Genomic DNA, 144,179 nt, shown 5'->3' on the forward strand with positions numbered 1-144,179 from the left:
GCGTGATCTTAGAGTGATCCCTTCATATCTACATGGGAGCAGGCCCCCTCATGGAGACCGCCATGTTGCACTGGCATATTGGTACAGTAGCGCAATGGAGACATACTTACTCAACTTTTCACATTTTGCAGCGAAGCCCAAAGTTGGAACAAAAATCAGTGGTTACTCCCCTATTCACTGTCTCCTGGTTGCTCCTGCAGGCTAACAACTGTGAGAACTCCTATTTTGTGTGACATGGACAATCATACATATTGGTTGTCACAAGAGAAGGAAAGGGATCACTAGTCTGTGTTGCCAAAGAAGCAAAAACATGAAGGGAAACAAAATCAGGACTGGTGCTGACATCATGTAATCTCCACCCTGACCACAAGATAACACTCAATCCTGCACACTGTAGCTTTAAGGCTGATTCTTGACTTAATATGGATTTGGCCGCATTTGGGACAATTATAGCAAACATGTACGGGCACCGTTTGTTTGGACAGACACGTCACAATTTCAGAAACAACACGTATGACTTAGATAGTGACAGAAGAAGCATAACTTGATAATTAGTCAAAAGAAGAGGAAGATTACATTGGAAAGAGGAGAAAACCAAAAATAATAATGAGTGTGATGAGTGTCTGGTATGAGGGTTGAAAAAGTACAAGATTTTCTCTTCCTTGTCCACTTTGGGTGATTTCAGAATGGCTCCTGCCACTGTTGTGCGGCTAATTTTGGTGTCAAACTTGGAATATTTGTGTATGTTTTAATGCTAATAGAACGCTATGATTTTTTTTTTTAGCCATGTGACACATTTCTTGGTTCTCAGTGTCGAGGACTCCACCTGCTGGAGACGCCCAAAGGAACGCCCACGTTTAACGTGGCTGTAAGAGATTGACAGCTACTTGAGAGGGTGCGGAAGGACTGGTTGTCTGAACTGAGTTGTTGCCATCCAGAATCCATGGTGATTCCATAATGTGGTGCATGTGGTGATGCGCGGCACCACAACTGCCTCCTGTCAAAATGGGAAATTCTGGTATGAGGTCAATCCACCCCCCTACACCCCATAAATACCAACATCAGTACCCTTCAAAATGCCATTCCACGTAATAATTTTATTAATATTAAGAGAAAAAAAATGACAAAAAAAATTTAGGTCAGTAAATAAATCTAAAATAAACGTAAGCCACAAACAGGTTGTCAATTACCAGACAGTATTTCTTTGTATTTTTAAGTTTATATATTATAAAACATTTGACAGATAGATGCTGAGACAGACAGCTGAGGAACTAAAACTGCCAAAGTTAAAGAAACACCTTCAAATAGTGGACCAGATCCATATCTATGAGAAGTAACGTACCCCTTAATTCTTCCAGTGTTTGCTGCTTAATTCACGTTTTCTTCTTACTACATATATATAAGTAGTTGTTAAATTGAGATTCATGTATACAACTAAGAAAAGACACTAAAAGTGTCATTTATTATTAACAACCATTAAGATGTACTCTGGGCCCCAACCATATGGCTTATGGGCCACGTCTCGCCCTCGAGCCTTCAGTTTGGCACCTCTGCTTCACATGAACTCTGCTTGTCCCTGTCTTGACTGTATCCTGTAACATAATTGCCCAAATCCTTCCAATCAGGCAAGACGTCTCAAAAAGTACCCTTGAATATAATTTACTTACAAAAACACAGTATTGTTTTGAAAACAATACCATGAACGCTAATCTGCATGGGCCGCGGATTAGATGTGAGCTTAGTCTAAGTCTCCAGAATTGGTTATAGGAAAGAGCAGCAGTTGCGGTCGCCGTTTCAGCTCGCTGGGGTTTCCTTCAGGTGGTTGAACCGCCGACCTGACCGAAGGTTGGACAAGAAAAACAACACTTGGCCAACTTTACCTAAACTTTGTCATCGTATCTGACCAAAACACGGCCCACTTCTCTTCACTTTCACTCTTAAAGAATCTTCAGGTTTGCGCGTCACGTCACGCCACCCAAGATCTGAGTTTGATGTTTATGCTTTGTCTTTCATCGCTGTGATTCCATGTTTGAGATCCAATCACGACGTGATGAATGTATTCTTGTCAAAACTACGTATAATTGACTGCGGTTCGGGCTGCGCTCTGTCCTGCGCTTTAATCGTTTCTGACTGCAAAGCATCAGCTTGCAGGAACCTTAAAAAGTTTAAACACAACGTTAAATATCATCCTTGCTCGACTCGGGTATCAATGGCAGACTAAATCTAAATGCACAGCTTGTCTTTGCAATTGCACCGATGCGCCGATGCGCCAATTATGGAGCAAGAGGAGTTTTGAGAACATATAGCATGAAGGCAAACTGCACGGGTGACACGATGCATTAAATCTGGGAGAGGAAATGGGTTTCTGTGAAATTCAGTGTGTTTGCAAGAGTCTGAATTAGCTTTTCCCTCAGGATTCTGCAACATGTGCTGCAACTCAAGAGGCATGTTCTTGTTTTAGATGGCAAATATTTACCGAATGCCTCGCCAAGGAAAATGTTTCACTGCGCAAAAATAAGGTAGGTGGCAAAAGGTGTGTGGAAATGCTGTGTGACGGAATTTTGGGGGATTGTTTGCATTTCATGTTTTCATGTTTTTTATTGACTTTTTCCCCAAAAAAGTTATATTAAGATTTAATAGGTGGAAATCAGAGTTAAGAATCTGTTGCTTTACACATTTTTGCTTTTACCATTAAGTTTAAGAAAGATATATTCAAAAGACCTTGAGGAACTGTCAAAATACATTATACATTGTGGTATTTATTTGTGAAAAATTTCATTTAATAGAACAAAAAAATCTCCATTTTCAGTTTTTGACATCTGATTAGAATTATATCTCAAGCGTTCTCAGTATTTTGCGTTCAGACTTTGGAAATGAAACAACTGATAAACGAGATAATATAATAAGTTATGTTTAACCTCAAAATCGCACCTGCACTGAAAAAAGAGAATGTTTGATTTAACTTTCAAACTTAAGTTCAACAACTTAATTCAGTCAGGTTTTACAAATTGTAACACTTTTTAATTTGGTTCAAACATTCTCTTTTTTCAGTGTGCTCCCAATTTCCTTCATGCATGTGATGATCAGATTATTCCCACCAACAATCCCAGACATGTCCAGCAGGAGGCAAAGATGCTAAAATGTAAATTCAACCACACCTGCTCCTGATTTCCATCATCCATCCAGGATTCACCAACCATTCAGCAGGTGGCAGACAGATAGATCTAAAGGAGTTCCATAAACAAGCAAACAAAAAATTCTCTTTTTGGATTGATTTGGTGCATCAAAGTCATCATATTTAACCAGTTTATCCTCATTATGCACCCGTTTAATGTGGTACTGTAGAAAACGATAACATTTTATTGTTTCGAGCCGCTGAATTAGTGAAGTGCAGTGAGCTGATCGCGTTTGCAGTGTGAACTGGTTGCGTTCTTAGAACGTTTCAATCAGCTCCTGCAAAAGCTTCATTAACTGATCTTGTTGTTAAAGTTTGTTCTACTTATATTTTGAGGTATGACTATACGGATGAAATTTGTGAGTGGCAGCGCATTTTTTGCCCATAAGTCCATCTGTGGACAAACAAATAACTCAGAGCTTTGAAGGTGATTTTGATCAAACTTGGTGGAATGATCCAAAGTTCATGCAAGGACATAGTGCTTTGATTTGGGGGAAAATTGGTTAAAAGTCAAGGTCAGAGGCCAAGGTTAAAACCTGCGGCCCAGTGCCATAGGACCCCAAGCAAGTATTGCTCTGACTGTAGATAATGAGCCAAACCAGGTGTGTTCATCCAGATGATGCTTGTCTGAACACACCTGACCTGAGCTGATTAGTCTGAGTCAGTCAGAATGTAGAGTACTCAGGGTCTGGAGGACCAGGATTGGAATCCCACGGCCTTGGGGTGTTTTGATGAGTTTAAGAGGAACTGGATAAAGATTTACCTGTGGTCACTGCCAAACATGCTAAAATGGCCAGATCCAATTGCCTATCACCTTCTATTGATCATCGCCCTCTGACCTTGGATGACCATCAAAGATCAAACTCAAAGTCAAGTTATGAGCCACGAGGGGTTAAACACGGTGCAGGGGTGTGTTAGTTGAGGAAAAAAATGGTTCAATTTCAGACAGAATTGCTCAAATGTCAAGACCACACAGAACCTTATGTTATGGAATCACTGCAACAAAAAGCCCTTTATGACATCACCATTAGAATTCCTTTGAAGACAACAGTTTTATCCCTTTAATTATATGTTGATACTAGTTATATACAACTACATTTAAATCAGACATGAATACAGTGATTAATATATATACAAATTACTGATTGACAGGTAGTAATTTCCACTAACCATCATAAATGAGGGACGGTTCTTTGTTTTATTGCTTACTCGGTCTTGCCTGCCGCTCGGTGACTGACACATGTTTCCAAACCTGACTGAACTCCCGCGTTTCATTCCACACATTCCTCTCCCTCGATTGTAACACCCCGTCTGCATATTTGATCTGTCGTAACAAAACCTGCTGATCAAAGGCGAACTGTGAGGTGTTGCACCTGATGATTCACGTTTGATTCTCATGGGGTCACCCGTGCTGCACCGTGCGCCGGCGGGCTGTTGGTGCCTGCACTGGCGCTGCATGGTGTGAATGTGCGCGTTTGTGTTACTGAGATCGTGAGAAGGCATCTTCTTCAGAGGGAAGACAGGCGGACGGCCATGATTTACTGTCTCTTACAGGAATCGCCCCGTCTGACGCTAATGTGAGAGCCACTTAACTCTGGATTCACGACGGGTCTCTGAGGGAAACAAGAAAAATGTCTCCAGTGCTGCTTATCCTCATAAAAACATCACTGTGTGCTGAAATGTGAGGGTTTTTTTGTTTTGTTTTGTTTTTGCATTGCGCCACAATAGTGAAAAGTTTGGAATGTTTGGGGGTGGGGCAAAAATGCTGGGGTTTTTTTCTTTGCATGAAGTTTATAGTACATTGAAAACACTTTTTATCAAACATTTCGATATGTGGATGCAAGTATCAAAGATCATGCTAAGTAAAAACTGGACTCATCCACCGGGCAGCTCAGGGGATCCTTGGAAAGCTACGGAAAAATCGGAGCTGTAGGAACATGAGTGTTGTCCCGTTTGAACTTACTTTAGCCAAAAAATATGTGACCATCTGACTGCTTGCAAACTCAATAATGCAAACTAAAGGGGCAATAAAAGACCAACTCTTTGGCTGTATCTATGATTTCTACGATGTGCTTCATGCATTGTTTCATGACAAAAAGTTTGATGAAGGTGGTACATGGATCTTCGATGTGAACCTATATTTAGTGTGTTACTTTTACCAACTTTGCTTCATGCATTTGAGTAATCCTGTGATAATTACTTGGATTGGCCATTAGTGGGTGTTCGCACTATAAAGTTTTTCTTCTTCTAATTAAACAAATGTAGCCGAATAGCTTGACAGCAGTATTACTTCCTCAACTACATCTGAATACTCAGCGGTGAGGAAGATTGTCTCTTCCATATGGGGTATCTCAATACTGGGTTGATCTAGAGATGCCCGTGCATTGGGTTGTTGAACATGGGAATACCGTTGCACACTGACAAACACAGGGTCTTTGACAGATCCTTAACTTGGACTGATTGTTAGGAAATCCCAGATAATCAGGCTCGAAAGACCTGCTGCAGCCTTCATCCGCCTTCGAGTTACAAGCCATCACATCCTCCACCTGATCAGCCCTTGAGGACTTCTTGCTTCATCTGATACTTCTTAGCTGTCTCATGTTCAGGGTTCCTGTTTGGCCTTCATAGTTACCGTAGGGGCCACTGGGCACACAAGGTCCCCACAGTATTTCACCCCAACGGACAATACCCTACTTGGTCTGTTACCCAGGTGTCACAACAAAGACAACTGATTGGATTTGCCCCTTGCTCTACTAGTGTACTACATAGTAGGCAAAAATCAGTATGTTGCAATCTGTATGGCGTCCGAATACTCAGTAGGCATTTGTAGTAGTCCAGTAGTACTTGGATGATCACTACTTCCATAGTGTGCAAATGGCCAACATTACGCTATTCCATGATGCAGCTGGAGCCTGTTATCCAAAGAAGAAGAACTTCATTTGGAAGTTAAACTGATTTAAAAAGTCTGGTATTGCAAAAAACACAATGTTTTTGAAGCGAATACGCGTCAGTAAGAATTGTCCCTTCTACTCGCTTACATACTTTTAGTATGTGCTAGAGTAACAGTGATGTACTTCAGATGTAGGGTAGCTATGTACAAATGTGGAAATGCAAAAGAATCTGTCAACTTTTGATCTATCACCATCCTGTGGCAGGAGGTTGAGCTGCAAAACGGGTCCGTTTCACTTAGTGGTTCATTTGTGTCTCTGTGCAAAGTAGTTGCATTTCTTTGAGAATTTTTTTTTTGTGTATCAGTGGCTGCTCCATTTTTAGAGAGTTGGTGCACAGTTGAGGCGTGTGCACGCCCTGTAATTGCAGTATTAGCGCAATAAACCGCCTGAAACACGGATAGAGTGTGAAGCTCAGAAGGTTGCAGTAAACCGCTCTGAAGCAGCTCTTCAGACGTACTCCTCTGCCAATAAGCAGAATCTGAGCTTCACACCTCCTCCTCCGCCCCCCCCCACCAGTTCTCTTTGCTGTATGTTCACACACATATCACACATATTCACTCACGCCGCCAGCCAGCCATTCGCTCCTCACCCACACCCTCGAATCTTACCAAACTCAGCAGAGGCAGACAGGCAGCTCGGCAGCCCTGTTAAAGGAGCTGAGGGAAAGGGGGAAGGGGGGAGAGGGGGGTATGAAAGGGTGAAGTCAAGAGTGCTGTTCCCCATATGCTGAGGAGGCTTGGGCGGTTGAACAAGCTGCCCCCGCTGAAGCTTCCTGACTCAGGGAGTGTCAGCGCCCGATCCCCCTGAGAGCTTGGAAACGCTGCCGGACCACGCGCAAGGAAGAAGGAGGGAGCCAGAGGAACGAGGGAGTGAGGGGAAGGAAAAGAGCCCGGAGAGGAGAGGGAAGAAAGCCACAACGGTAGGCTGTCCCACTCAGCTGCTCTGCCGTGATGACATCACAGGGCACGTGACCCAGGCTCTCCAGTGACGGCACATGGAGGGCAGGAAAGAGACGAGTTTTAAAGCTGGTGCCTTTTGGGTTGTGTGAGGGCTCCACTCGCCTCCCAAACAACCACAGAACCACAGACGTGCGGCTCGGGGTTGGTGTTTGAGGGTGACCCGGAGTGTAAATGGTTAATCGTCGCGGGCCAGCTCCAGTCACAAGGACGGCGCTAAGCGAGTAAGTACGTTCCAACCACACTCGCCAAGCAAGCAAGTCCGACACCATCTGATCTGTCCGCAAAGGCGATATTTGCCTCTGCAGTTTTTTTTTCCTATAAAACCAGACCTGGTCGTTATTGTGGTCATCCAAATAGTTGATATGTAAAAGCATGTTTTTGTGGATGCCTTCTTTCTTTTTTTTAACGTCTTCATGACATGCTGCGTACTCTCGGTTTAGGACGTGTCAAGGGTCACGGAAACGCAGAGGAACAAAAGTGGGGCTTGCTGCAACCAGAGGCAGCTATGGCATCTAACAGCCTCTTCAGCACAGTGACACCATGTCAACAAAACTTCTTCTGGGGTGAGTACTCCTTCACGGACCCAGCCGCCGCCACCGCCGCATCTGGACTTAGGTTTGCTGTAGGGTCACCAGAAGGACTTTGGGTCAGGAGTTGGGGATCCCGAAGAGTTTGGGTTCAAGGGTTTAGATCTTGTACCCAATTGGGAGATTTGCATCTCTACTGGAGGTTGATGAGGATCCAAGCTTCTTTTTTTTTTTTTTTTGTGGTAGAGGAAAGACTCGGCTATCATCAAGGCTTTCCAAAAAAAAAAAAAATTACAAAAAAGACACGCTCCTCGCATTTAGAGATTGCACTATTTACTCTAGGCCATGTTTATAAATATTTCTCCAAGAGCGAGATGACATGTTTGTGCAATGTACCCTTAGATTTACAAAGCGACGGCATTGCGGAACCCAAAACAAAAAGCACGCGCGATATTTTTGACAAATGTAAACAGTCGCTGTGCTACAGCGTTTACAGTCGATCATTGGAACAAGATGTGGGATTACCGGATTGTTTGGCGCCCACAGCTCTGGGGTGTCTCCGCTGTGTGGAAGGAAGAAGTATTGATTAGTTTGCCAAGAAAATGTCTTTAATTGCTTCCTCAATTTGTTCAGATGGCGCTGCCGTGGTTAATTAATGAACGTCAGTTTCTGCAGAGAATTAACAGCAAATGGGGATTGAAGAAGAAATTGCGTGAATAATTAGATTTATTATAACTATTACACACACTTTATTAAATGTTTGGAAATCAGGTGAAGACTTTGAAGCCTCCTGGATTATGTTATCTTCTAAATGGAGTGATTTTTTTATTTTGTCTTAAGTAATTTATTAGTTAAGGCGATCCAAATTGGAGCAGGATTGTTGAGATTGTGGTCTTCGACAACCTGGGAAGGCAGGCGGTGGCCTCTGTTTTTGGTTCTGGTGCGTTTTATTGTGACAGCTCCTTTCCACAGTCTAATTCAGTCAGCAAAATAAATGATGTTTTCAGGTTTACCAGCCACATTTTCTAATTTAAACAAACTCTCTCATCCGACAAGGAGAGGGGCTCAGTTTAATACATTCAAACACACACACACATGTTCCAGTCCATAACTTTTCCCCGCTGTCCAAATCAAATGTTTAAAATAAGTTTGTTTTTTTTTTTTGTTTTGTTTATTTATTTTAAGAAGTCAGAGGAGGAGGAGGAGGTGGCAGGGGGTGCACACGGCAGTCGGACACAGCTGTTCTGGGCTCCTGTTCCACAGGAGCGGCGCGGCTTAATGTGCTCTGAAAAAACAGGAGAGAGTGAGCGTCTTCCACCAATCACCACCACCTATTACCACGTTAACCCCTGACCTCTTGGTGTGTCTCTTGAGGGGGAGGCGGGACGCGGCAAGGAGAAGTGCCGCAGGAAATTGGAAGCATGCCGCTGTCGCCGTTGCACAGGAATGAGTAGATGTGCACGATGAAGGCGAAAGATAATAGCTGATCAAAATAAATCAATTGCATGATTTGCACTTTGAGGCCACCGACGCTTTTTGTTGCATTTACAGTAATAAATACAGAGATGGTTACTGTGCATTTGTTCTGCAAAAAAATGCAACTTTAAAAGGAATGTAACATTTAAAGCTCCTGTTCTTGCAAAGTTGGAGAAGTTGTATCCTCCTTTAGTTTTATAAATCAATAAATCAATTGCATAATTTTGCACTTCGAGGCCACCGATGCTTTTTGTTGCTTTTACAGTAATAAATATAAAAATGGCTACTGTGCATTTGTTCTGCAAAAAAATGCAACTTTAAAAGGAATTTAACATTTAAAGCTCCTGTTCTTGCAAATTTTCCTTGAGCTGAGCCCAACTACCCAAGTTGAAGGTTGCTAAAATTAATTAAATTAGGAGAACCTGTACCTGAAACAACACAACCGGACTGCAGTTCCTTTAGTGGAAATCTTTTTTTTTTTTTTTTTTTTTGAATCTGGAGGGTTGGTTTGTCCCTGTGAAAAAAGCAGACCGCTCCATTCACCATTCCCCCCTAATTAGGTGCAACAGATTCAATATAAACGTCACAGGCTTCATATAATCCTGCCCGTTAAAATAAGAACCACCATTAGGGAACGCTGATGTAATGACTGTTATGAATGCAAGCAGTTCTAAATGTCAAATGTCATTTATCACGGCCACCCAGGTTTCCCCGCATTATGAAACCTTCAGGAAGGTTCACGGAGGATTATCAAAAAGTTACACGACCTCTGTGTGTCTGCGCACAGAAACCAGAAGTAATACTCAAAGTCTTAAAGGGCTCAAACAAGAGCTTCCTACAGCCAATCGTAATGTTTGATTTAAGCATCTCCAGCTCTCAAGGAAGCAACGCTACAACACATTTTTCAAGTTCCTGCAGTGATCTGAAGCGATGGTTTGCATAGTGATTATGTGTTAGTGTGTTTAAAGTGAAAAACCAGAACCTGGGTATCTTGATTCATTCCCCTCATGCTGTAACTTTAGTCGCGCCTTCTGGAAAGATCTGTTTCTGCATCTGGCTACGCGACGGACACACGACAGCCTATTAGAACATTTAATCAAGTTTCATGACGTGCAGAAAAAACGCATCAAGACAAATATTATTTTTCAGTTTATGACACTCAACGTTAACTGTGATATATGAAGTGTCACGGGTAAAGCTAGAAGCCCCAGTTCTTAATATCCAGCAGCGGAAATGTCCCGGTCGACGCCGAGTAAAAGTTGGTTTATTAAACACACTGGAAAATCACATTTTCTATGCTTGTCTGCAGGATAAAAGTAAAAGGGAGGAAGTTATAGGATTCCAAATGAATACAGGAGTTGTCTTTAATGTCTCATTTGTGGTTTTCTTGCACAGTGCAGAAAATATGTGTTTTGCTGTATCTGGAATGTGTGTCAAATGACTGCTTGGACTAATTTTTGAAATATCTTTTTCAGCGAGGAAGCACATGCACTGTCATTTATTGTGTAGCGACAGTCGGTAACATATTTGTGAAGGTGTGGTAGGAGGATGCCGCACCAGATTCTGCAAATGTTTGCAATCTAGAAAATTGCGTAAATGATGTGTGCCAAACATTGTGACTGGGGCATATGTGTAAAACAGAGCACATTCACAAGAATAGGTGAATAGTGCCTCAAATATACCAAATAAGGCTGTGATGTCTGTTAGCGATGTCCAGTGAGACCACTGGGATTGGAGACAGCAAAGAGGATCTTTGAAGATTGCAGTCAGAGAAATTCAAAAAACTTGAAATGGCTGATAACAAAAAGTGGAATTGAGGAAGAAAATAACAGTTCACCTTAAAAATGGATTAATTACGTGTCATAAGTGGTTTGCAGAATTACATAATATTAATTTGCAGTCTGGTTGAGCTTGAACCTTTCTCCTTCCTGTGGGATGCATTGAACTCAAGTTATCTGCACTCACACATCTCTGGGTGCTCAAAATTATTCCTTGTTCCTGGGACCAATTTAGCATCTCCCCCTTGTGGAAGTGACAAACCAATGTATGTAAATCATATTACAGTTCTACCATAAAGACTTGGGAGACAAGAAAAAGTTTAATATTTTAATATGTAGTGACATTGTACGGAATGTTAAGTTCCCGTTATGACAGAGTGCCAGGGAAGGTAGATCTTGGATCTTGCACTGAGAAGAAGACAGGGACAGACTGGTGGCAGTGAGGTGGAGGAGGTAGCATCCAGGTCAGCAACTGCAAACAGCAGAGAGCGTTGACCTGTTGACTCTTCCTGGGGGAACATATGCTACGTTACATATACAATTTTAGAGATAAACACAATAACATCAGCATAATCATGACATGTAATTTATGTAAAACTGCTTTAAAATATTGAAATATTCAATCAATTCCCGAAAACATGGATGACAGTATATGTTTTATTCACCCCTGACAAATCTCAAAAGAAAAGTGGTGAATAGGCAAAGTTACTCATACGCGCCATTTTTGAACAAATGTGTGGGTTCTTGCACGAGGCCTGATGTCTGCCCAGACATTTAAATGTTGATCGTCCACTCCAACGCTTCAGGAACGACACAGAGAGTAAAAACTATAACTCCTTCATGTGCAAGAACTCTCATAATACGGCTGCTCTTTGAAATGTGCCTTGATGAGCAGTAATTGCCAGACAGACCCTTCCATTTTCTGCAGGCTTTCATGTGCCTTCAGTGGCTCTTGAATCATGGCATCTCGTGGTCTCCTTAACGGCCCTCTGGGTGTCTGATCTTTGAGGGAAGACCACCAAAAGTCTAAAAGTTTGGCATCCAAGAAGGTTCTTTGGCATGCCCATTAAATCATCTCACCCTCTATTCCCATCTCAGTAAAGCTTTTCCAAACTAGATAAATATTGACTAATACGTGCTGTAGGTGCAGCGTTGGGCTTCAGCCAAAAACATCACTATCCAAACATGAGTGAAAGAAGAGCATTCACTAACGCAGCCACGATCTTTATTTTGTCACATGAATTTATCTCAAATAGCATATCCTGAATAAAGCATTTAATATGATTATTCTTAAATACTCCTCAGACGTATTGCTGCAGATGCTTTCTTGGCCGTATGATCATTTGCTAATGGAACAGAAAAAGAGGCAAAATGTCCTTCAGAACTCTTCCTATAATTACAACGTGTTTCAAAACTATCAGATATAACGTGGAAAAATAAACACTGATAATTTGTTGAGAGACAATTTTGAAATGTTTATGGTATCTCAGTTACATAATGCCTTTCGGGTTGTCGTCCAATTGGAGAGACACTGCTGGCTTTCATTAACGGCAGGCATTTTTCTCCATCATATTGAGCGACGCTGCCAGAAGTCTGTGCTTCTGAAAACATCGCGGTGCCCTGCCAAACACCCCCTCTAGCAGCAGCAGCGGCAGCAGCGGTGAGAGCCGGGCCAGATCGCTGAAAGGCGGCGCAGGCAGTGTGGCCCGTCTCCAAAGCCTGGACACTTTGGAAATCACCACACGCAAGTGCTGGCCTCCCCACCCCCCCACCAGTGGCATGATGGGGTCATCTCTGGGGCCCCGGGGTGGATAAACACGCATGACCCAAGACAAACTTTCACAATTCCGCCAGGTGTGCAAACAGGAGGCCGCAAAAATACCCGGAAAAATCTGACCATGCAAAAACAATATAACGGCCTCTGATGGATTTGTTCAGGAGGGATAACCAATCCAACCTAGAGGGAATGTTAGCATCGTTTAAAGGCATTTGTCACTTCTTTAAGATTCACCTTTTGGTCACTTATGTGGCACTCATCCAGCCCACCCAGTCAGCTTAGATCCCGAGAACCGGTCAAAAGTGGACCTACATCAACCTTGATCATCTACCTACTTTATGCTCAGCAGCATTTCTAAACTCTTTTATTTTCCACTGGAATGAAACACAGAAGATGAAATACATCTTTAAAACGCATCAGTGTTATAGTATCAGGACATTATTATTCAAATAAAGTTATATGTGATTTCAACGATAACAGTGAAAATAAGACATGTTAGTATTATTTACAGCCATTAATCTAATAAAACAAACGGAGATTGTGGCGAATAACTGTTTGTACAAGCAGAGCTGAGACGTTGAGCAAATGTGGGGTGAAACAATCAGAATTTAATCCAGACAGTCTTTAAAAATAACCAGTCTTTTCCCCAAGTTGCAGATAGACTGGCTCAGAATGTTTTGAGTTCATCCGAGTCGCTGCTTGCACATGCAAAACAGCAGAATTGAGCAAAGGTGGGGTGAAACAAGCGGAATTTAATCTGGATTATCTCCAAAATGAAGTGTTTTCTTAGATTAGATTAGATTAGACTAGATTAGATAGACCTTTATTGATCCCTTGGGAAGACTCTCTCAGGGAAATTGAGGTTCCAGCAGCATTGTATAGCAGCACACAGGGTAAGCACACAGAGTATCAAATGTGAAAAAAGAAAGACAGTTTTCAAACATAAATATAACAAATACACAATATAAATACCAGACATACTGATCAATACTCGTTTACTGGCTACTACTGTTCCTCTCATTCTCATTTCCAACCTCCCAACTTCTTCTTCTTCAAATAACCAATCTTTTCCCCTATGTTGGTCAAACGGTGGCTCAAAACATTTTTGGATCATCAGAGTCACTGCTTGCGCAAACAGAGGTGAGACGTCAAACAAAGGAGGGATGGAACCAATAGAGTTTCTTCCAAGCCATCTCCAATATTTGTTGTATTCTTCCACTTAAAATGACCAGTCTTTTCCCTCAGTTGCAGAGAGGATGGCTCAAAATGTTATTAGTTCATCAGAGTCAGTGTTTGCACATGCAGAATTGTGCAGATGAGCAAAGGTGGGGTAAATAAATCGGATTTTAATCATCTCCAAATTATATTCTTCTCTTCTACTTCTTCAAATCACCCATTTTTCGCCTAGTTTACCAGAGGGCGGCTCAAAACATTTTTAGATTGCCAGAGTCACTGCTGAGGTGAGGAGCAGAGCAAAGGTGGAGCAAGTCGAGTTTCATCCAAGCCATCTCCATTGTATTCTTCCAAATCTTTCCCCACGTTTTCAGAGAGGTTGGCTCAAAACGTTATTAGCTGATCAGAGGCACTACTTTCACATGCAGAGCTGCAGAACTGAGCAAAAATTGGGTGAAACAGGCAGACTTTAATCTGGATCACATCCCAAAATGTTATATATTCTTTGACGTACAAGGACCAATATTTCCCCAAGTTTTTAGAGAGGATGGCTGAAAACATTTTAGCTTGTTGGAATTTCTACATACACATGCACAGCTGTGCAGCTGAGCAAAAATAATGTTGAAGACAGCTACAAAAATATGTGCACAATGCAGATTGTGATCTAATTTTAATGGATTATTCCTGTTACCGTAGTGTATGTTTTCCTCAGGTTTCAGAGAATTTGGCTCAAAGCCTTTTTGTAAAAGTTGATTGATCTGATGGTGGAAAATATCAAATCTCACTCTGGAAAACAACATTTGAAAAAGATTAGGTTAAAAAAAGTTGATATTCTGCATACAGATCCTGAATCACAAATTAATGAGCTCTTCCACTTAATATGGTCTATCTTAAACTTTGACGCAGTCAGCTCAAAACGTTTTTTCTTAAATTGATTGACACATTAAGTATGTAAATATAAAATGATATAAGATGCAAAATCCACATCCAGATCCTGATCATCATCAATAATTAATGAACTCTTCCCTTTAACAGGACCAATCTTCCCCTTTCAGCAATCGGCTCAAAACATTTTATTTCACAAACTGATTGAAATCCTCAGAAAATAAAGAAGGATCAACTACTGAGACCTGATAACAAACCTGAACTCTTCCACTTAACATGGTTTATCTTTATCTTTGATGCAGTCAGCTCAAAATGTTTTCTTAAATTGATTGGCACATTAAGTATGAAAATACATAAATGGTATAAAGATGTAGAATCCACATTCAAATCCTGATCATCACCAATTTAATGAGCTCTTCCACTTAACAGGACCAATCTTCTCCTTTAAGCAATCAGCTCAAAACATTTTTTTACAACAAAGTGATTGAGATTCTCAAAAAAGTAAATAAAGGATCAACTACTGAGACCTGATCACAAAATTTAACAAGCTCTTCCACTTAACATGGTCTATCTTGCTCTTTGAAGCAATCAGCTCAAAATGTTTTTTTTAATTGATTGACACATTAAGAATGTAAATACATAAATTATATAAATTCAAATCCTGATCATCACCAATATATAATGAGCTGTTCCACTTAACAGGACCAATCTTCTCCTTTAAGCAATCAGCTCAAAATGTTTTTTTAATTGATTGACACATTAAGAATGTAAATACATAAATGATATAAATTCAAATCCTGATCATCACCAATATTTAATGAGCTCTTCCACTTAACAGGACCAATCTTCTCCTTTAAGCAATCAGCTCAAAACATTTTTTTTACAACAAAGTGATTGAGATCCTCAAAAAAAGTAAATAAAGGATCAACTACTGAGACCTGATCACAAAATTTAACAAGCTCTTCCACTTAACATGGTTTATCTTGTTCTTTGAAGCAATCAGCTCAAAATGTTTTTTTTTAATTGATTGACACATTAAGAATGTAAATATAAATGATGTAAATTCAAATCCTGATCATCACCAATATTTAATGAGCTGTTCCACTTAACAGGACCAGTCTTCTCCTTTAAGCAATCAGCTCAAAACATTTATTTACAACAAAGTGATTGAGATCCTCAAAAAATAAGTAAATAAAGGATCAACTACTGAGACCTGATCACAAAATTTAACAAGCTCTTCCACTTAACATGGTCTATCTTGCTCTTTGAAGCAATCAGCTCAAAATGTTTTTTTTTAATTGATTGACACATTAAGAATGTAAATACATAAATGATATAAATTCAAATCCTGATCATCACCAATATTTAATGAGCTGTTCCACTTAACAGGACCAGTCTTCTCCTTTAAGCAATCAGCTCAAAACATTTTTTTTAAACAAATAGATTGAAATGCTCAGAAAGTAAGTAAATCAAGAAGGATCAACAACTGATACCTGATCATCACCAAACTCTAAAAGGCCCTTCATCTCGATAATATGATTATTTCACACAGTTTCATGGTGATCAGCTCAAATCCCACAACTAACAGATGCGATGAAACTGAACCCCTTGGTGGAGGTACTTTAAAAAAAAAGAGATGTTCAAAAAAAGGATGTTTTGACAGTTTGAAAGATTAAATCTGTGCCGTCTTGCTCAATGAGGCTTTTCACGTGGCTAACATCCTACTCTGTGTCTCTGCTTCGAACCGCTCCAGTGTTTGTTTCACGGCTCAGTCTGCCGAGTCCTGATCCATTGTCTCCTGGGCCGGTGAGTCCCGACGCTGACCTCTGTGGGGAGTCTTCCAGGCACCACTTGTTGGTTTCAAGTCAGTATGAACCCTTCTTGCTGGAGCAGTTGGAGCCTATGGCACCGAGTCTGCAGGACGCAGCAAAACAAGCCTTTAACGACAACCAGATGTGGCGCTGTCCTCCCAGATCATCGTTCTGCTTTGCGCGAGATCTTCCTCAGATAGTCGTGCTGCCGGTGCCTGTTTGTTTGTTCGTAAGGAGCAATCAGAACACTCACAAATGACTTTTCATGCTGGCTGCCAGCTAATGCCACAGCACAGACTCAACATCTGGTTTTGCGTTCGTCCTAAAAAAAATGTATTTTCATTTGATTGGTGAATAATTCATGAATGAGCGGATAATCCCACGAGTTCACACAAACAGATTATTCTGTTCAAAATGCAGTAAATCTTTGTCATAACAACGTGCAACTGGAGCCAACCAATTTCTGCTTCATAATGATATCATTGTTACATCTTACCTCCGCTCACCCCTGCCGCTAGACGTTGAGTAAGCACGTAGCAGCCTGCTGGTTATACTATTAGCAACAGATGAGAGATGTCTGCATGTCTGCAGAGTCAACCTGTAATTTTCGTGGCTGTATATCCTCAGGCGAGAGACAAAGTCAGATTTATAGATTTATTCTGTCTTCAAATTAGCATCGTGCCTCAAATTCCAGCGTTTCATCCTGGAGTCTGCTGCAGTGTTTTTGTGAAAGAGAACCAAGAGATTGGCTGTAATTCCCCAAAATGTGTGCAAGCACTGTTCAAAGAGCACGTATTAGAACGCTCATTTCAATGCAGCTATTTTTTTTCTACATCGTTTGAGGAATGTTTGCGTAGAAAAGAAAAATGATCCACCACATCAGGGAGATATGATACACAGAACCAACTTTTGTTGGCTTTTTAAAAAAAAAAAAAATGGTTAGGTGTCATCATATATAAGAAACAAAACAATTTATGTTGGTAAAAGCCTTTTCAAATAATTCCATATGATAAAATTAACACAATCTTTGACTGCAAAAAGAGCATAACACAAAATATAGTTGAAAATAAATTTTATTATTTCTTTTCAGTTAAATGGACTTGTGCAGAAATTGTAAGCACCTTGTCTTCCCCTATGAATATTTGTTTTTTTTTCTATAGTATTTAACTGTATAAGAACAACTTTTAATATTTTAAATGCTGATATAAAAAATACCAATTTTTTGCCTTTTTATTAATGAATGTTGTATGTTTTTAATGAGTAAAACTTTTTTCAGATCAATAAAACCCGATGACTTTGTAAGTTTTCAACCCAGTGCAACTTACCACAAATACAACAATCAAATCAAGACATTATTGCACTAGGAAGAATTGCATTTGAAAAGCAGAGTGTTGACATGTTACATATTTATAGTTTAGTTTTTATGCTGAATATTGTTTGAGATTCAGAAGTTTCTTTGCTTTCTGATTTTGTTTTGTTTTTAATCATGCCTAAAAAAAAATTTTTGCACAGTATTTTTCTGGTGAACAAACAATTTCAAGAAGAACGAGGGGAGGTGATGGTCTAGTGGTTAAAGTGTTGGGCTTGAGACCAGAGGATCCTCAATTCAAATCCCAACCTGACCGGTGTGTAGTGAGCACCTTGTATGGCAGCACCCTGACATCGGGATGAATGTGAGGCATTATTGTGAAGCGCTTTGAGCATCTGATGCAGATGGAAAAGCGCTATATAATGCAGTCCATTTACCATTTAACAAGATATGAATTAAAAGCCACAAATTACAACAAAAAATTCAAGTTGTACATTTTAAAACAACAATATGCAAATATGCATGTTTGAAATATTTGGTAAAGTCAGATTTGGTGGTGGTGGTGGTGGTGGTGGGGGGGGGGGGGTTCCGGGCATTTTTTTCCCATGATGCTTCACCACTACTGAAGACTGGCAAATGCCAAGGGTTCTGTCATCTAAGGCAAACTCTTAACCCTGAATTTAACCCTAATTTTCACCTCAACTACATGCTTAACCTTCACTTTAACCTCCAGCTGGGCTTCACTTCACAGTAAAGCGTCATGGAAATAACTAGAGAGCAACTTTGAGGATATTCTTTAAATCTGACACACTGCTCTGTTTGGTAGATTGAATAATTCATTTAATTTTTTTCAATTTAATTGAAATTTTGTAATCTGATTGTTGGAGATCTTGTTTCAGTCAAATGTGGGGTTTTTTTTTTCCCCTTTGGATTTTATCAAAGTTTTGCCATTTCAATATTAAATTTTGAAGATATGTAATTTGGATTTTACATCTGAATTAGTGGCTTTAATTTCAGACCTTTTTAAAACCAGACTGATTCCACTGACATCAAACCATAACTCTGTGCAACAGATCACACCTCTACACTTTATTAAGCACCTTCATTTGAAATAGTGTTCAAATGATTTTTTTAAGGTGATGAAATCAATTATTTTCATTATGGTTCTGTAGGTTTGGCCCATATGCAAAGTTGATCATAAAATGGTCACAAAAAGTGCAGAGACAGTTCACCTTTTTTTCTTTTGTAAGCACATTTATTTATAATTGAACAACACAGTGAAAAGCAGATGGTTTTCTCCAGCATCATAAACACAACCACACATGCATTTTTGTATGTCACCAGGTCATTGGATTAATCCAAATCCAGAAGACGCTCTGTTTGAAGTTGAGGGTTTTTTTGTTAATGTTTTTTTATTATTATTATTTATGAGAGGTAAACACATTCCACGGCCGACTTGTCCTGAATTGATCTCTGCTGACTCACGGGAATGATTACAAGCATCTAAAAGACAGTGGCCCTCGGGTTACTGATGTGCACGTACTGTGCATGTGCAGACAGCTTTGTGTCAAGAACAATGTTTACAGTTTGGACCCCCCCCCCCCCAACAGCATTCAGAGTAATGCTGTCAGCAAGTAATGAAAGATTCTATTAAGACCTTAAACATCCTCATGGAGAACAGCCTAATGGTTTCACTTTAAAGAAACAACATTACCCAATGAGCCCAAAGGACACTAGGCAGGTTCTGCTTGGCCTGGTTGACTTCAGAGATTGTCAGAATTGGAATTTGTCAGAAAAATTTGAAGTTTGTAACTGGGGTGGTCGGGGCTAAGCCAAGATTTGACAACTCAAAGAAAAACAATGCTAGGAACTTCTGGTTTAGCAAGAGCCTACTCTATCAACCTATATTTTTCCCCAAAAGACATTAAGTGTATGTTCCTTGAAATGTACTTTTGGGGCGGCAGTAGTTCAGTTGGTAGAGCGAGCCGAAGAGTCGGAGGTTTGAATCCGACTCCCACCAGTCAAAAATCTGCATATTGCCATTGTGTCCTTGGGCAAGAACTCACCTTGGCTGAGTGAGGTATGAATGAGGTGGTGGTCGGAGGGGCCGTAGGTGCAGAATCGCGGACCCGAGTCTTCCATCAGTTTGCCCCAGGGCAGCTGTGGCTGCACTAAGTAGCTTACCACCACCATTGTGCGTGAATGAATATTGCAACTTGTAAGTGCTTTGGGTGTCTTGAAAAGTGCTCTAGTAAATCCAAGTCATTATATTAAAGATCCAATACTATATTGTCTGATGCTGTTTCAGAAAAGTGCAAAACTGTCAGTGCCATAAGACCTTCTACACTGAAAACCGAAATCCTAATTAAATCAGTTTAATTGGTAACACTCAATGAATTAAAGTTTTCCAAATTAAGTTAACAGGTGTCCTTAATGTTACTTGTTAGAATGATTGGATCAACTTAATTCATTTGAGTATTAACAATTGAAGCACTTTAAGTTGATCCAACAATTTTGATGTTGTTAAACATTTAATTCTGAACGCTTACTGCTCAGTCTTCCTGCTGATCAATTTTTTTTTTTTTTTATAGTTTTCCCTGAATATCACCAACTACTCCCATTTGTGATCCACCCAACATGGCTCCTAGTACTCTTAATTACAAAAATGTGCTACTTGTAGCAGTTGCTGATGATTACATTGAACTTTTTAGGGTTAAATGGGTAATTCAGGAATAAAATAATCGTGCTGACTGGCATGCTTGTGACCATGATGTTGCGGTTTTGGGGCTGCATCCGGCCCTTGCTCTCCCAGTTTGGGACCTGTTCTTAAACATAAAAGCAATAGACACGTCTGGCTCAACTTGGATGAATCCCATCGGATTTTGAATGTGATATTCAACAGCAATAGGACATAAAGTCCCTAAAACTCCAGTTGTGTGAGCACTTAAGCGTTTATCTTAAGACAATACAGCCCCTGAACCCAAGGAGTTGGCGCCGCCTGCTTGAGCTCCAGGCTTTTAATACCACTGGTTCAAGTCAGCGTCTTGCTCATACATCTTTCTAAAATTATACAACAGCAACGACGAAAAGCGCCACTTCTAAACACTGTGAAAAATTCAGATTTAGATCCCCCCTTTTTTTTTATCTTGTTATTGTGTTACACAGGGACTGAAAGACGAGTCACATCATTATGAAATCATGTGAGGAGGGCAATTATCCATCACAAAAGTCCCATAGAAAAAAAAAATAAAAAACCCACCGGTTTGGGAAGACAACAGATCCTTTGTTTGCTCCATTGTTAGGACACAGTGCCGAACTCCTCCTCATAATAGCCCGTTTCTCCAGTGAGCCGTCTGCCTTTATCAGGCGCACTTTGTTCTCGACAGCAAGCAAACTGACTTTTTGAGTCGCAAAACGGGCAGTTTATGTATAAGCTCATTCAGGTTACCGTCGGCTGTCGTGACCCCCACATTTGAGTCATGGCCAAAGCGGAGTGTCCTTATTCCTCCTCACACTTGTCATATTCATGACACACAATCATTTCTATTATTGACATTTTGCTGAAGCGATAGCATCATGTGACTGACAGCGTCACGTGAATGTCGTATCATCGCTCCGACGTAGTTGTAATCCTGACTTTGCAGTTCCGTCACTTGAACTCCACTGACCTCTCGGCTTAGCAGTGCAGTCTCTGAGCTGTTGACGACTGACCACACAATGACAGGGTTTTCATTGCCGCAGCAATGCAGCGACCAGAGAGCAGAGAAAGAGTTTGAGGAGAAGCAGGAAGATCACACGTTCAGGCACAACTAGGAAATGGCGAATCAGGCTTGATCCATACAGGAGCCCAGTAGACTGGAAGCTGTCATGGTGGAGTTGTCAAACACGTGACATGAAATTCAGTAAGGTATATCTTATATATTAGATTCCAATTTTTAAGGTGTAACTATGCCAGTATACAAAGGTATATCTAAATATCTAAAAGGAAGAGTAGAAAAGAAAAGAGTAGAGCCACTTAGGTGCCTGGCCTTGAGAACCAGGGATGGTAGGTTAAGAGACATGACAAAATTCACTCAACCACCTGTTTGGGTTTGATACCTGGTTTTCCTGCATAACTAGTACATAGCTTGTGGGGATCTTGGTGTACTACTAGGAATAAATCAGGAAAGGTTGGTTAAACTTAACTTTTTCTTGAGATTGGCGGATGTTGGCATCCAGGTTTCACATCCGAGTTCAAACAGAGTTGTCTAGACTGGTGTGGAGTTTAATAGAAGTATACCCATAACCCAAGCAGATCACGCCATGTGGCACATGGTGATGCAACTTGCACCAATCTATACCAAGTAATAAGTCGAATCTCATCTCCCCCCAACCCTGAGTTGTATACAAGTTGTGCAGTGTAGCAATTTGGTCAGGAGTGTGAGCTGCTTGGGGAAATCGGCCAAGATATGCAGAGTTGAAACTCAATGCGATCCTGCCTGAATCGTGGCAAACTTGGCCAAGTGTGAGTTGCTTAATGCAAAATTATTGCACTAAATCACTCACTGTTGTGCAATCTATTACTTGATGAACACATACCCACCATTCTTTGCTCCAAAGCAGCTTGTTTATGATCCAGCTACATGCTAACTAGCCAATCTTGCTAGCTCACTCACTAGCAAGATTATAAGTTAGCATTTATTAATGGAAATATATTTTTCACTATCTAAACCTGTCTTAAAAATGACAGAATCTTCCAGTTTGTTTTTGGCGCAGTTTCTCATAGAAACCTGCACACGTTTATTAGCTCAGTTTATGTTATCCACAGAGAACAGAAAGACAGAAATACAAATGTACCACGCAACAGTTGACATCAACAAAATATCCGTCTGCTGATATTCAATAAAAACTTTTTTTTTTAATAGAAAAAGGAATATTCTATATATTGTAGGCCCTGAGACCTATTTTGATTGTGGTGTGTGCTAGTTTATGCTATTTGCTATTTAAGGTGATGCTAACTGATTCTGAGTTCTGGGTATTATCTCTTTTATGCCATTTAATATTTGAAATTATACATTGTAACTGAAATTATAATAATTATATGAAAGCTTTTATCAGTGCGTGCGGATGCTTTCTACCAAAATATAAGACAGAATTGATTGTAAAAAATCAGATGAATTTGAGTAACAAAAATCAAACAAATGTTTCAAAAAATAAACCCCAGTGACTTAATTTTTCATTAAAAAGTGGTGATTTTTGTAATCAAGGTGATCATGAAATAGGGTAATCAGACACAACCTTACTGTGATTTTAATGATTAAGCAGACTTTTTGTAAAGATTTGTTGCATTCAAGCAATCGATGAGCATTATTCTGAATAATTTTCCACATGCGCGTGTACTACCACCTGTGTTGGCCTCATATGCCTTCTCTAAAATATCTACCATAACTACAGGTATTTTTGGGCCACGCTGCTCATTTCATTTTGTCCATCCGTACATCCTCACTAAAAAGGATCATTCAGAATTTTTCCTCATCCTTGTTGATCCATTTGTTATTGTTGCTGGCATCTTATGCTCACGCATGGAAAAAAATCTACGCGGTCAACTGAGGCGAACGTACAGCTGACCAACGAGACACACACAACGATCAGGACAGAGGGGTTTTTGACTCTTTTTGATGGACAGACAGGCTGTCTGACGGAGTTTTCAGCAGCCTTAAGCGGCTGGATCTGTCCTCACCTTTAACACAGCGCTGGCTATGTAAACCAGACGGCAGGACTTGTGGAGGACCAAAATATTTTGAGACAGAGAAAGTGCCGAGATGGGAGAAATAGCGGCACAGATATATATGTATATATGTGTGTATGAAAAAGTCCGCCGCCATCTACTTAGCACACAAATTAAACCAACTTGTCAGCGAACATTTAGAAATCATCACTTGAGTCTCAGCGGGCCTGGATGTTTGAACTGCAGCGTAGGTAGGCACTGTTTATCCTGGAGTGAGACCTTGATTAAAATGAGGAGTGGAGAAAAAGAAATGGCTCAGTCTCTCGGTGGTCAGCCACAGCTCCTACGTCGCGGCCTCCGCCAGTCATCTAACTTTCCCTCCTTTTTTTTTTTTTTTTTTTTTTTTTGCAATCTTTTATGTAATCACAACCCTAGGAGCTATTTTTAATGTGTGTTTAAGTTGTGCGCGCGCCATTCAATATTAAACATTTCCCCTTATTACTTTATTTTCCCTCAGCACATCGACTCCAAAAACAGTCGTCCAGACACCACAAGAAAGAAGGTGAAGTCACTGGAAGATGGAGATACCGCCGCTGGACTCCTAAAGAAAAATATCTACTTTTCATTAAGATTATACGTACCAAACAATTCACACTCAACATCAACATCCTCTTGGCCGTGTTGCATCGTAGATCAAATGTCGACACTTCCGCAGATTCTGGACTTTGTCTTGGGCGAATCTCGCCTTGAGTTTTGGTTTGTTGCATGGCGGCGGCGGCGGCGGCGGGGCTGTGAGGAGATATTTACATTCGCACCAACGGCGCACCGGCCAACAGAAGTTGATTGCAAGTGGTGTTTGTTTCCAATGAAAGCACATTAATTCGGGCTCGGCCGCGGTGTAAACCACCTTGGCGTTTTACAGATGTCGCCTGTTAAAGCGAATCACTGTACCTGCCTGTTTGTCCCGCCGAGCCGTTCTGATGCCTCGCCAGAGAGAGTACACACCAGCAGCCAGAAGGGCTATTAATAAATAAGCCTTCCTTTTCTAATACTCCACATGTGTAACGTCTGCTCGGGGCTAATTATGTCATGTCATTTTTAGCTTTAGCAGGGAGCGACGAGTGCAGACAGCTTAAGCACACACAGTCTCACTCCAGAGTTAATTTTAACTCATCTCAGGTGTCAGGTTATCCGCCAGCGTTTTTCCAGCAATGTTGCAAGAAGTAATTTTCTGCAAAAACTGTGCGAGCTGCTGGTTTCATCTGCTATGACAAAGCGAGGAAACAGTCGGCACAGCGCGCGCTGCGCTAACAGCAAGTGTAACTCTAGGCTCGCCAATACCTCCGTTATGTTTCTACGAAGAGCTTGTGATAACAAAGCGAGTCCATGTGAAGGTGTGTGGTCCTGAGCAGTAAGGAGACGGAGAGTGTCTGGCAGGGTGGCTATCCACCACAGTCCTCAGGGCAGACCTTGGCCAGAGCTCCGAGTCCCGGCCAAGCTCTTCAGCACACAAGTGCAGCAGCTTTAGTGTACGGCCACCAGTGGAGAAGCTGTAATAAATGAAATATTATATTCCACATCTCGGATTCCAGCCTTTAACGTTATTACCTGCACATAAAAACGGCGCTCGCTCTGTTTTTGTCAGCGTGGGCTCACATATATTACAAAACTGTCTCTGCAGCAAAATGAAGAGCTGTCCAAAACTGGCAATACCCCCCCCCACCCCCCACCCCCACACCAACCACCACCACCACCACCTCTCCCCCACCCCACCACCACCAGGGAAAGTTTTTAGTTCATGAGAGATCCTTTGCAAAACGTCTCTCTGCTTAAACAGACATGCAGCGCGATCGGATCTGCTGAAATAGCGGCCTGTGCTTCCAACATGTCACAACGAAAGCATGCATGACTGAATTTTCACTGAAAGTCCACAAAATCGGTGCTGCTTTAAGTTCTTCCATTTACTGTTAAAATGCATTGCAGCACAGTTGAGTTAAAGCTACAATACGTAGGATTTAGGGGTGTTTATTTGCAGAAATATAGCATTCATAACCATCTGTTTGTTTGTGTACAATCACCAGCAATGATGAATCGAAGTGCTTGCGTGATCTTAGAGTGATCCCTTCATATCTACATGGGAGCAGGCCCCCTCATGGAGACCGCCATGTTGCACTGGCATATTGGTACAGTAGCGCAATGGAGACATACTTACTCAACTTTTCACATTTTGCAGCGAAGCCCAAAGTTGGAACAAAAATCAGTGGTTACTCCCCTATTCACTGTCTCCTGGTTGCTCCTGCAGGCTAACAACTGTGAGAACTCCTATTTTGTGTGACATGGACAATCATACATATTGGTTGTCACAAGAGAAGGAAAGGGATCACTAGTCTGTGTTGCCAAAGAAGCAAAAACATGAAGGGAAACAAAATCAGGACTGGTGCTGACATCATGTAATCTCCACCCTGACCACAAGATAACACTAAATCCTGCACACTGTAGCTTTAAGGCTGATTCTTGACTTAATATGGATTTGGACGCATTTGGGACAATTATAGCAAACATGTACGGGCACCGTTTGTTTGGACAGACACGTCACAATTTCAGAAACAACACGGATGACTTAGAATATGACAGAAGAAAGCATAACTTGATAATTAGTCAAAAGAAGAGGAAGATTACATTGGAAAGAGGAGAAAACCAAAAATAATAATGAGTGTGATGAGTGTCTGGTATGAGGGTTGAAAAAGTACAAGATTTTCTTCTTCCTTGTCCACTTTGGGTGATTTCAGAATGGCTCTGCACTGTTGTGCGGCTAATTTTGGTGTCAAACTGGAATATTTGTGTATGTTTTTAATGCTAATAGAACGCTATGATTTTTTTTTTTAGCCATGTGACACATTTCTTGGTTCTCAGTGTCGAGGACTCCACCTGCTGGAGACGCCCAAAGGAACGCCCACGTTTAACGTGGCTGTAAGAGATTGACAGCTACTTGAGAGGGGTGCGGAAGGACTGGTTGTCTGACTGAGTTGTTGCCATCCAGAATCCATGGTGATTCCATAATGTGGTGCATGTGGTGATGCGCGGCACCACAACTGCCTCCTGTCAAAATGGGAAATTCTGGTATGAGGTCAATCCACCCCCCTACACCCCATAAATACCAACATCAGTACCCTTCAAAATGCCATTCCACGTAATAATTTTATTAATATTAAGAGAAAAAAATGACAAAAAAAATTTAGGTCAGTAAATAAATCTAAAATAAACGTAAGCCACAAACAGGTTGTCAATTACCAGACAGTATTTCTTTGTATTTTTAAGTTTATATATTATAAAACATTTGACAGATAGATGCTGAGACAGACAGCTGAGGAACTAAAACTGCCAAAGTTAAAGAAACACCTTCAAATAGTGGACCAGATCCATATCTATGAGAAGTAACGTACCCCTTAATTCTTCCAGTGTTTGCTGCTTAATTCACGTTTTCTTCTTACTACATATATATATAAGTAGTTGTTAAATTGAGATTCATGTATACAACTAAGAAAAGACACTAAAAGTGTCATTTATTATTAACAACCATTAAGATGTACTCTGGGCCCCAACCATATGGCTTATGGGCCACGTCTCGCCCTCGAGCCTTCAGTTTGGCACCTCTGCTTCACATGAACTCTGCTTGTCCCTGTCTTGACTGTATCCTGTAACATAATTGCCCAAATCCTTCCAATCAGGCAAGACGTCTCAAAAAGTACCCTTGAATATAATTTACTTACAAAAACACAGTATTGTTTTGAAAACAATACCATGAACGCTAATCTGCATGGGCCGCGGATTAGATGTGAGCTTAGTCTAAGTCTCCAGAATTGGTTATAGGAAAGAGCAGCAGTTGCGGTCGCCGTTTCAGCTCGCTGGGGTTTCCTTCAGGTGGTTGAACCGCCGACCTGACCGAAGGTTGGACAAGAAAAACAACACTTGGCCAACTTTACCTAAACTTTGTCATCGTATCTGACCAAAACACGGCCCACTTCTCTTCACTTTCACTCTTAAAGAATCTTCAGGTTTGCGCGTCACGTCACGCCACCCAAGATCTGAGTTTGATGTTTATGCTTTGTCTTTCATCGCTGTGATTCCATGTTTGAGATCCAATCACGACGTGATGAATGTATTCTTGTCAAAACTACGTATAATTGACTGCGGTTCGGGCTGCGCTCTGTCCTGCGCTTTAATCGTTTCTGACTGCAAAGCATCAGCTTGCAGGAACCTTAAAAAGTTTAAACACAACGTTAAATATCATCCTTGCTCGACTCGGGTATCAAATGGCAGACTAAATCTAAATGCACAGCTTGTCTTTGCAATTGCACCGATGCGCCGATGCGCCAATTATGGAGCAAGAGGAGTTTTGAGAACATATAGCATGAAGGCAAACTGCACGGGTGACACGATGCATTAAATCTGGGAGAGGAAATGGGTTCTGTGAAATTCAGTGTGTTTGCAAGAGTCTGAATTAGCTTTTCCCTCAGGATTCTGCAACATGTGCTGCAACTCAAGAGGCATGTTCTTGTTTTAGATGGCAAATATTTACCGAATGCCTCGCCAAGGAAAATGTTTCACTGCGCAAAAATAAGGTAGGTGGCAAAAGGTGTGTGGAAATGCTGTGTGACGGAATTTTGGGGGATTGTTTGCATTTCATGTTTTCATGTTTTTTATTGACTTTTTCCCCAAAAAAGTTATATTAAGATTTAATAGGTGGAAATCAGAGTTAAGAATCTGTTGCTTTACACATTTTTGCTTTTACCATTAAGTTTAAGAAAGATATATTCAAAAGACCTTGAGGAACTGTCAAAATACATTATACATTGTGGTATTTTATTTGTGAAAATTTCATTTAATAGAACAAAAAATCTCCATTTTCAGTTTTTGACATCTGATTAGAATTATATCTCAAGCGTTCTCAGTTATTTTGCGTTCAGACTTTGGAAATGAAACAAACTGATAAACGAGATAATTAATAAGTTATGTTTAACCTCAAAATCGCACCTGCACTGAAAAAAGAGAATGTTTGATTTAACTTTCAAACTTAAGTTCAAACAACTTAATTCAGTCAGGTTTTTACAAATTGTAACACTTTTTAATTTGGTTCAAACATTCTCTTTTTTCAGTGTGCTCCCAATTTCCTTCATGCATGTGATGATCAGATTATTCCCACCAACAATCCCAGACATGTCCAGCAGGAGGCAAAGATGCTAAAATGTAAATTCAACCACACCTGCTCCTGATTTCCATCATCCATCCAGGATTCACCAACCATTCAGCAGGTGGCAGACAGATAGATCTAAAGGATGTTCCATAAACAAGCAAACAAAAAATTCTCTTTTTGGATTGATTTGGTGCATCAAAGTTCATCATATTTAACCAGTTTATCCTCATTATGCACCCGTTTAATGTGGTACTGTAGAAAACGATAACATTTATTGTTTCGAGCCGCTGAATTAGTGAAGTGCAGTGAGCTGATCGCGTTTGCAGTGTGAACTGGTTGCGTTCTTAGAACGTTTCAATCAGCTCCTGCAAAAGCTTCATTAACTGATCTTGTTGTTAAAGTTTGTTCTACTTATATTTTTGAGGTATGACTATACTGGATGAAATTTGTGAGTGGCAGCGCATTTTTTGCCCATAAGTCCATCTGTGGACAAACAAAATAACTCAGAGCTTTGAAGTGATTTTGATCAAACTTGGTGGAATGATCAAAGTTCATGCAAGGACATAGTGCTTTGATTTGGGGGAAAATTGGTTAAAAGTCAAGGTCAGAGGCCAAGGTTAAAACCTGGGCCCAGTGCCATAGGACCCCAAGCAAGTATTGCTCTGACTGTAGATAATGAGCCAAACCAGGTGTGTTCATCCAGATGATGCTTGTCTGAACACACCTGACTGAGCTGATCTAGTCTGAGTCAGTCAGAATGTAGAGTACTCAGGGTCTGGAGGACCAGGATTGGAACCCACTGGCCTTGGGGATGTTTTGAATGAAGTTTAAGAGGAACTGGATAAAGATTTACCTGTGGTCACTGCCAAACATGCTAAAATATGGCCAGATCCAATTGCCTATCACCTTTCTATTGATCACTCGCCCTCTGACCTTGGATGACCATCAAAGATCAAACTCAAAGTCAAGTTATGAGCCACGATGGGTTAAACACGGTGCAGGGTTGTGTGTTAGTTGAGGAAAAAAATGGTTCAATTTCAGACAGAATTGCTCAAATGTCAAGACCACACAGAACCTTATGTTATGGAATCACTGCAACAAAAAGCCCTTTATGACATCACCATTAGAATTCCTTTGAAGACAACAGTTTTATCCCTTTAATTATATGTTGATACTAGTTTATTATACAACTACATTTAAATCAGACATGAATACAGTGATTAATATAAATATATACAAATTACTGATTGACAGGTAGTAATTTCCACTAACCATCATAAATGAGGGACGGTTCTTTGTTTTTATTGCTTACTCGGTCTTGCCTGCCGCTCGGTGACTGACACATGTTTCCAAACCTGACTGAACTCCCGCGTTTCATTCCACACATTCCTCTCCCTCGATTGTAACACCCCGTCTGCATATTTGATCTGTCGTAACAAAACCCTGCTGATCAAAGGCGAACTGTGAGGTGTTGCACCTGATGATTCACGTTTGATTCTCATGGGGTCACCCGTGCTGCACCGTGCGCCGGCGGGCTGTTGGTGCCTGCACTGGCGCTGCATGGTGTGAATGTGCGCGTTTGTGTTACTGAGATCGTGAGAAGGCATCTTCTTCAGAGGGAAGACAGGCGGACGGCCATGATTTACTGTCTCTTACAGGAATCGCCCCCGTCTGACGCTAATGTGAGAGCCACTTAACTCTGGATTCACGACGGGTCTCTGAGGGAAACAAGAAAAATGTCTCCAGTGCTGCTTATCCTCATAAAAACATCACTGTGTGCTGAAATGTGAGGGTTTTTTTGTTTTGTTTTGTTTTTGCATTGCGCCACAATAGTGAAAAGTTTGGAATGTTTGGGGGTGGGGCAAAAATGCTGGGGTTTTTTTTCTTTGCATGAAGTTTATAGTACATTGAAAACACTTTTTATCAAACATTTCGATATGTGGATGCAAGTATCAAAGATCATGCTAAGTAAAAACTGGACTCATCCACCGGGCAGCTCAGGGGATCCTTGGAAAGCTACGGAAAAATCGGAGCTGTAGGAACATGAGTGTTGTCCCGTTTGAACTTACTTTAGCCAAACAAATATGTGACCATCTGACTGCTTGCAAACTCAATAATGCAAACTAAAGGGGCAATAAAAGACCAACTCTTTGGCTGTATCTATGATTTCTACGATGTGCTTCATGCATTGTTTCATGACAAAAAGTTTGATGAAGGTGGTACATGGATCTTCGATGTGAACCTATATTTAGTGTGTTACTTTTACCAACTTTGCTTCATGCATTTTGAGTAATCCTGTTGATAATTACTTGGATTGGCCATTAGTGGGTGTTTCGCACTATAAAGTTTCTTCTTCTTCTAATTAAACAAATGTAGCCGAATAGCTTGACAGCAGTATTACTTCCTCAACTACATCTGAATACTCAGCGGTGAGGAAGATTGTCTCTTTCCATATGGGGTATCTCAATACTGGGTTGATCTAGAGATGCCCGTGCATTGGGTTGTTGAACATGGGAATACCGTTGCACACTGACAAACACAGGGTCTTTGACAGATCCTTAACTTGGACTGATTGTTAGGAAATCCCAGATAATCAGGCTCGAAAGACCTGCTGCAGCCTTCATCCGCCTTCGAGTTACAAGCCATCACATCCTCCACCTGATCAGCCCTTGAGGACTTCTTGCTTCATCTGATACTTCTTAGCTGTCTCATGTTCAGGGTTCCTGTTTGGCCTTCATAGTTACCGTAGGGGCCACTGGGCACACAAGGTCCCCACAGTATTTCACCCCAACGGACAATACCCTACTTGGTCTGTTACCCAGGTGTCACAACAAAGACAACTGATTGGATTTTGCCCCCTTGCTCATACTAGTGTACTACATAGTAGGCAAAAATCAGTATGTTGCAATCTGTATGGCGTCCGAATACTCAGTAGGCATTTTGTAGTAGTCCAGTAGTACTTGGATGATCTACTACTTCCATAGTGTGCAAATGGCCAACATTACGCTATTCCATGATGCAGCTGGAGCCTGTTATCCAAAGAAGAAGAACTTCATTTGGAAGTTAAACTGATTTAAAAAGTCTGGTATTGCAAAAAACACAATGTTTTTGAAGCGAATACGCGTCAGTAAGAATTGTCCCTTCTACTCGCTTACATACTTTTAGTATGTGCTAGAGTAACAGTTGATGTACTTCAGATGTAGGGTAGCTATGTACAAATGTGGAAATGCAAAAGAATCTGTCAACTTTTTGATCTATCACCATCCTGTGGCAGGAGGTTGAGCTGCAAAACGGGTCCGTTTCACTTAGTGGTTCATTTGTGTCTCTGTGCAAAGTAGTTGCATTTCTTTGAGAATTTTTTTTTTGTGTATCAGTGGCTGCTCCATTTTTAGAGAGTTGGTGCACAGTTGAGGCGTGTGCACGCCCTGTAATTGCAGTATTAGCGCAATAAACCGCCTGAAACACGGATAGAGTGTGAAGCTCAGAAGGTTGCAGTAAACCGCTCTGAAGCAGCTCTTCAGACGTACTCCTCTGCCAATAAGCAGAATCTGAGCTTCACACCTCCTCCTCCGCCCCCCCCCCACCAGTTCTCTTTGCTGTATGTTCACACACATATCACACATATTCACTCACGCCGCCAGCCAGCCATTCGCTCCTCACCCACACCCTCGAATCTTACCAAACTCAGCAGAGGCAGACAGGAGCAGCTCGGCAGCCCTGTTAAAGGAGCTGAGGGAAAGGGGGAAGGGGGGAGAGGGGGGTATGAAAGGGTGAAGTCAAGAGTGCTGTTCCCCATATGCTGAGGAGGCTTGGGCGGTTGAACAAGCTGCCCCCGCTGAAGCTTCCTGACTCATGGGAGTGTCAGCGCCCGATCCCCCTGAGAGCTTGGAAACGCTGCCGGACCACGCGCAAGGAAGAAGGAGGGAGCCAGAGGAACGAGGGAGTGAGGGGAAGGAAAAGAGCCCGGAGAGGAGAGGGAAGAAAGCCACAACGGTAGGCTGTCCCACTCAGCTGCTCTGCCGTGATGACATCACAGGGCACGTGACCCAGGCTCTCCAGTGACGGCACATGGAGGGCAGGAAAGAGACGAGTTTTAAAGCTGGTGCCTTTTGGGTTGTGTGAGGGCTCCACTCGCCTCCCAAACAACCACAGAACCACAGACGTGCGGCTCGGGGTTGGTGTTTGAGGGTGACCCGGAGTGTAAATGGTTAATCGTCGCGGGCCAGCTCCAGTCACAAGGACGGCGCTAAGCGAGTAAGTACGTTCCAACCACACTCGCCAAGCAAGCAAGTCCGACACCATCTGATCTGTCCGCAAAGGCGATATTTGCCTCTGCAGTTTTTTTTTTCCTATAAAACCAGACCTGGTCGTTACTTGTGGTCATCCAAATAGTTGATATGTAAAAGCATGTTTTTGTGGATGCCTTCTTTTCTTTTTTTTTAACGTCTTCATGACATGCTGCGTACTCTCGGTTTAGGACGTGTCAAGGGTCACGGAAACCGCAGAGGAACAAAAGTGGGGCTTGCTGCAACCAGAGGCAGCTATGGCATCTAACAGCCTCTTCAGCACAGTGACACCATGTCAACAAAACTTCTTCTGGGGTGAGTACTCCTTCACGGACCCAGCCGCCGCCACCGCCGCATCTGGACTTAGGTTTGCTGTAGGGTCACCAGAAGGACTTTGGGTCAGGAGTTGGGGATCCCGAAGAGTTTGGGTTCAAGGGTTTAGATCTTGTACCCAATTGGGAGATTTGCATCTCTACTGGAGGTTGATGAGGATCCAAGCTTCTTTTTTTTTTTTTTTTTGTGGTAGAGGAAAGACTCGGCTATCATCAAGGCTTTCCAAAAAAAAAAAAATTTACAAAAAAGACACGCTCCTCGCATTTAGAGATTGCACTATTTACTCTAGGCCGTGTTTATAAATATTTCTCCAAGAGCGAGATGACATGTTTGTGCAATGTACCCTTAGATTTACAAAGCGACGGCATTGCGGAACCCAAAACAAAAAGCACGCGCGATATTTTTGACAAATGTAAACAGTCGCTGTGCTACAGCGTTTACAGTCGATCATTGGAACAAGATGTGGGATTACCGGATTGTTTGGCGCCCACAGCTCTGGGGTGTCTCCGCTGTGTGGAAGGAAGAAGTATTGATTAGTTTGCCAAGAAAATGTCTTTAATTGCTTCCTCAATTTGTTCAGATGGCGCTGCCGTGGTTAATTAATGAACGTCAGTTTCTGCAGAGAATTAACAGCAAATGGGGATTGAAGAAGAAATTGCGTGAAATAATTAGATTTATTATAACTATTACACACACTTTATTAAATGTTTGGAAATCAGGTGAAGACTTTGAAGCCTCCTGGATTATGTTATCTTCTAAATGGAGTGATTTTTTTATTTTGTCTTAAGTAATTTATTAGTTAAGGCGATCCAAATTGGAGCAGGATTGTTGAGATTGTGGTCTTCGACAACCTGGGAAGGCAGGCGGTGGCCTCTGTTTTTGGTTCTGGTGCGTTTTATTGTGACAGCTCCTTTCCACAGTCTAATTCAGTCAGCAAAATAAATGATGTTTTCAGGTTTACCAGCCACATTTTCTAATTTAAACAAACTCTCTCATCCGACAAGGAGAGGGGCTCAGTTTAATACATTCAAACACACACACACACATGTTCCAGTCCATAACTTTTCCTCCGCTGTCCAAATCAAATGTTTAAAATAAGTTTGTTTTTTTTGTTTTGTTTTGTTTATTTATATTTTAAGAAGTCAGAGGAGGAGGAGGAGGTGGCAGGGGGTGCACACGGCAGTCGGACACAGCTGTTCTGGGCTCCTGTTCCACAGGAGCGGCGCGGCTTAATGTGCTCTGAAAAAACAGGAGAGAGTGAGCGTCTTCCACCAATCACCACCACCTATTACCACGTTAACCCCTGACCTCTTGGTGTGTCTCTTGAGGGGGAGGCGGGACGCGGCAAGGAGAAGTGCCGCAGGAAATTGGAAGCATGCCGCTGTCGCCGTTGCACAGGAATGAGTAGATGTGCACGATGAAGGCGAAAGATAATAGCTGATCAAAATAAATCAATTGCATGATTTTGCACTTTGAGGCCACCGACGCTTTTTGTTGCATTTACAGTAATAAATACAGAGATGGTTACTGTGCATTTGTTCTGCAAAAAAATGCAACTTTAAAAGGAATGTAACATTTAAAGCTCCTGTTCTTGCAAAGTTGGAGAAGTTGTATCCTCCTTTAGTTTTATAAATCAATAAATCAATTGCATAATTTTGCACTTCGAGGCCACCGATGCTTTTTGTTGCTTTTACAGTAATAAATATAAAAATGGCTACTGTGCATTTGTTCTGCAAAAAAATGCAACTTTAAAAGGAATTTAACATTTAAAGCTCCTGTTCTTGCAAAGTTGGAGAAGTTGTATCCTCCTTTAGTTTTATAAATCAATAAATCAATTGCATAATTTTGCACTTCGAGGCCACCGATGCTTTTTGTTGCTTTTACAGTAATAAATATAAAAATGGCTACTGTGCATTTGTTCTGCAAAAAAATGCAACTTTAAAAGGAATTTAACATTTAAAGCTCCTGTTCTTGCAAAGTTGGAGAAGTTGTATCCTCCTTTAGTTTTATAAATCAATAAATCAATTGCATAATTTTGCACTTCGAGGCCACCGATGCTTTTTGTTGCTTTTACAGTAATAAATATAAAAATGGCTACTGTGCATTTGTTCTGCAAATAAATGCAACTTTAAAAGGAATTTAACATTTAAAGCTCCTGTTCCTGCAAAGTTGGAGAAGTTGCATCCTCCTTCAGTCTTATAAGGCGATTGTATGGTGTCTAAATTAATTTGTGTCCTTGCTGCATCATTTTGTCCAGTTCCCACCAGGCGCTGGCACACAAGTTGCGAAATGTTTCCTTCTAAAGATGCAAAGCCACATTATTCCACCTCGACTTCAAACATTCTTAATTGAGGCCTCTGCGTACATTTCCATTGATAAAATCATTGAGTGTCTCATTAAAATTTGTGCTGTTATTTAGATCAAGCTTTTTTTCTTCTTCTCCTTCTTCTTCTTTTAATTTGATTTCCTTAAATACATTTTTATAATGTCTGAGATGGAGACGTGAGAATAATCTTCAGCATGTGTGGCTCCGTGCCTCTCCGGGGAACATTTACAAACTTTAATTACATATAGGCAATTAAGTCATGGCAGCAATTATTGTACAGTAAAATCGAGCAGCCGCGGAGGAAAAATATCTGACGCAGACAAATCAACACCATCAAAAGGATCTGGGTAAATATCCGAAGGTTCGGGGTGGAAAACCTTTCCCCCCCTGAAGAAAATCTGAGATGATTTGCAGAGAAACCGTATATATGCGTTTGAGAAAGACAGCTTCTGTTGCATAAGTGTTGCCTTAGATCTAACCACAGGCCTGCTTCTTGGAGACATCTTAAAAGTGAGGCAGACGTCCTCCCTCCTACCCAGCCTGGGAGACGTGAAGCCCACTCATCAATAGGTAATTTGGAAAAGCCAAGGGGGGGGGTGAAAAATCTGAGCACTTCACTGGCTGCTACTGTGCAGCGCGTAGACTCTTCCCCTTAATGTCAGCCTCAAAGGAACTCTATTTAGCGATGCTTAATTGAACCTCTGAGGCAAACATGTTATTTAATCCCAGCAGGGTCTTACTGATGCAGTAAAACTGCACGGTGGTGAACGCACCAGCTATTAGGACTTGTAAGTGCCGGGGGTTCGCGGAATTCCTGAGGGTAATTAGGGAGTGTTAATGTGATCAGTGTTTAATCAGAGATGCATTAATTGGTCTGTGTTTTCAGTGAATGACCTGATTATGACCTTAAAGGTGCGTTGCAGGAACACCTGCAGCAGCATGAAATACTCCATCATATGCACATTGTGGAAACAGTTTTTGTTTATGTTTTACTGTTTAGTGCCAAAGAAAATGAGATTTAAATCTGATGAGGGCATAAATAAAACAGTGTGTCAAACTAGTAGCCCGAGGGCCAGACACGGTCCACAAACCAGAAGATTGTGGCCCATCATTAAAACGTGACCTGCATGATCATTTTGATTCTGCGTTGTATGTTTAACCATCAGAAGATTGAAGCATTGATTCAAACTCCACGTTTTTAGTGACACAATCACGTTGGCTTCTGTGTAACTGCATTTGTACATATGTTAGGTATCTTAAGAACATGCAAAATAGGCAAGATATCTTAAGAACGACTAATATGATGCTGATCAAACTTGGCAGGTACATTGAGTCTATCGCTGAGAAGAATTCATTTGAGTTTATCAACAATCAGTTGGTGATGAAGGTCACAAATCAAGGTCAGATTTCCAGTGTTATGCTAATAGAATAGAATAGAATAATCTTTATTGTCATTGTACGGGGGGTACAATGAAATTGGGGGTGCTCCTGCAGAGCTACCGTACACCACAAAAGAAACAAGACATCTTACACACCACAAAAAATTCTTTAAAAATAAAATATGTAGGTACTGTGTACTTATATGAATGTAAACATATGAATAAAGTAGTTTACTATGAAGCAAAATAGCTAATTTTATGGAAATGAAGAGTTTTTTTTAAGTGACTATTGCAATGTTTGTGTAAAATATACCTCCTAGTGTTCTTATGCTCTAAGATCTTTAATCTGTTAGTTGTGGTGGAACATATGATACTCGGACACTCTGCATTAGCAGTTTTATGCTTTTCTGGAAAAAATTAAGGCAGAAAAAAAATCATAATACAGCATAAATACTGCAAAAGCATGATGCATTATAACAGTTAGTTTTGCTCACTGTAAGATGCTGGAGATTCAAATTGCTGATAAAAGTTTGTGATGTTTAAATAGATCATATCTTTGCAGTGCCAAATTAGCGTTTGAGGTCACACTTAAAGGGGTCATATTCCGTAAAAAGTATTTTGAGCCACCTGTCACGGTTACATGTGCTTGTGGTTCCATGTCAATGATTTGAGGATTTGATTTACCAGATCTATAGGAAAAGCAGGTTTGTTTTGTGTCTCTGATGTGTCATCGGGACGTGTCTTGGATTGTTGCAGGGAATAAGCTTATCACATGCGTGATGGAAATTAGGAGCAGGTGTGGGTTCTTTCTTTTCTCACGCCCAGGTCACTGCTTGTTTTGAAGACAATTGGTGAGCTGTATTTTCCAAAATGTCCTACAGTATGAACCCTTCTACAAACGCCATGCAGCATTTCATCCTTCCCAAATGATGGAAGCCCTTAGAGAGGAAATAACTACCTTACACTTTGAAAACGAGTCTATCTTGGAACACGTTCACACTCGTGAAACTGAACACCAGAATGAAAGTTTGACCTCTGTGGCTGTTTCATGCTGTCTTTTCTTCTCTTCCATTCTGATTTTTATTTTAAGTCGAAGGACATACCACGGTTTTCCTGCGGAGCCGATGAAGCAAACCACAGGGAATTCTGAACGACATTGTTCAGTTGCTTCACACGGTTTGGGTTTCTGTAAAGGGGTCAAGCCTGGTGGATGTTTGGGTTCGGCCCGTAATGGCATGACCCTGACATGAGGCCTCGCCTGTTCTGCCACAATCCCGTGCCAAAGCGTAACGATAACGGTGGGATTTTACATAAACATCTGGAAGGTTGAGGATGGATGGAGGAGCATCAAAGTGTGACCCTGAGCTCTGACTGTGATCAGTAACTAGGCTGTAGATCAGTGGAGGTGTCTGACTTTAACACTTAAAAAAATGTTTATATATATACGTATATCCCAAAGATTTGTCGGTAAAAACTGGATTTGATGAGTACTTGTAAAGGAGATAATTGCAGGTTTAAGGACTTTTCACAAAATGATGAATTGCTTAAAAACCTAATGATTCTTGCAGTCATCTTAAGATGTTTGTGCTGCAAAATGCCAATTTAAAAAAAAAAAAAAAAAAGACATTCTTTTGGTTTTTTGCTTTTTCACTCTGCCTTGCCACAGCAGATCTTTAAAAGGAATGAAAAAAATCAAGATATCAGACATACTTACCGTGAAAATACTTTAAAATCCTTCAGTTACAGTTAAAAACATTCTCAGGCATTAAGAGTCCATATATGGGCAGACAAAACAAAATCTAGGTTGAGATTATTACAGTAAAAATTATTATATGCTTGTTTTGTTAAAAAGCATATCAAAGAAAGCTGCGTGCATTTGCATGCTCCTGTCTATTCATGCATAACGATTGGGTATGTTAGTCTGTTTTGTCATGTCCAGGAGTAAGACCTTGAGGTTTTATAGTTTCTTAATTTGAACAGATCTGAAAAGCGTAGCTTGAAGTATTTAGTTTCTCAAAACATATTGAGGCGGCGTACGTCTTTGAGTCCTCTGATTTCACAGAGTTGGAGTCAAAAATAACAGTACAGTATGACCTTGAGATACAAAAATATCCTTATGTATGTAATGATACATGAGATTGGAAAAGTGTAGTCTGATTTTTTTTTTTAACATATGCTATGTTTCTTTGCTAGTTACTATATTTCATTCACTTACAAAATGTAGATTAAAAAAATAAAAGGCAAACAATATTATCGCCATGAGCTTTAATAGCACTGTTCATGTATGCCGAGCCCCTGAAACCTTTGAAAAACATACCTTTTTTTTTTACTTAAACCATATTCAGGCAAAATCATTCTCCTTGAAAACTGACTTAGGACAAAGCAGATCAGTAAGAAAATCCATGACCCTGAGGCTTCATTAATGGTCTTAACAATGCCAAAGATCCTTAAACATGAGAATTTTTGCAAAATGAGGCTTAATTTTATTCATTTATTTTATATATATATATATATACACACACACATACAGGTAACATTATTCCTATGGGCTTTAATGCCACAAACAGCAGGAATAGCAGTATGACCTTGACCTTCACTAATATTCTCATTTATCCAAATATCCTTAAAAAAAGTTAAAGTTTAAACTATAGCTTGATTCCATCCCCAGATCCTAAATATATATATCAGTACAGACCTTGGCCTCAAAACAAACTAGTCAAAACAGAAGTATCAGAAGTATGACCATAAGCTTCCGTATAATCATACTGCTTCTGAAACTTTATTGTTTTCCTCAAAAAAGTTTTCAGACACCATCATCCCTGTCACCACTGACCATACCCAGGGTCAATCAGCAGCAGCATGACCTTGAACCTACCTTGTAGCATCCCAAATTTTCCAAAGATGTATAAACATATGATTTGAAAATGAACTGATTATCTTCTTTAAACATATTGCAGTAACGTTGCTCCTTGTAATTTCTGATTTCAGAGAAAGTAGCTAACAAAAAGCAACAAGAGCATAACCTTGAGCATTTTAACATATCCAGTGCTGCTGTAATGTGTGCAATTTGAAAGGTGCAGCTTGATTCCCCGCCCCCCCCAATATTTATGGAACATCATTCTGTGTAGCTTATAAACAACAGTATGACCTTGAGTCTTAATAGGTCCTCATTGGTCCAAAGATTCCTAACCTGAGACAGATCAGAAGTGTAGCTTACCAAAATGTATAATGTAACAGCGTCAATAGACAGACGGACTCTAGATTGTTGAACAACACTCCCGCATTAAATTAATTTGGACCAAAAATAAACACTTGGGGAAAATTTGGAATTTTCTGAATGTTGTTTTGTTGAGGTGCTCATGTGCAAATGTACTTCTTTCTAGATGTAGCACAGTGCGCACTCAAGTTATTTGACAGGAAGATCTGTCTGCTTGATTAATGCTCTCACTCAATCTGGCACCTGGAACCAATCCGCCTCCCGTTGTCCCCGTCACGTGTGCACCGCGTGTGCGCGTGCATGTTTGTGCATCCACACACTGCACCTTAAGAAGGCGTGTGGGTGTTGAGCAGGAGGTGCAGATGTGATCGGGGTCGTCTAAGCGGAAGAAAAGAAAGGTGTGCACGGAGGAGGGAACAATAGCTGAAGGTGCACCTGAGAGCACAGCATGTCATTAATAAGGCACCGGCCCCATCTCCTAATTTGCTCATATTACCGGCCCACACAGTGGGGCCCCTTCCAGTGCAGAGGCGTGAATGCAACAGATCACATACACCTGACAGCCAGAGTGCCCACCCACTCGGCAACACCCACACAAACCTTCTAAAGATGGTCCAAGAGCTCCAAGATGTGAGACAATTCCAGATATTTTAAAAGAAAAACGAGACCAAGAGATGAGCTATAAAGGGACGGATCGGTTTGCACTCAGAGGGCATCCAGCAAGAACACAAGAGACCGTCTCTTTCGAACCACCACCCATCTGGCGCTGCGGGGGAGGCCACTTCCCATTAAACCCTCCCTGCTTCCCTTTCCTTCCTCCTTCCTCTCATGTCCTCCCTCCATCATTCCCCTCCCACCCACGCTTTCAGGAAAAAGGGGTGATGACAAATGTGACGAGGCGGCGACGCTTTGGTCACCGCAATAATCAGAGGCACCAGCACCGTACCACCTGTGAAACACACACACAGACACACAAATGTGTGTGTAGATGGTGAAATTAAATACTCCCAGGAGACAAAAAAAAAAGGCCGGGGGGAGTGTGTGTAGTGGGATGGTAGTCTTTGAACTCGGAATAATGCATGTAGTTGATCTTCACAAGTCTCCTGGGAGGTGAGGGGGAAGCTAGCGGCTCTCATTTGTAAAGTGACCTCTAGAGAGAAAGAGTTGGAGAGAAAAGCGAGAACAAAAGGGGAATTCCTTTAAAATAAAAAAAGACCTTTAGGAAGTATTTAGTAAAGCACGTATGTCCATATACGAGGGCTGTCAATAAAGTAACGGTCCTTTTAATTTTTTTCAAAAACTATATGGATTTCATTCATATGTTTTTACGTCAGACATGCTTGAACCCTCGTGCGCATGCGTGAGTTTTTCCACGCCTGTCGGTGACGTCATTCACCTGTGAGCACTCCTTGTGGGAGGAGTCGTCCAGCCCCTCATCGGAATTCCTTTGTCTGAGAAGTTGCTGAGAGACTGGCGCTTTGTTTGATCAAAATTTTTTCTAAACCTGTGAGACACATCGAAGTGGACATGGTTCGATAAATTAAGCTGGTTTTCGGTGAAAATTTTAACGGCTGATGAGAGATTTTGAGGTGATACTCCGTGTTGATAACCATTTGTAAAATCCAGGCGGCTTTTGATGGCTTTCAGTGGAGTGAGTATATGAGAAATTGTTTAACAGCTGGACATGTTCCAGCTTGTCCTTAAGGCTTCCAACGGAGGTGTTTTTCCTGTGGCGGAGCGTCATGGCGGCTGCGAGCCAACGCTGCAATCCGTCCGCACGTCTTTTATTAAAAAATCTCCTTTAACAGTGGAATATCCGGATAAAATGCTGAAACCAACTTCTTCTGAAACTTCTCTGTTCTCTCACGACGTCCTGGATCAACAGAGCCTGAAATGTGGAGGTTTTCAGCTTGAAACAGGCTGACGACGGCGCCTGGGAGCGCTGCGCGACGTCTCGCTCCGTGGGAAGTCCTTAAAGCGACAGTATCACCTCAAAATCTCTCATCAGCCGTTAAAATTTTCACCGAAAACCAGCTTAATTTATCGAACCGTGTCCACTTCGATGTGTCTCACAGGTTTAGAAAAAATTTTGATCAAACAAAGCGCCAGTCTCTCAGCAACTTCTCAGACAAAGGAATTCCGACGAGGGGCTGGACGACTCCTCCCACAAGGAGTGCTCACAGGCAAATGACGTCACCGACAGGCGTGGAAAAACTCACGCATGCGCACGAGGGTTCAAGCATGTCTGACGTAAAAACATATGAATGAAATCCATATAGTTTTTGAAAAAAAAATAAAAAGGACCTATACTTTATTGACAGACCTCGTAGTCTAGCAAAATGTGATGGTGTTTATGTTCTGTAGCATGCTAGCTTTGGGAGGGTTGAGGTGCAGCTATTGGAGCTAAAATCTAATGTGAAAACTACTCATTTAAATTTTGCACTAATATCACTGACTGCGTAGCAGTATAATGTACTATATTAACATACTAGAATACGTTATTTGCTCAGCAAGTTTGTTGTTGAGCCAGCTGCATGCTAACTAGCCAAGCACACAGACTTGCAGCCACTAGCAACTAGGCTAATTGAGTTCAGTTGCCACCTTGATAATAACCAAACAATTAGAGGACTTAATCTGTGTGATTAAGTCTTGTTTTAAAACTGACTGCAAACTTCATTAATCTGTTTTTGGAAGGGTTGTGTCTTTGGTTGACCAGAATTATACTCATTTGGAATGACTGTGGCGCAGCTAGCTAGTATTAGCTGCCTCTGTTTTGGACACTGTTTACTGGCATTTTCTCAAGGCAACTTGTGATTGGTTGATGACACAAATTTGCGTCAGAAATTGGAGTTGTGGTACTCAAGATGGTTCAGGTTGAAGGTTTAGCTTAAAGACTCATGACGTGACTTGGACATGAGTACTGATGACTCGGCTTTAACTCAGTTGATACGACAGACTGCATTAGGACTTGGAAATTGGTGAGGAGCACATGGATCATTATTATTATTATTATTTTAAATACATCATTATAATGTAGCAGGACAAATTGGTAGCTATGATCATGTTTAATGCTACAGTAAAATGACAACTTGACTTCGACTCAAGGATGGACTGCGTTTGGACTCAGAAGTTGGTGACCGGGACATGGCGGGGTGTTATTCAGACTTGAGGATTGATTACTTTCTCAGTCGGAAATTGAGGACAAAAATGTGGGTTTTTTTCTGTAGTTAATACCCTATAACTTAGACTTGACTCAGAGTTGAATACTGGGGACTCGACTCGAACTCTAGGTGTAACAACTCGACAGCAACACTGGTCAAAATTTCGCAATGTTGAACTCAATGCGGTTTACTAAAACAATCGTTTGGCCAATGATCCGCAACCACTGCCGAAAATTTTTTAAAGTTCTTGTATGTTTTACAAGTTGGCAGCAGCATTTGGTTCAAACACAAAAGTTTTGAACGATCTCTGCTCGTATAGCGTCGATACAACACTGCGAAATACCTGGTGTTGATTGGAGACGGCACTTTTGGAGAAGCAGTACTTGCTTTCAGGTTGATTCAGACTGATCATTTTGTTCCAACAAGCGGCTCAGGCTGATGAAAGTCTCCATCCCGCCTGATCCTCGGGCTCGGAACTCATCACTCACCCAGACGGCTGCCCTCTTACCGTCGTCTGTAGCTCGCTGTTAAAAAGTTTTCCAGCAACTGTTGCTCTGTTTCATTCGATTTTTTTTGGTATTTCCTCAAAGGAATTGGGTCTCCCTCGCTCTCCTTTTGGACAGGGACCAATAAGAGGCATTTTCCGCTTCACTTCTCCTGATGCTGAATGAGCAAACGAGGCTCCCAGAGGAGCAGGAATATTTTATTACAGTGATATTTTGAACCTTCCTCCTCCGTCATGTCTCTCTCGCTCTGGTGATGGAAATTTAGGATGCTGCAACAATTCTCTCTCTGTGTGTGTGAAAGAAAACAGCTCACACAGAGCGCAGACGATTCAAAGTCGCAGTTAAATGACAGGCTTAGAGCTCCGCGCGTTGAATTGCATTGTTTTCTTTTTATTCCAGCTTGGGAGGCAACAGGAAGGGGAAAAAAAAGCCAATTGGGACAGAAAGCGAGCAGTTTAAGTCTCAGGAGAATTCTTTTCAGCACAAACAGAAATAGCAGTCTTTTTTTTTTTCTTTTTTTTTTTTTTTTTGCTGACAAACACTTTTTAATGCGAGGATGTTTTTTGTGAAGCTTTCTGTTTTCTTATTCATGATAAAGCTTACGTTGGAGGAAGCGGGGATGGCATATGGGTGTTGTAGCTGTGATTTACTGTCACTTACAAATGGGAAAACATTTATTCTTTTTGTCCATATGGGAAGTTTATGTCAAAGATTAATTGGGACATTCTGGATTTAACTGCTTACAAAGATGTGAATTGTAAATGACAATTATCGTACCTCTGAATAATCCATCCATCCATTCATTCATTTTCTATACCCACTTACTCCAATTAAGGGTCATGGGGGGCTGGAGCCTATCCCAGCAGTCATGGGGCGCGTGAGGTGGGGTGAACACTGGACAGGGTGCCGGTCTATCACAGGGAACCCTGAATACCTGTATTGCAAAAATACTCGTATATTTATCAATTTATTATTTTTTTGTCAAAATATTGAATCACTTACTATAAGACACAATGGTTTAACAAGCAAATTTTTTTGTTTTTTTTTTGATAGTACATTTTAAATTTCTTAGAAACATCTTGTTTTGAGTCATGTGAGATGGATGTAAGATGTAATGGCTCCCAATATGAGAAAAATATCATTTAAAGTGAGTTTTGTCAGCAAAAACATGACTAAAAACACTAATAAAACACTATTTATTATTATATATATCCTTTTTCTTGAGCCGCTTGGGTGGGTAGGGAGAGTTCCCATGGGATAAAAAAATCTTTTCAACCTACCATCCCTGGTTCTCAAGACCAGGCACCTAAGTGGCTCAACTCTACTCTTTTCTGCTCTTCTATTTTACTCTTCCTTTTAGATATTTAGATATACCATAGTATACTAGCATAGTTTCACCTTAGAATTGGAATATAATATATAAGATATAATTACTGAATTTTCATGAACACACTGTGTTTTGAACTTGTAACTAGCACAAAATATTCTGCCAATGGAACTGAGAAAATTCATTGAAGGTTTGTTAAATTGTTGTTGTTAAATGGTAAAATTCAAGAAGGTTTCTTGAAATAAGGTTTTAATTAGCTGAAAACATTAATTTCCGAGTTATATTTTGTGACATAGTTTGGAAGTGTTTCAGTTTTATAGTAACACACCAATTCAAAACTCTTATGGTGAGTCAAAAAAAAAAAAAAACAACCAAAAAACAAAAAACAAAAACTGGTTAAATCAAAGGTATGGCTCAAAAGTTGTTGCAAGAATCTTTTGCATCAGATTTTTGGGATGTATTATCTAAAAATTAAAGCCTTTATATCTTCCTGAAATTTTACTTGTCAAGTGATTGTGTCCTATATGAAGGCTATTTTGATGTTTTGACTTATTAGACAAATATATTTACATTTTTGCAGTGTAGAGTCTCTTTTTAGCTTGTGTTATGTAGCGTACAATCCATTCTCTTCAAGGCATCAGCTTTTTGACACCATTGACTTTTTGCAGCTAGTGGGATAAGGAGGCAGTTGGTCATTTGCTTCACCTCGGGGAGTTCCTGTAAATAATTTGCTCACACGCTGTGATGCTTTGCATGCAGGTCCATTTCCTCACCAGAAAACCTCTCACTCTCACATATCAAAAGCTTTTCTATATGGACACTTTTTCCATTTCATAGGTTGCACAAGTTTCAAATCAACAGTGAGTTCTCAATTTCAAAATCAACATAGACTTTCTGACATTGAAATGAGATCCAGACTCATAACTCCAACCACTGATGGGACTCCAGCACTTTTTACGATAGATGAGTTAACACATAACTGGTTTCACTTTACGGGAAAGGTCAACTGTGAATGAAAATCGTTAATACTGTAAACCCGGGGTCACGTTGAACAATAATAATATTTAATATTGTCTGAGTAGAAGAGAGATGAGCAAATAGAAATTTGTGTTTTTGTATAATTGTTTTTTAAATTTGATATTTTGACAGATTGCTGTATGACACAACATAAAATTGTAAACATACGAGGTCTATTAGAAAAGTATCTGAGCTTATTATTTTTTTCAAAAACCATATGGATTTGAATCACGTGTGATTACATCAGACATGCTTGAACCCTCGTGGGCATGCGAGAGTTTTTTCACGCCTGTCAGTTACGTCATTCGCCTGTGGGCAGTCTTTGAGTGAGGAGTCGCCCACCCTCTCGTCGTTTTTTTCATTGTTTAGGAATGGCTCAGAGAGTGCTGCTTTGTTTGATCAAAATTTTTTCAAAGCTGTAAGGCACAACTGAGTGGACACCATTCGATAAATTCAGCTGGTTTACGGTAAAAATTTTAACGGCTGATGAGAGATTTTGGTCTGGTAGTGTCGCTTTAAGGACGGCCCACGGCGCCTGACGGCGATCTGCGCTTCGAGGCGGCAGCGTCTCGCCGTTTCAAGTTGAAAACTTCCACATTTCAGGCTCTGTTGACCCAGTAAGTCGTCAGAGAACAGAGAACTTTCAGAAGAAATCGGCATGAGGAGTTTATTTGGACATTCCATTGTTAACGGACATTTTGTAATGAAAGAACGTGCGGGCAGAGTCGCATGTCGGGCCGGACCCGACCGCGGGGGGTCGCGACAGGAAAAACACCTCCGTTGGAAACCTTAACGGGCAAGTTGGAACATGCCCAAGTTGTTAAACAATTCCTCAGTTACTCACTTGTTGAAAACCATCAAAAGCCGCCTGAATTTTACAAATGGTTTTCAACACGGAGGTGTTTTTCCTGTCGCGGCGCACACAGATTCGTCGAGTCATCACGGAAACGACTCGGCGAATTTGCACGCACGTCTTTCATTAAAAAATGTCCTTAAACAGTGGAATGTCCGCATAAAGTCCTCATACCGGCCTCTTCTGAATCTTCTCTGTTCTCTCACGACGTCCTGGGTGAATTAAGCCTTAAATTAGGATGTTTTCAGCTCGAAACAGGCCGACGACGGCGCCTGGAAGCGCTGCACGACGTCCCGCTCCGTGGGAAGTCCTTACACCGACAGAAACACCCCATAATCTCTCATCAGCCGTTAAACTTTTCACCGAAAACCAGCTTAATTTCTCAAATAGTGTCCACTCGGATATTCCTCACAGGTCCAGAAAAAATTTTGATAAAGCAACGCGTGCCGTCTCGAGCAGCGTGTGAAACAAAGGAATTCAGCCGAGAGGGCGGGACCACATCTCACTCAAGGCCTGCCCACAGGGAAATGACGTCACCGACACGCGTGAAAAAACTCACGCATGCGCACGAGGGTTCAAGCATGATTGGTGGAATCGCATGTCATTCAAAGCCATATAGTTAAAAAATAATAATAAAAGGGTCGGTTTATTATCTAAGAGACCTTGTATATCATTTAATTACTTATTTAAGTTTTTAATTAAGCTTTAGTGTGGATATATTTTCCGTAATGCATCATCCATTATGCTCTGTGTATGTTTCCCAGTAAAATACAATTTTGCATAGAATTTTAATATCTTGACACTGTAAACTTTGGCGTGGTTTGACGGCGCCTGACCTTAGGAAACAAATTCATATATTTTGCATTGTATTGGCACTGTTATGATAATTTGAAGTCATGGATTTTTTTCCCCCCATTTCTGGAGAAATTAGTTCATTACATACTTTGAAACAAAGAATGATTTTCCGAAACAGTAATTTAATTGTGTGTCAAGGATTTTAAAACCATGACTTTTATTAAATTTGCTTTTTGAACATTCAAAAGAGGGGACACATTTTCTAAATCAAGAAATCCCAACTGTGCACTTGACTTAATCATCGAAAGCATTTTTAATGTATCTTCAAAACATTAAAACTTTCTGAAGCAGTTGTTTTATTTGCCACTTTTTAGCATTTTAAAGCTAAAAATGCTGAATTACTTTTGAAGCTGTAGGTTTATTTTTCATTTTAAACATTACCAAGCTATGGTTGTTTCTCTGAACCAATTGCTTCAGTCAGTGAGTTGAGTATTTTGAAACACTGAATCATTTCACAAATTAATAGTTTCATTTAGTGCTTCGAGCATTTCAAAACAGTGGATCACTTTTCCAAAACAGGTTGTTTGTTTGGTTTGTTTTCACAGTTCAAAACCATGGTTTCATTTCTAAAGCAATTGTCAAATTAATGTTTCGTGGAGCTTATAAATCGGAAATCCACCCCCTTAACTAAGCCTATGGAAGGAAGTCATTGCCCTCTCACCCCTATGCAGAAATCAATGCCCATATTCCACAATCACATTGACGGAATGGCAAATTGTTCCATAATTGTGTATTTTTTACAGCCTGGCCAACAATGCAAACAAATTCTACATGGTTTATGAGCCATTATAAAAGAATATTGTTTAAAAACTATTTCACCAAATGTCACTTTCACATGAGTGGTGTATTGCACACACAGACCCAGACAGATACAACACACCCTTTCCTGCAGGACTCTGCAGATGCAGCAGAAACGGTGAAGTTGGTCTCTCTGGTAAACAAACAGTGAGAGGCTGCTGGGAGTCTTCACTGGGCCTCCAAATTATAGTCTGGTTAACCAGAATCTCTGAGCCAGCTCCTTTACTGCTGCAACACACTGCAAAGCAGAAACACACACACACACGCCACATTACGAGGGTTACAGGGGTCGTATTATATGCGCGTTCAACAAACTGATATGGCTGTGCTTAAAAAAGATGTGAATGTTTTGAGCAAAAACAAACCATAGACACGGAAATGCATCCTATAAAAACACTCCATTTCTGTGCCTGTTCCTTTAAATAGAAAGGAGCTGCTGCAAGCCACGCCCCCTTTCTGAGATATATATACCACAAAAGTCTACAACAAGCTTAAATTATGCTTATAGCAGGTGAGTTTCTACATCTTACACGTAGGATTTTGGTGTGTTTAATATTAAACATCAACTGTATTTAATCATAAAATATGTTTTTTATATGACATGACCCCTTTAAAGATTCTAAAAGCACCAGGAAAAGAATGAAGTCTGCTTTTTAGATGACATAAGAGGTCAGATATTTTGCAGTAGTGATCAATATTCACATCTTGGCTGTGTGCTTAGGGTCACTGTCCTGCTCAAAGATGAACTGTCGCCACAGTCTGAGGTCAAGAGCGCTCTGGAGCAGGTTTTCATCCAGGATGTCGCCGTACATCGCTGCATCGCTTCATCTTTCCCTCAATCCTGACTAGTCTCCCAGTTCCTGCCACTGAAAAACATCCCCACAGCATGATGCTGCCACCACAATGCTTCATTGTAGGGATGGTCCCTGGTTTCCTCCAAATATGATGCCTGACATTGACACCAAAGAGTTCAATCTTTGTCTCATCAGACCAGAGAATTTTGTTTCTCATGGTCTAGGAGTCCTTCAGGTGCCTTTTGTCAAACTCCAGGTGGGCTGCCATGTGCCTTTTAATAAGGAGTGGCTTCCATCTGGCCACTCTACCATACAGGCCTGATTGGTGGATTGCTGCAGAGATGGTTGTCCTTCTTATAGGTTCTCCTCCCTCCACAGAGGAATGCAGGAGCTGTGACACAGTGACCACTGGGTTCTTGGCCACCCCCCTGACTAAGGCCCTTCTCCCCTGATTGCTCAGTTTAGACGGGCGTCCAGCTCAAGGAAGAGTCCAGGTGAATCTGAACTTCTTCCATTTACAGATGATGGAGGCCACTGTGCTCACTGGGACCTTCAAAGCAGCAGAAAGGTTTCTGTACCCTTCCCCAGATTTGTGCTTCCAGACAATCCTGTCTGAGAGGTCTACAGACAATTCCTTTGACTTCATGCTTGGTTTGTGCTCTGACTGTCAACTGTGGGACCTTATATGTAGACAGATGTGCGCTTTTCCAAATCATGTCCAATCAACTGAATTTATCCCAGGTGGACTCCAATTAAGCTGTAGAAACATCTCAAGGAAGATCAGTGGAAACAGGAAGCACATGAGCTCAATTTTGAGCTTCATGGCAAAGGCTGTGAATACTTATGTACATGAGATTTCTTAGTTTTTTGTGATAAATTTGCAAATATCTCAAAAAGCGTTTTCCACATTGTCATTATGGGGTATTGTGTGGAGAATTTTGAGGGGAAAAAATGAATTGAATCTATTTTGGAATAAGGCTGTAACATAACAAAATGTGGAAACAGTGAAGTGCTGTGAATACTTTCTGGATGCACTGTAAATTGTTCAAAAGCATCCAGAGGTCAAAAAAGGTTAAACGGTATTCAAGGATAGAAACAGTTCTTCTTTTTATTGTCTAGAAATGAGTTCTGCAACTACTGGGGGGTGCTTGTTGCTCGCTCCAGCATCCAAAAACATCTCTGCGTGACGTGTTGCTCTTCAGCATCCACTTTCAACTTTAAGATAATCAGCTCTTGTGAAATTATTCCCTATAAATCTCATGCTTCCAGGGTGACAGAATATTCCGAGTGAACAATTTAATTGTCAACCCAAAGACCACATCCCAAAAAGCCTGTTGCCAGCAAAGGATTTTCTTTATTTTTTATTTTATGTGTGACATGTGAATTCTCAGCTCTGCCATAATGCAACACCACAGAATCGGGTTTGTTTGAAGGACAGCGTTTCACAACGTAATTGACATCCCTCCTGGGAATCGGCAGTCGATGAGTCTCCTCCGCTTTGGAGCTCCATGTAGCAGCGCTATAAAGTCGGCGTCATCCGACTCTCAGACATGACACAAAAACGCCGTGTCCTGGAATAAACCGGGGAATTCTGACTCGTGTGGAAAATCTTATAGGTCTTGTAATCGGACATCAAGTGGTGTATTTTCTGTGAAATCATGTTTTCCTCCCAACATTCAAGATGTTTTCTTGAATTTGAGCCCTCGCTGTGAAAGATAACCACGATGGATTTCATCTCTGGCTGGAAGCGATGAAAGTAAAGCCCATGCGTGCATCCTTTCCTCCCTCTTACCTTGCTGTGAGTCATTTCTGACCAGTGGCCTAATAGGCTTGGTGTAATTACAGGCTATGGATCTGGGCAAAAGCTGTGACACACGCCACATCACTTATTAACTCATTCTGCGCACTGTAGTTCTCAGTGGGCACTTGAGACGTCTCTACAGTTGCACCAGCCAAAAGAACCCCGGGCAGCTTCCACGTCTAAATGGTTTAGAGTTTCATCTAATAGTTCCAGGTTACAGGGTTCAGACTTTGTGTGTTGGAACGGCTCCACCGGGAAGCATAGTGAGCTGAAAAGCAAGGGAGAGATCCAAACCTTCGGAAGCTGGGCGATGACGCCTGCCCAGTACCGTTAAAGACCGATTTCATTTCCTGTTTGCCCGATTGGCTCCTGGAGTGTCAGACATGCTGACTGACAGTTTTGATGCTTGTTATGCCCCTGAAATGGAGCAAAAAAGTGTTGCCAAGACTTTTTTTTAACAGTAAAAGACTGTCAGTTAAACAAAAATGCTGAATATGCATCAGGTCAGCCTTTCTTTTAAGCTACAGTGTGCAGGATTTAGTGGTATTTATTAGCGCAAATGAGATCTGAGAACCATCTGTTCTGCCATCCATCCATCCATCCTTTTTCTACCTGTTAAGGGTCACGGGGTGGGGGTGGGGGTGGGGGCGGAGTAGCTGGAGTCTATCCTGGCAGTCTTAGGGTGTGAGGCGGGGTACACCCTGGCCAGGATGCCAATTTATCGCATGACCATCTGTTCATTGGTGTATAATTTCCTGCAGCAATGAATCAGTGTGTTTTCAAGAGCTTAGAATGAGCCTTTCGTATCTATACGGGAGTGGGCCCCCTCGTGGAGGCTGCCATGTTGCACCTCCATGTTGATACAGTAGCCCAAAAGGCAAATATAGTTACTCTGTCATATTGCATTTTGTAGTGGGGCTGGAAGTCTGAAGAAAAAACCAAACAAGTGAATGGCTGCTCCCCTATACATTGCCTTCTAGTTGCTAGCGCAGTCTAACAGATTTGAGAATGCTCTTTTTTTCACATGGAGACTCATACTTGTTGCTTTGCACAAGAGAAGATAAGGGAGTGTGAATGCTTGTTGACAAAGAAGCGAAAATATTATGACATTCAATGACGTAATGCAGTCTGCCATCTCACCACTAGATGACAGTAAATCCTGCACATTGTTGCTTTAAGGTTCATGTAGTGGCATTTTAAAGTGAGGGTGTTGCCAAAGTGATTGGTTGACCTGGTATCTGGTGACTTGTTCTTCTACGTCTTGTCCCACTTTCATGTGGAGGTTCAGTGCATCCAACACCGAGTACTCATGAGGTTTAGTGTTTTTCTCAGGGACACTTTGACACTCTGTCGCATACAAACCAGCTAGATTCCATAAACCTGGATTAGCGCCTGACAGATTTTGTTTTTTGTTAATCTTGCTAGAAAATGGAGTAGGTTGCTCAGCGGGTTAGGGTTAGGAATTGGGCTACCACAATGTAGACCTGAGTTTATTCTCCATCACTTCTCAGACACTTGTCTGAGTCCTTGGACAAGATGCTTCATCTACATTGTCTCAGTCCACTCAGCTGAAAATGTGCACCAACCTAGGCTGGAGAAGTAACCTGTGTTGGACTGGTGTCCCATCCAGCGGGAGTTTTAAACACTCATCTGCTTCACAATACGGAATCCGGGGATAAGCACCGGCACCTACGGGCTACTGCTACTTGCGTTAAGGTCATGTGTTTCGAATGCAATTGGTAGAGCATTCATCCAGTTCACACGTAGGGTACCTCGATCCTGAGAACCCAGCAACTGGATCAGATCGAAGAGACATCCGGCAGCGGCAATTAGACGGCTATTTTAGAGCGGTGGGAATGGACTGGTGGTCTGCTTGGGTGGCAGTTGCCAACCACGGTCCAGGGCTATTCCTTAGGGAGGTGGATGCAGCAATGTTCAGCACCAGCATGGAGGCCTGATCTGATGTAACCTGCTATGAAATGTGTGTAGTTGTTAATGGCGTGTAGTGGCGCACCTCCAAACGGTTCCGTATGAATCAAGTTACTGTGTATTCCTGTTGGGTTTCCTCACACAGTGCAAAAACAAAAGAGGGTGCTTTGAACAACCACTAAGGGCTGTTAAATGTTACTGCCTTCATACAACCAGTAGGAGGCAGTAAGTGCCCACATGATTTATTACATAAAATCAGAATGCTTTATTCCAATAAATCAGTTGTGTTCCATCTTTAACAGAAAGGGGCACTCAGAGAGTACAACGTGCATGCTTTACGTGTTTGACACAGAGTCATATAAATTAATTATTTGTGATTCAGTGATACCCGAACATATAACTCTTTGGGATCTTGACATTTGGTCAATTCTGTCCACAACTGAACCACTTTACCTTTAAATAAAACAATCCATCCACTATATTTAATCCATATTGGCTCCAAACTGCTCATTCAAGGTCACTTAAGGGTAAAGGTCATGCAACCAATAGAAAAGTGATATTTGGTGTCATATTAGTGTTTAATAATCATACGTGCATGTTTAACCAACTCTTTAAAGTAGTCATTCCAAAATAAAAGCATTAGGCCCAGTTTTTGACTTTGGCCAGTGACCTTGACTTTTAACTGTTTCTATTTGTCCTTGACTCAAACTCAATCATTCCACCCAGTTAGGTATAAAACCCTTGAAATCACACATGGATGGACGGTCAGGTGCAAAATTACTTAAATTATGATGCATATCACATGTGTGGCTTTAATGTCCCTCATAATGGGGGATTTTTTATTTTTTATTTTTAAAGAAAGAAATATACACTGATTTGCCCTTTTCTCTGTCTCGGTGCCCTCCCTGCCATCATCCTTTCCTTCACCCTGCTACAAACGGGAGCAGGGGAAACAGCCTGGCGTTAGCGGATAGCCCCCCTGCGACCGCTAGTCTGGGCTGCTGCCTGTTTGCCTCCGTCTGTAGTCACTCTATACATCTTGCCTATGCCTCCTCGCCTCGCATAAATCATCCTCAATCTACTACACGGACAGGGAGAACAGAGAGAAATCTCCCTCTATAAATCTGGTATTAGTTTTACCTCGCATAATGAACACAGTGGCTAAACGGTCCCGGATACATGAGAACAGCATGTCTTGTTGATGTACTATAAATATTTTGAAACTATCCGGCTAGTTTGCAGAAGGGAAGTAGACCGGTGAAATACACAGAGGACAGAAAAAAGTGTAAAGTGGAATGTTGGCCTAGCCCAAGTGTCTGTATTGTCTTTAGCACCTACAGAGGATCTCTGTCCAAGAAAAACGCTCTTTACAGGGTTCCTGTTCCCAGACGAGGTCCAGTACCACTCCTGGATACGGTGCGTTTCCTTCGAGCCAAACCGTCAAACTGGTCTCCAAGGAACAGGCTCATTGTTTGATTAATAGCACCATCAGTTGTGATTGAGTGATAGATGGGTTTAAGGGAAACCTAGCGCACCTTGGGGATACGTTGGGAAAGGCTGCTCCAGGAAAAACTTGATTGGTAGAGCGCTTGAATTAAAGTGACGGACTAATAATAGCATAGGTAATGACACGGACGTTGCATAGAATAGAGCCGCCAAATATCCGTCATGATTCTAAAGGTATTTTCTCGCAGCGCCACAAAGACAAAATGGGTCAGGAGGGAGGCGGGATGGTGTCATGGAGAAATCGCCGTCATAGGTTTGTCAAGTGTTTGGAAACAATATGACATTTTCTGAAGTAATTGTTCCATTTACTGTTTCAAACATTTCAAGACAATGAAGCATTAAAGCAATTTAAGGTTTAAACTTGAAAAAAATGTGACGTCATTATTTGATTTACCGTTTTCAGCATTTTGACAAAATAATTTATGAAGCAATTGATTCGGCTCATGTTCTCACTGTGTCAAAGCAATGAAACAATGAAGTAATTGTTTACTTTAGTGTATCAAGGATTTTGAAACAATGAGTAATAGTTTCATTTACTGTTTTCAACTTTTTCAACTTTTTTAGGAGTTAATATAATATGTTAATTTTCAGAGTGAATCATTTTCTGAAACCATTTTTCATTGTGTTTTCATGCATTATGGGACAATTATTTTGATTTTGACCTGAATTATTCTGCACACTGTTTCAAGCTTTTACACATATAAAAATAAAATAAAAAGCAGTTGATCATTTGCTGTTTTAAGCATTTAAGACAGTGAATCATTCTGCGAAATATTTCGTTCATTCAGAAATTTGTGATTTTGAAACAATATTTTTATTTTGTGTTCTTTTTTGAGCATTTGCAAAAGGTGAATCACTTTATGAAGCAACTGGTCTATATTTTTCTAAGCATTTCCAAAAACATGAATTCATTTGTGAAGCACTTAGTGTTTAGGTGATTGTTTTGTGACGCAATTAGTTTAATCAGCATTTTTTTTCATTTTGAAACAATTATTTGCTGAATTATTTTCTGTACTTTTGAACATTTTTCAGAAAGTTAATGATTTCATGAAGCTGTTGATTAATTTACTGTCAAGGATTTTGTAACCCTAAATTCTGAACTTGAGTAATTGTCTAATTGATTCTTTTGAGCATTTCATTTCAAAGCAGTGAATCATTTTGCGAAGCAAATGGTTCATTTCCTGCCTCGAGGATTATGAAATATCTAATCATTTTCTTAAGTACTTTTTTAATGTGTTTTTCGAGCACTGGACAGTAAGTGAATGATTTTATGAAGTTACTGGTTCATTCACTGCTTCACGCATTTCCAAACTGTGAATCATTTTGTGAAGCAAATGGTTCACTTCCTGCCTCAAGGATTATGAAACACCTAATCATTTTCTTAAGTAATTGTAAATGACTTTTAGGAGCATTTGACAAACTGAGTGATTTTATGAAGCTATTGCTTCATTTCCTGCTTCAACCATTTCCAAAATGGGACTCATTACATGAAGCAATTGGTTAATTTACTGCTTCAAGAATTTTGAAACCCTTAATCTTTGTTTTAATTTGTAGTTTAATTGATTCACTGGAGCAGTTCAAAGCAGCAAATCATTTTATGAAGCCACGCGGTTGTTTTGATTCGAAGCCTGAGGAGAGGGTGTTTGTGGAACATTGCTGGAGATGTTGAACCCGTGGAATGCACACACTATAAAAATTTAAAAATAACCCAATCCTCCGTTTGTTTTTGACCTTTCCCCCCGGACACTTTCACCCTCCTCCTTGACATCCACGTGTACAAATGCCCAGTTTTCCACGGAAAGCTGCGCAACTGCAGGTGATGTGAGACGTCTGACGGCTCGCTGGCAGACAGAGGAACAGTCTCAGCTCTCGGCTCCAGTCGAGATCTATCATTGGGATTCTTTAATGGCACCCTTCGTCGCATATTAGCGTTTTATTTTCTCCTCTCCATCTCTCAACCCACAGAAGTTCCTTTTTTTGTTCCTATTTTTAAGTACAAGTGATCTCAATTAGGGACCTCCGTGAAGGCGGCAGGCGGCAGACAGTCAGAGCAATAAGAGGAGGGAGGAAATTGTCTCTGTACCCCCCCGCCCCGCTACCCTCCTGCCACAAGTGGTGAACACCCCCCCATCTTTCCCCCTGTTTCCATGTTGCCATTTATTTCAAGACGGGAGCAGAATATCAGACAAACCCAACGTGTGCGCCCGTCCTGTCTCTCCTGAGTTTCAGCACACGCTAGACTCCGAGGACTCTTCGTGAAAACGGTTGAGTGCGAGTGAGTTGACGATGATGTCACGGCCTCGGTGACAAACAGTCATTAAGGGCTTATCATGATCTGGGATGAGTTTGTGGATGTGAGTCAGTCAGGTTGTGTGGATGAGATCAGGAGGAATAAGGTCAGGATGACCTTCTCCATGCATGTCGTTGACTAGCTCCTGGCTAACCGGTTGGCTCCGTTAACTCCTTCCTTGCGACTGGAAGTCCACTCTCATGGTTGATTTGGCTGAAGCCGGTGGGCTGACGGAGTATTTCGCTGCTGAGCTGGTGTCCTGCCAAATGTGGAAACATCCCGTTGGAGCTGAAAGCCTGGGCCTCGTCACAGCCCTCCTCTAGAAAGCTATAATTAAGTGTCTTGAAAAATGCACCGCTGTGAAATGGAGCCTTAATCCCGCGCCTTAAGAGGCTGTACTTTTCCTCTTGAATGATGAGAGTATGTGGCACAGAGATGTAGTCATGTTGCCCGTGCACATTTTTATTTGAGATTGCCTTTTGATTTGAAATACGTGGAAGTCCGTCTGAAACTGTTGCACCAGTGATCTGTGTTTTACCATCAACACTGAGCCCTGCATGGCCGATCATCTTTCCTAATGAGGTGATGGCAACATGTAGACCTCCTGGCTTTTTATATTATACGTCTGTGTGAGAGTGACAGAGATGTAAAGGACACGGAATCAGACTAGGAGGGCACTTACATGGCGTATAGTACAAAAGTCATGCGATATGTACCAAGTATGGTTGCCTTCAAGTTTGGTGTATTAATTGTTTGAGGAGTTGCATGTCTAGTTAGGTTTGCCTAACTAGACACCACACCACAGGATCATCCTGGGATCTTCAAGGCATCCACCCTGGCAGATAACCGGTTGATCACCGCTTTCCAAAAATAGGTATTTATAGTATCTGCCACATCCAGGTGATACCTGGAAGCCCCCTTGGCCTTTTCCAGTTGCTGTGGAACTGGAACTGCATGTCGGATCGTGTCTAGAGAAATGCACCACATGGAAAAAATGTCATACCATAGTTAACAAGCACAAGGATCCTGCAAAGAGATCTAACACCACCAGTTAACACCTTAGGTCACTTGTTGGTGTCCAAGTCTCACCACCATACAGTAAGACAGGAAGCGCCAGGACTTTTACAGGATATTTGGTATTTCATTACCAAATATCTCCATCCATGAACCTCATGACTTCATAAGCTCTTCCCAGGTGTCTCTCGATTTCTTTACTCCAAAGACGTGACTGTCTCGAAGTAAATCTCTTGACACGTTCAGCACTTTCACTTCACACAGATGACTGAGTCCAGGAAGTCACTGAAAGCCTGGATCTTAGTATTGATCTAGTACAGTCTCAAACCCTGTCTGGGTCCCAACTCTCCCTATTAAAGGAAAAAATAACAAGAATCCACATTCAGATCCCCATCAACACTAAAATACAAACATCCAAGAGGCATTGGTCCAAACATGGGAACATATCCAATGTCAAAATGTCTCACTGAGCAAAAGAAAATAGAAGAAAAGATCCAGAATTTGCATCTGGATCCTGATTAATACCAAAATGCAAGTGTTCTTATGCTTGATGAGATCAATTATCACGCCAGGTTTTTATCGTCATCGCCTGAGTACTTAATTGCAAATTAGCCACAGATGTAATAAAAAGAAGTTCGATCTTGTTGCAAATAATGAAAAAATAAAGCTAGAATTTGGATCCAGATCTCAATCAACACCAAAATGTAAAGTGTTTTTCCTTGTTGAGATCAATCGAGGCACCAACTTCCATAAAGATCAGCTGAAGACTTTTAAGGAACCTGTAAACAAACAAACACTTTTGCTCACCTAAAAGATGCACGAGGGAGCTTCTGATTGTTCAGATTGCTGACAATTCTGCGTGCACATTAGTGGTTCTGTTGGTATTATTCATTCCAACGTGGCTCAAGAACTGCAACTTGTATTACATCTCGGTATCTCGCAGATAAAAGTCAGCCAAGAGCATCAGCTGACTTTGATTCGGCTGCAGTCGAAATAATTGAAAGCGAGCGGGAAAGGGAGCAGAAATACAATATTACCATAAATCATAAAAGGAACATCTTGTTCAGTGTGGTATACTGTGCTTCTTCACTCTTACTGACTTCTCCTACTGTGCAGTGAATCCAAGCCAGTGTAATACAGTAGATGAATAATACCAGAGCAGGGAGAGACGGTCCAGCTGTGCAGCAGCTTTACGCCCGATTCACCGCTACGTTATATTAAATCTCTTAATATACGCTGCATGTCAAATACCTTAAAAGTCCAACGTTCCACCATTCATTTTTAATCAAAAGTTGATTTGGGCCTGGGTTAAACCCAGGACGCTAAAGGAGGGGGAAGTTGTATTTTTGATTGAACAGCGTTTTCTGGCACATTAATGACTTCTCTCACATCTCCAGGACATCAAACGGCACATTTTCAACTCGTGCAGGGGTCGGCCCACCTCTGAATGACAGAGCGCGGGATGCCGGGAGCTGGGAGACAGATGCTGGATGTATAGCAGAGAGGCAAAGCGGAGTCAGATGGGACAAACACTCTTTGATGGGTCGGGCTTGTCAGGGCTGAAGTCACGGCCGGGAAAATCAAGGCACTGCTGTCTCTTATGGAATAATAACAGAGTGCAGAAAACCTAAATTTAGCACTGATTAGTTGGCCCTAAAAATAAGAGTATCGTTGTACAGTGATGTATTTACTGCAAGATGACTGGCTAGATCAAATGCAGAACTGTGCTTTACACCAGAAAAGAAACATCCTAAATTAAACATCAGGATTCTGCAGTTAGCAACAAAGCTTCACAAGAGTTTTTATTTTTTTGTCACTGTGCATGTTAAAAGATACCGACATGGCCGAAAATAGGAGGTTCACTCGTCCTCATCTCCATTCATCAGAGCCCAAAATTTTACCGAATATGTAGTAGTATATATAAAGTTATTTGCAAAGTTTTCCAAGAGGTTGTTACCCGGTTTTCTGGTGTATAGGTCGCACCTGTCAAAAAAAAACAAAAAAAAAACAACAAAAAAAAATGCCTAAGCAGAATTTGTTTTAGAGTTTAACATGGTAAAACTTGTATAAATCAAAACCTAACTGGAGGAAATTGTGCAATTTTCAGTTTCAGTACTGATGTTCCCTTTGATGGAAATGTTAAAACACTTAAATAGATAGAAAAATGTATACAACCAATGAGCAATGCAACTCAAAAGTACACCTGGAATCCATGAACACCCAAAGCAGAATTTGGTATATTGTATAACTTGGTACAACAATTTTAACTTGTAGAAGTTGTATGAAATTGTGTAATCTTCTATGCTGTTGTTCTATTTGGTGGAACTGAATACGACCTAAGTAGACATAAAAATATACACAAACAGGAAGGAAATGTTACAAAAAGTGGACCCAGGACAGTTTTTTTTTTTTTTTCATTTTATTTTTTGTATGACTTTGTATAACTTTCATAAGTAATGCTACTACAAAATTATACAATATTTGGTACTGATGTTCCATCTGATGAGATATATATATATATAAAACCAACCATTGAGTAAATATGACACAAAAATACATCTGGCCGCCAAACAAACACCAAACAGCTTATTTTTCAGTATAACTTGTGACAACTTATATAACATAACTTAGCTCTACAAAATTTTACAAACTTTGGCGCTCATGTTCTCTTAGATGGAGGTGACATCTACCTACTAGATGCAAAAAAAAAAAAATACATAACCGGTGAGCAAGTGCAACACAAAAATGCATTTAGTGTCCACTCAGACTCCATCACAAGTTTTTTTTTTTTTGGTAAAAGGTAGTACAAATTGTACAACTTGTAACTTGGTTTTTGGTGTTGATTGGGATCTGGAAGTACATTCTGCATCATTTCATCACTGAATCTTTTGTATGTTGTTATGTGAAATTTCAGTACATCCCAAAACAAAATCACATCATATGACTATGTAAATTTTTTTTGCAGCTCTGAATACAGAGTACGATGTGTTACAGTGAAACATACCTCCATATGGGGTGATGTTACTAAAGCTGCTGTATGAGGCAACAAACGTGCAAAAATGTTATTAACCCCAATGTAAAAATGGCAGGATTGCTCAGTGTTGGCAGAATGGTGTGATCAGAGTGCCGTTCTAGTTGACTGGGCTCATTTGACTATTTCTTACAGCTCTACCGCTTCCAATTTTAAATTTGACTTTTAAGATGTTTTCCACATTATTTCAAATATATTCAGCAGTGAAAAACAAAATGATATTATTGGAACTGAAACATAACTCTGCTGGAATAACTGGCTCCACGGTTCCTGCAAGGCCATGTTTATCACTATTACAGATTTAATTACTACTATTCACATTTATCCATCCGTGAATTGTTAGTTGATCTTTGAGAATGTTGGACAATGTGAACCATATTTCTGCTGTTTGGGGCACACGGAGGGGAAGTGTAACTCAATCACTCTTCCCTCCCTCCCGTCCACATGACGAGGTGCCAGATGCGTGTCAGTGCTTTCATATATATATATATATATATATATATATATTGTCTCAGCCCTCTCTGACTCCTGCACATTGACCTTTTTCAGTCTGAACACAGAATAAATACTCCTAAAGTGCATTCACAAAGTTTGCAGAGTTTTTCCTTTTGAGCATTTAAGCATTTTCTTGTGACAGCAAAACGAGTCTTTTTGAAACTGTAATCTAAATTAACAATTCACTGTTTCAATGCATTTGAATCTTTAACTTAACCAGTTGCTCAGACAAGGATGCACTGACCTTTAAAAACAGAAACAAAGCCGTTAGTACAGACAGGTTCATTGTTTTGAAGTTGTTGAGACAATCGCTAGACAAAACAATTCACCATTTCAGACAGTGATTCACAATTTCAAAATGCTTGAAAGGGCACTCAAAATAAACAACACCTTCAGACAGTGATTCGTTATTTTGAAAGACTCTGTAGTAAATTAATTGTGTGCCATAAAATTATTTCATATTTCGAGATGCTTGAATCAATAAATCAAACAATTATTTCAAAATACAATTCACTCATACTAAACTATTGAAACACTAAATGAAACGTGTCAGAAAATGATTGATTACACTGAAATGCTTGAAATTCCCAGTGAAACAAATGCCTCAGGCAGTGATTTATTGTTATGAAACACTCAGTAAATTTGAACAACCACTCTATTAAACAATTGCTGAAAAATGTTTCAAACAATAAATGAAAGCTTTGTTCAAGAAAATGATTCACTGTTTCAAAATGATCAAAGCACTAACTGGTGCACTTGCATCAGAAAAATATTTGAAATACTTGAAATGTTATCTGAAAGTGGCTTTAGAAATGATTCAGTGTTTCAAGCTGCTTAAAATGTTAAATGAAACATTTTCTTCAGATCATGTTTCACAATGCCAAAATGCTTGAAATGCTAAACAAAAATGCTTCCCAAAGTTATTTGCCATTTCAAAATGTTTGAAATATTAAACAGTGGTTTCTTAAAAGTATTCACTGTTTTGAAATGCCTGAAACAGTGAACTTAACGCATTTCTTCAGCCATTGATTCACTATTTAAGAATACTTTGAACAATACTCAAGTGAAGCAAATGTTTCAATCAGCGATTCATTATTTTGAAACACTGAATGGTAAATGAGCCAACTGAACCACTCTTCTGAATCTACTGAAACATTCTATGAAACATCATAAAATGAGTAGTTATTTTTAAATGCTTCAAACACTCAGTGAAACAAATGTCTTCAACACTGAAACATTCCAGAGTATATAAACCAGCTGCCCACAATGGAATCCTGTTTCAAAGTGCTCCACAGAGTAAATGAAACTTTTGCTTTCAGATTCACTATGTTATAATGCTTTAAAGCTTAAAAGAAAAAAAAATGCTTTATAAAATCATTTACTCTTTGAAAATATTAAAAACACTAAATGAAACGTGCATAAGAAAGTGATCCATTTGTTTGACATGCTTGAAACACTATGAAACAGTGGGTTCAGAAAATGAAGAATTGTTTTAAAATGTTGGAAACTAAACAGCAACAACTAAAAAAGCTTCAGAAACCTATTTTTGGGGCTCAGAACATTAATGAAGCATACACAAGCGCACACACACAGAGAGAGAAAGAAACATTTGCTTCAAACAATATTCAGTGTTTAAGTGTCACGAAAAGCTTGAGATACTGCAATGGCAAAATCTGGAAAGAAATCCTTTGCCCTGCAAATGATTTCCTGCAGCTTTGCACCTGCACCAGAACTGATAGTAAAAATGTTTGCACTGTTATTAAAAGTTTTGTTTTTATTGAAACAGTGTCCTGCTGCCTACAGAGGGCACCAAGATTATTATTATTATTATTATTATTATTATGAAGGTTTCACAAGTAACTTGATCAGCCTCTCTGAATATTTTATTTTTTATAAAAGATGCCAGCATGGCCTAAAATTAGACAGCCACTTGTCTATGTATCTAGTATAATCCAAAATATGCAGTAGTTTAAATGAGTTACTTGTGGAAATTTTGCACACCCACTCCCTGACTTATCTGACTGCATAAATCTTATGTTTGCTCTGCTAATCGCATGGAAAATGAAATGTTGCTCTGACACGTCTCCGTTCCCTTCAGTATGACAGACGAAATAGATTTTCCATTCGGTTTCCCATCTTTTTTTTTTTTTCTTTTTTTTTTGGATATTTCTGCATCTTTTCTGAAGTTCACTGCATGGTGATAAATTAAATGGATTAAACATGTTGGCTAAAAAATACATCCCAAGTGTCACTGAGCAATCATAATAACAAAAAAATAATAATAAAATCCAGTAGGTTAAATACAGATTTTAAAGATATGGCAACAACATAAAAATATCAAAATAAAACAACATGGAGGGCTATTAAAACTTCACTGTTCAACTACACATTGTTAAAAAAAAATGACAGGACCCAAACAACCAGACAGCTTTGCCTCCCAGAAGTCCCTTAATTTTGTATCAAAGGCCTTTGTCTTTGAGGCGCTGCGTGCAATGAAGCCTGTTTGGGAACAGTGGGAAAGGAAAACAGAGTCGCATTGAACATGTTTTTGTGTGATGTGGCACTCAAAAGACTCATCGGCAGTGGGTCTGTTGATGGGTAATCAGAGCAGAGGACGGGGTGGGGTGATGAGAGTGGGCTGAGATGTGGAGTCTGTGTGAGCACACAGAGGGTAGAGGATGCCCTCTACAGTAGACACGCGCAGCGCGGAAGGCGCAAGCCTGATCAGTGACACTGAAAATACAAGCGATGAAAAACTTGGTGAAAATGTGACGCACGCATGAGACTGGGATTTAGGTGATGACCACTTTTTTAATGTATCGCCCACTCATAATAAAAGTCAGGTTTAATATTATGTGTCTGAGATTTGACAAGTCGTTGTGCGTAATTACGCATGGGGAAAAATTCAAGCCTCATTTTCAGGTCATGTGTGACACTTTAGGTTGTGTTTTATATCTGTTACAATAGAATCCGCGCATACCTGCACGACACCTCTCTCCTATACCCGAGTGAAACCCTACTCCTGCTCCTCCACCAAAGTCACAGCTCTCCGGTGACTCACTCGGTCCCACCTTTACGCAGTGCGCCACGCTCCCTTTTACCCCCCAGATCTGTCACGACGCATCGCGGCTGATGGATTGGGGAAGTCTCCGAATTCACGGGAGTGCACGCGGGAACGCTGCCATGTCGGTACGTACAAGCGTGAGACCGTTAAAGGTTCGAGTCCTTGCGCGCGCGCCGGTGAACAGACCTAAAGACGCACGGGATCTGACTCCAGACACCACGTGTTGGAGTCACATCAGCGCAATAATTGCTGCGAGCTCGAGCTATATAAACCACAAAACCCTGCGCACGGGAAACCCCGACCTCAAAAGCCTAACCACACTTACGACTACAAAACCGTTTTTCCGCCTCCTTCATCTCACCGCCGATTATTTTTTTAACCCTTCCAAGAGTTATAGGGCTACATATCTGTTAAATAGTGTTGAAAGTCTTTGAAAAGTTTTGTGTGCGCGCGCGCGCGCCTGTGCGTGTGTGTGCACATACCCCGCGGGCTTTCTGTGCGCCTTTCAGTTTTTGGCACAAAGACTTCAATGACGCACCTGGAGCGCAGCGCTTTGACTTTACACTAAAGGAAGAGCGAGACAAAAAGGTGCTTTCTGAGTATATGGCTCGACTGGTCCTGCTTTTATTCGTCGCTGTATAAGCGATTACGCGCACGGACTTTGACTTGGTGTTATTTATATCCGCAGATCGGCGCGTTATGGCGCGCCTCCTCGACGAGCTCGAAAAAGAGTAAAATATCATCACAGCAGTTGTTTTTTCCCTCGAAGACTGTAGTGAAGAAAAGTTTTTGAAACGCGGCGAGCCTCATTTTCCGTTGGCAGGCACGCCGGGTTTGCGAGCGGCGGCGCACGGAGCGAAAGAGAGAGAGAGAGAGAGGAGCTGGAGAGACTCTGCTGCCTTTTTTGATAATCCAGCCTGTTGTGATGCGAATTCCCGTAGATCCCAGCGCCAGTCGGAGGTTCAGTCCGCCGTCCAACAGCCTCCAGCCAGTTCCAGGGAAGATGAACGATGTGAGCTCTCCAACCGGACAGCCGGACGCGGTGGCGGCGGTGCCGAGGCTGCGCCCGCACGAAAACCGCAGCATGGCCGAGATCATCGCCGACCATCCGGCTGAACTGGTCCGGACTGACAGCCCCAACTTTCTCTGCTCGGTCCTGCCCTCCCACTGGCGGTGCAACAAGACGCTCCCGGTCGCTTTTAAGGTAAAAGCTCCGACTCGCAGACACGTGCTGTTAAAATTCACAAAATAAGGCACGATTTTATTAATCAAACACATATGACTGTATATGCGGGCTGCTTTCAATATTCTTTTGGATTTTAGGGGGGCGGGGGGAGGAGGGGGGATTTATTTCCGACTTAATCACAATTAATCCAAAAATATTTTTCGATGTTTCAAAATAATTTTAATTGCGTAACCATGCTGTAAATGTTATTTTTAAACTGAACAATTATATACAAGAAAACAAATAAACAGAAGCTTTAACAAAGAGGAAAGTCATGTCTAAAGAGCCAAAAAGATAATCATATAATTTCATTTATTGTAAGAATATTTTTAAAAAGTGTTTTCCCCCCACATTTTATAAAACGCTGCAAAAGAAAATTTAAAATCTTCTTTTCTAGTGGGACTTCATATACATTCATCCCATTCAGTGGAAAATATCAGAAAAAAATTGTAGTCAAGGTGATTCATCAAAATTGTCACTTTTAAATCATTATTTTATATGAAAATGCATTAAAGAGTGTTGCAACTGCTGTAATAATTATAGCTTTCTAAATTATCATAATTACACTTTACATTAATCATTTCACATGCAGAAATCTAAATATTTAAGCTATATAATTTGATGTGCTTTAAAGACTTGTGGTTTGTACAAATTATAGGCCTCTGTCGGCCTTTTTTGTTTTACTGGTTTGATCATTTTGCTTCTATGTCTCGAGGAAAAAAAACAGGCCTGTAAAGTACAGAGATTATTTCCAGGATGGATCAAAGAGGCCAAATGGGAATTTACAGCTGAAGTGTTGGCTCCCAGCCAAATGTGACACATATTGAAATGTGTGTTTTGATTTTATCATTACTATTATTATTATTGCTGTTGTCATTAATGCTGCTGCAGCAGCTCTTTAACTTTTGCAGCTCCGTGGGCCTGCTTGTGCCCCCTTCTTTAATCTGAATCCAGGCGTCTAAGTGATAACACGAGGCCTCACTGCTTCATCTCAAAGGCTGCATTTGAGAAGCCGTTCGAACCGCATTCGTCATAATATCAACCATGTCCGCTGCAGAGCGACTGCAGGAAATTAAATCCATTTATCAACATCGTTTTTGAGGAATTCCAGCAGGATGGTAAAACAAGGCTGTAATGTTAACTTGGGGATGTAAGAGCATAATATTTGAGCATTTTATTTTTTATTTATTTGTTTATTTATTTTTAACCTTCCTACAATTTAGTATGTTTTGGTCACGGTGAGTAAAATTCCCCCTAAAAGTCTCCTGATTGATATGGTTTGACCTTTGCTCCGCTCACAGGTAGTGGCCCTGGGGGACATACCGGATGGCACTGTTGTCACGGTAATGGCGGGGAATGATGAGAACTACTCTGCCGAGCTGCGGAATGCCTCAGGTGTGATGAAGAATCAGGTGGCACGCTTTAACGACCTTCGCTTCGTGGGCCGCAGCGGTCGAGGTAAGGCCTCTTCAGGAGATTAGTGGTCGTCTTCTCGATGCGCCAACCACATAATGAGCTCTGCAGATAAAATCCCACTCCCCGTCTCCTCGAGTCACAATGCTCCCACTCACTCTGCACGATTATCTCAAAATCCATGTGAGAAATCGTTGCTCCATGAGGGCCAATTGGAAAGCGTCAGAAGTTTGTTTCTGCAAAGCGTCGGTTTTTTTTCTATCTCTTCCTTTCATCGCACAGTGTAACCTTCACCTGACGTGACCCGGCTCAGCTCAGGCTGATAAACACACCGGGTGGGGTTGCTGCCTCGGGGCTGAACACTCTGCACATATCCTCAGGATGTCAGGGAACCATGCAGTGGCACTCATTAATTAGTTCAAATGCATTCCCAGAATGCTTGCCATCGCCGAAATGACATTTTGTGTCATTTGCATTCATGTTACTAAAATAATCTCATTATCACTCTATGACCTTTGGGTGTTTTACTTATTTTACTTTGGACCAACTGTCAGAAAACCTTTCAAAAATTCAAAAAAATTCCAGGTTTCATAATGTAAAACTTGGATTAACTTTTGCCATGTTGCTAAATATGTAAAAAAAAAAAAAAAAAATCTACTATAAAAATTACATTTATTGAATAAACAAATAAAAATATATAACATTTGGCACCACATTTAATCCCAGTTTGAGCAAAGAATAAGCACGCTGCCTGTTTTTTGGCCAAAAAGGTTTTTGTTTCTTTGTTTGTTTGTTTTTTGTCCCAATAAATAAATAAACCTCATAAAAATTAGTACAAGTGGTCTGGAACATAGAGAGGTGTGCTTGTGATCAGATGGCCCTTGGTCCTTTATCATTTCTCACATATTTTTCACAAAATATGTCTGTTGCCATGGCTAAACAAAAGCTGATGGGGCCACTGGCCCATTAAGCAAATCCTCTGCTAGTCTATTGTTGAATTACAGTAGAAAAGGACTTTAAAATTTAAAGTTGGCAGAAGTGATGTCATGACAAAGCAAGCGAGGTATATTTTAGCTCAGTTTGTTGTTAAACTGCCTTTAATATGGCTAAATAAAAAAAAAAGGTTACATTTAAAAGGGATTTTAAACTGTTCTTTACCAATAAGGATCAAATGGAAAGTGCTTTTTAGACATTTTAAATACTTTTCATTTAAGCCATGTTTAATTTGGTTCACTAAAGGTGAATTTGTTTTTTTTTTTGTTTTTGTTTTTTTTTTGTCTTAAAAACTGTTTTAAGGAGATGGTTTTAATTCTTTTTAATTGATTTAAATAAGTTGTAAAGCAGACATTATTTTAATTGTTACTGTCTTTAAGTGATGCATTACTAAAATGCCATAAAGCAGCCACATTATTGATAATGTTTAAACTGTTTTGAAAGTATGCAACAACAATAAGGACAGCCTGGCTTGAAATTCACTTAAAGCACTTTAAATGGCTCCCAAACTAGGTATTGTTTTAGCTCTTTGTCTCTGAATTAACCAATGATGAAACTGTTTAAACTTGCTTTAGTATGGTTTGAACAGTTAGATGCCTAGTGTAGAAAGTGTTAAAGTTCATTTAAGATACTGTACATAAAAGTGGGATTTAAACCAGTTTAAAGAAAATATTAAGTGATTTTAAACTTCTGCCACCCAAATGATTAAGTAAGTTCTGTATGGACCATGAGGTCTGTCAGGCCGGGGCTTATCTCCGGATACCACAGTGTGTAGCAAATAAGTCTACAGTTCTGTGACTCCCACTGGATGGGGCATCAATCCATCTCAGTTTACTTCCCCAGAAAATGCTGGTACCCATTTTCAGCTGGGTGGACTGGCACAATGCAGATAAGTATCTTACCCAAAGAAAAATAAGATGAATCTGTATTTTAATCAGCTAAATGACAAATAAACTGATTTCAACTGGGTGTAAACAAGTCTACACAAAGGATAGACTGGTTTAAAGTTCAGTTAACCCTCTTTAGTTGTGGTTTAAACCTGTTTATCAAACTGTAGACCAGTGGAAAATGTGTTTAGACTGTATATTAAACTGGCATTTATATAGTTTTTGCTGTATTTAAACTTTACACCACAAATAGATTAATTTCAAATGCTGTTAAGACATTTTTCAAGGACTTTTACATTTGTTTAAACAACATATTAGCTGATTTTAAACCACTGTCACCCAAAGAAAAACAGGAGTATTGTGTACGTGAATAGAATAAATTAGAAATAAACTAATTTGCACTGGGTTTAAACAACGCTACACTGAAAGGATCGACTGGTTTAAAGTTAATTTAAGAATCTTTAGGTGGAGTTAAACTTATTTATACAATTCTAGACCTTTGGAAAACTTGTTTAGACTAGACATAAAGTAATTTAATAAGAAATTTAGCTGCATTTACACTGTTTTACACCACAGTTAGGCAAGTTTAAAGTGCTGTTCAGACATGTTCCAGTGCGACTGAAACTGGAATAAACTATATAAAACATGAAAGTTTTAAACCACTTTAATCCCATGGAAAACTTTAACTGGCAGCTTTTGCCAACAAATGTAAAGCTGTATCTTTAAAATCTGTTAGAAGTTTTTAACAACCAACACATGAGAGGCATAAGTCATGTGATGTGATGGGTTGGAGACTAGTCAACAAAGAATTAAAAGTAATTTCACTGGAGGGCAAAGTTTGAATTTGGAGATGTTAGTATGTTCAGATTTTATTTATTGTTGCTCTGATAGACAAATTACCAAAAAAATGTAGTCATACTGTCCAAGCAGTCTTGAACAATACATGTCTAATGATGTTACCAAGATGATCCAGTTTCCCTGGGATACCAGTACTCTCATCATCACGTGGTACCATTTCGGTCAATCCTCATCCAGCTCTCTGTGCACGGCTTTTACCTATCTAACATCCTATCAGCTCGTTCTGCTTGTGACTGAACGGTATTGATTTCAGTCACGTCGTAGTCTGATCTCCCCTGGCTCCCATGTCACTTCCTGTCACTAGATTCTGTGTCACAGCGAAAGGACGCACATTATCTCCCTAGCAACAGGTCCACGTCATCCTTCCTCTATACTTTACATCACATTTACAGTAAGTGTCTTAAAACCATTCTAAAGCTGTCTGTTCTGATTGGTGTGGAGTGTTTTACTCCAGATTGCCTGTAATTCATACAGATTAAAAATAGTTTACAATATTTTACTGCTGTAGCTATTTCACCCATGGGAATAATAAAATACATGCTTTGAAACCCATGTAAAAATATTAAAAATGGTCTTAATTTTAAAATGCATTAACATGGTTTCTTGTAGCTGTATTAGTAGCTGGCTTTGGAATACAGTGATGGATGGATGGATGGATGGATGGATGGATGGATGGATGGATGGATGGATGGATGGATGGATGGATGGATGGACATTAGATAGATCTGCTGCCTCTGTCCACCACTACAGTGGACTTGAAATGATGCATTCAAGATATGATGTACAATCACCAGGCACTTTATTAGGTACACCTTGCTAGTACCACGTTGGACCCCCTTTTGCCTTCAGAACTGCCTTAATTCTTCATGGCGTAGATTCAAGAAGGTGTTGGAAACATTCCTCAGCAATGTTGGTCCATAATGACATGATGGCATCACCACAGTCACTAACTGAACCAGTCTGCCCATTCTCCTCTGACATCAACAAGGCATTTTCATTCACAAAACTGCTGCTCACTGGATATCTTCTCTTTTTTGGACCATTCTCTGTAAACCTTAGAGATGGTTGTGCATGAAAATCCCAATCGATCAGCAGTTTCTGAAATACTCAGACCAGCCCATCTGGCACCAACAACCACACTACAAGTCACTTAAATCCCCTTTCTTCCCCATCCCGATGCTCAGTTTGAACTTCAGCAAGTCGTCTTCACCACCTCTAGATCCCTAAATTCAATGAGTTGATGCCATGTGATTGGCTGATTTTTTATTTGTGTTAACAAATAATAGGTGTACCTAATAAAGTGGCCGGTGAATATATATGTAGATGTTCAGCTTTAATTCAAAGGGTTTGTTCAAAATATGACAATAACTTTTAAAAAATTACAGCCATTTATATGCACAGTCCATGTTCAGAGGCTAACAGTAATTGGACAAGCTAATGTCATTAAGACATAATTGTTGTTAATGCTTGAATTAAAATCCTTTGCAGTCAATAACTTCCTGAAGTCCTGAAGCCATGAACATCACCGAATGATGTTTCTTCACTTAAGATACTTTGCCAGGCTTTTCTGTAGCCTCCTTCGGTTGCAACTTGTTTGCGCGTCTTTCTGCCCTAATTTTTCTCTTAGTGAAACGCTCCATTGGATTGAGGTCAGGTGTAACATGGCCACGAAAGAACATTCTGTTTCTTTCCCTTGAGAAGCTCTTGGGTTGCATTGGAAGTATATTTCAGGCCATTATCCATCTGCACTACAAGCCACCGTCCTATCAGTTTGGCAGCATTTGGGCAGATAGTATAGACCTATACACCCCAGAATTCATTATGCTACTTCCATCAGCAGTCACATCATCAATAAACACCGGTGATCCAGTTCCTTAGACAGCCATACGTGCCCATACCATAACGTTGCTTCCAAAATGTTTGACAAATGATGTGGTATACATTGGCTCATGAGCTGTTCCTTTCCTTCTCCATATTCTTCCCATCATTCTGCTACAAGTTAATCTTGGATTCATCTATCCAAAGAATCTTGTTCCAGAACTGGGCAGGCTTCTTTAGATGTTTGCTGGCAATGTCTAATCTTGCCTTCCTGTTCTTGAGTGTCTGTATTTTCCATGATGAACGTGTCTCTTGACAGTAGACTTTGGCAAAGACATGTCTACTTCAAGAGTGTTCTTGACTTGGTGACATGTTATAAAGTGGCTTTTCCTTCACCAAGGAAAAGAATTCTGCTATTATCCATGTTAGGGGTCTTGGTCTTCTATGCCTTTTGGTGTTGCTTAGCCTACCAGTGCATTCCTTCTTTTTAAGAATGCACCAAATGATTGATTGGACCACCCCTAAAGTTTCTGCTTTCTGTCTGATAGGTTTAATTTTTTTTAAATTTTATTTCACTTGTATCAACACCCCTTTTGACCTTGTAATGAGAGTTTCAGTGACCAGCTACCAATTGCAAATTCAGCACTTGGAATCAACTCCAGAACTTTTTTTCGGCTTAATTTGCCACGGCTTCTGAAAATGGAGGGACTGTGTATAAAAACGACTGTAACTCTGAAATGATTCATGCAATATTTTTTTGTCCAACCCCTTGAATTAAAGCTGAACGTCAACACTACATTTACATCTTGATTACTTCATTGTGAATCCATTATGGTGACGTACACAGGCAAAGATCCAAAATCTGCCACTGTACAAACACTGATTATGTTTGTATTGGGCAGTAAATACAAAAAGCTTAGTAAACATCTTATCTGTTGTCTCATTGTCCTTGTGATGTTCAGACTAAGAATACTAAGCAGGTTGCTCAGTACGATAAGGAGTTGGGCAACCAATATGTAGACCTGTGTTCATTTCTTGGTCATGCTACCACTCTATGTTCTTAGACTAGACATTTCATCTGCATTGTCCCTGTCAACCATGTTTTAAAAAGGTACCTGCCTTGGCAGGGGAAGTAACCTGCAATGGACTAGAGTACCATCCATTGGAAGGCGTAGACTCCCATTAGTCTCACGCTACAGAGTCCACTGGCACCCAGAGGGCTTAGGGCCAATACTGGACTTGCTTCTTCTCTTAGACTAACCAGCCAGATTATACCTGTCCTCTCCAGGATGAATAAAGTGGAGGCCAACATACGAGATTTAAAGCAAGATTTAAAGAATTAAAGCCCATAGATTTAAAGCAACAGAAAATGTGCCAGTCATTGTCGTTCAAATGGCCGGTACCCCTTGAGGTGCCTAAAGAACAATATAGATGAGGTATTAGTATAGACGTTCTATATGTCAGTTATACAACTGTAAGACTAAATTAGGTAGATCACAGGTATCAAATGCAGGGATCTAAAACATGAAGTATCAGGCATTATCGTAGATCGCTGGTTCTCCCACATTCGCCTCACACCAGGTATGTAGGACACCTGTTGGATCTGTGATGGTATCTTCAAATCCCACTGCTGCTTTCAAAGGTGTGTTTACATCAAGCGGAAGCAGGGCGGACACGCACACGGGGAGGTGGCCGCGACAGAACAGACAGCTGCAGCAACCTGCCCCCCGCTTCCTGTTTCTCCCACACATCGCCATGGTTACGTGATGCGTCTGCATACCTCAGACGTTAGCACTGCTGCTGACTTAGCGGCTGCGCTCTGATTCATTGCATTCCTTTTGCATGCACATAGGAAGATATACACAGACACATACTCATGCTCAACCCCAAGGCAGCAACTGCTGGGGATTATCAAGAAAGGAAGTGACTATTAACATGCTTTTCGCCCACTCATGCTGTGTTAGACGTGGAGAAGTTTTGGATAAGTGGATACTGTCTCCTTCAGTCAAAAGCTAAAAAAAAAACCTGTTTTTAATCCTCTTAAAGGCCCTCTTTCCCCCCTAGTTTGTGTTATTTTGTGATCACAGCCACACTTGTGACTTGGGGATGATTATGAATGCAGGTCATTGTCTCTCTAGATGGTGTGCCATTTGATGTTTTTTGATGTCACCACAGGCAAGAGCTTCACCCTGACAATTACAGTATTCACCAACCCACCACAAGTGGCCACTTACCACCGAGCCATAAAGGTCACCGTGGATGGACCACGTGAGCCCAGGAGTGAGTACAAATTCATGCACATAAAATATTGCACGTGTAGCACACGCTGTCACCCGTGTGGTTGATCATGTGAGTTGCCTGGGGCAGTAAAGATGAAGAAAGTTGAAGCAAAGAATGACAAAAATAGTTGTCCATCCCAAATGGCGACCAGTAGAGAAAAATTAGTAATTATCACGCTATACCCGGAAAAGCTTCAACGCTGCTAATCAGATGTCTCATTGTATTTTTGACACCATTCTACAAAAACTCAATAAATATTAACACACAAAAACCCAAACTGTAACACTGAAATCTTATGTGATGAAATGTTTTGTTCAATATGCTGAGTCACAGCAACCGCCTTCTGCTAATCCACTACTGCTAGCTAGCTAGCTAGCTAAGCTAACTGCAGTCTTTCACATCCAAGTGAACAGCAGTGAAAGATTTCTTCCCTTCAGATGAGCATTGCTGAATCCCCTGAAATTCTACAGTAAATCTTTGTAAATGCTGACATTGTGGCTTTTACATCTGGTTTATCGAAGTACATTTAATATCAGTGGAATGTTTTGCATCTCTGTTCGCTGATTCACCAAATGGACTGGAACGCTCCTGTATCATCATTTTCTAATTTTCTATCTCCACATTCTAAAGCCTTTCATGCTCTTCTGTGGTGATTTCACTGAAGTGAAAATTACTTGCACCTTTTATTGATCTGTTTAAAGTCTCGTAAAGTGGTTCAGCAAAGGAACAGACAGATTTTTAGGGTTGTTTAGTCCTAATTTTTGCAAATATGTGTCTGCAGTTTTTCTGGAGAATCTCTGCATTTATTCCAAAGGTTATAGCACCCTCCTGTGGTGGTTGCATTGAACTTAAAATGAGTGTCAACGGGGTCCACGCTCATAAGTGCACAGTAGTTCATTTAGGTCTGTGTGCCATACCTCAGGATTCCTCAAAGGTTAAATTAGCTTATCAAGGAGTAGAAAACAACAACATAGACAAATGTCTTATGCAGTTATTTCTTATTTTTACAAACGCATGCGTAGTTTCTTGAAAATCCATCTATGTTTTCCAAAGACTATGCTGCCAACTTGTGGTGGTTTCATTGAATTGAAATTGGGTCTGAATAGAGTTGTGCAGGGTTTATGCTTTTGCAATTTTGTGTGTGTGTTTTTTAAAGTAAGTAAGTACTTTATCTTCTGGAGTATAAGTAGTGTTTTTGTTTTTGTTTTTTTTTGGGGGGGGGGCTGCGTCTTATATAACTTATATACCAAAAAATCATGAATTGTTATTCATAAAAATAATAGTTACAGTAACTATTTATATCGGATTTTCATAGAAATCAAAGCATTAAACAAAATAAAATCCAATGGCAATAATAAGAAGTACACTTCAACAATGCGCAAAAATCCCAAATTAATGAATTGATAATGCAAAAAAAAAAAAAAAAGGCGTGACTTATACTCCGGTGCAACTTCTACTCTGGAAAATATGCTAACATCTTTTGGCTTCCCCCTTTATTCATGGGGTTGTCAATATGGATCCGCTTGATTGGGCACAAGGTTTGTGCCAGATGCCCTTCCTGACACAACTCCAGATGTACATAGAAAGTGGGACACATGTGGCCTTCAACCGGGAACCTTCTGTTTTGCATGCAAGTGCACTAACCTCTTGCTTCCCGTATTTTTTAAAAATTGTTTATCAAAGTTTGTTAGTTTCTAGCAACATAGAAAACAACTGAATGGGCAACAAACAATTAATTTCCTTAATTTTCTGAGATATGTGAGACAAGTTTTCCCAATGCCCCATCCAGTTCTTGTAAAAGCTAAAGCGCCATCTTGTGGCTGCTTTCTGATGTAAAAATGAGTCTAAATGGAGTCCATGCTCGTAGTAGGTGTGATGAGTTTATTTTATGTTCAGGTGGCAAACTTTTAAGGGCCCTGTTTTTATGTTTATCAAAGGTTAATTGAAGTAGCTTCTTAGAGAATACCTCAGCAACTTGTGATATTTTCAGAGAAATAAAAAATGAGACAGAATTTGACTGCGAGAGTACACTGGGTAGCAGAGTGCTAGCATCAGCTCCTTTTAATGGGACATATAAAAACAACTGAGGGGAAAAAAACTTTACTATAGCAGTCAGTGCCAACTGGTCTGGCATGCAGCTGTTTCACAAACCCTCCTCCGGATTCATAAAAAAAAACATATTCTCATCTCATGGCGTCTCAATGAACAATATCACATCACAAACAACCCTCCACCCGCCTGCCTCGTCACATATGGCACCAGGACGTACAGAGACACCGCGGAGCCTGGAGACAGTCGGATTAGTGCCACCGTCATTCTCTGCAGGCAGTGCCAAAAAAAAAGTGCCGCACGCACGTTCACATGCTGCGTTCACATGTAGAAACAAAGGCCATCGCTTGTCCTCAATCACACACATGCAGTTACAATCACATCCTCTTCCCCTCTGTATCGCTCTCGCTTGGGCCGCGATCAAAAGCATTTCCTGTGCATCTGCTGTCCCCCGTCAGATGACTTTCAAACAAGTCCTGTTATTTGGTAACGAGCAGTTGGGAGTCAGAATTTGTTTAGAAAAGCTTCGCTTGCACTCAGCGTGTCCAGTGTGCCTTACTGGAAACCCGGGCACGTGTGATGTAAGGTTGACTCACAAGCCTTCGTTTTAAAAAGTATCCATTCTCTCTTTATTTGGCACCTCGGCAAGGAGAAGTCTTCTTGGTTCTTTTCCTCCTTTGCTTGTCAGCGCTACAGTCTTCAGACAGTAATTTGAGCAATAAAGAATCTGTAACCTCTGAACTGCTTTAGTTTTCTCTTAAGTGGTCACAATTGCAGCGGTGGTGTAATTTACCCAGAAATGATGGCCAGAACACGTCTCCCTCTCAGGGGTCATTAAGCCCAGGTCGGAGGGTGGCAAAACACACATGTGGCCTCTCAACCGCGCCTCCGTCCTCCAGGTCTCAGCGCCGCTCGTCTCCAAACTGTGATTCTATCTGTGAACGCTTCATTGACACATGGGGGCTTTGTTGGCCATTACAGCTCCATTTTGTGTTAAACGCTCGGGTAATTAGGAGGCCAGGGAGGAGGCCTGCGGGGGGTGGCTGGCTGCAGGGAAGAGTTCAAGGAAAAAGAACAGCGAGGCTGTCGAGGTCTGAGTGGCACTGTGTGGCCCTCAGCCTGTTTCTGTAGAATAGCTTGACAATAACAGTGTATTCCAGCATGGTCTAGAGATGAAGGTATTCAGACCTCTTCAGGAAAGGCTTTGGAGGATTTTCAACTTGGGGGAGCTGATTTTCCTCCATTTTCTCAATTGGAGCAGCTGATCTTATAGAACCTATCTAGATTTCCCAAAGGTTGCCTTACCTTCTCAACTGGAGGAGTGAGGTTTGAACACTTGAGCCTGAGCTGACAGATCCAGCCTGTTGCTCAATTGGGGGGGAGGCTGAGATCCTTATGATTTCCCAACTTTGTGGAGGAGAGGCTGAAGTTTGGGCGTTTGAGTAAGACTCTATCATTTTCTCAACTGGTGCAGGATCAGGTTCATTCCCGAGTTGGGGAAACCAACTTTGAGCTCTAGCTCACAGGTTCTGCCAGGTTCCCAACTGGGGGGGAGGTGTAACATCCCCATGGTTTTCTTGTAGATGCTGAAATTAGAATGTTGAAGAAATCTTGAAACTTCTGTGGTCTGAAATCTTCCTTTTTAAAGGTTTTATCTGCATTCTGATTTTAATTGTTGCTATTAATTTGTTGAAAGCCTCCGTTTGCCTTGAAACACATTTTGCTGGAATCCCCGATTGAATGATGCTACTGGTGTTGTTTTTTGTAAGCATAACTGTGTTTTGTCCATGGGGTGGTGGGGGTCACTTTTGCTGGTTTTATTGGACGTTTTACTCCTTGTTTGTGTCTTTATCAGTTGCAGTCGTCTCATTTTGTGTTTGACGAGCCTTATGGTCATCATATGAGTCTTCTTAATTCCTAATGAGTGTCATTTCCCCCCCACATCCACTATCAGAGGGTGGGGGGGGGGTGAGACCACCCTTGAACAATTCAGACTTGTATCTTTGAACTGTGTCACTCTGCTTTTGCAAATTAATTGCACAGTCGGGGTGACGAATATCAATGAGGCCTGCTTTAAAGATCTGTGGTCTGATTTTCCTTGGAGGCTTCCCTTCCGCGAGTGCGGGTATTCTAAGCGGTTAGTCAGGTCTCTCTGGCCGCTGTGTTATTAGCAGGAGGCTAACTCGGTTTCTGCGGCTCCCATTGTGCTTAATCAGTTGACAGCTTTTGGTTAGCCTGTGGTTTGCCGCCGCTCCGCTAAGTCAGCGCGCGTGTTTGTACATCAAGCGTGTACATGCCTGTTTGCTCACGGAGGTATGATTACATATGGGCACAAATCTGGATACAGTCTGTGTTTGTGTGCGCGCCGACCCACGTGACGTGTTTTGGAGAAAGATTGTGTTATTGGTGTCATTAGCCAAGTGCAGCCACAGTGCTGATTTGGAGCGGCGCTAATAGGCCTCATTAAATGCCATTTTGAGCTAATAGACAGGGAGTGGTTTCTTCAACTAGTGTGCTTTTATAGGTGGTTCTGTCTCCTTTCAGCTGCTGCTGACGGTGGCTGCGGCGAGCTGAGACAAACTTCCTGAGTGATAATAGCTGAGCCATAATAACAGAATATACAAGGCTTTCTGTCCAAACCCGCTATTCTCATTATCGTTAATTGATGGCAGACAAACACAGGAGGTGACAAAATCTATTATGGCGTCAGCTTGCGGTGTACTGCAGTGGTTATGCGCTGAGTTGTGTAAGTGAGTGTTTGCGACGTGTGTCTCGGTGGTGGAGGTTGGCGGTCAGGCCTGTCTCTGGTCTCACCACTTGCGTTTCAAGCTGCTGGGGTTGGGGGTTCTGGACTTGAGGACAGGGTCGTGTTTTGGTTGGTTTTGGTCAGAGTGTTAACAAGTCTGGTGATGAGACCCTGATTACTTTGAGGTCTGTAGACAGTATTTGTGGTTCAGGAGACCTGTCTGCCAAGCCAGAGTCTGCTGTGACTTCGATCACACAGTTATATACTTACTACCCATAATGCATTTCTCCATCCTGCACACATCCACATGCAAAGCCTCATAATCACTCTGATAGTTAAGTAACTGTATTCACACTGGGCACTGTGCACCCACAGAATGTGCATTGCTGTAAAATGGACTTAAGAACAGCTCATCAAAAGTGAAGCAAAAAATGTTTATAGCTCCCCCTAGTGACTTGTTACAATTCAGCCATCCCTGCCTCATTCTGTTTAAAGGTGAGCGCTGACATTTTTCAACCATACACTTCCTTTTTAGATGCTTTGCTGTTTACCTTTTAATAAAATGAACAAAAATGACTTTACTTGGTGCACTATTGATTTCAAATGCAAACGCCATCACAGGCTAACTGGCTATATGAGGTAATGCCACGCAGAAAACTAAAAACACTTACTGCCACTGAACAGGTGGAGACATTCCAATAATTTGATGTCATGGAGTGGATCCCTGTGGAGGTGATGGTTGCCACAACTGATAATGTATCCTAGCTTGACTAATTAGCATATAGCTAGCTTGTTGAGTTTTGTTCTATCAATTTCAATTTCAATTTATTTCCTTTATATAGCGCCAAATCACAACAGCGTTGCCTCAAGGCACTTCACACAGGTAAGGTCCAACCTTACCAACCCCTGTTTGGTGACCTCCTGCTATGATATGTGCCAGTGTTAGAGCAACCCCTATTGCTCTGGGGGAGAAAAGGGGAGAATAAGGAGAAGGATTGATTGACAGGGGCCCAGAGAGGCCCCTAATACAATTATAATACTGAAAAAATAATATGGGAGGAGCCCAGTAAGATTTCTTTTCATGGGGCCCAAAATCCCTGGCGGTGCCCCTTTCACAAAGATACCAACTACACCTGATTCACTAGATTGCGCTGGTAAATTTTTGCATTTCCAATTTCTCATGTGGCCCCCAACATAAAAATCCATTCTCACTTTCACGGATATGCATCTCGGAATGCCAAGAGTTGGAAAAAGTTGCTATGCTTTGTGTAACAAACAATATTGGTGGTTTCTGGAGGGGTTTGAACTTCAGACCTCGCTCATGAATCCAGTGGTCCACCGGGTCAACCACAGCCAGTTTGAACTTATTTCAATTTCAATTTAATTTTTTAATTTATTTTCATTTATATAGCACCAAATCACAACAGAGTTGCCTCAAAGCGCTTCACACAGATAAGGTCTAACCTTACCAACCCCCAGAGCAACAATGGTAAGGAAAAACTCCCTCTGAGGAAGAAACCTCAAGCAGACCAGACTCAAAGGGGTGACCCTCTGCTTGGGCCATACTACAAACATAAATTACAGAACAATTCACAGAACAATTCATGGACGAATATACAAGAAATGCTATTGGCGCACAGGACAGGAGGGTCGCCAACACAAATACAACTCCCATCTCTGGATGGAGCTGCATCTTAAATAGAGAAAAAAAAACAGAATCAGGCATCAGAAAGACAAAAAATATGGTAGAATTTGCCAGCATTAAACAACAAGAAAAACAGAAGAAATACTAAGGTGATCGCCAGCCACTAGCCCTAAACTTCACTAAAAGACCCAGAATTTAGGTAAAGTTGAGGCCGCGGCCCGCTCCAGTTACTAATAAATGAATTAAAAGAGTAAAAAGCGTAAAGCAAAACTGCACCGGTATGCTAGCCATATGAAAGGGAAAATAAGTGCGTCTTAAGTCTGGACTTGAAATTCTCCACAGAATCTGACTGTTTTATTGACGCAGGGAGATCATTCCACAGAATAGGGGCACGATAAAAGAAACCTCTGTGACCCGCAGACTTCTTATTCACCCTAGGGACACAAAGTAGTCCTGCACCCTGAGAACATAAACCCCGGGCCGGTACATAAGGTTTAATTAGGTCAGCTAGGTAGGAGGGTGCCAGTCCATGAATAATTTTATAGGTTAGTAGCAGAACCTTAAAATCTGATCTCACTGGGACAGGAAGCCAGTGAGAGCCAGTTGGAGCTTATTTAAATCTGGATTTTACATTGCTACATTTAGAAAGCCTTAGAAAGTCCAGAAGGATACCAGCATTGTGTCGTGGTCTTGTTTTAACCATGATAGCATTTTCAAGATTTTCCAAAGGGATTTTTTCCCCACCTTTGGTAATCCCTTGCATTTCCACAAAGCCCAAAACATTGAGACCATCACCCCCCCCCCATAGGTGAGGGGGAGGTCTCGTGGTTAAGCGCTGGGCTTGAGACCAGAAGATCCTTGGTTCAAGTCCCAACCCAACTGGAAAATTACTAAGGGCCCTTGGGCAAGGTCCTTAATCCCCTATTTGCTCTCAGTGTGTAGTGGGCGCCTTGTATGGCAACACCATGACATCAGGGTGAATGTGAGGCATTATTGTAAAGTACTTTGAGCGTCTGATGCAGATGGAAAAGCGCTATATAAATGCATGACTTAAAATCGGTAGGAGGTTTTCCAGACATGCTAGGTACAAATCTAAGTATAAGTCTAGCATGTTCTGTCCTCATTGTAACTACATCAGTTTATCACGGTTATAGCCTCTGACCTTTAGGGGTTACATCAGGAACACATTGGATAAGCAAACCTTCAACCCTATCATCTGTTAGCGTGCACATGCTGCTACTGCAGTTCTGAGGTGCTATTAGCTTAGCTATTAGCATTAGCCATTCAGATGCTAGTTAACGTCCACAACTGCATCTAGTGTCTTTGTCTTTGAGTTATTCACAGAAATATGGCCTCTTTTAGGTGATTCTTAGAGGTTATTATCATGCCTCTACAAGCCTGTTTTAAAATAACATTTTGCTCAGCATCCGGGTATTTAAGGAGGATTTCAGCCTTTCTTACAAGTTGAAAAGAACCAAAGCAGCCACACTCCTGCTTTACCCAAAGCAGATTTTAACAATGGGAGCCGGACAAATAAAACCCGGCTGAACATCAGGAGGAAGAGGAATGACGGAAGGGAGGAATAAAAAGACTTCAGGCTTTTCCAGAGGCAGTCAGTCAGTTGAACGGCTTATGAATTTCCTTGAAGAGGTGCCAAGACTCCGCAGCACCAAACACAAAATCACTCAGTGACAGCAGACTAGAGCGAGAGAGAAAGAGAGAGAAGAGCTGAACGTGAATGATTAAGAGAGATAAAGATGAAGGGGGTCCAGAGGGGTTTGATCTTCTGTGTTCTACAGAAAAGCGCTTTAATGCAAGCAGAGAGGTGCAGGCGGAGACCGTCTGGAAACGACAAGACAAAATGCATGTGTGCTTATTAAACTGCGTTCAGTGTTGCACACGCATATCTAATGTGTTTTTGCGTTCAGTATATGTGCGGCCTATGGGAACTGGCGTGCGTGTGTGCGTGCACTCCTCCATTCCTTGGCTTGCTTCCTCCAGGCTGGAAAGCGTGGACCACACAGACGGCTGGCAGCACTCCACCACCGCCTGGCTCCCTCTTTCTCTCTCTCTCTCTCTCTCTCTCTCTCTCTCTCTCTCTTCCCCACTTTCCAGTTTTCCTTTTTTTTTCTTTATCTCCTCTTCCCTCCCCCCTCTCCCCTGCCCTCCCTCGGACCCCCATAGTAGACGTCCGTCTGGCTGTCACCCGCTCTGCCAGCTTCAGATTGCCACCTGAAATAATTCATTGTTCCTGAGCGCTCACAAAAACAACATGGCCACTGTGAGCAGCTCCAAATAAAAAAGTGAAATATGGAGCCGGTGTATTCATTCATCGGCTGCACTGGCAGTTCCACCGTTGAGATGACTGACACACGTACACACAAACACAGACTGTGCTGATTCAAGCCCGGCTCCATAAGCACGGGGTTCTCTGAATCAGCCCCAAAGATACATTCATCCACGGTGATCATAAACCAAACTGAAGGGCTTAGAGGGCATGACGTGACACCAAATTTATAAATTATCGCATTTATTCTGGATTTGGCTCGCCACATTCTCCTCAAATGTTATTTATTCTGGAGAATTTCTCTGCTGATAGTTGAAATCTTACCAGACGAGGTTCCTTACTATACACTTTGTCTTGAAGATGATGCAGATCATCACAGATTTCTTTTTTAAAAAGCCTTTATGACATCACTTTCTATAATCAAATTACTTTTTTGAGATTAAACGTGAGTCAGAATGATAATCAACAGGTCGGTAATGAAATAAAAATGCAAAAAAAAAAAAAAGGTACAAAAATCAAGTTTGGCATACAGATACAAAAATATCAAATTCCCACCACGTAGATCGAAAAACTCTTTGATATCTTGGACCCGTGGTGGTCCCGTGGTGTGGTGGATGCAGCGATATGTGACATCAATCATCTGCTTCTACTTAAAGCGTGCCTGTTGCCATGGCTAAACAAAAGCATCAGGCTGACACCCCATCAATCAAATCCTCTGCTAATCTGCTGTCAAATTGCAGTGAAGGACTTTAAAATTAAAAGTGACAAAGCTACGTTTTAGTTCAGATTCAATCTTGTGATTTTGTTGGGTTTATCTTGAAAATCGCATGATCATAAAATTGTTTTTTGTTTGAGTTCCATAGTAGTTTATATATTGCCATTTTGTTGGGACTGCGCACTGCGCCTGCTCTGCTTTTAAGGCGTTAAGGGTTGTAGGCCATCAGACGCTGAGATGATTCATCCTTAAATCAAATATGCTTCTACACTCTCAAAAATAACCCGTGTTTGTGTCTGTTGCTTTAAGGAGATGACGCTTGCCACACCCCTTTAATTACACAGCTGTTGCTCTCCTGCAGATCGGGTTGGCATGTCACATGTAACACAAAGCAGTTTGTTGGGCAGGTCCTATAGGGCAAACAGCAGTCCATATATGGATTTCTGTGACATATGTCACAGAAGTGTAAAACGAGCCATTTCTGATGGTAAATTTGCTTATCATGGCATAGTTCCTGCACCGCCAATCATGCATATAAGGGACTGTGACCGTGTATAACAGGAAACCTTGACTACATTTTTCTGTGGAAAAACATTTTTTCACTCTACGACTCCTTTAAAGTTTCCAGCTTCGGAGCAAAGTTAGCATACTGTGAAATCCCAAGATAAACAGACCTGAAAAATCATTCCAAAGCTGCCAGAATTTGTGTGTTTGAGTAATATTTAAATCCAGGACATATGGAAGAACAGCAGAACATCTGTCAAAAATCTCCAATCTAATCCTGCATTAATAACAGAGGATTTAGCTTCTGTTTACCTTCTTGCTATCAGATCAGGAGAAGTGAACTGAAGCCAGACTGGATCAACACCACTTGGGGACACGTTTAAGGTGTTGTTCATGAAGATACCTATGATTGTTTTCACGTGCAGGTTTGTCTGCATAATGAAGGTGTTTAAGCGGACATGATTGCACGTGTAGAAGGGTGTTTGCGTTTTTCCACCAGTGTGTATTTTGTGTATCTGTGTGCAAACGCGAGTCGCTCAACATCTGGTCTGAATCTGTCCATGTTTCCGGCTGCAGGCTGGGCAGGGAAGTGGCAGGCGCTATCGAAAATCTTCGCTGTTTTCACAGGGATGATGGGAATCTCAGGGACTTTCCCTACGGCAGTGGAATCATCAGCCTTTTCCCGCTCCTTTAAATACCCCTGGATGATTCCTCCTCCCTCCTTGGGTTCCGATAAAACAGCTGAGAAGTCTCGTGTTTGGTAACAGTTGTCATCTAAAAGGTGTAATTAACTCATGAAAAACTGTATTTACTGTCAAGGCAGCTAAACTAATCGACTTGAGGTTCAGCTGTTTGGAGTGTAAATTGGACCTTAATGTGGTGGTTGACATTCCTATATGAGGAAAAAATAAATCCCTTTGCTTATACACAGTTGCATCTATATGATGAAGAGTTGCTGAATTGACAAGGCTCTGCAGTCTGGTCCATAAGTATTTGGACAGCGAGACAAATATAATTTTTGGACCTGAAATGCTTCAACCAGGATGTGCCTGTAGTCTAGACGTAGGGTTATTCTTGCAGGGGTATCGATTTTCAGTCTCACGTATCCATCCATGTATAATGAAAATAACTCGAAACATTTTGCTCTGATTTGAACCAAGCTTAGGTGGTGGAATGATTGAGGCTTAGTCAAGGAATAAGTGGTTTGATTTTGGTCCCAGTGCTTATATACTGTAGGTCGCGTGTCGGATTCAGTGTCATCTAGTGGTGAAGTTGTAGATTACATTATTCCGTTGCTGGTCCAGATTGTGATTCCCTTCATGTTTTCATTTCTTGGTGATAGGGATTCATGTGTGATGATGACGATGGTGTATGTTGATTCTCCATTTAAGAAATATCAGGGTTCTCAACTTTGTTAGCCAGTAATAGCAACCACGAGTATTCCTTATATTTTCCTTCAATCTTCCAACTGTTTTCCAAAATGCAAAAGTCAAAGTCCTTTTTGGGCTACTGTACAATGTGGCGGCGCAACATGGTGGTCTCTGTGACTGGGGCTGTGCTCCCAGATTCCAGGGATAAGCCAGGATAAACCTGCACCAATGGGCCACAGGGCCTATATAGGACCTACAAAGCCTGGATACTGTTCACCATCAGCCATGTTTAGAGTTCATTGCTTTTTGGTGGAGAACCATATTTAGACTGTGATTCTGTTGAGGTGGTGAGGATCCAGTGCAGTTCCATAATGTGTTGAATGGTGTAACGTGCTGCATCAGTATGTTCTCACAAACCTGACCAAAACCATATCTCCCACAAAAGTTTTTCCTTTGGGATAAGAGTTGGGTTACCAATAAGTTGGGTTACCTGGGTTTGATTTGATCTGTGTCCTTGGAGAAGACACCTCATCTTGCATTGTCCAAGTCCACCCAGCTAAAAAAGGGTGCTTGGCTGGAGAAGTAACCAATGTTGGACTGGCATCCCTGCCAGGGGTAGTTGTAGACCGTCAGGTATCCAGGGATAAGCACCAGCTGATGTGCCAATTCTTCTTCATCTTTAAACTTTTACATTATGACATCACAATGTCTTATGATGCCATAAAGAGCAACAGTATCATCTCCACACATTCTTCATCAGTGATATCCACAGGAGCCTTCGTAGCAGGATATGAAACTTTAAATATCCAAGATTTCCCCGAAAATTGCCTCATCAAGCCAGCCTTTTTGAGAAAGTTCTGCATTTTTCCTCAAGGGTGTCAAATCTTAACTGCTTCGCCAGTCGCTGGGAGGGTCCCGCAGCTCTGCGCTCACGCAGTCCTCAGATTCTGTGTCTGCAGACTGGTGCGAACACATCCAGGGCTCTTAATTTACTGGTCATCAGGGTCTCTTCCTCCCCTCATGTCTGACCCCCTCCTTCATCTGTTTCCCCTCATCTCCCCAAGTCTCCCATTGCTATTTATTCCCATCACTAGGAGACGGCTCGCACAAAGCCGGCACTGTGTCCTCTGACTTTTTTAGAATAGAAATTCGGTCTGTTGAAAATGGAAACGCTATGATTGACTGGGCACAGCTTGTACAGGGAGATGACGGTCGCCAGCAAGAGGCACAAATTATCTGCCTGAATTATGGAGGAATAATATTAATGAAATATGGATTATGTCATAAAGCAGAAGTCTTGACAAATAAGGCTGAAGATTTGCAAAGCAGCTGTGTCCAAAAGCCGATGATGATATTGTCTATTTATTTTGAAGCACATGATGCCAGTCCCTTCACGTCATTCTAATAAAAATCATAGTCTGTCTGTTGCTGTTCTCAAGTCATAGCAGGGCGCTTCCAGAATCCATTAATATGTTGTGTAAAGAGTTTTTTTTAAATACTCAAAGTCTCACAATTCAATCCCTGTGTAAGTATGCTGCAAGTCGGAAGTCAATCGCTCTGATTCGGTATTTCCGATGCGTTCCAGTGCATCTGCTCAGAATAACTTGGATGCCTGCAGCAAACTCATGGCTCGAGGCATCGAGCTTCTTTCCATGATATTTTAACATTTGCCATCTTGGAGAGGGATTGTCACAAGTTTGTGACCCAATACCCTACTGACAGCAACACCAAGATCCACAAATCAAGTCGAGATAAATTTGTGGCATAAAACCTGCCATCAAAAACTCAATGAACGTAAAAACTGACTAAAGGATATTCTGCTAATGCCCACTGTGCGCGCACTGCGATAATGCTATGATGTGTTTGGTCTACACAGATCGCGCAAACAAACCGAATGGTTTTTTTTCCAGCTTTCACCTCATGAAATATTCATACCATTAAAAGAATGTAAAAACCTTCATTATTTGTTTTATATAACGGCTAAAATAGACCCTTGTCATTTGATATTTTCTTAATTTATAAACAACAGAAAAGGGACTCACATTTTGGTGTTCCACTGCTGCTAAAGTCCGAATTGTGATGTGTAGCCCAGTGATGCTGTGCACTGACTTCAGACTTCCATTAAAAAAAAGACTTTGTGTAGTTCCTCAGTCCAGCCAAAAATCACATCAGGTTTTCAGCTTTTCATCTGAACAGTGCTTCATGCATCCAGACGGCTTACAGCGGTGTGTGTGTGTGTGTGTGTGTGTGTGTGTGTGTGTGTGTGTGTGTGTGTGTGTGTGTGTGTGTGTGTGTGTGTGTGTGTGTGTGTGTGTGTGTGTGTGTGTGTGTGTGTGTCCGTGTGTGCAGACTGCAATGGTACCAAACGTATGGAACCAAATTTGCACTCTAAATGGAACCAAGCTGCACTCTAAATACAATGCAACACAAATGGGATGAATTATTCCATGTCATGTGACATACAAAGCACCAACCACATGACAAGGATCCACTCAGCCATTATATAAAAGGAACTACCTTGATGTCTGTAAAATTTAGGACAGATTTAGACTTGTGTGATAACCCTAGCCCCTCCCACTCGACCAGCAGCAGCTTCTTTTCATTTAAAGCAACAGGCACTTTCTGCATCCGAGGGCACCCATAGTGCTTCTGTTCTTTCATGGCGACCACAATCAAAGACTGCACTTCACTGCTGGAACTCTTGGTGGCACTGCAGTGCAAAGCCATTCTGACACATACCCAGAAATGGAAGAAGGAAACTTTTGCGACTCCTGTGCCAACCCCTCATGAAACTGTAGTTAAACATGATTGATATTTGTCGTGTACAATAAGTGGTATTAGTGGGGTTCTTTTTAAGCGTTGTTGTTGTCTTCCGTTTGTTAGGAGACATTCACCTCTACTCTCTCAGATCTATAGCGTTAGGGCTATGCCTTTGTTCCCAGTTCAGGCGGCAGGCAGGTCGGGCAGGTTTCTGAAGTAGCTCGTTGTGTCTGCGTGAGCCAGCTGGAGCTCTGCCAAGCACAGCATGAGTTTTTGCTCTCCTCTGTTTGATATTTACCTTACATCCTTTACAGTGAAGACCGTGTGAGACCGCACAGAATGCACGGACACAGAAAAGGACTGTGTGTGTGTACAGACGTCTCTTACAACCCCACCTATAGTCTGCACCTGGCTCCCTGGGCAGGGTTTGCTGTGGTTCCCGCTGTATTGTTGCTCACACCGCTGAGATAAGGACGTCCTGACGTTGTATTGTGTGTGTGCCTGCACACTGCAGGACTGGAGCTAGTACCTCAAAAGAGGGCTCAGAATGGGATCAGGAGCATAAAAGAGTGTACAGATAATTGGTGTAGGAATGCAGAAAAAAGAATGTGCATAATATATTTGGAATAAATTCCGACTCCTGTGGAGATAATGGGGCGGTGGCGTGAGAGCTGGTGTTTACCTGAGGAAGATGCCTCGGGTTAAAACTAAACATACAATACAGGCACAGCTTCTCTCGCTGTCTCGTTCACAAGCAAGACGATAAGAGATCACTGCCAGAGTCTTTGTTAATTAGCATCCCATCCCAGTCTGTAAAGGCTGACTGTTTGAGATGTACACACTACATTTATTCAGCAAAATGGAACATGTCAACGAGGTTAACTGTCAAACTATACAACAAGAGGGCGACATCAGATTTGACTGTGAGAGGACGTCGGGGTGCCGAATGCTGATGATTTAAATAGAACCTGTGCTGAAATTATGGTTGTAGATATGAGTGGGAAAGTGAGGCTTTACAGTTCAAATGCACCACGATATTTCTTAAAACATCCAGCTTGTAAGGTGCAAAATACAAAGCAGTGCCTACATTATTAGTATGCAAATTAATGTAAATATCGTAGGACTGCTTGTGTTGCAACATCTACTCCACATGACGTACTCGTGGTGACACGTGAAGGTTAAGTGCGTAATGCAAAGCACTGCATACACCACATGAGCTACCAAAGATGGTAAGTGTGAGTGAGATATAGCCAGAATTCCAAAGATAAGATTTCTATATTAGTATGCAAATGAATGCAAATATCATAACACCTCTTGTCCTGCAACATCAACTCCAGATGAGGTAAGTAAGTCCCTTCGGCTGCTCCCTTGTTTGCACTTGGGGTCGCCACAGCAAATCCAAGGTGGATCTGCATGTTGAATTGGCACAAGTTTTACACCGGATGCCCTTCCTGACGCAACTCCACATTACATGGAGAAATGTGGCAGGGGTGGGATTTGAACCCGGAACCTTCTGAACTGAAACCAAGCACATTAACCACTTGGCCACCACCCCTGCTCAACTCCACATGAGGTACTCGTTGTGAAATGTGAACGTTGCCCAATGCAAAATACAAAACAGTCCACATGAGTAAGATGCTAATTACGATTGAGATATAGCCAGAACACTAAGGTGTCTTCATTCTTATGCAAATTAATGCAAATATCACAGCACCACTTCTGCTGCAACATCAACTCCACCTGAGGTTCTCATGGTATAGGAGCAGGACATAACTATGGACTTTGTACATTTACTTCCACAAAACACCTTAATATTAATCAGAATCAGAAGATGTTATTAATCCTGAAGGAAGCCACTTGCAGCCCTGGAGCCCTCTTTGGGAATTCTGTTTTCTGATGTTAATTTTACATCCACAGGACATCGTCAGAAGCTTGAGGACACTCCCAAGACGGGCCTGTTCTCCGATCGCCTCACTGAACTCGAGAGGATACGCCAGACCACCATGAGGGTGACGGTTCCCACTCAAGCCCCACGACCATCTCTCAACACAGCCACCAATTCCTTCAACCCACAGGGACAGACGCAGATAACAGGTGACGCCTTCGGAGGCAAAAATGATTTTTTTTTTCATTTTTTAATCTGTGGAAATGAGCTTCAAACCAGGAGTGTGCAAACAATGGTGTGTTTACTATTTATCAAAATACGGCCCATGGGATAATTTTTTTTTTGCGTGCATATATATATATATAGATAGATAGATAGATAGATAGCCAAGGGGCCTCTGTGTGTGTGTGTGTGTGTGTGTGTGTGTGTGTGTGTGTGTGTGTGTGTGTGTGTGTGTGTGTGTGTGTGTGTGTGTGGTGTGTGTGTGTGTGTGTGTGTGTGTTGTGTGTGTGTGTGTGTGTGGCTTCGATCATGCCGAAACCAGGGAGAGCTGACATTTGGTCTGCTTATGTATTTTGGTTCAAGCATGAACGCTGCAAAAAAGGAAAATTTATAGGACTGATGCTTTTGGAGAAATTAGTGATTTAACTAACCAGTAAATTATGGATGCTGTGCTTCAATGCACCATGGGAGTTGGGGGTTTTGAGATTTTAAATGTTGTTATTGTGGTTCATATTAGTTTAACAGTGTTGTTAGTGTTATGGATTTATTGTGTTTTGTAGTTCAATTGGTTTAGTCAGTTTAGTTAAGTGTCATGTTGCCAGTACCATGACTGAAAAGTGTATTGCGTTTGATGTCTTCCGCCACCATCTGTTTCTTCATGTTTAAAATTAGAAGCACCTACTTGTGGCAGAATGCAGATAAGACAAAAATCTCTGTGTGCGTGCGTGTGTGTCTTTTCTCAATGAATTGCGACTTTTTTACTTTTTTTCCTTCATTCAGGAATCATCATATGCAGTGTGACTGGGCCATTACAGCCAAAATAAACAGCTTTACATTCTGACAAAAAAACTGTTTTGGTCTCTATAGCTAGTTTCCCCTTCATGACAAGTGTGTGTGTGTGTGTGTGTGTGTGTGTGTGTGTGTGTGTGTGTGTGTGTGTGTGTGTGTGTGTGTGTGTGTGTGTGTGTGTGTGTGTGTGTGTGTGTGTGTGTGTGTGTGTGTGTGTGTGTGTGTGACTTCGATCATAGAGAAACAGTGGACAGCTGACATTTGGCGTTTGGTATGCTTATGTGTTCTGGGTCAAAGATGAACGTCGCAAAAACAGAAGGTTGAGAGGACTGCTATTTTTGGAGTTGCTATGAATATTAGCTATCAACAATGAACAACGGATGTTGCTAACTACATTCTGGACTCACACACCATTCCAGCAGGGGGTGCTAAATCATCTTTATATTAAAAGCACGAGTGCGTGATTATATTAAGTAAGTTCAATGTAAGTGCATAATATAATTGTAAATACATTAAAAAAATACATGGATGACACAAGAAAATGAAACATTTCCATTGTGGTCCATTTAAAAATCAAATGACAAAATAGAAGTAATAATAATGATGATGATGATGATGATGATAATAATAATAGTGCGTATATGATAACAACAACCTAAAGAATTTATAAATACATTAAGACAGTAAATTAACATTTAAAAATTACATAATTAACAGGAAATAAAAGGGTTGGGTTCCTCTTCTAAAGACTGTTGAGGTCTAACGCTCGAAAAACATTCTGGACTGGATTCATTCTGGATATATATATATATATATATATATATATATATATATATATATATATATATATATATATATATATATATATATACACACAAGACACAAGACATTATAGGGTACAACCTTTTCGCTGTCAGTTTCTCAGGTGGATTCTCTAAACATTGCTCATGCCAACCAAGAGTCAATTAAAATGAAATCCTGTTTGATAGTTTTGCACCACCATGAAAAGACAATAAAACTCTCAGTAAAACTATTTAAATTTGACATTTTAATAAGAAAAAACAACATGTATTACAGTTTTTGAACTTATTTCCAACTGCAGGGCTCATGTTTCAACCTTGGAACCATATCAGAATTCCCAAAGCCAAGAAAATGTCTGTATCGGCTCCAATACTGGTCCTTCAAGATCACTTCAGGATTCTTTTCTATGTTTGTTGCCCAACTGGGAGGACAGAAAGAAAACTTAACTATAAAGGCTAATTTGTTAGCTTGTGTGCAGACTACATGGCGGGCCAATGGTTAGTGCTACCTCAAGCAAAAAGATCCTGTGTGTGATTCCAGCTCAGGCCTTTCTGTATGTAGTTTGCAAGTTTTCATTGTACATGCTGGTTTTCTCCTGGCACTTTGCTTTTCCTTCCAAACATAAAGTTTAGGCTAATTTGTGACTTTACAACTGACCCTAACAATGAAATTGAGATGTTTGCTCTCCACCGCCTGAACTTCTTGTTGATCTTCAGGATGTTTCAACACTTATCCAAATGAATTCTTCAGTTTTCAAGAAGTGTAAAAGAAGACTCGAAGAAAATGGTTTGGCATCCAGCTCCAAAATATCATCTCTACAAAGATTCCATGTTTGCAAAGTCACACCTGACTAAAGGTTAAAGATGTTACAGTCCCCTTTTCAAAGAGTCTTCATCTCTTGAGTCTTTCATGACTCTTGAGGGCTCATGGAACCCCGGCAATAATTCGCTATATGTATAAGACTTGATATCGACGCTGTCATCCTAATCCACATGTATAAGCAACATGTTTGTCAAGGTTCTTGAAATGGAGTAATATCTCCATCTGGTGGGCAATTACCATTAATGCAGGTACAATAGGATTTTGCCAAGAGCTCTAGTTTTTTATATGTAGTATTATGGATGACTGACCATGTGATCGATACCATTTGTAAGCCTTTTTCATGTTTCAGTGGCTTAAAGTTTGCATTTTAGGAAGAATAGACCAAACATATAGGTAGTGCCGAAATGTTCCTTTGATTTTCACACACATTTCTTCAACTCCTTATCCAAGATCGGATCACAGGGGGCTGGAGCCTATCCCAGCAGTCATATAGTGTGAGGTGGGGTACACCCTGGACAAGACGCCAGTCTGTCGCAGGGCAACACATAGACAAACACATTCACACCTGAATGCACACCTATGGGCAATTTAAAGTTTCCAATTCACCTAACCTGCATGTCTTTGGATATCAGAGGAAGCCGGAGCACCTGAAGGAGACCCAAGCAACTATGGGGAGAACAAGCAAACTCCACACAGAAAGGCCATAGGTGGGAATCGATCCCATGGCCTTCTTGCTGTGAGGCAACAGTGCTAACCACTAAGCCACCATGCTGCCATACCATACCTTTGATTTTCAATCAATAATGAACAAAAAAATGCAGGTACTACTGCAATACTGTATTTGGTTTAGTTATCAAAGATATCTAAAGCATTAAATTTTGGTTTCTTAGGATGAAAATAATTTTGTGTACTAGGGAAATGAACCCTGACAAATAATTTTAAATTTTACATTAAGAAATTTGGAAAATGTGCCTAAGTGACTATGCTGTATAGAAATTTGTTCATCCAGATTATGGACTATGTATATACTGGACAAACCCTAGGTGATGTCACCCATAGGTTTACTGAAGAGCTACTTTGAAGCTCAAATGAGGGGGTTCCAAATATCGCTATCTTGGTAGTGCCTGATGAAGCCTAATTCCCATCCAACCCATAGATGGATCAAACATGATGCATGGACAAGACTGACGTGACCTAGGAGGACGAATGAAGACCAAACACACCCCAATCTCAGAATTACCAAACTAGCTAAAGCTAGCATCCTCACATTAGATGGGGCACTTTATAAACACCTTTTTGTAGACTGGGCCATGATTTTTATATCATGATGTTTCTTGGGAGTAGGTATTAAAAACTGACTGGCATATCACCTTGTTAACCTTGGAGTAACCGTGAAGATAACCTCACCAAACTCTTGATACCTGCTAATTACTGCTAATTGCACTGCGGACTCAGCTTACCGGTGCACACTACTTGTTACTCAAGGCAACCACACCTCCAGTTATTCATAATTGTATGGCCTGAAGTAGTTTAAATTGATAACGTATATTTAAAACAAAAATTCACCCTACACACTATTGGTCCTATGAGTTTTTTGGGCATCTACGGAGTGTAACTTGCTTCTGGAGCCAGCCTCAAGTGGTCATTCAAGGAACTGTAAGATTTAGCAAATGGGGTTGAGATTTGGTTCAGAGTCTTTGACTGGCCAGAACAGTCACCAAAAGAATACCCTCTGGTGTCCAATGGACACCCAAAGTCCTCAGTAGGGTTAATGGTGCAAGCGTTCATAAGTTGGACAAAATAGCTGACATATGCACATCATAAATAGGACAGACCAGCGTGTGCAGTGTGCCACATGGCCTCTTGGGTCATCTGTCTCTGTCGACCTACATCCTAGAAGGTAACACCATCTGTCATGGTTGGGGATGGCTGCGACCTGATCACCCACACCTCTGCAGGCTCGCTGCACCTCCTCATTTAGCTCTTAGTTACTCCCCGGCATTGCTTTGTCGTGTTACTTAGCGGATCGTTTGGTTAAACAGAAGTATGCACCACAGTGTGTGGGAAGATCGCCGACTAGATTAGACATTAATGACACGTGAGCAAACTGCTACTCGAGTGTAAATATTTTCAGGTCAGCCCTCAGTTCTATATCGGGGTAAGTGGAGATCACATTGAAACACTACGGCGTGCTTTCGCACATCCAACCTCCACCGTACGTGCTTTTATCCTCCTTAGTCTGAGCACATTTATAAGGCGCACAGACGTTATTTAGACTGCACGTGGGCGAGTGCCAGTAAGGCTCTCTGCGCCTCAGCTGTGAGCAAAATGTTTTTTTGTAATGCGAACAGGAAGATCTTCTCTTCGAAGGTAAACATTAGATGTGTCATTACAGGGGATGTTGCATAACGAGCCCAACTGATACTTCTTCACTCTAAACACGGTGCAGAGCGTCTGAGAAGACTATTAATGTCTACTGGGATGTTTTTGTTTTTTGTTTTTTTTTTCCAGGCTAGTGTTAATTTAGAATATTGAAGCCACATTGGACTTGCTCCCCTGATAAACATTAATGGTAATTATTCTCTCTTTCCTCTGTCTGCACATCCTCCCTGCCTTACTTTCTCCTCCCTCCTCGCTCATTCTCTTTCCACCCATCAGACCCACGTCAGTCCCAGTCGTCTCCTTCCTGGTCGTATGAACAGACGTACCCGACCTACCTGAGTCCCATGGCCTCCCCCTCAGTCCACTCAACCACCCCCCTCTCCTCCAGCCGAGCCACGGGCCTTCCCGCCATCAGTGACGTGCCTAGACGTCTGCCAGGTAGACCTGCCATTTTGCCCCTTTGCTAAGCTTTCGCGCAGGTCCGAAACCACCCGTGATGCTTCTCTTGTAGCAGCCATCCAATCTGCTGCAAGTTATGGTGCCGTAGTCCTACTACCAAATGCAAAATTTGTCCCTGTGTTCTTCTGGAAAGGCCTAGTCTGGAAGTTTAGCGAGGTTAGCTCCTGTGTTGGCGATTAGCTGTCAGTGTTTAGCTAAAAAAAAAATCACTGAGTAGCAGTCTGTTACACAGTGAATAGATAACTGAATACCTTATTTTTGATGATTTTCAGCCAGCTACATGCTAACTAACCAAGCTGACTGGCTTCAACAGACATTGCATCTTTCTAGCTAGCTTAAATGTCACCTAGATAATAATTTAACAATTACTTGAAGGAAAAATACGTTTCACTCTCCTTTTTTTGTAAGAATTTATCCGGGGCTGGATTAGGAGATGGAGTTAGCCACTCTCATCAGCAGAGAGACCCTTATTTTCAGAAGGTCCATTGGTCAGAGCTTTGCAGAGCCGGTTGCTCCCAGTCAAGCTACCTGCTTGTGCCTTTGGACAAGATACTTCAACTGCAGCTTTAAATGGTTGTCATTCTTGACTGGGGACGTAACCTGTGTTGTATTGGCATCGCATCCGATGGAAATCACGGTGCGGAATACAGGAAGAGGCTCCGGCACCATTGGACCTCTGGGCCTACACAAGTCTGATTTCTTCTTCTCCTTCTTTCTATTAGCTAGAAGGCCTGGTATTTAGAATTTCAGTTAGCTTTCAGCCCTATAACCCCAAACTCTAAACCCACCAATAACTACTGGGCCCTCTGGGATTGGGCGGCAGAACTCTCCTTACTTCCAATTTAGACAAGTTTGCAGTTTCTCAGCTGGTTGTAACTGCATACAAAGCCGCGCGGCAAAAATCATGACTCAGCGAGTTTACATTACCCTTGAAATTGCTCAAATTTAAGTGGAAACTTGAAAATTCATTCAGTGGAAATGCGTATATTTGGAGAAAACAAATATCACAAACATTTAACACTAGCATGACGTGTTTTTTTCAGGTGATAAAAAAAAAAAAGCCTCATTTTGAAAAACGTTTTTCAGTTTTAGAGGTCACATGACCTTTGAAAACACACGATATGGTATCTGTGGATGAAGTAAAGATATGATGAGCTGGTTGACATGACAGTAATATTGGATTTTAAAAAAACAACAAAACACTATGATTTAGCGGGACTTAGCCTTCCGTCGCTATTGCTATATGAATTAAAGTTCTCGCAAGAGCTATGCTAGAATGAAAGTCCTCACGAGAGGATAAAACCAGCAGTGGCATTGAAAAACAAAATGGAAACGCTGTCATTTTACAACTATTTTTTAATCATCATTCTGAAAATATCGCTAAATTTTGGTGCAAATTTGCAATGACAACCCAGCTACTGCTAAATGTATCAAGAATTTCAATTTGCTGTTAAATTTCACTCACAAAAATACTCGCGGGGCAGGTCTTTAAAGCTCTTGTGTTTTATTTGAAAAAGGAGCGCGATGGAAAAACATTTTTGACCCAAAACAAAACGTGAAGCAATCGTAACCAGATGACGCTCAGCACAGTAGCTGCCGGTGTTATCTCTTTGTCAAATAAAGTGAGGTGTCAGGCATTTTTTATCCGACTTCAACCATCTTTCTCATTTACACTGAACAAGTGGGGGGGGGGGGGGGGGGAACAATTGTTTCCTTTAGTCATTGCTCCAAGCCTTTGATCCCAGAGGAGTATGGGTAATAACAGGCCCCGGGATAATAACAGGCTTGTGACTGACAAATAAAGTGTCTTTTTAAAGATACGCCACACTCACAGGGAATTCTGGGTAATTGCATTAGCCAGTATTTTGCCATAACATTGGCATCTGTGTTCCAATTTGTCTGTTTTTCCTGAAAGCTCCTTTAAAATCCCTCCATGCCGCCAGACAGGTTTTCTCCCTCGTGCACCTGTTTGACACCGTGCCATGTGATTTTTTTCTTTATTTTTTTTTTTCTTTTCCCTACCCTACATTTTTCCCTTCTGGTTCCTTGTGCTAACGTACTGTACCCTTCTCCGTGTGCCCCGAGCGAGGATGAGTGATTAAGCATCACAGGGGCAGTGTGACTCCGCTTTGGAAGAGGTTTAAAATCCAGCCAGCTGCCTTGTCAACTTTGATTAGTTCGGTCTTTCCCTTCAGCTTTCATCTCAGGTGCGTCAGGCTTTGTTCTCAAAGTGACACACGTGCATGTGCAAGCATGCACACGTGCACAGGAGTAAAACCCCACCCGCTTGCACACCTCCAGCGTTTAATGCCTCTTAAGCGATGTGAGTAAGGCTCTCAGATCTCTGGAGATCATGTTGACACCTCGCCGGGCTGCACCGTAACAGTATCCAGCCACAGAACATACCAGCAAGTGCACGCACAAGCTGATATGGATGCCCCAGTGCAAATTTTGTATTCCGCCAAGACTGAATCCCGCCCCCAAAAGAGTAACAAGGCATCAGATTGGCCAATAATGCACAATGACCAAAAGAACAGGTGCGTTTTAAGACTGGATTTAAGGCTCCTGACATGTTTTTGTCGAGCAGAGAAGCTATTCAAAAGAAAAGACGCTTTGTAAAAGAAAGCCAAGTGGCCTGCTGACTTCTCTTTCACCTCTGAGATAAATAGCAGTGTTTACCACAGGATTCTGTGAGACTGTGGTGGATGGACTTCGGACCCTCTGAAGCGGGTCCAGGAGGATGCTTCCATGGAAGAACATTCTGTAAATTTTAAAATCGAATGCATCAATCTGCATAAATGATGTTGACACAATAAAAAGTCACACCCACAAAGCATGGCAAAGGAGGCAGCTCAGTTATGCCGAACTGGCTTTTTATTTCTTTTACAAAATAAAAAATATGAGAAAACATCGTCATTGCACTCTAGAATTTTGTAGAAGAAAATGTTGAGGTTTTAGTCAAAAACAATGGTGAAAGCAACATGTTTACTTATGTGCACATTTGAGATACTGGTACTTTGTATGTTTTTTATTTTTACTTTTACTTTTTACTTCTACTCCAGTGCATCACTCGCTCTCCATATATATACTTTAATTATATTTTTATGCTAATATTTTTGTACTTTTGTGTAAGTAGCAATTTCAATGCAGGACTTTTAATTTTAGCACGTCAATACTACAGGGTAGCATTACTACTTCTGGATACTTTTTAGACCAGTGCTCAAAAATCCGTTGAGGACATGGTATTTATCATCTCTCCACCCTGAATTTAGACATTTAATTTTTCTTGGCTTTGAGAAAAACAGAGCTGCTGGTAATAACTACATTACAGAAGTCTCTTCAGCTTCTCCCTTGTTTTCACTCAGGGTCACCACAGCAGGTCCAATATAGATCTACGTCTTGAGTTTTACACTAGTCTTTAAACGGGAACCTTCCATACTTAAAACACATTAACCAGCTCAATCATAGGTAATTAGGTCACGTGGGTTAGCTAGATCTGCCGTTACACATTGTTTATTACAACATGCAGGATCCAGAGCTGGATACATAAGAAAACATCTGCTCTCATGCATTGATACCTACTTACGTCAAAAGATGTTCCCTGAAACGTGTTGGTGTTTTGAGTGCAGCCCCATATTTCCAGTGTGTGCATTCATACAAGTGTGCACTTATACAAAGTTGGGTTGAGCTGACCGAAAGAGTGAGCAATGCTTTGCCAAAACACAACATTAGAGATCTTTTGTATTGTTAGGAGAAACATAAATATTTTTGTCTCATTATGAAGCATTGGCAGGTCATATTAGACTGTGGTGGGCCACCAAAGTCTAGGTCTGAAGTGTAGGTCTGCAGTCTGAGAATGCAATGACAAGGAACAAAAATGTGAATGCCACAGAAATACAGAAAGTACTGATGTGGTAGTTCCAGTTGTAGAAGTCTGTATAGCGCTTCATGATGTCCTGTTTCTTGCTGTAAATGACATTACCTGGATTTACTTGCTTGTAAAAGAGAGTATCATCTGCAAAAGAGTGAAACAATGTTGTGCCTATGATCTGACAATGGAGCTTTTATATAAAGAAAAAGGAACAGTGGCTCTAGAACAGAACCTTGGGGTACCTCGTCACACTGCAGAAAATTTAGATTCCTATGGTAACTCCATATAATTTGCTGGTACATGTAGTTTGAAAATAATGGAGACTCCATCGGGAATCCAAATGACTTGATTTGTGATTTGCTGCTAACAGCTTTAACACCTTTTTCTGTCCCTCACGTGTCCTTTCCTTGCTGCCTATACAGTTCTTGACGGATATGATTCCAAACTTGAGTGAACCAAATAGAAGCTTGCGTCCGCTGCTTGCAAAAAAAAGGTCACTCCTCCGTTTGGCAGCTCCTTCACACAATTCAGTCTTTGTCAGAAGTGGTCGCAAAAGTCCGTCGGTCAAGTCGAACACCTACTTCGGATGTGATGCTCTCTAGAGTTTGTAGATTGCTTCCAAATATTTAGACAACGTCAGGGTCTGCTTTCATTTAATCCAATAAAGATCTGGCTCATCATCACAGGGCTCCTTTGAGCACTAAAATAGGTCCAAATGTTAAAAGCAGGAGTCCAGAGTTTGTTGTACAGCGTCGTTCACATCTGAGATCACACTGCTCCTCCGCAATGGAGACAATCACCTACTATTTCTATTAGATTCAAGCGGATCTTGCGGAAAGAGGAAGTTTAAAAGCTTTAATTGGCAGCATATGCTATCTGACGCTAGTGACAAAGCCGGCCTCGCAATCCCTCCCTGCACATAAACACTGCGCTCCCCTTGCTTCTCCGCCACCCCGCCTGTCCTCTCACAGCAGACATGGTGACACGGAAGACGCCTTGTGATTTATGATAAGAATGCCACGGCTGGTCTCCACCAAGGGGAGGGGAGTGAGAGCAGGAGAAGACCTCCTATTCTCCTCAAACTTTGCGCCCAGCGAGAAGCTCACCACAAGCCAGTTAGTGGTTTTTGGGCTTTTTTCCCTTCTTCTTCTTTTTTTTTTTTTTTTTAAAGGATGAGGCAAAGCAAGGGTGAGATGCAGAGGCTCGCACGGACGCACACATACACGCACGCGCTGGAGCCGATGGGAGGCGAGGAGAGGAGCCACATCAGAGCTCAGCCCTGCCTCATTATGGATCTCATGGAAACTGTTTCTGCTCAAAGTGTTTCCACATGTGCAGCTCCTGATTCATCCCAACTGCTTTTTTTATGTGCATACAGTATTCACACAAACGTACACACACACGCACACACATTTGCATGCATAAGAGGCTGCACAGATGCACATAAACATGCAACGACACACAGAGAAGCATAAATATGCTGAGGCGCAAATGTATTGACGCATGAATGGGACTTTGCAACTGATGAATATAAAAAAAATATTTATAGATAAATTCTGTTCCATAAATGTGACCACAAGCCGCATCGGCTGACGTCTTTTCCAATTTTATTAATATACATGTCTGACACTCACAGTATTTGACTTGCGTATTTTTTTCTTTTACTACTGCTTCAATCCCCACGAGGCCTATTTGTTAAAATAGATTATTCTGCTGGATGAAACGTGCAAAGCAGCACTTCATACAACACAAACTGATCACCACTGTGGGCTATTTTTTTGTTTGCAATATATATATATATATACACACACATAATAGCAAAGTAGCCTGTGCATGCGTGTGTGTGTGCGTGTGTGCATTCGTGCGTGGCTTCGATCATGCAGAACCCGGGGAGAGCAACGCTGTGAAGATGGAAAGTTGATAGGACAAATATTTTTGAGAAATTGGCCATTTTAATTAACCAGTAAACATGGACGTGGTGCTACAATGCACCATGGGAGTTCAGGGCTTTGGGGTTTTTAAATCTTGTTATTGTGGCTCATGTTAGTTTAACAGTGATCTTAGTGTTATTGATTTATTGTGTTTTTGTAGTTCCAATGGTTTAGTCAGGTTAGTTATGTGTCATGTTGCCGTTAACATGAGTGAGTTACGTGTCATGTTGTCGATACCATGACTGAAAAGTGCATTGTGTTTGACGTCTACTGCCACCGTCTCTGTGTCTGCATGTCTAAAAATAGATGCACCTGCTTGTGGCAGAATGCAGAAAAGACAAAAAGATCTCTGCGCATGCATGCGTGCGTGCATGTAACTTCAATCATGGAGAAACCGTGGAGAGCTGACATTTGCCGTTTGGTATGTTTATGTATTTTGGGTCAAGGATGAATACCACCAAAACAGAATGTTGATAGGACTAATATTTTTGAAGAAGCTACAGATAATAGCTAACAACTCTGAACAATGGACGTTGCTAGCTACCTTCTGAACTCACACGCCATTCCAGCAGGGGTGGTAAATCATCTTTATAATAAAAGCATTGCTGCGTGCGTGCGTGCGTGCGTGCGTGCGTGCATGGGTGGGTGATTGTATTTAGTAAGTTCAATGTAAGTACATAATATAATTATAAATATGTTCAAAATACATGGATGACACAAGAAAGTGAAAACACTTATTTCCATTGTGGTCCGTTTAAAAATCAAGTGACAAAATATGAGTAATAATGAAATAATAATAATGATTATAATGATGATGATGATAATAATAATAAGAGCAATCAGAGATTTCTGACGTTTGCCCATTTCTCCAATCACAGCCACATAAGCCTATAACTTCTTCTGGGTTGTCTGAGTGTCTTGGTGGCTTTCCTCACTTTTCTTCTTGCGCAGAGGGAAAAAAAAGTTTTTGTGTTATCATTCATATTCTCTGAAAATGACCAAAAAAACAAAAATTCTACCAGGGTATGTAAACGTTTAATCACATCTGTATATATCCTGCTGCTAGTAGACTGTACTTTCTGCACAGCACTCAGTATGTGTATATATTTATTTGTGTATATTTACGGTCAACAAACTGTGAAGTACTTTTGCTAAATCTGCTTTATGTCCCGCTTATGTTAGACTGTGCACTCTGCACTCATCCCAGTAAGTGTATACTGTATATATTTATTTATGTATATTCCAGCTCAACAAACTCTGTTAAATGGTAAAGTAGATGTGCAAATACATAGGTGACATGTCATGTCATGTTTGTATTTGTATATCTACTGTACCCTGCTATTTGCACAATTATTGTTACCACCAGTGCTGCAACAATGCAAATTTCCTCATGCAGACTCATAGAGGAATGGCTTATATGGCATTGGGTCTTGTCTCGTTCCATATCACCTCCATCAGATGTGCAACTACAATCAACATTTTTTCAGAGTTAAGTATCCAAGGTGTAGGTCCTTGGGAACATCATCTAACACTGTGATATAAATGCGTTGTAACCTCTTTGTGAGCGTGGAGCCTACGACCACTGCAGGAGTGAAGTACATTGGAATTCTATCGCCAAACTGACAATTTATATATTAAATATGCAGACGGTGGGGTGATCTGTTGGGTATAGCGTTTTGCTAATGTGGGGAAGTGTGACATCAGATGACATTAATATTCTATTCAAGGAATCCTGTGATCCTGATGAACCAGTCCAGTCCATGGTTGTGTGTATCTTGTCTTTTATACAGTTCCCTATGATCTTGTCTGTAAGCAATAAACTTTTAGCCAAAAGCTGTAATATGTGTTTTTAGGACACCGGATTCATGTTTTGAAGTTGATGTCGTTGAATCCCTTTTCGGAAATGCTAAAAAGTCTTCTTCTGTGTCTTCAGGTTCCTCTGACTTGAGTCCATTCCCTGGTCAGTTTGAACGCCAGTTCCCGGGTCTCTCCTCCTTGACAGAGAGCCGCTTCTCCAGCCCCAGGATGCATTACCCAGCCACCTTCACCTACACCCCGCCTGTCACCTCTGCCATGTCACTGGGCAGCGCCCATTACCACACCTACCTTCCCCCTCCGTACCCCGGCTCCACACAGAGTCAGAGTGGACCCTTCCAGACCAGTAGCACTCCTTATCTTTACTACGGGGCCTCGTCAGGCTCCTACCAATTCTCAATGGTACCTGGGGGGGATCGCTCGCCTTCCCGGATGATTCCGCCTTGCACTAGCGCATCCACGGGAACCTCCCTAGTGAATCCCAACCTGCCCAGCCAGTCAGAGGGAGGAGTGGACGGCGACGGGAGCCACAGTAACTCTCCCACTGTACTCAACCCCGGAGGCCGCATGGATGAGGCCGTGTGGCGGCCGTACTGAAGCAAACCGGGGCGGGGTGGAGATAAGATTTAAAAAGATGACACAATCTGAAAGCACAAACCATTTTTTTTCCTTTCTTTTTTTTTTTTTTTTTTTTTTTTGAGGTATCATCAGCAAAGAAACGTCTCCACCTTATGCTCGGAAATTAAGGTTGAGATTCCAAAAAAAAGACTAGACTTGTATAGACTTGTCCTCTTGGAATGTGTTTTGACCAAATCACTACAAAAGGAGTCATTCAACAGCAAAAAACCAAGAGACTGAGAGATGATTTTTTGCTTTAATAAGCCGAAACGGACAAGAAATTCTTTTTTTTAATTATAATCCACAACCTCTTCGTATTTGTTAAAGACTGCCTCTTTTGTATAGTGTTTGTATTACAACAAGGCTTTTTGCAGAGCATGTTTTTGTACTACAACAATATCAAGACGCAAGTTAAGCACTGAGTAGCAAGTGATGAGAGTAACACATATGTTACCGCAAGTGGTATGAACTTTAAATTTGCTTTAAACCAATTAATTTAACTTGTACATTGTGGTTGAAATGATGTAGGCGTTTTTAGTTTTAACTTATAAAGCCATAAATTATGTATTGTATTTGAAACTTGAGTCAAAGAAGTGTAATCTGAATATTTTTGATGCATCTATATGACTAACTTAATGTTTTTATAGGTAATTTAAAGAGTGAGAGGTTTTAATTTGTTTTGTTTTGTTTTGTTTTAACCCAAAGATTTAAAAGGTTTTTAAATATGAAATGTAATTTCCAAAGAGTATTGCAACATGTTTCTTCTGGTGTAACTTTCAGTTGAACTGTTCCACACATTAAGAGCCCAACATCCTCGCTCGGTGTTGACACACATTTGGCTTGGAATGAAACCTTTGGTATTTATTGAGCAATAACTTGTATTGTGCCTCTTGGCGGCATACCATGAAAGAGTGGTTCAGTGGAGAAAATAATTATCCACTCGGGAAATTCTACTCATTTTCTTTATGATTTTTTTTTTAAACATGCTCACAAATACATGTGAGGAGTCGTGTTTGATATGAAGCCCGAAGTTGATTATGGAGGTGCCACAGCTAAAAGTGTTCTGAGTGCAGGTCAGACTTTAAAGATGCTTCGTTGCACTGTTTTATAACACAGACACACAAAATCTACCCCAAAACAAAAATTATTCACCAAACTTCTGAACAAAAAGCCAGATTGCACATCGTCTTCTGGTCCCTCACTGAATAATCAAGAATGAACCAGGCCTCTAGCCCCACCCACCACCTCTGTGATTTGCTTGCTCATCTTGGGGTTATGTTTAATTTAATTTTCCAACAAGTTGAGATCCTGAAATTCATATTTCCGTACACTAGATGTTGCCAAAGAGCATTGAATCAAGATCTTCGGGTTAGTGAATCATTTTCTGATGCATTGTGTTCATTATTTGTTTCAGTCATTTGAAAACATTTTCTGAAGCAGTTTGTCTGAATTGCTTTCTCATGACTGCATCATTTGGTGTTTCAAGTATTTTGAAACCATTTCTGGAACACTTAGTTAATTTTGTGTTTTTGAGCAGTTCAAAAACTGAATCATTTTCTAACGTGAATGATTCATTTCCCATTTCACACAAGTAGTTCTTTTGTATTTTTGTTTTGAGCACTTCAAAAGTTTCATCAGCTTCTGAAGTGATTGGTTCATTTCATGTTTTACATATTTTGAAACATTTTCTGAAACATTTCTTTCATTTAGTTGTTTTGAGCAGCTCACAAATATCTGAATCACCTTCCGAAATGATTGGTTCATTCGTGTTTCATGAATTTTTCCAAAGCAATTAGTTAATTTAGTCATTTTGAGCAGTACAAAAACTGAATTATTTTCTGACATGATTGGTTCATTTCATGTTTCACATATTGTGAAACAATTTACAAAGCAATTAGTTAATTTAGTTGTTTTGAGCAGGTCAAAAACTAAATCACTTTCTGAAGTGATTGGTTCATTTGATGTTTCACATATTTTGAAACATTTTTTTAAGCAATTAGTTCATATTGTTGTTTTGATCAATTTAAAAAAATGTAATCATTTTCTGAAGTGATTGATTCATTTCATGTTTCACACTTTTTGAAACATTTTCTGAAACAATTGCTTTATTTTGTTGTTCTGAGCAGTTCATAAACTGAATAATTTTCAGAAGTGATTGGTTCATTTCATGTTTCACTAGGTGTTTTGAACAGTTAAAAAGTTAAAACTTTTCTGAAGCAATTGGTTCAAAGTTTTAAAAATGTAGTTTATGCTGCCTCAAGATATTTGTCTCCAAGCTTCTTCAAAACTGAGATTTTACACAAGTGCAAACAAGTCTGCCCCCTGCAGGAGAGATTTGTGAGAAAAGTATAACCGTTCCGTATGTCATGTCACATGAAAATGAAGCATTCCAAGAGATATAACCACAAGATAAACACATTTCTGTCCTTTTCATAACCAGTCGGGCTGAACACTGGGCTGGGATTAAAGGGAAACATGACGAGTCTGATGTAGCTTTCATATCATGTTCAAAAGATGACTTTGAAAAAGTCTGTCTTTGTGTGTGACACACATGGGTACTTTATTCTTTTTTGTTAGATTTTTTTCTGCTTCATTCTTTGACATTGAAAAAGAAAACATCACAGTTAAAGGGGTTGTATTGACAAAAACAAAATTATCTTCCTTTTGCAGATACACACGGGTTGGGTTTTATGTTAAACATCCCCAAAGTCCCACAATTCTTTGCCTGTGCATATCAAATGTAATCTGCTATAAGTAAAATTTTTGCCTGAAACCGCTTGTTTTACACCAGTGTGACATATGTCACAGAAGATCTGCTTACTGCGTGAGACACACCCGATCAACATGTCTAATGCCGTCCTGTGCAGAAGGGGCATGGCTAGCAGCTCGTTTCCATTTAAAGCACCAGGCACATAAATAAGAGCATTTTGTTTTGATTTATTTTGTTTTTAGGCTGCATCATTTCGCTGCCTATGGGCAAAATTTCCCCTGCAATCTTTTACATCTGAACGCCACCTGGTTTATAATATGACCCCTTTAAAGATGCAACTTACTGCAACATTCCTTCTCAAATTTTTGTCCAGTTTATTTTTGTTCCATGTTCTGCTTTTGTTGTTGGATATATTTGTACCAACGTTGGCGTAACGTCTCTGGCATGAGAACAAGCAGAGGTCAGATATTTCCAATTTGCAAAAACTTATTTTTTTAAGAACTTTTTTTTTTTTAAGTAAAGAACTAACTGTGCAAAAGTGAGGTGATTGGATGCAGCTGCTGGCAGCAAACTGGAAACCAAAAAAAAAAAAGAAAGAAAGAAAAAGATGGGAGACATTTGTATGTTTGTTTCATAAAGCACTTATTTCTTGTTTTATTTCCAGCAGCACTTGCGGCTCGCTGCCAGCAGGGCTCGTGGTTTTGGTCCTCAGTGCAGATATGATGCTACCGGAGTTGTGCACGTGTACGTGCACACACACAATGGATACCACTTGGCTAAACAAAGCATTTAGATTGGAGATGACTCTGATCTCATCAGGCAGTTGGTATTTGTTTGAAAAAATTCTCTCTCTCTCTCACATGCAATATGATATTCAGTGTGAGAAGGTAATATAATAACTTAATTTTAAAAAGCTGAGAAAAACACAGCTCTGTTCAAGGATTTGGCTTTTCATTGATGCTTTGCACGCAGTGCCTCTGCACATATCGCACTATATTTCCAAAAGTAAAACCGCTGCACATGTACTGCAAAATTGTTTAATTTTATTTTTTTTAATGTAGGAAATGGCACAATTTACACATCGACACAGCACTGACATCCTCACCTGCTTCCAAAATAAAAGATGTTTTTTTTCTCCCCCTTTCATTTGATTTTTTTTTTTTATGTTCCGCTCAAGCTGTCATCAAAGATGCTGTACTTGTATTATTTAATGATCAACATGTATGATAATCAGGAATCTTACTTCTTATGTAAATCTTTTCTCCTTTTCTTTATTGTTATGCTTCTTCTCTCACGTCAGGAATTTTAAACTAATGGAGATTCCGTTAGTGTTTGCTGGTATGTTTCATGAGGAATTTTTTTTTTTAAGGGATAAGCCTGACAACAGTGAGTGAAATTGGCATTGTGATTGTACATTTTTGTTTAAAAATAAAATAAGAATTTTGTTACTTGTTTTATCATTGTTTTCTCTTCTTTTTCCTCTTGGGAAGTACAATATTAATCTTCCGATACGATACGTATCGCAATACTTTGGTGCCAATTTGATAAGTATCATGATTCTTAAGATAGTGTAGCAGATAGAATATTTACAGAGGAATCCTTCAAATCTGGAAACAAGCACCAAAGTTGGCACAAATACTCCTTAGACATTACTCTTTTGAAAAAACTGAGTATCCACTTGAATTTTCAATCTGTGTTCCGGTAGGGGTCAATTGAAGAATTACACGGGCCAAAATTTAAAAATGTTTCAATCATATTGAAAGCTATACCACATTATTTGTCTGATCACAACGATACCAAAAAGGTATAGTTTAGACTATCTATGACTGAATGTTATGGAGTTATGGGGTAAAAACAGCAAGAATGGTAACAAAGGTCAGCATTAGTTTGTACAGGGGTCAGATGTTAAAGTTGCTCTAAATATTGTAAAATGTGACGCAAATTATTGGTTGAGTTAATAGGGTTTTAAAAAGGAATAGTTTGCACTATGTGGCATGCTTAGTTATCATGTTACAGGGTAACATATGTCACATGTCATAGAATCCAATGGACGTCGACATTGGTCTACCTTTACCTTCAGACCAAGCATTCAACACAGTCAAAACTATTTCATTTATTAATCCTATTAGTTCAACCAATAATTTGCACCACGTTTTACCAAAATTGGAGCAACTTTTACTTCTAACCCCTGTACAAACTGAAATTAACCTTTGTCACCATTCTTTTTGTTTTTACCCCATAACTCCATAACATTCAGTCATAGATAGTCCAAACTATACCTTTTTGGTATCGTTGTGATCAGACAAATAATGTGATATAGCTTTCAATATGATTGAAACATTTTTAAATTTTGACCCCTGTGTAATTCTTCAATTGACCCCTACCTGAACACCGATTGAAAATTCAAGTGGATACTCAATTTTTTCAAAAGAGTAATGTTTGAGGAGTATGTGTTCCAATTTTGGCGCTTGTTTCCAGAAATGAACAATTGTTACAGTTTTCTGCTCCATTAAGAAATTTGTTTAGACAATATATTTTGATCTTTGCTTGCTTTTTGTAATGGAAAAAGATTAAATAATACATTTCTATGGACTGTACATCACATTTTGGAGTGATGTTTCCTGAAATCAACAGAGGGTCAAAATTATACACCTACTTAGATTATTATGTATTAAAAGATCTTTTAACTTGCTTCTTAATGTCTGTTGTTGATCATGATCTGCAGTGTGTAAAAAGGATTTGTTTGACAGCACCCGCTGGAAACATCCAAAGAGGTCAGAGCTGAGAAAGCAGATCGTAGAGTTACACGTCAGGAATGTCTCCTGGAATCATTTCTATACAACAGCAGACTTTAAGATTTTCCTTAAGAGATTTTTTTCACCTTTTTTCTGTATGTGGAACTCACTTTCTGGCACAATGTTGCCTGGGGGCATGTTTACCAATGGACAGGAACTCAGTGTAGCACATGTGCACACCACAGCCTGTGCTGTTACTTAATGTAAGGACGTTTAAATTCCAAAAATGAACAAGATGTGCAAATAAAATACAAAAGAAATGGTCAGATTGCTGACCTACAGTGTTGGAAACATAATAAAAATGTGAGTCATCTTTTTAACATGCAAGTTTTGTGCATTGTTGTAAGTGTACTTTAATTATTGTCAGTTTTACTGTTTATTTTATATAGTGCTTTGATATACTATTTTCAACAAACCTGATTTTTCTGGATGTAAATTGCATTGGAGTACAAGTTGCAGGACCTGAGAAACTAGTACAAAAAACTTATACTCTAGAAAATACTATACTTTTCCAAGTTCCAGAAGAAGACTGATGTGGGATGAGGTGTAGATTGTCAAATACGTCTTGTTGTCTATCTTCAGTGCTTCAACCCATTTTTATCAACTTCCTGTACAACACTGAAATGCCACCAGTGGTTGCGAGGTGAACATTAGCAGCTCCGATGAGTCTCATCGCTGACATAAGATCTCCGGGCCATTCGTAACGCCTTATGTTTCTAAATCTTTCACCCATGCTGTGTGCAAAATCTTGCTAAACAGTTTAATCTTGAGATCTAATCAGATTCAGTCTGGAACAATGAACACACCACAGTTTGCAGGACTTCAGGTGAATCTTTTGGGAAACAAGAAGTCTGCGGTAACAGCTGACAAACTGGGAACTTCTGCAGGTCCTGCAGGAACTTCCAGTGGCTTTCTACAAGAACATGATTAATCTCCTGAGCTATTCTGGAGGGTTAAACCAGGATCCACCAACTCATAGTTCCTGAGTTTTTGCAAAATCAAGAAGTCTTGAGACATTCAACAGATAACTCAAAAAGCACATGAAGGATTTATTTCAAACTTGGTGGTAATATTACATGGATGGATATCTAGAGATTATTAGATTTTGGAGTAGTTTGATCAAAGGTCAAGAGAAACATGGTCCACAAAACACAACAGTATCTCAACAACCAAGAAGCATTGATGAGTGATTGAAAGCGTAGATTGATCAGAAAAATCTTTGTGTTTGAGTAACACCTTGACAGACATATGTACATTTCTGTGTACATTTATAATATGGTGTGTGGAGCACTCAGCCTTCTGATACCTTTCTAAGAAACCTAAGAAAAGGCACATTTCGCGGTGACACTGCCGGTCTGCCGTTCTGTCTGCACCAACATTGTCTTTGGACAGGGACTGCAGCACACTGGGGCCCCTTGCGCTCTACCAGATTACTTCTGCCACTGCCACTGCCATGGCTTCATTTCAAAGCGGCGCTGGGAAGCCAGCGAGCACGAGACAGAAACAGAGACAGCGAGAACCAGGGAAGCTGTTTTACATTATACCAAGACATAATGCAGCCAATTAAATATGTGTGCACACATACGCAACCCAATGAGAGGGAGTGTGTTTTATTATTATTATTATTATTATTTTAGGTTGAGATCGGGAACATTCTTAGGGTTTCCCTGAATATAGATTACACGGAAAAAGCTCCTGCTGGTTTCAGGTTCACATTCTCAGCCGTGTCTAGCAATTATAATAATCAACTCCAGAGGAGCAGCAGACACCCAGAAAAATTAGCATAATGTCCTGCATGCAAGGGGCAGCCAACAGCACGGTGTTTTACTGATATTTGTTAGTTGTACATCATGCCATTGACTATGCACAGTGGATTTGTGCACCAGGTTGCAAGAAGTCATGCAGCAGCAAAAGGAGTGTGCACGCCCTGATGCAATCAACAAACAGGAGTTTATGAGGAGACAAAACTATTCCATTCATCTTGCAACACACACACACACATGCACACACAAACATGCGCACACAGCTGACAGCCAAATGCAAACTGTTTACTTGACCTCTACAAATGTTTCAGAGGAGCAGCTCAGGCGGGAAGTGATCCTCTAGGGTCCCAAACCACTCACAGAGCTGCAGATCTCCTCCCTATGTTTCCATCTCCCCTAACAGGGTTGCATGCATGTGTGGTTTTATGTGTGTGTGCGCGCATTTCTGTCCTTAAAGCTACAGTGTGTATGATTTAGTGTCATCTAGTGGTGAGGTTGCAGATTGCATTATGCAACCACAGATTGCGAGTTTGTTCTTTCTTCAAGTTTTGCTCCCATTGTTGGTTCATGTAGTTACCTCATCCCAACCTCCGTCCGTCAAAATGAATCCACCCGGAAGAAGAAAAAGTTACAATTCCTTGATTGTGTTGCTTGAGGCATGTCATTACCCGACCCGTACCTGAAACCCAACCGGTTCTGCACATGTGCAAAGAGACCTTTTTTTTCTGCATGTATGTGAACTATGCCGAAGCTATTTCCGACATGTTTTAGCTTTACATAGAATCATTTTTGTCTGGTTTACTTGTTTAAAATAAATGATGTTCATTTTATCTCATTAAATAAATACACACTTTGTTTTTTGTTTGTTTGTTTGTTTGTTTTTTGCAAGGTATATCTAAAATATATTACTAGTAATCACAGAAATTAATTTTCTTTACTAACAACTTTAATATTTAATCTATTTCAGTTTTTTATTAAATAACTAATATAAAGGATCTAATTTCATGAGTTAATAAAAACATCAAAAGCTGCTAAAATGTTTGCATGGTTTGAATCAAATAATTACTGAAAAATTAAAGTATATTTATTATCTGCTCAGTTCTGACTGGCTCCAAAAGCACATTCCCATAGACCCCCATGTCAAAATGTCTAACTTTAGAGGAGAAATAAACATGTTTACAACCTGGTCCAACAGTTTCCCCTCCATGACAACTGCATTGGGGGGGTGTATTTTTATATATATATATATATATTATAATATTTAAATCCACTGCCACTGAGTTGTGTCAAAGCTCCTCTACCAGACACTGCTAGCTGTGACTGTTAGCTGTTGTGGATGTTCATGTCTGTCCCTTCTGAGTGTTTTATTTCAAGTGTTTGTCGTAATATAGCTTGTTGTGTGACTAATTATCATAGCGGATCATCTAAGATCTCTGTGCTCCAGTATTTCCATTGATTGAAATTTTCACGTTATTTAATTTTGTATGTTAGTGACATTTGCACTTTTAGCAGCGATCCGTAGCTTGATAGCATTAGGTGCAGTTCATCCATGGTTACGATCATAATTTTTAATACCCACATCCAAGCCACCTGTCATGAACACCATCACCCACCCCCCAAAAATATGCAAAAATAAAACACCCAAACTAAGGTTAGCCTGTTAGCTTTAGCTTGTTTGGTAACTCTGATTTGTTCCACCCAGATCACACACAGTGTCGCCCGTTCTCCACCTCTTTACCCATTTATGGGTTGGCTGTGAAGTAGGTGGAGCAAGCGCTGGCAACATGACAACACCCAGAGTGGTGCTTTTTGAGCTTCAAAATGGCTTTTCCAGATCTCCTCAGAAAACCTTTGGGTGATGCAACGGAGAGTTTATCCAGGAAATAGACTGTGCAGTCTATCGTTATTATACACTAATGAATGGGTATAGATGATATATTCCATTTCTGATAATAATTGCCCTTAAATCCTGCACACTGTAGCTTTAAAGAAGAATGCCTGCATCTTGATTTCTCATGTGGGTCAACATAAGCTCTGGAATCCCAGAACGGCTCTGATCTGAGACATCTGAGATGAGGCTCATGGCAAAATGCACAAAAAATAAGTTCATTTTTGTTGTAATTGAGCAGCCTCCATCTGAATCCAGAAGAATTCAGAAGTAAGTCAACAATAACAGTGTACTTTGGCGCACTCTAGTGGTGTTTTGTCATTGAACCTTGGACACAGTGGTTGTGAGGCCCACGCCTGTGCAAGAGGCCAAACTCATGCTCATTATGTTCCTTCACTGTTCAAACACCTCACATTGTGCCTCAGATTGTGGTCCATAAACGGCTGCCAGGATTTAAAGTTCCTCACCCGCGCAAAATAGCTTGTAAGCGACGACTTGTCTCTTAACCTGTAATAAAAGAAATGATCGGCTGGCAGTCGAGCAGCACTCGGGCAGCGGACCAGAACCTCACAGACATGGCGCTCTGACATCCTGCACCAGAATCCATTCATCACCAGATTAAAGCGCGCCTGCATTTTTAGGCTCCTTTGGAAACATTTGATTCTTAGTGAATCAAAAGCCATTTGCTGCGTAGTGAAACGCACTCATGAAACATGAAATTCCTACATTTAATGAATTCTGCCAGTTCAGATTATGCAATCTCATTCTGGCCACGCTGCCTGACCATTAAAAAAAAAAAAGTGGATGGTTAATGTGAAAATACAAGTGTCAGGACCATGGACAGCGACCAAACACACAAACAAAAGACCTCTTTGTCCAACAGGCTCCGCTTCATGTCAGTGTTTCAAATTATACACCACCTCAACTGTCAAAAAATGGCAGAATGCTGCAGCGCCAATGAGTGTACAGAACATAAGACAGGATCAACTTCAGCACAGAGCCAAATGTTCATGCAAAACAGGACTTTTCCATAGGGTTCAGCCAGGCAATAAAATGTTAAAATATTTAGGCAGCGACCCCATCTTGACTTGAAACTAAGCATGAACAAGCGTGATGCGTTCTTCCTGTTGGGCAGTCACATAGGGCCTCTAGAAATCCGTTGCTGACTGACACACAACATATAACACCGGAAATAACGCCTAAGTGTCTGTAACAGTGGGTAAAAATAACCAAAGGAATTAAAGTTTGCAGTGAGCGGAAAAAAAGAGGGGGAAACCACACCTTTATTTTGATAGTCCAGGCCTTAGTGGGCGTGGCTAAGGAAGTAAGAAGACCAGCAAAAAAAAGGGATGCTTCAACTCAAACAATGGAGCTGTAGTTTGTTTGTTCAAACCGAGTAAATTCTGAAGTTTGCAACCACGGCCACTGGAGAACTCCAGTGGATTGGATGTTTCAAAGATGCACATGGACGTTGGTGAGGCCTACCCAGTGTAAAACAGCCTGAGGAGAAACAGTCACAGTACTCAGGAGTTCAAATTAGGGAGGAACAGGAGAAACTAATACCAGGAACTGAGAACCAGATCTGAGAGTAAGAGTTGGGGTTAAACTGCCCTTGAATAAGCCAGGGCTGGTTCATCCATAGGCCAGTGTTAAGGAAGCCCTTGTGTTTTGTTGTTACCCATAATGCAGCTTGGCACAGCACTCTGGGGCGTGTGTGCAAAATCATTGGAAGAGTTTCAGTTTGTGTTTCTCTCAACTGTGAGTGGATTCACATTTTCATTATTCATATTACAATTCACACAATTCATATTACAAGATCTTTCAGGAATATGCCTGTCAGCAAGGCAAACTGCAATGGCCAGTAAGTTCTGTTGAGTTCACTATTCAGTCTATGGGTATTTTATTTATGAAATGTAAAGACAGAGTGTGCAAAATTGTGTGCTATTGTTTTTGTTTAAGTTTTTAAATGTGTACAACCAGTGCATACCAAGAAACCAGGCCTATAGATGAACCAGGCCTGTGTTATTTTGGTGGAACTCTTGATCTATCAACAATGTAGGCCTGGTTCTTCCGTAGGCCCTGTCAGGTAGGCCTGGTTCTCTCTAAGGTCTGGTTACCTGTGTACAGAACCTGTGTGGCCTGTCTTTTTCTATTGTCCCCCAATGAGATGTTATAGATTCAAACATTAACTTAATATGAAGCTAACTGGGTGAAAAACAACTGAATCAAGAACTTAAAAACAACTGAACTGAATACAAAGCAATGTTAGTCAAATACAATTTTAAAATGAATACAAAGCTAATTCAACATAATGCTATCTAAAGCAATCTTAAAATTAAGCTAATTGAATATATAGCACCCTGAATGTAAAGCTAATTAAATATAAAACTAATCCAAAATAAAGTAAACAATACAAAACAAGCTAAATATACAGCTAATCCAACATAAGGTTAGCTAAAGCAAGTTTAAAGTGAACCTAAGTGAATATAAAGCAGACTGAATGTGAAGCTAATTAAATATAAAACTAATCCAAAATAAACAATACAAAACAAGCTAAATATAAAGCTAATCCAACATAAGGTTAGCTAAAGCAAGTTTAAAGTGAAGCTAAGTGAATATAAAGCAGACTGAAAGTGAAGCTAACTAAATAAGCAGTGGCTATCCATATGTATTTGTATAGTGTTTGTATATGTTTGTACGTAGCGTCTCTCTCATTGGTCCATATAGGTCATGTGATTATGAAGCTATGTACTTGTACATGCATTTGCTATTGCTACGGAGATTCCTAAACTACTTTAATCCTTACCATAACAAGGCTACGCTATTTACGACTAAAATTTGAAATTATTAATGCTGCTACGTATGGATAGCTACATTCAACTAAATATAAATCTCATCCAACATCAAGCTAGCTGAAGCTTTTTTTACTTGAAGCTAACTAAAAATAAAACAAATCCAACATAAAGTAAGTAGTATCCAATATGAAGCAAGTTTCTTATGATACTAACTAAATATAAAGCTAGCCCAAGTGAATATAGAGCTAATGCAGAAAAAAACAGAATCAAAAAGTAACTAAATCTAAAGCTAGCAGGATGTTTACTTCTGAAGCTAACTGAATATAAAGCTATCCAAATATGATGCTAATTAGCTATAAAGCTAACTGATTACAAAGAGGATCAAACATAAAGCTAATTAATAAATATAAATACGACGCAAAATTGAACCATACAAGCCAGTGAATCTAAAGCTACCGGACCCTAAAATGACCTGAATATAAAACTAATCTGAATATGAGCTCAATGATGTTAAATTAGCTCATTTTGTACTTTTTGGAAAAATCCGCCATATAACCTTCAGGGGATGCCAGGCAAAATGGGATGAAGGATGCCCGCCATCATGTCTGCTTCTGCTTTAGACATTCATCCTCTCCGTCTCCATGGATCATAACTCGTGTTCGAGGCAGGTTTTATGGTTTATGACTGGAAAATAAAATGCTGCGTGTTTCCTGCCGGCGAAAACGGCGATTTACGGCTACGGATGATAAAGTGGGTGCTCGCCTGACAGCGCGGATGTGTGAGGATCCAGAAATGTCCGACTGGATGTGAGTGCGGTCGCACAGTGAGCGGGTGTGGTTATGTGCTTCGGAACAAACCGTAGGGAGAAAGTTCTGGCTCCCTACGCGGTATCAATACCTGACATCATCATCTGACATAATTAGCAGTGTCCACATCCTTCTCCAGTGGCCATGGATTAGTTCATGTGGTTCACAACTGGAACTGAATCCTTAACCATAAATACCCACTGGCTCTTCTGGCTGCAGGCGGGGTCGACTCCACAAAAAGCCAATCACACACATTTATTGTTGTCCTTTGCCTTTTTTTTAACAGTAATGTTTCAGTCACCTGGCTGAAGGATCCCTATGAACCGCTGAGTCCACACTTCAGGCCTGTCTCAGCCTCTGTGCGGCTCATCCCGTGCCAAGAACGCTCTCTGGTGAGGTCGTCAGACTCATGCCGAAACCGCAGGCGTGCGCCAGGCAGATCAATAATCCCCATCACACTTCACCACAAGCCATGGAAGCCTCCAAAGGCAGACGAGCAGAGGAATCTTCCTTTTTTCAGGGGAAGCAGATGAGAACGATATTCGGGTGGACTCGTCTTTTGCTGCGCCTGTAGTGGTTTTGGCCTCAGACTTGCTGGTGGCTCCCTGCGTGCTCCTGTTAGCTGTCACTTTTTAAATATGGCGATTCTTTAGAAAACTCATCGGTGATCCTCATCTCCAAGGCACATCCACCAGACTTTGCTTTGGGTTGTAGATGGCAACCATCCCGGCAGACAACAGGTCCGTCCCCATGTCTAGAAAGCGCAGCCAGATGAAATGGTGGCATGTCCTTGATCTTCTTCAGGCATTGGGGTCCTCAACACCGAGGCACCTGTGTGAGGTCTTCCATCCAGAACAAGACGCCAAATGTCGAAGCTTAAAATGTTGCAACAAATCCATCTAAATGTCAAAACCCGCAGCATCTTATGATGTATTACAGTAAAATTAAAATAAGGATCCAGAATCCCCATCTGGATCCGGATCAACAGCAGCGTCATTTTTCTTTCTTGATATGATTAATCATTCCAACCCACGTTTGTGGAGATCAGTTGAAAAGGTTTTGAGTTATCCTAACAAAATTACCTGTGGCCGAAACACGTCTGGTTCCTGGGGGTGATGTGGCAGCATTTCTTAAAGTATGGGTCTGGACCTTAATTGGATCACGGGTCTGTTTCTGGTGGGTCCACACACGTCAAACTCGCTCGTTTGTTTTAATCAGGTCTCAAAGCAAGACTCGATTTACACAGTTTCAGCCTGAAAGGGGTTCGCTGAAGCCGACTGTGTGTAAGTCCCCGTCAGCCGGTACGGACCGTCTGTGTTCTGGTGGCCAAGGCCAGCAACTGGCCCATCCACTGGGAGTGTAAAAACAGATTAATGTGGCGTGCCAGGGCCCGTGACCAGACGTGTTTGACGTTAATGCTCCACTGTATATTATCCAGCCTGCACAAATGTTGGATGTGAGCGATGGGATCCAAGGACAGGGATGTTTAGGTACTAATTACCAAACAGCAAGGCACAAGTCTCGCTCCATATTTCCTTACTCCTGTGGAAACACGAGGCAGGCTCCATTTATTTTCTCTGACTGTTGTTTCTGGCACAGCCTCGTCTCAGTAAACACAGCTCGCCCACCATTGTAAATCCGACAGGCGCAGATCTTTCAAGTTAGACTCCTTTGAGGAAAAATGGAGACAGATCGGATGGCGGCGCTCTGGTTTTCCGTCTTAATGAGAGAGTGGAGAAGAGGGATGGCATTTGATCCCTGGCATGGAAGCCTCTATTTAAGCCTGTCAGCGGACATCACTCTCTCTTTCTCTCGCTCTTTCTCCATCTCTCTATCTGTTAGAGATGAAGACCTGGAGCACTGGATTTGATCAACTCAGTCAGGCACACTTAACCCGTTTCAGGATCCTGATCTCATGGAAAAGCTCAACGTTCACTTCGTGGCAACCGCAGGCGTAGTGAGGGAGCTGGGTTCGGGATTTGAACCCGCTAGAAATATTCCACACATAGCGATGGCACAAAATAAAACCTTTAAGTATCACACAATGCTAAAATACCCTCGGTCATATGAGCATAAAAATAGGAAACAGAATGTGCCCTTTTGACCTCTTACAATAGGTCAAGGTTAGCCATCTTTGACCTTGTCCAAGGTCTGTGTCCCAAGAATATTCCCTGTGAATTTGAAGACCTTGGCAATAATAGGATTGGAGTTATGGTGAGCACAGACAGACGGACGCACGCAAAGTCTTCAAAGACTAAAACCAAATGCATCACAAAACAACTCAGTTTTGGATCCCTCAAAACATAAAATGAAAACCACTTCACACATAATGCTTGTCCAGACATTTTAAAACTCTAGAAACACTAAATGAAACAATTGCTTCACACAGTGGATTCATTACTTTGAAACATTTGAAACTAAATGCAATAAAACTTAATACAATTAGTTTTTAAAAAATGCTCAAAACAGTAAATATATATTCAGAAAAGAATCCACTGCTTCAAAACACTTGAAACACTTAATGAAACACCTCACCGTTATGAAACATTTCAAACATTAAATAAAAGTATTTCTTCAACTAAAACCAAGTAACTCAAATACTCTAAAAAAAAATTCACTGTTTCAAAACACTAAATGAAAGGCTTGTTTTGTAAAATCATTGTGATGTGTTTAAATTAACAGCTGTTTCACATATTGCCATTATTTCAAAGCACTAAATACTTGCTTTATAAAATGTTTATATTGAAATGCTTAAACACTAATGGAAACTGTTTTGTCAATACATTATCTAGAAGTGCTTGATGACTTGGTTTCAAAGCACTTGAAAGAGTGAATCTTTGAAAGCCAGTGAAACTACAGAAAGAGTATTTCAAAATGCTCAAAACATTACATTATTTCAAAAGGCAAGTATTCTTTAAAAGTACTTCAAAAAGATGCTTTACAATATTATTTGCTGTTTCAAAATACCTGAAACACTTCATAAAGAGGCGTGAATCAATAAATGGAACAATTAAAAAAAAAAAATTATATCATTGCTTAAAAACACTTGAAAGACTAATTAAATGCTTACTTAATAAAATGGTAATGCTTTTGAAGTACTTCAAGATACTGAAGGAAACAATTTCATCAATGATTCATTGTCTGGACATACTTGAAAATTATATAACCAAATGTTTCAAAAACATTTTAACATGAAATGCACATTGAAATGTTTGGTTTGAAACAGTTATTTCAGAATATATATATATACATACACTCAACAAAAATATAAACGCAACACTTTTGGTTTTGCTCCCATTTTGTATGAGATGAACTCAAAGATCTAAAACTTTTTCCACATACACAATATCACCATTTCCCTCAAATATTGTTCACAAACCAGTCTAAATCTGTGATAGTGAGCACTTCTCCTTTGCTGAGATAATCCATCCCACCTCACAGGTGTGCCATACCAAGATGCTGATTAGACACCATGATTAGTGCACAGGTGTGCCTTAGACTGCCCACAATAAAAGTCCACTCTGAAAGGTGCAGTTTTGTTTTATTGGGGAGGGGGGGGGGGGATACCAGTCAGTATCTGGTGTGACCACCATTTGCCTCATGCAGTGCAACACATCTCCTTTGCATAGAGTTGATCAGGTTGTCAATTGTGGTCTGTGGAATGTTGGTCCACTCCTCTTCAATGGCTGTGCGAAGTAGCTGGATATTGGCAGGAACTGGTACACGCTGTCGTATACGCCGGTCCAGAGCATCCCAAACATGCTCAATGGGTGACATGTCCGGTGAGTATGCCGGCCATGCAAGAACTGGGACATTTTCAGCTTCCAAGAATTGTGTACAGATCCTTGCAACATGGGGCCGTGCATTATCCTGCTGCAACATGAGGTGATGTTCTTGGATGTATGGCACAACAATGGGCCTCAGGATCTCGTCACGGTATCTCTGTGCATTCAAAATGCCATCAATAAAATGCACCTGTGTTCTTCGTCCATAACAGATGCCTGCCCATACCATAACCCCACCGCCACCATGGGTCACTCGATCCACAACATTGACATCAGAAAACCGCTCACTCACACGATGCCACACACGTTGTCTGCCATCTGCCCTGGACAGTGTGAACCGGGATTCATCCGTGAAGAGAACACCTCTCCAACGTGCCAAATGCCAGCGAATGTGAGCATTTGCCCACTCAAGTCGGTTACGACGACGAACTGGAGTCAGGTCGAGACCCCGATGAGGACGACGAGCATGCAGATGAGCTTCCCTGAGAAGGTTTCTGACAGTTTGTGCAGAAATTCTTTGGTTATGCAAACCGATTGTTTCAGCAGCTGTCCGAGTGACTGGTCTCAGACGATCTTGGAGATGAACATGCTGGATGTGGAGGTCCTGGGCTGGTGTGGTTACACGTGGTCTGCGGTTGTGAGGCTGGTTGGATGTACTGCCAAATTCTCTGAAACGCCTTTGGAGACTGCGTATGGTAGAGAAATGAACATTCAATACACGAGCAACAGCTCTGGTTGACATTCCTGCTGTCAGCATGACAATTGCACGCTTGCGACATCTGTGGCATTGTGCTGTGTGATAAAACTGCACCTTTCAGAGTGGCCTTTTATTGTGGGCAGTCTAAGGCACACCTGTGCACTAATCATGGTGTCTAATCAGCATCTTGATATGGCACACCTGTGAGGTGGGATGGATTATCTCAGCAAAGGAGAAGTGCTCACTATCACAGATTTAGACTGGTTTGTGAACAATATTTTAGGGAAATGGTGATATTGTGTATGTGGAAAAAGTTTTAGATCTTTGAGTTCATCTCATACAAAATGGGAGCAAAACCAAAAGTGTTGCGTTTATATTTTTGTTGAGTGTATGTACCAAAAAAAAGGGAATTTCTGCCTATGCTCCTGATGACAACCAACAAAGTATCAGCTTTATTTGATTACTCTAAGAAACCAGAAGACACCATCAAGTCTGTGAAAATATTTAATTTGCAGATGGTTGCAGTATCATCATACACCATTTTTGTATCATTAATTTGTCCAAACCACACAGGACTCTTATGGTTCTTCAGTGAAGTCTTGCTGTAGTTGCAGCCAAAGATGATTAGCCTCAAGTCAAATTGCCACCCTCGTGCACGCAGACAATGAAACTTTTGAACTTTAACTTTGGGCTCTGGATGTTGATCGACCCCTCAGCGAGGAGGAAATGTCTCTTTGATGAAGGGCTGGAGGGCTCCTGACCATCATGGACCTGGCCTGGAAGACGCTTTTCATCGCAGCACTAATGGCCATACCTAATCAAGCCTGATTGGGCTGCTAAATAAATACTCTCTCCATTCATAATATCACATGTAACTCAAGACAAAATCAATACCTAGAATGAACAATAACAGCTACAGGCAAAGCAAACGTCTCAGCGCCGGCTGCAATACATTTTTCATAATGAGTCCATCAGTGACATTGGCATGGATTTTTGATTCTTCCATATGCAGTGCATCCAGAAAGTATTCACAGCGCTTCACTTTTTCCACATTTTGTTCTGTTACAGCCTTATTTTAAAATGGAGTAAATTCATTTTTTTTTCTCTCAGAATTCTACTCACAACACCCCATAATGACAGCATGAAATGTTTTTTCCTCATTTGTGCAAAAATATTAAAAATAAAAAACTAAGAAATCACATCTACATAAGTATTCACACCCTTTGCTCAATACTATGTCGATGCACCTTTGGCAGCAATTACAGTCTAAAGTCTTCTTGAATAGGATGCCAGAAGCTTGGTGCACCTATCTTTGGGCAGTTTGGTCCATTCCTCTTTGCAGCACCTCTCAAGCTCCATCAGGTTGGATGGGGAGCATCGGTGCACAGCCATTTTCAGATCTCTTCAGAGATGTTCAATCAGATTCATTTCTGGGCTCTGGCTGGGCCACTCAAGGACATTCACAGAGTCCTGAAGCCACTCCTTTGATATTTTGGCTGTGTGCTGAGGGTCATTGTCCTACTGAAAGATGAACTGTCACCCCAGTCTGAGGTTAAGAGCGCTCTGGAGCAGGTTTTCATCCAGGATGTCTCTGTACATTGCTGCATTTATCTTTCCCTCAATCCTTTCCCATATCCCACAGCATGATGCTGCCACCACCATGCTTCACTGTAGGGATGACGCCTGGTTTCCTCAAAACATGATGCCTGACATTCACACCAAAGAGTTCAATCTTTGTCTCATCAGACCAGAGAATTTTGTTTCTCATGGTCTGAGAGTCCTTCAGGTGCCTTTTGGCAAACTCCAGGTGGGCTGCCATGTGCCTTTTACTAAGGAGTGGCTTCCATCTGGCCACTGTACCATACAGGCCTGATTGGTGGATTGCTGCAGACTCTTCTGGAAGGTTCTCCTCTCCACAGAGGAATCACGGGCTGCCAGCTCTAGGAAGAGTCCTGGTGGATCTGAGCATCTTCTATTCACAGATGATGGAGGCCCCTGTGCTCACTGGGACCTTCAAAGCAGCAGTAATGTTTCTGTTCCCTTCCCCCAATATTTGCCTCAAGACAACCATGTCTCAGAGGTCTACAGACAATTCCTTTGACTTCATGCTTGGTTTGTGCTCTGACATGTACCGTCAACTGTGGCACCTTATATGTAGGTAGGTGTGTGCCTTTCCAAATCATGTCCAATCAACTGAATTTACCCCAGGTGGACTCCAATTAAGCTGTAGAAACATCTCAAGGATGATCAGTGGAAACATGATGTACAATAGTGTTCAGAATAATAGTAGTGCTATGTGACTAAAAAGATTAATCCATGTTTTGAGTATATTTCTTATTGTCACCTGGGAAACAAGGTACCAGTAGATTCAGTAGATTCTCACAAATCCAACAAGACCAAGCATTCATGATATGCACACTCTTAAGGCTATGAAATTTGGCTATTAGTAAAAACAAGTAGAAAAGGGGGTGTTCACAATAATAGTAGCATCTGCTGTTGACGCTACAAACTCAAAACTATTATGTTCAAACTGCTTTTTTGCAATGCTGTGAATCACTAAACTAGTATTTAGTTGTATAACCACAGTTTTTCATGATTTCTTCACATCTGCGAGGCATTAATTTTGTTGGTTTGGAACCAAGATTTTGCTCGTTTACTAGTGTGCTTGGGGTCATTGTCTTGTTGAAACACCCATTTCAAGGGCATGTCCTCTTCAGCATAAGGCAACATGACCTTTTCAAGTATTCTGACATATCCAAACTGATCCATGATACCTGGTATGTGATATATAGGCCCAACACCATAGTAGGAGAAACATGCCCATATCATGATGCTTGCACCACCATGCTTCACTGTCTTCACTGTGAACTGTGGCTTGAATTCAGAGTTTGGGGATCATCTCACAAACTGTCTGCGGCCCTTGGACCCAAAAAGAACAATTTTACTCTCATCAGTCCACAAAATATTCCTCCATTTCTCTTTAGGCCAGTTGATGTGTTCTTTGGTAAATTGTAACCTCTTCTGCACGTCTTTTATTTAACAGAGGGACTTTGCGGGGGATTCTTGCAAATAAATTAGCTTCACACAGGCGTCTTCTAACTGTCACATCACTTACAGGTAACTCCAGACTGTCTTTGATCTATAATTTTTGCACCTGCGTATAAGTTTTCCCCTCTCCAATCAACTTTTTAATCAAACTACGCTGTTCTTCTGAACAATGTCTTGAACGTCCCATTTTCCTCAGGCTTTCAAAGAGAAAAGCATGTTCAACAGGTGCTGACACTGACTGAATGCCACACTACTATTATTGTGAACACCCCCTTTTCTACTTTCTACTTTTTTACTAATAGCCCAATTTCATAGCCTTAAGAGTGTGCATAACATGAGTGCTTGGTCTTGTTGGATTTGTGAGACTCTGCTGAATCTACTGGTACCTTGTTTCCCATGTAACAATAAGAAATATACTCAAAACCTGGATTCATCTTTTTAGTCACATAGCACTACTATTTTTCTGAACACTACTGTACCTGAGCTCAATTTTGAGCTTCATGGCAAAAGCTGTGAATACTTATGTACATGTGATTTGTTTAAGTTTGTTTATTTTTAATAAATTTGCAAAATCTCAAAAAAAAATTCACATTGTCATTATGGGGTATTGTGTGTAGAATTTTGAGGAAAAAAATTATTTCATCTATTTTGGAATAAGGCTGTAACATAACATAATGTGGAAAATGTGAAATGCTGTGAATACTTTCTGGCTACACTGTTAAGGTGCAGATTTTTCTCATGTTAAAAATGTGAAAGGATTCATGCAGGGAAACTATTCTGCAGCAGTCTGTGCTTTGGATTAAGCTGCTGTTGTTGCAGAATTTATTTTTATGAAACATACACTTAGATTTAAAATCAATCTCTCAGAAGTAGGAGTTATGTTTATTATGAAATGTATATTCTGAAAAAAAAAAACAACTAAAGCATTGCTACATAAGATAATCTAAGGTTACATTCATACCAGCTGAAGTGACCCAAATCTGTTTTTAACTTCCTGTCACAACTGCAATAAATCTGATCTTTTTGTGTATTGTGAACATAAATAAATAATTTATTTTCAAATCAGATCACTTGCATTTACATTACTCTTTGAAATGATATGACATGAAATGTGTGCATCTTTCTTTTTTTGCCACACACATTACATTTGTGGTAATTGTAGTTGTTCACATTACCAACTGAAGTGGCACAAATCAGATTTATTTTTATTCTTTTTTGTTTCTGGAGTGCACACTTTTATAGAAGATTATGTTCACATTACCAGCTGAAGTGACCTTCAGCTGGCCTTTTCCATGCATGTGACACAGATCTGATCTTTTCTGAATGATGTGAATGTGCAAGTACTGATGAGATCAGATACACCTAAATGAAAGAGAGCTGCCCGGAAAAATATCTCCGGGGGGTGGCAGGGTCCAAGTTATTTAGCAGTATTGTGATTTTACCCGATCTGTCCATCATCACATAAGTCATATAGTCAGAAATCAGATATGATCACATCTGCTTCAGATATGCGAGTGACCCAAATCTGATTTTAACTTTTCACACAACATTAAAATAAAAGAAGTGTGTGTTTTCATGTGGACGTAGCCAATGTGGTCCAAATCTGATTTGTATTTAATCCCTGGCAATGTCACTGCTTTAAAAACAGTCAGATCAGATTCCGATCATTTTAAAATATGAATAAAAACCATCCAGCTGGGGTAAGAAAAAAAAGTCAATGTTGAGTTCACTTCAGGTGGCAATGTGAACGCAGCCAAACAGTATCTTGAGACTGCAGCAGAAAGAATTAGCTTTGATCGTCAGTCATACATGAATTAAAGTGTCTGCCCAGCAGCCAGAACATGATAATAAACACTGGAGCTGGGCTCGACATCTGTCAGCTTTGGAATAAATAAAGTGAACGGGCCGAACATCAGCCACGAGTAAAATGTTTGGCTGTGTGGACTGGTAGAGTACGGATGAAAGAGAGCTTTGTGTTATTAGAAATAAATACAGACAGATACAATCAAGTCTGAGTGACAGCGTTAGATTAGAATTCCCACCACATGCCTGCTTAAAACTTAAAATCTGGGCTGAAATGTGAATTGAAGCACATGTGCTGCACGTCTGTTTGGGAGACGGATCCTCTATTGCTCTGTCTGAAAACCATCACATATACTGACGCAATGATACGCGGCACCCAAAAACGCTGAAGGAACTCCAACCTTTGACCTCACTGTTTAGTATGAGGTTCTTAAATATGTCACTGATAATACTTCAAGAGGACAAGTCACGTGTGGTTTTGTGAAATGGGCGATTTTGCAAATGTGATTATTGCTGGTTTATTTTGAAGAGTTACTTGGCCAGCCTCCTCGCCACATCTTTGTATGCGCTCTCGATCTCAGACTCAGTAGCGCGGGTGTTGGTGAACTCCTCACGTGTTTCGGCGTTCTTCAGGTATCTCCACACCCCCATCATTTCAGAAGGAATGTCGTAATTGCGGTACTTCTTCGCGACAACCTAGAAGAGTGATAGCAGTTTGTCTCAAAATCCACATTTAAGCAAATAATATATTTTCTACTGCACATAAAATGAATATAAAGCCTGCAGAGGATCTTAAACTAGCTTAATGCAAGGGTACCTGTATGTAAACATAATGAAACGTAAAAGTAACTCTCAAGCTAATGTAATATAGCCTGCAGAGAAGCTAAATTGTTCTTAAACTAGCTTAATACAAAGGTACCTGTATGTAAATATAACTAAGCGTAACAATAACTGTCAAGCTAATATAATATAGCCTGCAGAGAAGCTAATTTGATCTTAAACTAGCTTAATACAAAGGTACCTGTATGTAAATATAACTAAGCATAACAATAACTCTCAAGCTAATATAATATAGCCTGCAGAGAAGCTAATTTGATCTTAAACTAGCTTAATACAACGGTACCTGTATGTAAACATAACGAAACGTAAAAGTAACTGTCAAGCTAACATAATATAGCCTGCAGAGAAGCTAATTTGATTTTAAACTAGCTTAATACAAAGGTACCTGTATGTAAGCATAACTAAGCGTAACAATAACTGTCAAGCTAATATAATATATCCTGCAGAGAAGCTAATTTGATCTTAAACTAGCTTAATACAAAGGTACCTATATGTAAACATTACTAAACGTAAAAGTAACTGTCAAGCTAGCGTATTATAGCCTGCAGAGAAGCTAATTTGAGCTTAAACTAGCTTAATACAAAGATACCTATATGTAAGCATAACAAAACATAAAAGTAACTCTCAAGCTAAGAAATATAAAACCAGCAGAGAAGCTAATTTGATCTTAAACTAGCTTAACATAAAGTGACCTGTATGTAAATGCAACTAACCATAAATGTAACTGTCAACCAAGCAAGATATAAAGACAGCTGAAAGCTAAGGAGATGTAAAACTAGTGGAATGAAAAGCTACAAGAATAAACATCTAAGTATAAGTCTTTATACTGTGATGTCAATTATAGGTTCTCTGTCGCCATCTTGGTAGGTTTTTACTCCACCCAAACTCAAATGCACTCACTTATCCGTTACCAAGCTAGCTAAGGCTAACAGGCTAATTTTGGGTTGGTGTTTGACTAATGCATATTTTATCTACTGGGTGGTCCTTCTTATGATGGGTGTGTGCATGTAATAAGCGCTATGACTGGAATATTGGCTTTATAAATGTGGCCCCATCAGTTTAGCTAACATAACTGCACTATGGATGCCTTCTAATTTGTAGCAACAGCGCTAACTTACAAATAAAATAATACTCAAATTTCAGCCAGTGAACATTCTGGAACGCTGACTTTTCTGTGATTATTTTCTCTGATATGTAGCATAAAATGTCCACAAAAGACAAACGTGGTGGAGTTCACAGCAGCTACCAGCCACTGCTAGCTGTGCTCTGCTAGCACCAGCACACACAAATTATCATTCAAACTGACCACGGCTCAAATAATTCATAACTTCATAGACTAAAATAGCTTAAATGGATGACTTGCATTTCACTCATAGAGAACAGAACCATTTTGTGGAACCAGCTGTAAATTTTAAGATTCTAACATGGGGGTCTATGGGGACTGACTCCTTTTTGGAGTCAGCCTCAAGTGGCCATTCAAGGAATTGCAGCTGTTGGTACTTTGGGCTGAACATAAAAATAACAGAGTACTGTATAAAACTACCTGAACATAAAATTATCTGAATATGCAGCTAACTGTATTGTTAAAAATACCGAAATAATAATACCAAGTGAAAATAACATACATTAAATCTTAAGCTAACTAGACATAGAAAATAACGTAATTTTTAGCCAAATGAACATTAAACTAAGCCCTATCCAGGTGTATATTTCATGGTAAGTGATCTGGATCCTGTTCCAGATTTGCACAACATTACAGGATAAGGATCTCATAGATTGACACACACACACACACACACACACACACACACACACACACACACACACACACACACACACACACACACACACACACACACACAAAAAAATCTAGGCTGCCACATCACTTTCTATTTCTTAATGATCAGTTAGATTTGTAAATGAAAATATTTTATGTGTCCTAACAAATACCCATGGTGCTAACTGTGGATCTATTTTTGGCAGGCGTGCTCCTGCTTTACCTTGACTATGTGTAGTTTAGGCAGCAGGTTACAGTCTGCAAGAGTGAGCTCGTTCCCGTCCAGGAGGCTTCGGCTGGAACTTTTTTCCTCCTCCATGCTGTCTGCATCGATTTCATCCGGCAGGGGACTGCTCAGATAGTCATCCAGCTTCCTCAGGGCCCTGGTCAGACCTTTCTCCAGAACTGCACAAAGAACAGAAACACAATGACGAGGCCTTCAAGGGGTCTCTGGACCACTGATACCTGAGTGCATGAGAATGTGTTCTTCTGCAGAGGATTTCTGATTTGAACCTGACTAGGTGGCAGCACAGCAGACTTCGGCCTCCAAACCCTGGGCTCTGCTACGACCTAGTGGAGGTTTAAAATAATCGCTGCCATATTTTTTTTTCTTTTCTCATCCTGTGTTGCATGAGAGCATGTGTGCTTCTGGGTGTAAAAATGCCACTAAAATGAGCAGCCCACCAGCGTTGGCCTCCGGTTTGGTGTTCTTGATGTAAGCCGAGAACTTGGCAAAGATGTCGTTTCCAGCTGTGTTGGACTCTCTCTGCTTGGCAGCCAGTTTGGGATACCTGAGCAGACGGGGACACGCTCAGAAATGTCGACCAAAGCATCTGGAGAGCATTAACACCTGGACTGGAGCTCAGCTCAGACTCAAGACCGAGTTGGCTGTGAAAGTTTTCCCCCACTGAGGTCCGTTTGTAATGTGAAAAACGTAGCCCATAAAATAAATAGATTTAATCTGACAAGCTTTTTTTTTTTTTTTTTTTGTCATTTTCAGTCTTTTTGAATCAAAACAAGAAAATAAGAATTTGATTACATGTGTAATGTTAATATACAATTTATTATTTGCATCTACTGGGTAATCTTGCATATTGTACACTTTAAATTTTTAGGTGTCCAAACACAACAAAGAATGAAAATGCCGTTTATTTAGACTGTATGCCAAAACCTTAAAAAATACATAAAATGCAAAAAATTCAATACTTTAATAGTTTTTATGTATATAAGCTTCACCACTTTTCACAATTAGTGAAAATTACATTTGAGTAATGTAACAAAGAGGGAAGAAAACATAAAATATTCATCCAAATTAGATGGCAATATATTTTCAAAATTTTCCACTGGGATTAACAATATTTCTGTTTTTTTTTTGTTTTTTTTTCACTACCAGTAGAAAAATAAAATGTTATTTTTCTTTCTTCTTTATGTAGGCTAACAGAAATTAAAATTTGAAATGTCCAAATATTCCTATTCTAATTATTATTATTACATTTAAGATTCTTGGCACCCATTTCCTTTATTTTATTTTTATTTATTATTTATTTTTGGGGGGGGGCAGCATTTCAGTAAATATACAAAGGATTGACAGGGTTTCAAATAATAATAATAATAAATAAAAAGTTTCTGTTCATTAGATAATTGGCAATAATCACTAAAAATATCTAATCACTTATATATATATATATATATATATATATATATGTCCAAAATCCTACTTCATCACTTACAGAAGACATTAAAAGACATAAAAGACATTATGTATTTTTAAAGGAGAAAATATTTACATTTTAGTAGTTTCTCTGCAAGGAGTTAAGCAGCAGGTGTTTGTTTCTCTGTCTCCACCAATATATCCAAAATGCAATGACAAATTTTAATCAAATATGGTAGATAAACTCAGTGGATTAACCACTCGCAACATAAGTCATGTCAAAGTCATAGGTCAAAGTTCAAGCTTAAACCAGAAGTCATCGTCTAATGTCAAAGTAATTGGGTGAAAGTTGAGATCAAATTAGATGTCATCGAAATTATATTAATGGCCATATCTCAGGTATTAGATGACATCTGAAAAGTTTCCTGTAGAGATTTCTGCTCTCCTGGATCTAACAAATGTATCAGAACTCTGACATTAACAATGTAAAAGTAACCTTTTTAAGTGTATATGTTTGTAAACCTTTGCACAGTCCAACATGTTTTGCTGTAGCAGATCTTGTTCTGCACAATATTTCACTTGAATGCCTGTTTAATAAAGATCAATATGTTAGATTTAGAAAAATAAGTAAGATGTCCAAAAATAATGATTAAGTTAAAAAAAAAAGCCAAGAATCTGAATCTGGATCACCATCAGCATCCAAAGTTAATGCATTATTCCTGTTACATTTAGTAAAAAGGGGAAAAAATTGCAGAACCCCACAAAAAGTGATGTTGGGTGAGGTGATGTAGTGCTGTGAAACTCTTACTTTGGAGGACAGAGAGCTTCTTCAAGAAACTCTTCGATTTTGTTGACGTCGGTCTTGACCTCTCCGTTGAAGGTCAGGAATGGAGGGTGCGTCCCTGGCGCGAGGTTATTCAGGTCCGCCGGCTTCCTCTTGAGGTCGACCGTGGTGACGTTGAACACGACGCCTTTCAACCACAAGATCATGAAGAGACGCTGAGAGAAGGGACAGTTACCGATGCTTTCTCCATCACTGCCTGCCTGCATTCAAACACAAGCACACAAAACGGTTCCTATAAAAAAATTAATACATTAGCAAAGCTGTTTTCAGGCATTTGAGAAGCCTGAAATAAATCAAATGTTTCCTGCTTGTCACTGATTAGATCATGTTTTGTGTATTGTTCTCAGCATTTATTGGAGTCCTACTAACCACTAGATGTCGCCCTCACAGTGTTTCAATCCAAGTAATTGACTTTTTTTAGTTTTCTAACAGCAGTATTTCACAGCACTGAATTATTTTATAAAATAGCTGTTTTATTAAATGTTTCATTCAAAACATAAAAACTCCAAATGATAAAACTGGTTCATTTGCTGTTCCAAAGGATGCAAACATTTAATTAGATGTATTATTTACTATTTCAATCAAGACATAAAAATCCCAACTGACGAAACTGCTTAATTTGTTTTGCAAAGTCGAATTACTTTGACACTTTGGTTCATTTGCTATTGCAAAAGATTCAAAAAAATTTTAAGCATTGTTTTGTGAAATACCTGTTTCAAAAAAGTTTGAAAACATTCAAAATGGGGGGGGGGGGGGGGGGGGAGAATGTTAAAAAATGATTCTGACTTAATCACCTAATTTATTGTTTTGAAATATTGATTCACTCACATCAGGAAAAAAAAAAAACATCAAGCATTTGTTTGATAATATTTTGAGGATGTTGAAACTGATCAGTGTTTTGATACAGTGATTAATTTTTCTGAAAATTATTTGGAAGCTAAATTTATGATGGTGATGATGGTGCTGTCTCCATGACAACCCAGCATCCATGCTACAGATAATTATATGACTATAGGTATAGCTGTGTTTGTAACTTCATTACCCCAGCTGATCACAGAACAGTCTGTGGCCAATAATACATTTTCGAAATGCAAAGATGTAAAATGTGTACTGAAGGTAATTATTGGATGATGTGTTTGTGCAGCAAAATATTACTCTGAAAAATGGCAAAAAAAAAAAAAAAAAAAAAAATATATATATATATATATATATATATATATATATAAGATGCTTACTGCAAAGATTGGAACTCAAAAATGTAACTCGAGAGGAAACAAAAATCTGTTTATTGCTATTCAATTTGTTATAAAGACTGAAACAATGCAGAATCTATGTAGCCTTATACAGTGACACACAGAAGCAGAAATGTTTGGGCATTTACAGATTTTAAAAATCAATGACTTCATTTTTACATAAAATTTTTAAACATCGAGTTTTACTATTAAATTTTCTAAAATTGCACTGTTTAAACTCACCATACAAGCAAATGTCTGCAACATGATGCAAACTAAATTTAAAAAAAGGCCAAAGCAAAAATAATAAAATGCAGAAGTATATGCACTCTTTAGCACAACACAACCAAATCATCACTTGCACAACCAGTTTTTATCCACTGCTAGTGATTTCTGTCTGTCTGTCTGTCTGTCCAGCTGTCCCAAAAAGGGCTTAAGCGTTCTGAAATCAATTCCTCTCGCATTTTTAGGAGGAATTTCATGAAACTTGGTGTAAGTCCTTGTTACAGGTTGGTAATACACATATTATCATATCATTCGAGTTGGGCTCATTTTACCAGAGTTATGGTGCTTGATTAACAAATCCAGATTTTGTCAGTTTCATGAGTGTGTGTCTGCATTCTGAAATCAACTCTTCTCATACTTTTAAGAGGAATTTCATAAATCTTGGTACAAGTCCTTGTTATACTTTGGTAATACACATATTGTAAATCGTACAAGATTGACACATTTTGGCAGAGTTATGGCCCTGGATAGTAGAGAAGCTTGAATCTTTGACTGGACTGGGTTGACGAGGCACCTATTGTGCTCTAGTTAGCACCCTCCTAATGACAGGGCAGCTGTCCCTCCTAATGATGGCACGGACGCCTCTCCTGACGGCTTCCCTGACGGCTCTGTTGATGACGTGAATGACTCATTACCATGAACAGACAGTACAAAATCCCAGTTAACTTTAAACCTGTTAACACATTGAGACAGAAATTAGTTCACCCTAAGGACAGGATCCCTAGCTAAAAACAGAGCAATGTAGTGCATTCTATCAGATGTCAGGAAAACTGTAACGAACACTACATAGATGAGACTAAGCAGCTGTTACACAAAAGGCTATACCAACACTGCAGAGAGTGTGCTGGTGGACCTCAGTCTGCAGTTCATTTCCACCTTAAAGACACTAACCACACATTTGAGGACAAGGAAGTTAAAATTTTAGCCAGAGAAAGGAAATGGTTTGAGAGAGGAGTGAAGGAGGCATTTTATGTGAAACAGTTGAAACCCAGCCTTAACCAGGGAGGTGGACTGAGACACGCTTTGTCCCCCGTTTACAATGAGGTACTCAGGTCAAAGCAGTTTCAGTCTTTTGTTCATGGTAATGAGTCATTCACCTCATCAGGAGAGTCATCAAGAGAGCCGTCAGGAGAGCCGTCAGTCCCATCATTAGGAGGGACAGCTACCCTGTCATTAGGAGGGTGCTAACTAGAGCACAATAGGTGCTAATTAGAGCAATTGTTTAGTCACTAGCCTATAGCAGCCTGCCTCTCGGGAGGAGGGGTCTGGTTAGGTTTAAAACTCCAGCTTTTGTGGCTTCTGTTATTCTTCTCTACAAGAGTCAAGACAGAAGTCAAACTACCAGAGCAAGAATTTTAGTTGAGGAAGCTTCTGCGATTTGAAGCGAAACAACCTCGTGTCAAGCAACCCAGTCCAGTCGAAGATTCAAGCTCCTCTACTTCAGGAGGAATTTCACTAAACTTGGTACAAGTCCTTACTATAGGTTAGTAATACGCATATTGTAATACTGTACAAGATTGACACATTTTGGCAGCATTATGGCCCTGGATTAACAAACCTAGACACTGCCAGTTTCATTCATTTCATTTCACTGCATTCTGAAATCAACTATCACATACCTTGAAATGTTACCAAAATGTGGCAAGCACTTGTACCAAAGAAACATTTGCCAGTGGGGGACATAGAGGTCAGGGGATAGATACATGAAAGTTCATTTAATATGGCTCTGTGTGAATTGAAACAGCATGGAAAATCTGTTCAGAGTAGGTAGTACTCAAAAAAAATGAGTTACCATACCAGAAGACTTGTTGTGAGGGAAGCCACCAAGACACCTGTGACAACTCTAAAGGAGCTACAAATGGCTGTGATCGGAGAGACTCTCTGCATTGTGCAGCTTTTGTTTTGTAGAAAGAGTATAATTACAGAAACTTTGAGAAGCCTGAATTATTTTTGATGTTACAAAAAATTTAAATGTGTAAAACTCAAAAGCTACCCAACCTATCTTGCACTGGTCAACTCCAGGGGTTTGTCCTTAACTTATCTAAAAATACCCACAATAACTGCAAACTGAAAAGTGATACTGAGGTCATATCACATGCATTGTCCTTATATTATCATTCCATGTGTTTTTTCTTACATCGAACGTTCATCCTGAATGCAGGATCAAGTTTTTTTTTAAATGAAAGAGAATGCAATCAATTATTTGTTGATTAAAACTGGGAGATGGGATCACTTTCGTTTTATATTTGCTTGCATGCACTGAGATCACATCTGCACCGACACCCGATCCACTACTCGGGCTGAATTATACATAATGATTCCATTAGTGGGTTCAGGCCTGCAGACCAATAACAATCCTGCACAATGCAAGTGCACTGACCTCCAGATCAGCCTCCCTTCATGCATCCAATCAAACAGTAGGAAATCAACCATTTAAAGTAATGTTGTGTAATATGCAAAATGTTACAGGTGTTGGCTGGCGTGTAACATATTTATTTATTTATTTATTTAAAGATCCATGCATAGAGCTGGTAGCAAAGACCAGAATGCCGAGTTGTCAGTCGAAAAAGTAGCTGAGCCAACTTTATGTGTAGCAGCCTTGTGTGCATTGTTGTGGAAGGGCTCAGCAGCACACATGGTAACACAATACACAACAGCTAATAATGGCCGATCAACATCTAGAACATGTTGGACAAAAGCCGTCAAACACAACTGGGCTTGTGTAGGAGTGATGTGCTGATGAGTGAGTCACACAGAGCTAGTTTAACCACAATTATTCTGTTTGTTTCACAGATAAATGCATATTGCCAAAATACATCACTTTTTGGGGCTTTTTTAAAATTTTTACAGTGGCTATTATTAGCTTGTACAAAACTAATGGCGCACAGTTAACTTTTGCGAATAAATTCTAGAAGCAGATGGAAATGTATTTATCATTATCATACAAGATTTTAATAATAGCACAAAAATGAGCAATAATGAGTGTAACATGCAGCAGTGACTGTGCTCCCAATGGAAGGGAAGCTATGGCTAATAACATACATATCAAACAAATTAGCTTTCCACTGAGATCAATGCAACAACGCTAATGAAAGTGCTAGCAATGGATGCAATGCAAGTTGCATAGTGCCCCCAACATTTCTGAGGTGGTAAATGTCTGTGGAGACGAATGCGACGTGCAGAGCACAAGCCGTCATTACATGAGCTTTTTAATAAACTAATGCATTCAAGCGAATGTCACTGAAAATGCTAGCAATAGATGCAATGCATGTTGCATAGCTCCACCCACAGTTCTGAGGTGGTGTTCGTCTGTCTAGACCAATGCAGTGTGCAGAGCACAATCCCATCATTATATGAACCCTAAGTTCAGTTCATGCAATCAGGCTAATGTTACGATAAATGTGAGCAGTAGTTGCAAAGCAAGTTGCATAGCGCCACCAACAGTTCTGAGTTGGTGTCGCTCTGTGTTGACCAATGCAGTGTGCAGAACACAAGCTTGTCATTATATGAACCTTTAGGTCAGCTAATGCAGTCAAGCTAATGTCACTGTAAATGCTAGGAATAGATGCTATGCATGTTGCATAGCGCCATCCACAGTTCTGAGGTGGTGTTCGTCTGTCTAGACCAATGCAGTGTACAGAGCACAATCCCATCATTAAATAAACCCTTAGTTCAGTTCATGCAATCAAGCTAATGTCACAATAAATGTGAGCAGTAGTTGCAAAGTAAGTTGCATAGTGCCGCCAACAGTTCTAAGTTGGTGCAGGTTTGTGTTGACCAATGTAGTGTGCAGAACACAATCTTAACATTATATGAACCTTTAGTTTAGCTAATGCAGTCAAGCTAATGTAACGGTAAATGCTAGCAATGAATGCTAAGTATGTTGCATATCGCCACCATCAGTTGTAAGGTGGTATAGGTCTGTCTAGGCCAACGCTCAGTGTGCTCTGCATTCGGATTGAAGGATGATACCACCCTTTGCACGAGCTAATTGGGTCAGCACGTCCAGGCAGCACATGAACCGTGAGATTTTGCACCCGCTTCACATACAATCAGCCGCCTCTAAGGTTTCTCGGGGGGCACTCAAGACCAACAAGCTATACAAGGCTCAAAACGACACCACCGTACTGACTAGATCCAAGCGTTTGGCATCAACTGCAAGTGATGAGGTGCAACATCTATGGAGCTATATTTGTGCAGAAGACTGATATATTTAGACTTGAAAAAGAACAGGGATCAGAGGCTAACCATCAAAACGGTATCCCGCATGGAACTGCTAAATCAAATCTAAAAACAGCATAGTAAATTGTGACACCCATTCTATCAAAACTGCTTCTGGCATATTCGATGGATGAATATCACAGCAGTGAACCGACGCAAGCTTCAGGATCACTGTCACAGCAATCCGGGTTCACATAGTGAGCCGGTGCCGCTGTAACTCTACCTGTACTATTGGGTTACGCAGGCTTTCCACAACATGCAGTAGTACCAGTGCCACAGTGAATACTTTACTGAAAATGAAAATACGAGCACTTTAAGCATAATTGTGTTCATGTCTTACCTTGACAAACAGCTCAATATCAGGGTCTTGACCTGATATTGACATGGCGCCTAGTTTGGTTCCTCACCTTGTTTTTTTTTTTTGTTTTTTTCTTAAGCCTTGCTATTCCTTGGAGGTCTACATACTCCCCCAGTAGAAGGATAAAAATGTGGATACCTTCTCTGAGCTTTCTTATCTCTGGTTCCCCTCAGCTGTAAGATCCTGACTAAACGGTTCCACCACCTTTAGTCCCTCTGTCTGGTTTTCGGTCTTGCTTGTTAGGCTGAGAGTCATTCCAGGTGGCAGATAGAGTAAAGCTCAGAGCCCCATGCTCTGATTTAGACCAGGCTACAGATGGAGAGCAGAGCTCTGTCTCACTGATACAAAGTGGGGAACAGGTGTCAACCTATACCAGGGGGCGGAGCTGTCTTTTCCAACCACCACTGCCAACACCCCCCCCCCCCCCCCCCCCCCCATACGTCATCTTTTCATTGCCTGTTTACATGTTAAGTACGTTTCTCAACTGAAGGAGCCTAGGGTCTTGTCAATTACTCAAGTGGGGTGGGTACATTCCAACACTGGAGCACCTGAGGTGTTACATTCACTGCCTTACAAGTTCCGCCAGTTTCCGAACTGCTGCAGTTTTTATATAAATCCAATGGAAGGAGGTTGAGTTTAAAAATCTAAAGGTTCTGGCAGTTTCTCAAGTGAGGGAAGCCAACATTCCTCCAATTTGGCACCAACTGGAGATGGTCAAGTTGGTCAAGAGGTTTACAGGTCCTGCCAGTTTTTCAGCTTGCTTAGCCCTAACTTGACAACTGGGGGATCTGTTGGGTGACATGCATAGCAATCGTAATGACTGTAACTATTTTATTTCCAGTGTTTAGTCCCATTTTTTTCTTTCTATTTAACATTTGAAAGCTACAATGTGTAGGATTTGGTGTCATCTAGTGGTGAGGTTGCAGATTGCATCCATGATTTTGTTTTCATTCACATTGAGTAAGTTGAGTATGGCAGAAAACCCATCAATTCATTGTTACATGTTGGTGTAGTTGTTCTATGTCACGTTTAACACATATGTATTCTTATTGTTGTTACCAGCCTGAATGTGTAGTCTGATTGCTTATATTTGTGTCATTTTTGGGGTATGTGGAAGTGTTTGAATGCATGTAAGCAGCAGCATACCTACTTAAAATTGTATTCAAGTTATATTTAATCACCTGCAGGTGATGTCGAGAATAGAGCTGAAACAACTAATCGAGTCAATCAATTAAAATCGATTATTAAAATAGATGTCAACTAATTTAGTCATCGATTAGTTGCTCAATAACTTTGTTTTACCGCAAATGTTTCGTTTCTTCCATATAATCAACTGAGCTTTGCTTTGAATCTTGAACCACTGAAGGGGTGCTTCGAGCTGCTGCTTCGTTGGTTTCATTTGTTTTATTTCACTTTAACTTAATTTTTCCCCACTAAAACCCTAAAGAGCATATGTCTGTGAGGAATATTTACCTTTTTGATGTTAAACTGACCTGTTATGGTCTTCTGAAACAGTTGATAGATGTATTTTATGCTAATGCCGATGCTAACGCGTTAGCATGTCTATGGCGTTTTCAATGTTAAAGTTAGAATTAAGCTGCTGGCATTTCAGCATGTTTGTGTATTTGTTTTCTGTATAATAATTAATGCTCAGCATTTGTTGTCGTAAAAGAGTCAAATGTATTACAAATTATAATATTTTTTAATTTATTTTTATTTATATATTAATAATAATAACAACAATAATAATAGTAATAATAACTAATAATGCTACAATACAATTTTAGAGAAAGAGACATGAGTCACATGTGTCATTGTGAAATAACCACATAGTTTACAAGTTATACAGAGAATGTTGCACATATGAGTCGGGCTACAGTTTTTGATTTAGGTTTTATGGTTAACTGGTTATGCTAATTGCTCATTTGCAGCAACAAAAATACCTCTTTTTTCACCATATATTTTATAACATTTATATGTTTCAATGTTGTTTTTTGGAAATTCAGCACTTTGGTAAAGCAATGTCATTTGAAATAATTATTTTTGTTCTTTATTATAAACTGTTTTATTCTTTATTATTTTATATTTCAACAGCCAAGGGACATTTGATGATTTGTTGATTTTCAAGTATTTTAAGTTTTCAAATAATGTTCTGTTGTTAAATAAAGTGATGGAAGGAGAGAAAAATTGTTTCCCTGGCACATTTTTAAAAAATTCCCCGCTAATCCGATTAATCGCGTCGAAACCCCATCAGATTCATCGATGATCCAAATAATCGTTTGTTGCAGCCCTAGTCGAGAAGTCGTGCCTTATTGCTGCACGACTGTGATGTTAATACAGGAATTGGCATTCATGCATGTAAACATTTTCATCCTAATTAATGCAAATAAAGAATCAGTGGAGAATAGTGTGATGTCATCTGAGAATGTGAAAGGACAGAATGAAATCATTTCTATTTTTGTAACTGATTCTATTTATAGAGCAGCCCCCTCTCCTGGCAGGCGTACAGAAGTGCAGACACAGGAGATGTTTTTGGAAGAAAAAGTGTGAATGATGGAAAATCCAACATTTTCACTGTTAAGTAGTTTATGGGGTTATTTTATCTTACAGCAAGCGTACGTTAATTTCTGTAAGCTTAAATTAAAGTTACAGCCTTGTTCTGCAAATATACACGATAATGAGTGTAGCTGGAAGTCATGGATGGACACAGATTTAACCCTAATGTAAGTAAGACCATTTGGCTGTTTCCTTGTTTTAATCTGTAGTCACCACAGCAAATCCAAGTGACTATTCAATATTCCGAATGTCCATCAGGCTGGATGTGGAGACGGCATAATGCCTGACTGAGAAGCCTCTGAGAGGCGGACGCCCAGTACTTTAGCCCTCCTTGCTGTCAGGCCAGAAGCTGAATGAGGACATGCTACAGAGAAACTTTCAAATCCTGAACAAGATTAGAGAATGGAAAGGTGTTGCTGCTGTTTTGGATCTATAGTTTGCTAGCTAACTAGCTGACCGACCTCCTTTAGGGACCTTGGGACCAATGGACCTTTGGATCAATGATCCATCCCCCATGCCAACCCTGACATGAAGCGTGGAAGATCGAATGAATAACAATTCAGTTGGTGTATTTTACTAACTAGCTTGGAGTGTGTTGTGTTTTATCTTTATGTAACCAAGCAGTATCTCTTTGTGGTAGGATTCAAACACTAGAGCGTTCCTTGATGAAACCAGTGCTCTACCAGGTCAGCCAAAAGGGAGTCACCACTAGTCAAACAAGAAGGACCTCATCCTGAAGTGACAGCTGCATTCAAGCACTAGTAACCTTCACCCACTGGGACTACATGGTCTCCTGCCAACAACACCAATTTTGAAGGAGTGATATATCCTCATGGCTTCCGGTGGGATTTGAACACCAGCCTTCTCACTCATGAGACTAGGCCTAGCCCGGGCCTACTCTGTTTTCAGAAGGTCCGTTAGTCAGATGGTCGGTTAGGGTTTGGGTTAGAGTTAGTTAGGTTTTCTACTGAAGCACAATGACTTTTGTAATTACCGGTCCTTCTGAACATAAGGGTGTCGCCTGAGCAGCCATAAAAGTTTAACTCTGCTCATTTTTAGCCGTGGCTGCTTACTTCAGCTTCCTTGTATCTCTTCATTATTTTTCCCCATTTTTCTTTGTACTTGTCTTGAGTTTTTAACTGGTAACTTGTTGAGCTTAATTTGTTTTTTGTTTTGTTTTATTTTGTTTTTTTTTTATCACTGTACTTAAATTATAGTAAATGTATGAAGTGCAATATTACATTTTAAGGTATTTTTGTTCATATTCTTGCCAGACCTGAAAATTATCTGAATTTAGCAGAGACAATGATAAACTAAAATGAAATAAAGTAAAATAAACTGGCGCTTGTGTTTATGTACTTGAGACAGGAGGAAGCTGAAATCAACGGCTTGTTTGGCTAATCATTGACAGACACGTTGAGGCGGCGTTTGAAGCCTCCTGTCCACATACCACAAACTGTGACAGCAGTTTCATCAAGACAAAGAGTATGTAGGTCAAAGTCCTATATATATATATATATAATATCGTACAAACAACTTCTTATTTACTGCCCATTGTAATGTCGATACAAACACGATTTTCTAGCCGTGTAGTTTTCGTCAGGTCCAATCATTTATATTAAACTGATCTTTCTGTAGAATCATAGTGTTGGGAAGGTGTAGTGACACGGACCTACAACAGGGGGCGTTAATGAACGGACAATGGATAAGCCAAGAAGTAACAATTTAATGTTGTGAATTGCACAACGGAATACAGACAAAAACAACTAGAGGAGTACAGTCAATTGTATACAAGGTGACGTGTGGGCAGGCTCAAGGATAGAAGACGTCTGTCCAAAGAAGAGCCGGATCCCACACGGCTTCCACTGCCAGCGGATCTGAAGAACACCGGAGCCGCCAAGTCCCGAGCCCCAGGTGGCCACCATCTCCAGCTGTCAGGCCAGGTACTGCTGGCAGAAACAGAAACAGTTAGTGGTGGGTGTGTGAAGACACACCCAGTAATCTCTTCGTACTTAGTTCCTCCGGGAGGGAGAACCTCCACCTCCAGAAACAGAAACACCCGTACAGCTCATGTCAGTCGCTTCTCTGGAAGGAGTGAGAGGCGAAGACGTCGCAACCCACACTATACGCCAATCCAGCAGAAGACTGTCTCCACTGGACAAACGGCTGCACACAGAACAATATTCAGTCTCAGTAAGTCACAGCAGAGAAGGTTACCTTGCTTGGTAGCTGATTTCTCGGCGGGGAGGTGGAGTTGCAGTCCGGCCTTTATGGTGATGGTGAGTAGTGGATGAGTGACAGCTGGTACGGATGATGAGTGACAGCTGTCACTCCTGGTCGCTCCGACATCCTCTCGTGCTTGAAGCCCGCACTTCAAGCAGGGCGCCATCTTGTGGTGGTGGGCCAGCAGTACCTCCTCTTCAGCGGCCCACACAACAGGGCTCCCCCCTCAACGGGTGCCTCCCGGCGCCCGACCAGGCTTGTCCGGGTGACGGGTGTAGAAGTCGGCCAGGAGGACCGGGTCCAGGATGAACCTCCTCTTCACCCAAGAGCGCTCTTCGGGTCCATAACCCTCCCAGTCCACCAAATACTGGAACCCCCGGCCCTTCCGACGGACGTCCAGGAGCCGGCGTACTGTCCACGTGGGCTCCCCGTCGATGATCCAGGCAGGAGGCGGTGCCGGTCCAGGGGCACACAGTAGTGAGGTATGGCAGGGCTTGAGTCTTGACACATGAAAAACGGGGTGTATCCGCAGTGAAGCTGGCAGCTTCAGCTTCACTGCGGCCGGACTGAGGACTTTGAGTATGGTAAATGGTCCAATGTACCTGTCTTTTAGCTTCTGGGATTCCACCTGCAGGGGGATGTCCTTTGTGGATAGTCAAACCTCCTGCCCGGGCTGGTATGCAGGGGCCGGGGAACGCCGGCGGTCTGCATGGGCCTTAGCCCTCGTCCGGGCTCTGAGCAGGGCAGAGCGGGCGGTACGCCACACCCGACGGCACTTCCTCAGATGGGCCTGGACTGAGGGCACCCCGACCTCTCCCTCCACTAGCGGAAACAATGGGGGCTGGTACCCCAAACACACCTCAAATGGGGAGAGGCCGGTGGCAGATGAAACTTGGCTATTATGAGCGTACTCGATCCAGGCCAGTTGGTCACTCCAGGCCATTGGGTGCGCGGAGGTCATGCAGCGGAGGGCCTGCTCTAGTTCCTGGTTCGTCCGCTCTGCCTGCCCGTTCGTCTGGGGGTGGTACCCAGACGAGAGACTTACGGTGGCCCCCAGTTCCCTGCAAAAACTCCTCCAGACCTGGGAGGAGAACTGAGGACCACGATCAGAGACAATGTCCGATGGAATCCCATGCAGACGCACGACGTGGTGGACCAGGAGGTCTGCAGTCTCCTGGGCCATTGGGAGCTTCGGGAGGGCCACGAAGTGGGCCGCCTTGGAGAACCGGTCCACTATCGTGAGGATGGCGGTCATGCCCTGGGACGGCGGGAGGCCTGTGACAAAGTCCAGGCCGATGTGAGACCAGGGGCGATGAGGCACGGGCAGAGGCTGGAGTAGGCCTTGGGTCCTGTGATGGTCGGCCTTGCTCCTGGCGCAGATGGTGCAGGCCTGCACGTACTCCCGGACGTCGGCTTCCAGAGATGCCCACCAGAAGCGCTGCCAGACCACTGCCACGGTTCTTCGCATCCCTGGGTGGCAGGAGAGTTTGGAACCGTGACAGAAGTCAAGGACTACAGCCCTGGCCTCTGGTGGGACGTACATCTTGTTCTTGGGTCCAGTCCCTGGGTCCGGGTTCCGTGTCAGGGCCTCCCGGACGGTCTTCTCCACGTCCCAGGTAAGGGTGGCCATGACAGTGGACTCGGGGATGATGGTTTCCGTTGGGTCTGACAGCTCGGTCCTGACTTCCTCCTCGTGCACCCAGGACAGGGCATCAGACTGTTGGTTCTTCGTCCCGGGGCGGTATGTGATCTGAAAGTCAAAACGCCCGAAGAACAGTGACCAGCGGGCTTGCCTGGGGTTCAGACGCTTGGCGGTCCAGATGTACTCCAGGTTCCGATGGTCCGTGAAAACTGTGAATGGTACCGAAGCTCCCTCCAACAGGTGTCTCCACTACTCCAGAGCCTCCTTCACCGCAAGAAGTTCCCGATTGCCAACGTCATAGTTCCTTTCAGCCGGGGTCAACCTGCGGGAAAAGTAGGCACATGGGTGGAGAACCTTGTCAGACTCCCCGCTCTGGGATAGCACGGCTCCTATCCCTGAGTCAGAGGCATCCACTTTGACTATAAACTGGCCTTTTGGATCGGGCTGCACCAGAACTGGCGCAGTCGAAAACCGGCGTTTCAACTCCCTAAACGCGGCTTCGCACTGATCCAACCAGGTGAAGGGGACTTTTGTGGAGGTCAGGGCTGTCAGGGGGCTAACTACCTGACTGTAGCCTTTGATGAACCTCCGGTAAAAATTAGCAAAACCGA

General features: G+C 40.8%; 2 protein-coding genes across 3 annotated transcripts in view; one reads left to right on the forward strand and one right to left on the reverse strand.

Moving 5' to 3' along the window:
* The first annotated feature begins 33,199 nt into the window (after nucleotides 1-33,199).
* On the forward strand, nucleotides 33,200-108,010 carry runx2b (RUNX family transcription factor 2b). Its single transcript, XM_034162316.1, has 7 exons — nucleotides 33,200-33,323; nucleotides 65,646-65,908; nucleotides 67,231-67,387; nucleotides 74,074-74,178; nucleotides 90,172-90,348; nucleotides 95,432-95,593; nucleotides 103,350-108,010. Exons 1-7 carry the CDS (start codon nucleotides 33,266-33,268, stop codon nucleotides 103,826-103,828), a joined length of 1,401 nt encoding a protein of 466 aa, XP_034018207.1. The 5' UTR covers nucleotides 33,200-33,265; the 3' UTR covers nucleotides 103,829-108,010.
* A 17,236-nt stretch (nucleotides 108,011-125,246) lies between these two features.
* Nucleotides 125,247-144,179, reverse strand: part of clic5b (chloride intracellular channel 5b) — a 24,626-nt gene continuing 5,693 nt past the window's right edge. Inside the window, exons 1-5 of one of the 2 annotated variants that reach the window (XM_034161645.1) lie at nucleotides 137,130-137,526; nucleotides 131,016-131,251; nucleotides 129,241-129,347; nucleotides 128,780-128,961; nucleotides 125,247-126,635 (exon numbers count right to left, since the gene is read on the reverse strand). In XM_034161645.1, the coding sequence (XP_034017536.1) occupies nucleotides 126,471-126,635; nucleotides 128,780-128,961; nucleotides 129,241-129,347; nucleotides 131,016-131,251; nucleotides 137,130-137,174 (735 nt within the window). In that variant the 5' untranslated portion in view covers nucleotides 137,175-137,526 and the 3' untranslated portion in view covers nucleotides 125,247-126,470. Of the gene's footprint in view, nucleotides 126,636-128,779; nucleotides 128,962-129,240; nucleotides 129,348-131,015; nucleotides 131,252-137,129; nucleotides 137,527-144,179 lie in introns of those variants that run through there. The other variant, XM_034161644.1, reaches the window with a different exon arrangement.

This window comes from Thalassophryne amazonica, chromosome 21 (genome assembly GCF_902500255.1).
Source record: "Thalassophryne amazonica chromosome 21, fThaAma1.1, whole genome shotgun sequence".
Classification (NCBI taxonomy): Eukaryota; Metazoa; Chordata; class Actinopteri; order Batrachoidiformes; family Batrachoididae; genus Thalassophryne; species Thalassophryne amazonica.

What these genes read in the sequence shown, in the direction of transcription:
- runx2b (XM_034162316.1), top strand. Translation starts at nt 33,266, where the DNA reads ATGGCATCTAACAGCCTCTTCAGCACAGTGACACCATGTCAACAAAAC. An exon ending in CGTGGGCCGCAGCGGTCGAG is followed by an intron (nt 67,388 to 74,073) that starts GTAAGGCCTCTT and finishes ATGTCACCACAG; the next exon opens with GCAAGAGCTTCACCCTGACA. An exon ending in TGGACCACGTGAGCCCAGGA is followed by an intron (nt 74,179 to 90,171) that starts GTGAGTACAAAT and finishes TTACATCCACAG; the next exon opens with GACATCGTCAGAAGCTTGAG.